Source organism: Cucumis sativus, chromosome 1 (genome assembly GCF_000004075.3).
Source record: "Cucumis sativus cultivar 9930 chromosome 1, Cucumber_9930_V3, whole genome shotgun sequence".
NCBI classification, from domain to species: Eukaryota; Viridiplantae; Streptophyta; class Magnoliopsida; order Cucurbitales; family Cucurbitaceae; genus Cucumis; species Cucumis sativus.
Window position 1 is genome coordinate 26,003,048 of NC_026655.2, and position 118,233 is coordinate 26,121,280.

The 118,233-nt window shown below is 31.3% G+C and overlaps 20 protein-coding genes and 1 non-coding gene across 28 annotated transcripts; 6 read left to right on the plus strand and 15 right to left on the minus strand.

The window, feature by feature from the left end:
* Nucleotides 1-8,356: 8,356 nt before the first annotated feature.
* Nucleotides 8,357-10,615, minus strand: LOC101206454 (protein ELF4-LIKE 4). 4 transcript variants are annotated; one of them, XM_031880333.1, is made up of 2 exons: nucleotides 10,468-10,615; nucleotides 8,357-9,071 (listed from the first exon to the last, which is right to left on the minus strand). In XM_031880333.1, exon 2 carries the CDS (start codon nucleotides 9,030-9,032, stop codon nucleotides 8,688-8,690), a length of 345 nt encoding a protein of 114 aa, XP_031736193.1. In that variant the 5' UTR covers nucleotides 9,033-9,071; nucleotides 10,468-10,615; the 3' UTR covers nucleotides 8,357-8,687. The 4 variants fall into 4 exon arrangements, with proteins under 4 accessions (XP_031736193.1, XP_031736194.1, XP_011660014.1 ...); XM_031880334.1 differs by lacking the exon at nucleotides 10,468-10,615 and adding an exon at nucleotides 10,431-10,452; XM_011661712.2 differs by lacking the exon at nucleotides 10,468-10,615 and adding an exon at nucleotides 10,047-10,379 and having other exon boundaries at nucleotides 8,357-9,066.
* A 6,274-nt stretch (nucleotides 10,616-16,889) lies between these two features.
* On the plus strand, nucleotides 16,890-20,198 carry LOC101206868 (cytochrome P450 CYP72A219). Its single transcript, XM_004143976.3, has 5 exons — nucleotides 16,890-17,192; nucleotides 17,258-17,478; nucleotides 18,165-18,409; nucleotides 19,065-19,440; nucleotides 19,539-20,198. The coding sequence occupies exons 1-5, from the start codon at nucleotides 16,925-16,927 to the stop codon at nucleotides 19,962-19,964; spliced, it is 1,536 nt and encodes a 511-aa protein (XP_004144024.1). The 5' UTR covers nucleotides 16,890-16,924; the 3' UTR covers nucleotides 19,965-20,198.
* A 184-nt stretch (nucleotides 20,199-20,382) lies between these two features.
* LOC101209454 (DNA-directed RNA polymerase III subunit RPC4) lies at nucleotides 20,383-24,429 on the minus strand. Of its 3 annotated transcripts, none has more exons than XM_031880607.1 (12): nucleotides 24,381-24,422; nucleotides 23,589-23,769; nucleotides 23,349-23,423; nucleotides 23,204-23,259; nucleotides 23,061-23,118; nucleotides 22,905-22,944; nucleotides 22,016-22,111; nucleotides 21,870-21,916; nucleotides 21,718-21,778; nucleotides 21,396-21,487; nucleotides 21,085-21,321; nucleotides 20,383-20,817 (listed from the first exon to the last, which is right to left on the minus strand). In XM_031880607.1, the coding sequence occupies exons 3-12, from the start codon at nucleotides 23,391-23,393 to the stop codon at nucleotides 20,668-20,670; spliced, it is 882 nt and encodes a 293-aa protein (XP_031736467.1). In that variant the 5' UTR covers nucleotides 23,394-23,423; nucleotides 23,589-23,769; nucleotides 24,381-24,422; the 3' UTR covers nucleotides 20,383-20,667. The 3 variants fall into 3 exon arrangements, with proteins under 3 accessions (XP_031736467.1, XP_031736470.1, XP_004144123.1); XM_031880610.1 differs by having other exon boundaries at nucleotides 23,589-23,706; nucleotides 24,381-24,397; XM_004144075.3 differs by lacking the exon at nucleotides 23,589-23,769 and having other exon boundaries at nucleotides 24,381-24,429.
* Nucleotides 24,430-25,912: 1,483 nt separating this feature from the next.
* LOC101207104 (protein CTR9 homolog) lies at nucleotides 25,913-39,038 on the plus strand. 2 transcript variants are annotated; one of them, XM_031884383.1, is made up of 24 exons: nucleotides 25,913-26,250; nucleotides 29,931-29,997; nucleotides 30,165-30,359; nucleotides 30,538-30,638; nucleotides 31,121-31,174; nucleotides 31,341-31,457; nucleotides 31,557-31,620; nucleotides 31,728-31,942; nucleotides 32,014-32,098; nucleotides 32,844-32,944; nucleotides 33,062-33,154; nucleotides 33,775-33,843; nucleotides 33,971-34,063; nucleotides 34,175-34,441; nucleotides 34,523-34,603; nucleotides 34,687-34,845; nucleotides 35,086-35,181; nucleotides 36,001-36,102; nucleotides 36,204-36,335; nucleotides 36,427-36,651; nucleotides 36,948-37,214; nucleotides 37,317-37,388; nucleotides 37,867-38,184; nucleotides 38,412-39,038. In XM_031884383.1, exons 1-24 carry the CDS (start codon nucleotides 26,110-26,112, stop codon nucleotides 38,553-38,555), a joined length of 3,258 nt encoding a protein of 1,085 aa, XP_031740243.1. In that variant the 5' UTR covers nucleotides 25,913-26,109; the 3' UTR covers nucleotides 38,556-39,038. The 2 variants fall into 2 exon arrangements, with proteins under 2 accessions (XP_031740243.1, XP_011660015.1); XM_011661713.2 differs by having other exon boundaries at nucleotides 36,204-36,311.
* A 589-nt stretch (nucleotides 39,039-39,627) lies between these two features.
* LOC101207344 (growth-regulating factor 4) lies at nucleotides 39,628-41,524 on the minus strand. The gene is made up of 3 exons (XM_004143978.3): nucleotides 40,898-41,524; nucleotides 40,440-40,827; nucleotides 39,628-40,346 (listed from the first exon to the last, which is right to left on the minus strand). The coding sequence occupies exons 1-3, from the start codon at nucleotides 41,079-41,081 to the stop codon at nucleotides 39,917-39,919; spliced, it is 1,002 nt and encodes a 333-aa protein (XP_004144026.1). The 5' UTR covers nucleotides 41,082-41,524; the 3' UTR covers nucleotides 39,628-39,916.
* A 3,194-nt stretch (nucleotides 41,525-44,718) lies between these two features.
* On the plus strand, nucleotides 44,719-44,802 carry TRNAL-CAA. Its single transcript has one exon. It is a non-coding gene; the product is annotated as a tRNA-Leu (tRNA).
* A 591-nt stretch (nucleotides 44,803-45,393) lies between these two features.
* Nucleotides 45,394-50,358, plus strand: LOC101207593 (12-oxophytodienoate reductase 3). Its single transcript, XM_004143979.3, has 5 exons — nucleotides 45,394-45,725; nucleotides 45,842-45,982; nucleotides 48,291-48,421; nucleotides 48,647-48,829; nucleotides 49,467-50,358. Exons 1-5 carry the CDS (start codon nucleotides 45,646-45,648, stop codon nucleotides 50,126-50,128), a joined length of 1,197 nt encoding a protein of 398 aa, XP_004144027.1. The 5' UTR covers nucleotides 45,394-45,645; the 3' UTR covers nucleotides 50,129-50,358.
* Nucleotides 50,359-50,489: 131 nt separating this feature from the next.
* LOC101209699 (probable glucan endo-1,3-beta-glucosidase BG4) lies at nucleotides 50,490-51,978 on the minus strand. Its single transcript, XM_004144076.3, has 2 exons — nucleotides 51,503-51,978; nucleotides 50,490-51,243 (listed from the first exon to the last, which is right to left on the minus strand). The coding sequence occupies exons 1-2, from the start codon at nucleotides 51,967-51,969 to the stop codon at nucleotides 50,655-50,657; spliced, it is 1,056 nt and encodes a 351-aa protein (XP_004144124.2). The 5' UTR covers nucleotides 51,970-51,978; the 3' UTR covers nucleotides 50,490-50,654.
* Nucleotides 51,979-54,780: 2,802 nt separating this feature from the next.
* On the minus strand, nucleotides 54,781-55,779 carry LOC101207507 (glucan endo-1,3-beta-glucosidase). The gene has a single exon (XM_004144067.3). It carries the CDS (start codon nucleotides 55,777-55,779, stop codon nucleotides 54,781-54,783), a length of 999 nt encoding a protein of 332 aa, XP_004144115.3.
* A 3,216-nt stretch (nucleotides 55,780-58,995) lies between these two features.
* Nucleotides 58,996-59,703, minus strand: LOC116404387 (glucan endo-1,3-beta-glucosidase-like). The gene has a single exon (XM_031886744.1). The coding sequence runs from the start codon at nucleotides 59,701-59,703 to the stop codon at nucleotides 58,996-58,998; it is 708 nt and encodes a 235-aa protein (XP_031742604.1).
* Nucleotides 59,704-61,737: 2,034 nt separating this feature from the next.
* LOC116404388 (glucan endo-1,3-beta-glucosidase-like) lies at nucleotides 61,738-62,775 on the minus strand. Its single transcript, XM_031886751.1, has one exon. It carries the CDS (start codon nucleotides 62,773-62,775, stop codon nucleotides 61,738-61,740), a length of 1,038 nt encoding a protein of 345 aa, XP_031742611.1.
* A 2,367-nt stretch (nucleotides 62,776-65,142) lies between these two features.
* Nucleotides 65,143-65,850, minus strand: LOC116404390 (glucan endo-1,3-beta-glucosidase-like). Its single transcript, XM_031886753.1, has one exon. The coding sequence runs from the start codon at nucleotides 65,848-65,850 to the stop codon at nucleotides 65,143-65,145; it is 708 nt and encodes a 235-aa protein (XP_031742613.1).
* Nucleotides 65,851-67,888: 2,038 nt separating this feature from the next.
* Nucleotides 67,889-68,926, minus strand: LOC116404392 (glucan endo-1,3-beta-glucosidase-like). The gene has a single exon (XM_031886758.1). The coding sequence runs from the start codon at nucleotides 68,924-68,926 to the stop codon at nucleotides 67,889-67,891; it is 1,038 nt and encodes a 345-aa protein (XP_031742618.1).
* A 2,036-nt stretch (nucleotides 68,927-70,962) lies between these two features.
* LOC116404395 (probable glucan endo-1,3-beta-glucosidase BG4) lies at nucleotides 70,963-71,904 on the minus strand. Its single transcript, XM_031886759.1, has one exon. It carries the CDS (start codon nucleotides 71,902-71,904, stop codon nucleotides 70,963-70,965), a length of 942 nt encoding a protein of 313 aa, XP_031742619.1.
* An 8,634-nt stretch (nucleotides 71,905-80,538) lies between these two features.
* Nucleotides 80,539-81,246, minus strand: LOC116404397 (glucan endo-1,3-beta-glucosidase-like). Its single transcript, XM_031886760.1, has one exon. The coding sequence runs from the start codon at nucleotides 81,244-81,246 to the stop codon at nucleotides 80,539-80,541; it is 708 nt and encodes a 235-aa protein (XP_031742620.1).
* Nucleotides 81,247-83,275: 2,029 nt separating this feature from the next.
* Nucleotides 83,276-85,480, minus strand: LOC116404398 (probable glucan endo-1,3-beta-glucosidase BG5). The gene is made up of 2 exons (XM_031886766.1): nucleotides 85,367-85,480; nucleotides 83,276-84,070 (listed from the first exon to the last, which is right to left on the minus strand). Exons 1-2 carry the CDS (start codon nucleotides 85,478-85,480, stop codon nucleotides 83,276-83,278), a joined length of 909 nt encoding a protein of 302 aa, XP_031742626.1.
* A 7,103-nt stretch (nucleotides 85,481-92,583) lies between these two features.
* On the plus strand, nucleotides 92,584-94,416 carry LOC101208079 (auxin-binding protein ABP19a). Its single transcript, XM_004143981.3, has 2 exons — nucleotides 92,584-92,875; nucleotides 93,693-94,416. The coding sequence occupies exons 1-2, from the start codon at nucleotides 92,683-92,685 to the stop codon at nucleotides 94,145-94,147; spliced, it is 648 nt and encodes a 215-aa protein (XP_004144029.1). The 5' UTR covers nucleotides 92,584-92,682; the 3' UTR covers nucleotides 94,148-94,416.
* Nucleotides 94,417-96,832: 2,416 nt separating this feature from the next.
* On the plus strand, nucleotides 96,833-101,329 carry LOC101209944. The gene is made up of 6 exons (XM_011661714.2): nucleotides 96,833-98,625; nucleotides 99,098-99,531; nucleotides 99,636-99,797; nucleotides 100,355-100,430; nucleotides 100,616-100,771; nucleotides 100,916-101,329. The coding sequence occupies exons 1-6, from the start codon at nucleotides 96,967-96,969 to the stop codon at nucleotides 101,054-101,056; spliced, it is 2,628 nt and encodes an 875-aa protein (XP_011660016.1). The 5' UTR covers nucleotides 96,833-96,966; the 3' UTR covers nucleotides 101,057-101,329.
* Nucleotides 101,234-103,526, minus strand: LOC101207838 (hypothetical protein). Its single transcript, XM_004143980.3, has 9 exons — nucleotides 103,124-103,526; nucleotides 102,740-102,953; nucleotides 102,581-102,633; nucleotides 102,266-102,302; nucleotides 102,093-102,158; nucleotides 101,902-102,006; nucleotides 101,652-101,802; nucleotides 101,502-101,578; nucleotides 101,234-101,412 (listed from the first exon to the last, which is right to left on the minus strand). Exons 1-9 carry the CDS (start codon nucleotides 103,231-103,233, stop codon nucleotides 101,326-101,328), a joined length of 900 nt encoding a protein of 299 aa, XP_004144028.1. The 5' UTR covers nucleotides 103,234-103,526; the 3' UTR covers nucleotides 101,234-101,325.
* A 1,660-nt stretch (nucleotides 103,527-105,186) lies between these two features.
* On the minus strand, nucleotides 105,187-107,792 carry LOC101208324 (hypothetical protein). 2 transcript variants are annotated; one of them, XM_004143982.3, is made up of 5 exons: nucleotides 107,673-107,792; nucleotides 107,355-107,502; nucleotides 106,023-106,175; nucleotides 105,675-105,850; nucleotides 105,187-105,584 (listed from the first exon to the last, which is right to left on the minus strand). In XM_004143982.3, the coding sequence occupies exons 2-5, from the start codon at nucleotides 107,484-107,486 to the stop codon at nucleotides 105,482-105,484; spliced, it is 564 nt and encodes a 187-aa protein (XP_004144030.1). In that variant the 5' UTR covers nucleotides 107,487-107,502; nucleotides 107,673-107,792; the 3' UTR covers nucleotides 105,187-105,481. The 2 variants fall into 2 exon arrangements, with proteins under 2 accessions (XP_004144030.1, XP_011660017.1); XM_011661715.2 differs by having other exon boundaries at nucleotides 107,355-107,778.
* A 2,791-nt stretch (nucleotides 107,793-110,583) lies between these two features.
* LOC101210194 lies at nucleotides 110,584-111,944 on the minus strand. Its single transcript, XM_004144078.3, has 2 exons — nucleotides 111,350-111,944; nucleotides 110,584-111,038 (listed from the first exon to the last, which is right to left on the minus strand). The coding sequence occupies exons 1-2, from the start codon at nucleotides 111,908-111,910 to the stop codon at nucleotides 110,688-110,690; spliced, it is 912 nt and encodes a 303-aa protein (XP_004144126.3). The 5' UTR covers nucleotides 111,911-111,944; the 3' UTR covers nucleotides 110,584-110,687.
* Between the last annotated feature and the right edge of the window lie 6,289 nt (nucleotides 111,945-118,233).

The following is a 118,233-nucleotide window of genomic DNA, read 5'->3' on the forward strand; positions in this document are numbered from 1 at the left end:
GGCAATTGTGAGAACTCTGGATTGAGAGAATAAGGACTTATTACAAACATTTTCTTTTTTATCATCAATCAATTATTACAAAGAGGTCATTAAACAACTTATTGCATTTCCAAGTAACCAATCAGAACCATTTCGAGCAAGATCGTTGTAGAGACACAACTACAACTTAGCTAGTTCATCACTGGCCAACTTATTCAACATATGTCATTATTTTCTTTTTCTTTTCTTTTGTGCACACCACAGGCATTATGTTGCACGATCACCCCGAGATCTGATTCACTTTTGTAGACCACCACATAATAGGGAACAATGAGAAATTCATAATCTATAGTGCCTGTACACGTTCGACTTCCATTCAAATTTCAATATTGACCGAGAAGGACCAAGAAAAACTATTCCCACGGACACTCCAAAAGGGGCTAGTTGTGAAAGATGAAAGCTTTATAGTTCACTTCTGACAATTTCCAAATAAAGCAACGAACAAACTTGGTAAGAAAAGAACATCAAGGGTGGAGACATAGCCATATAAAGAAATATGTTTGTGACAACCTCTACTAGAAAGAGGAAAGTGTTTCCCAACCTTCCAAAATGTAGAAAATTCACAGCGGATGTTGTCATCTTCCGACACAAAAATTGGTATACAAAACAACTGATTTGCTTTATGGATGACTGGAACATATCAACAGTCAAAGTATGAATATTCCTTCATTCGAAAGAGGGAAAAAAACTAGTACCCATTATCAAATTTTCAAACAGAGACATTTGAAATATGTTGACAACCTCTACTTGAAAAAATGGAGGGCAGTTCCAGATCTTCAAGATGAATAGAGGATTGCCCAATTCATATTGTCATCTTCCGACACAAATTTGGTATAGAAATATCCTATTTGCTTTATAGATGACAGAAAAATATTGCCTCGTCATTGAAAAAGAGAATAACCTATCTAATCAAATGAGAAATATAACAATGTTTGTTATCAATCACCTGTACACTATTAGTTTTCAAACAAGGATGAAGAAATTTGTATCCTCCTTGTGCTACAAAATGAAAGCAAAACAGCTCCACAAAGACTAATCGTATGGAGGAACTTCATTTCGTCATCCTCAGACACAGATTGATATAAGATAACCAACCTGCTGTAAAGATGACAAATATTGAAGCAAAAATGAATCACCATAAGGGAACAATCCCCCTATAATACTCCATATTAATCTCAAATCCTCTTGCTAACAAGAACAGAACAACCATTGAAGCAAAATATATAACAGAATATTCAATCAATGAAAATAAATCACTACTCCATCAAACAGATAGACAAATAAACCAATCCGGTCGATTTACCCACCCAACTCCAATGAGCATGTGAAAAACTCATGGAATCAAACTTTATAGAAACTGTAATTTGACGACTTAGCTACATCAGAGCAAACCAAAGACGAAGAATTAGCGTCTACTGATCACTGTGATAACTCAAAATCACGAAATTAAAGAAGAAACAAACAACTGAACTGTGAATAAAGATTAAGAACTAGAGAACAGTTGGAGAAATGAGAGTATCGTTCATCATGAAGTTGGTGGAAGGAATGTTCTTGAATTTGTGAAACCCTAATTTGGGTGCCGTAGGGTTTCTTCGGCGAAAATTGGGATCTTATAGGAATTAGAAAACAACGTCTGATGCTATTTTTAGGGTTTTCATTCTTTTTTAATATTATTAGAAAAAAACCCAATTCTGAAGAGTTTTAAAAAATGTAATATTGATTTAGTTAAGTTTTTTAAATTTAATTTGTAATGTAACCGATACTTGTCTTCAACTTCTCTTCATTTTTATTATTATTATTAATATATTTTTTAATATCATATTCGGTTACTATATTAGTTTTTTAAAATAAATTAAAAATGGATGAAATCTACGTATAATTTTAATTAAAAAATAATTAAATTAAATTAAGAAAAATGAATTTAATAAAAAAAATTGAAGAAAAATGAATTTAATAAAAAAAATTGAAGATGGAAGATTGAGATATTTAAATATATATATATAATAAAAAATATTTTTAAGATTTAAATATTTAATATATACGTAAAGTGTATATATAAATAATAAAAAAAGTAGAATCTTCCGATGAAATAAGAATGTGGGAGTCTACTGTAATATATATAAAATAAGTAGAACCTACATGAAAGTTGTGAAAGAGTACACGACCTTACCTATTTTTATTACATTCACTGTATATGTTTCTAAATTTATGTTATTTTTTTTAAAAAAAAACTTATGTATTTTACATTTTTTGAAATAATTGAATAAAATCATAAATAATTGAATAAAATAGTTGTGTTTAATGTGTTAATTATCCTTAATCCAAATTCAATTATTGGGCCTAAAAGACAATCAGAAGTCCATTTGAAGTCCTCCAAAACTTCTATGAGCACAGACTTTACTCCAAGAGATAAGAATCGAAGATTGAAACTCTAAATGGTATCGATCACTTTCTATACTTAATTTGATGAATTAAATTTGTTGAAAAATCTTTGGAAGAAATGTATTTGGTAATATAATTATAAATAATAAAAATAGTAGAATATAAACTATTATTAATTAATATGAATATGATTTTGGGATATAATTCTTAATATTATAGTGTAAATAGCTTTTTGAAAAAAATATTTAAAAAATTTAACAATTTAAAATTTTATTTAATTTATAAGTGTCCAACCATAAAATTTATGGACGAAATAGGAACTTAGATTAAAATTTCATGGTACCATAAACTAAAATTCAAACTTAAAATTATAACATTTTCAAATTTAAAGTTTAAAATTTAAGTAACATTATTATAGATTGTATTATTTAGTTATATTTGTAAGAATTTTAAATTTTTTTTATTTAAAATAATTATTCTCTCCATTTTGTTTACGGTTGTTTTCAAATGAAATAAAAATAAATATTTGTGTAAGAAGTTTGTAATTTAAAAGAATTATGATTTTGTTTATTTTATATGAGATAGATATGATTGTGTTCCCACGTGGGGCTTAAAAGCAAGAATGATATGAAGAGAAGAGAAGAGGTGGTGAGAGAATAGAGTTGAAAAATAGAATTTATTGTGCGGAGGATCAAATTCAGTTTGTACCCTAACTACGATGTGTACATCCACACCCAATTATTCCTTAATAATCATCCTCTTCTCACCCACACCATTCTCAAACCTATCATATCTCTATAATTTTCTAACCTCATTTCAACCAATGTATGAAATTTTAGGGTCTGCTTCCTCCAACCATTTTCAAAGTAGAAGTGGAAAAGTATTGGAATCGTTAACACTCCGTGGATTTCGTCACTAAAAAACATCAATTTTATACACTATCAACTTCTTAAACTGTGGATCTCAATAATTCTTATTCATCGCTATTCCACTCCTTACTCAAATATGCTCTTAGAAACTTTATTTGGTTGGGTCAATTTTTCTTTTATATATTAGAAAGCAACTTAAGAAATTATAGATTATTTATAATTATTATTTTATTTAAAAAGAGTTTATGAAATTTTAATTCTTTTATTTAGAAAGTAGAATTTAGGAAATTGTGTTTTACATTTGATAATTTTTATTTATTTATTTAGAAAGTAACTTATAAGGGATATTTACATAAATTATTTTAAAAAATTGAAACTTTGGTTTTGGTTAAACTTGTTGTTATCTATGTTGGACTTGGATTAAAAAATTTGTATGAATGGTAAATGTATAATTTAACCTTTATTATCTTTTATGTGAATTTTTTTACAAGGTACTTTAAAAGTCAGTATGTTATGATTTATACGTGATATTTAAAAAAAATGATGAAATTATTCAATAAATATAAAAAATAGAGTTAGAGTCTAGATGTCAAGATTGAATTATTTGATAAATACGAGAAGTAAAAAAAATGAAAAACATTTAGTATTTTAATAAATGAACAAATTTCAACAGCAATAAGTTTTTTTAGTACAATTGATCACTAGAGTACCATCATCGCTGTGTTCGCACCATAAAATTTTATTTGCAAATATTGGGGTGAACTTCATATATTAACGTTAGCGGATTTCACCATATCCTTCAAAGCGTGTTAACATTACATGATAATATGGAAAATTTTCATATTACATTAGTATAGCAAATTTTCACCGATCGAAGTTGAGTTGTTTACGAAGTTGATGGGTCAAACAGTCTCTCAGTTTAAATATTCTATGAATTAAAATTGTCAACATTTTTTAATTAAATAAGAGGGATGAAATTAGAAAAAGTATATGACATATTATAAATCACACGTGTGAATATGTGAACTACAAATTAAGTGTTAAAGATTAAACTCTCCAACTTTACGCAAGTGTGGAATTTAGACTCATATGTTTTAACGGTTTAATCGAATCCTCAAACTTATAAGTTGTTAGGACTAAATTTTCAAATTTGCAAAGTCGTAAAAATTGACCATCAAACATTCATTTTTAAAATAAATAATATTAATTAATTAGTTGTACATATGAAGTTTTTTTTTGAACTATTTTTAAATATATGAAAATAAACAAAAGTATTTTTAAAATATAGCAAGATGGAACCATCCATTTACGATGAACCGCGGTAAAATAAGATAAGCTATTATGTCTATGTATGTGTATATCCTAATAGATACGTATAATGGTCTATTACAAATATATTGTAATATATTTTGTTATATTTGTAAATATTTTAAGAAGTTTTATCGTTATTTTACTATTTTTCCTAGCAATTTTAATACACCACCTAACAAAAATTGAAAACGAACATTTATAGGGAAAATAATAGAGAGCTTTTGAAGGTTAGGAATTAATATCTTTGAAAGCATGGTCAAGCTTTTATTTATAAGTTGTTGGAAAAAAATATATATAAGGAATGCAACCAAATAATAATTAAACAAAAGTGGACTTGAAATTACGTAGGTCCTACAAATATGGTTGAATGTCAAATAATATTTGAATATTCGAATCATAGATCTTTTCGTCACTATAACATATTATAAGTCAGTTGAATTGTGAATAATTTAATAATAAAATTTGGTAAATTGAAACCTAAAGTTCAACAAGTGCGGAAAGTAACACTATGTGTTGACCGTTGATTAGTCATTATGACACGTCAAAATAATGTAAAAAAATAAAGCCAAAGTCAACGATAATTGATATAATCTTCTTTTCTTAAAGTTAGAGATTTAATTCTCTATCTTAACAATTACGTTTTTGGATATTTTTTTAGTGAAACTATGACACAACCAAATAACATAGTTAAATAGTTGCAGGGTGGGACTAGTCGATATACTTATAAATTGAACTATTGTGGTAATTCTAGTAAACAAAGGAAGAAAAAAATCTCATGTAAAACGAAATTTATAGAAAATATTGATATGTCGACTTAAACTTGTTTAGTCGTATCAATTTAAATCCTAAATTTATAGGACCGTTACCAATTCTATTTTACCAATACATGAATTAACGAATGAATAACATTTCAAAAATTCATAAATTATAGAGAGAAATTTAGGATTTATTTTTCTACGAGAAAAATCATCGATTCAATATACTTATAATTCATTCAACACTTAAAACCAAACTTTTTTCTAATAGCAAAAAAAATTTACAACATAAGATTAAAATAACAACACGTATATAATTTTTTAGTACCTAAAATTATAAACTTGGGATTCAATTTAATACAACCAACAAATTCAGAACAAAATTTAGAAAATTGGATGCATTTACAACGAAGTTGGATCTAACTTTCAATTTCAACCATATCAAAATTCTTTATCAATACTATTACTATTAAAATAGATAACTTTAAATATTATAAAATGAACTAAAATATAACAAAATTTTATATCCGACAGTAATCGTAACAAAAAGAATACTTTTGATAAGTTTTGATGATTGATATAATATAAAATGAATATGATATTGAAGACATAATAAGTCTTGGTTGTAAAATTAAAAAAGAAATGTTGGTATGAAAGGCACGTGGGTGGATTATTGTTGTTATTATTATTATATTCCAACAACCATAGTATAAGAACTCAAATAATTATGCTTTCTAACACTTCATAATTTCATATTACCCCTTTTTCAAAACCCAACAAATTTTCAATCTCTTTCCCAACTACTTTTCATGGAAACACTTTTTTTTTTTTTAATTCCTTTTATTACCATTTTATCTTAAAAGGAAACTTCAATAATGATGGAGTTCATTTCAAATAATTTCCAAAAGGGGTATTGGCAGTGGAAAATGGGAAAAACAAATTTGGATTCAATTTGGTTAGTTCCATTGGTCTACTTGTTTAAAGTATAAAAACACAATAGTAAATATTATCAATCATGACTCGTTCGATTTTTTATCTCAAGTTCATGATTGGTCTTGTCAAACATCGTCTGAGTGAAGTCAATTCTCGAAATGCTCAATTCATTATCGTATTTTAAATAAATGTGATGCGTAGAGTTGAATAATGAATTACACATTCCAAGAGTTGACGGTTCAATCTCAACTCTTGACATATTTTTAGTCTCAAGTTGTTTTCATTTGTTATTTAATTTTTAAAGTTTACGTTTTTAGTTTGATTTCAAGCTTTAGGATGTTGCAATAATCTATCTCAAGATTGGATTCTAATTCAATCTAGTCTATAGATTTCAATTTTTTGTCTATTAGTAAATTTAAGAATAATTTAAATCAATTAATTAAGTTTCATTGTTTTTTTGTCACTATTTAAGATTTAAATTCATTTTATAATTATTTTAAATTAATCAATAGACATTTAACACTAACAACTAAAAGTGATTAAAAGTGATTAGGTTAATTGAAAAATTAAGATTAGAAGTGCAAAGTCTTGAAACTGAGGAATAAAATTGAAACAAAAAGCATCCAACTTCATGGGGTTTGGTTGAGCATAAACTTAAGTACATCTAATATCATAGTCAAAAAGCATAGTTAGATCTCTCACCTATACTACAAACTATACACTCAATAATTTCATTGAAAAAACCAAAATCAAGTTTGTATGAAATGGGTCCACCAGAAAAGAAAGGAAAAGTTCGATAGAAAAGATAAGAAGGAAAAGAGAAGGTTGAGGAATCAAATCATCATCAAACGAGACTTATAGGACATAACTTGTTTTTCTTTGTTTTTCTTTTTCTTTTTTTTAAAGAATATACCTTTCCGAAGTTGTGAGATAAAAAAAAAAGTGTGGAATTTGAAGTCTTGTTCGTAACCAATGTTTAAAATATTAATGTTAGAAATGTCGATTTTGATGGATATTTTTGACATTTTGATACTTATTTATTCAGAGTGTGGAAATATCGAGCATGTCCTAACCCACAAAACATATCCTTGTTTTGGTACTTTGTCTTCTAGTTAAGAATGGCTGTTTTCAGATCTCTTTCTTATCTCTTTAAATCTTAGTATTTTGTTTGAACTCCCTAAGGAATACTATAATTTGCAAAGCAGAACCCAACCAAGAAACAGTAAATGATAACATAGAATGAAATGCAAAAAAATTCCATATCTAAATCTATAACAAAACAAAACCCAAAAAAAAAAAGAAGAAAAGAAAAGAAAGAAAAAGAGTCAAAAAGCCAATCATCCTTTATCTCAGATTCTGTTTGGTTGGTGTGTGATGGAGAACCAAACAGAAACCAAGCTAAAAGCTGTTGGTTTTATCATCAGTTTCTTTTTCAATTCCCACAGCAATTCTGTAATAAACACAGTTCATCACAGATTCACAATCATGGACAGTAAAAAATCATTTAACAGTAAAACTTTCTGAGCAGAAAGCAACAGCAGAGATTTGAAGTTCATGGCTTTTCATAGAAGAAGACCCAAAACAGTAACCTATAAGCTGAACTAATGGCTATGGCTATGAATGTTGAAGGGAAATTTGGGGAAGAAAGCTAAAAAGCCAGATGAGATTTTGGCCCAAAAAATGTTGAAGAGAGAAGTTTTGTGAAAAGGGCATCTTATAAAAGCTTCGTTAGAAACATAAACATTGAAAATATGCTTTTAATGATTTACAATATGAAAATTTGCATTTAAAGGGGTAAAACAACTTAGGGTGATTAAAGACAGTGTTTGAGAGTGATTAATTATTTAAAAATATAAATGTTTCATCTATAAATGAAATTAGAACCTAAAGGTAATTACAAAAGTGATTCTAACAAATTTAACGTGTACTCAATGTTCTGAAAAGTAGTTTCAAAAGTTAAGCAACTTAAAATTATTATGTTCTCATCAAACACATATGAGAAACTAAAATAGGAAAGAAAGTGTTACAAACCAACTCAAAGAATCTTTAAAGTACAGGGAATAAAAGTTGGAACCAAGACCAGAAATCAGATGAGAATTTGATGCTTAATTTTGTCAAGTAGATCCACAGTTAGGCAGATAAGCAATTAAATACAGAATCAGGACAATTATTTTCTCTAAGCAATGCAGGAGAGGGATGATAATGACGATAATGACGACGACGATGATCAAGAACTAAGTAAAAACTAGATAGTTAAATCATACAAGAAAGTTACAGAGAATCTATTTGATATACTAGCCTTTTTGTTTTTGACAGAGATGAGAAAATATGTTTGTTCTTCCTCCTCCTCCTCCTCTCCCACCATGCCAAAGAATGGAGAAGATGAATTTTTGTGGATTTAAGCAGCCCTATTTCTCTTCTGACCTGCTTTTCCATCTGATTTCAAAGCTCCACTTGAATCACCTTCTGAAGAAACTTCCATGGATCTGGTGAACGAACATGAAAGATCAGCATATAAGTCAACAACCCTCCTGATATTGTTGTTTAATTCTCTGATCAGACCCACATTTCTGTTAAGATTGTCCGGGATTTTTGACTCGTGATTCTGGTTTATCTCACTAATAAGCAGCTTGTTTTGATCCAATATGTTTTGAACTTGAACAAAATTCTTCTGAAATGTTTGTAAAATCTTGCTATCAATCTGTGGACTACTCCCAAGCCCTGAAAATGTATCACCCTCCATTCTTTTACAGATCAGAATTCTATCAAATCACAACCTTCTCTGCATCAGAACATGGAAGAACAAGGAGAGAAAAAAAATAAGAGAAGAAGAAGAATATCATGAGAAAGAGATAATGACAGTTCATTGTAATGCAATTCATGAATTTCTGTTTTAACTAAGAATCCATAAATGTGAATAAACGTGTGGTACTTTTTTATAATATTTGTTTTTTTTTTTCCTGTTAATTTGAAATTTAACCACATGAGACAAGAACTGTAGAAAGAAATCATGATAACCACAGTCCAGTTTTGAAACAGAGGAATCAGATAACAAAGATGGAGGGTTTTAAATTTTAATTATATGGTTTTCTTTTTTAAAATTGATTTATGATGAGATTGAGAAAAAGCAGAAGCATTTCCATAAAAGGGAACCTTTTTTAATGTGCTCAGAGAAAACCCAACTAAGGCTCAGAGTTCTAAACAACAGATATCCCAAAGACCCAAAAAAAATCAGTCAATGATGCAGAAATATGAACCCATGAGGAGAGCACCTCAATAGAGACAGCATTATTGATCCACTCAATTATATATTCAACCTACAAACTCATCAACGTATTAAAATAATCAAAACCCCAATTGACATACAACAAAAATCTTGAGACTAGGAAGGATTTTAGCCTCCAAATTCCCAAACCCATATCATATAAACTCCAATTTCAAAACCCCAACAATCACAAATCCATCTCCAACCCAACAAACCCATTTGAACAAAATCCATAACCCATATACCAAAATCTTCAAATTACAAAACTAATTCCAAAAAAATCTCAACAAATCAGTTCTTATTCCCTACAACAACAACAACAGGCATGTAAAACCAAAATCAATGTCTCAGAGAACGCATAATCAAGTCCGAATAGGGAAACTCACAAGTCATCTACAAACGAGAAAGAAGTGAAATAATAGATTGATTATGATTTGTGATTCCTTTTTTACTGGTAAAAGAGAGATTCATAAAGATTGAAATAGTTAGTACCTTGAAAATCTGGAACATTATATTGGGAGAGAAGAAGACATACAGGGATTGAAATGAGAATAACTCAGAAAAGAAGAGATTTCCCAAAGGAAAAAAAGGATGAAAAACAAAATCAAGAAATACCCAGAAATCTAAAAAGAAAGAAAAAAAAAAGAAAAAAAGAAAAAGAAAAGGGATCGCCGCTTCAATCGAATCTCCCAAACAGGCCCCTACCCTCTGAATCCTTGAGAATTACAACAGAGAGAGGATTTTAGAGAGAGAAACTGAAAGAGGGAAAGTGAGAGAAATAGAAAGAGGGAGGAATATATAGGATTTGACAGTCACGCTCTAACCCCTTCTTCATACATATACAAAATGAAAATGAAAAAGAAAAGAAAAAAAAACCTTTTTCTTTCTATATATTATAATAATGTAGATCCACCTGTTGAGAAATAATTGTAAATTTGTGGCGATAATTTTGCATCGTTGGATGTATACAAGAGAGGTTGAAGAAGAAAAAGCAGAATGTGAATGTGAATATGGCTACTTAAACCAATAATTTTCTCCATCGAATGTACATAGCTCAAATCAAAAAATAAATAATTGTTTAAAAAACATTTTTGTTATATATATATATATATATATATGTGATTTTTGGCATGGTTTTTGTATTTATTGTAATTGAAGACGAAAAGTGAATTTAAAGATATGTATTATGGAAAATAAATTAAAGAAAGAAAAAAAAAGGAGGGAAAGAGTCAAATAATAAATAAAAATTGAAATGATGATGAAATGTATGTTTAAAATGAAAGATAGCAAAATCTAATAATATGTTAAAGAAAATAAAGTGAGATGTTGAAAAGAAAAATGTATCCTACAGTGTTGTATTTTATTTGTTATTATAAAGGAAAAAAAGAAAGGAAAGGAAGAAGAAGAAGAAGGAGAAGAAGGAGAAGAGAAGAGAAAAGAAAAGAAAAATGTTTAATTAATGGGATTTTGATTCGGGGGCTACAATCGGGTGTGTTTGGGTGAGATGCAAATCTGGGATTGTTCTGGGGGTGTCCACGTGGAATTAAATGTGGACAATGGTATCATAATAAAAATAAGAGAATAATTTTATAAACAAAAAACAAAGAGAGAAATTTAAAGGAAAAAAAGGGCTCTGACCAAGCCCTGAATGTGGGGCCCACCGTAAAAAGAGTTTCGAAAGAGAGAAAGCACTTTTAATTTTATTAAACAAAATGGTTTGGCTTCGCATGTAATTTTCTTGGAGTTTGTATTTCTCATTTTTCTTTATTTGTGTTAAATAATAATTTGTTTTTTATGAATTTTAAAATGGATGAGAGAGAGAGAAAGTATATATCTATAATTAATTGTTCGATGGGACCTCTCCAATTATTTTTTCCATTTTCTTTCCTCTCAAAATTTAATAAATTTGTTCTTTCTATTCATTCATTTATATGTTTTTCCAGAAAAAAATAATAATAGAAAAATAGAAAAATTGATAAACACTTAACCTAACAAAATCATTAAAAAAATAAAATTTATAATACACGGTTAATTTTTTTATCTATTTTCATAAATTTTATAATTTTGATGTTTTTTATTATAATAATAAAAAAGAAAGAAAATTTGTATGGAGTTAAAAATATAGCAAAAACAAAATTAAATTAACGGAGGAAAATGGATAGATTTTGTTATATTTTATAGTTTTTAAAAATATTGAAAAGAAAGAAAAAACCATTTACTATTTATGTCAAAAAAAAAAAAATACTAAGGCGAAAAACAACTGTGAAGTAGTGAAAAACACGTTGAGGTAAAATAGCAACTATTATAGCAAAATGTGGGTTTTGAGATATAGTTGAATGTAGTTAATTAAGAATTACAAAATAATATTTACGGTAGCAAATAAATTGTTATTACAATGTTATACATTTTTTTTGTCACAAACAGGTCTTTGTATCTTTTAAATGCTTTTAATATTATTTTGGTTTATAAAATTTCAATTTTAGTTTGTTTTGATCTATATAATATTAAAATGTCTGTTTCATTTATTATACTTTCAACTTTAGTTCATTTTGGTTTTTATATCTTTGAAACTTTCGTTTTAGTCATTATACTTTAAAAAAACGATCATCTTAGTCAATAATTAAAATTGTCACATGTTGAAATTACAAGGACAAATAAACCAAATTTAAAGGTATAAAGACCAAAATACATATTTTGAGAGTACGGGCAAAAAAGAACAAAAATTAATTACAATTTTAGTTGGGGAGTTGTTTAAAGCATGAAATTAATTTACTATTGTAGTCTTAGATTATAATAGTTTGTGTTTTTAGTGTAATTATTTTAACTTGTGTTATAATAATATGTATTTGACGGTATAATTATTTTAGTGCTAATAGGAGTTTTGAAATAGTGGCGAGTGTAACTAATTTGGAAACATAAGGCTCAATATTACAATCTTTAGAGTATAAAATATGTTATAATCTAGACGGATGGACATATCTATTTTATGATATCCAAGTTTTCAGTTCATCTAAAAAAGAGGTCGGGAGCCATTCAAACGGTGGAACTGACAACTTCACTTGAACCTAAAGGTTGAGACTAGTAATCTTAATATAGTTCTTTCTCCAAACACCTCCAAATGTTTACACGAACGCTTCTTATTTATCAATAACTATCTCACTCAATTTGAGAGACATCACTCGTGCTTTAGAAAATAAGCTAAAGTTTTGATAATATATAAAACAAATTAAATTACTCCGGAAAAAAACAAAAAAGAATAACATTGTAGAATACTTTTTTTAAAAAAAAATTAAAAGTAATGAAAGGATCTTTTTGACCCATTAATTAATTAATCAACTACGAGTATAAATCCATAAGAATGATAAACTAATGTTTTGTTTTAATTAATATAATAAAGTGGATTAGACTTAGATTGTAATTAACGACGCTAATCATGCTTATCATCAACCAACCCTGTAAGGTATTTCCTCGAAATTATTTCACTTTTAATTATACATTCCTTGTCAACAACAAAGTCCCATTTTTATTCATAAATAAGAAATATTTTAATTATATATATATATATATATATAAATATACAATGCAATAAACATAAAGTTGACAAAACTCGTCGTTTAAGCCTATACTAAATCCATCTTGTAAACAATTAATTTTGATCATATAAACCTTGGACTTCATAAAATTGAACATTGTATACTTAAATAAATATGGTAAATATTGTACAAAATTAAGTTATAATAATACATAAATTAACCCTAAGCTAACCCTAATCGAAATTGCAATGGTTGGGACCATACATTTAAAATAATTGTAACGATCAACCAATAGATTATCACATGTTTATATATATATATATATATATATATACATATAATATATGTTATAAGTTTTTAATATGAGGAGTAAGGGATGATTTTAAATTTAAACAATATGAGAATGAACACATAATATATATATTAGACTAGTATAAAATGAGATGTAAAATTAATTAATTATCCAACTCCTAATTAATTTGTGACAAATTAAAGTTGTGTATTAAAAGGGGCATTCATGTGTGTGCAAAAATACAAAATATAAAATAATGGTATATGGTATTATATATATATCTTATTATACAAGTGTTGCTAAAGCTGCAGTTTATTACTACAATTTTATTCTTCGTTTTTTGTTTCTTTTATAAATTTTAAAAACTATCTTTGTTTGTTAGTATTTTTATTTACTTGCAAATATAATTTAAAATATTATTCCTCTTTAAATATAATTTCTAATATTCTGCAGATTTACATATGGACAAAAGCTTAAAACATGATTTACCAAAATTAGAGTATGAGAACCAAAATAGATTTTTTAAAACGAAGAATCAAAATTAAAAATTAAAAAGAAATAGATTCTAAATTTTTTAAAATTATATTTTACCAATATTTTGATTTATTTTATTATATTTGAAAACAACTTAATCAATAAATAAGGTGTAAACAAACCATTACATCTTTTGTCTCGTTATAACTATTCAATTTGAGGTATATTATACAATGAATAATATAGATTTTTATGGGTACGATCTAAATTAAACCCTATCATGATTTAGTTGTTATTATAAACTTTTTTGTTTTATTAACCGTTAAGAAAATATACACGAACCAATTCAAACTAAATAGAGTTACAAAAATGGCAAAAAGTGTAACTATTTGTTTATACATTTTTTTTAACGATTGGATATTAATGTTTCATATCTATAATTTGAATAACATTCACACATGAATGAATATACTGTTTTGACATATAACAACCTCAACTCGAACAATTGTATTGGATGAAAGATTGTAACTTTTTGGTGAGACGTATACCTATCGTTGGATTAGATCATGTTGTTATATATATACACACACACACATACACTATTGTAGATTCTGGTTGATGCAAAGGAAAGATAAAAAGAAAAGGACAAGGAGAGAAAATCAGCAAAAGGAATAAGGAATTAGAATATAAATAAGAGTATATAGGAGAAATTTAATTGCATCACGCCAAGCATTTTTTCCCCCATTATATATATATATACACACACAATATATATATATTCCTTCTTTGACCTATCCATCAAGTTTTGCCTCAATTTTCCTAAATGCCCTTCATGTTACATTCATTTTCACATAACTCCTTTTTATTTGTAAATTTTAAATTGGAAGTAAAAAAGAAAAAGTATAGGTTTGAAATAGGTTTTTAAAATGTTTATGAAATAGGTTTTAAAAATGTTTTAAGAAGTTTTGAGTTTGATTTGAATTTAGTCTCTTTAAGTTTTATTGAGATTTTAGTATTGTTTTAGTTTGATTCATAGGTTTTAAATTTTTTTTATTTTTAAATTGGTTTTCTCGACGGTAATAACGTGCATTACTTAATTTAGAAAAGTTGTAATTAATAAAATATTGAAAACAACCAAAATTAGTTTTTAAAATGTTGTTTTTGGAATTTGAAAATTGATTAAAAAATCATGGATTATATTTAAGAAACATATAAAATATTGTACGACACTAGAAAAAATATGCTTAATTAAACAAAAAAAATGAAATGATTGTCTAAGTTAATTTTTTTCTTCAAAAAAGCCATCTTAAAAAAGAAAAAAAAACATAATTTTCAAAAACCAAACTTTAAGCATTGTTTGATAACCATTTCGTTTTTTGTTTTTACTTTTTGAAAATTAAGCTTAATTCCTTTCCAATTCATACAATAAATTTGTATCTTTCAATGTTCATTGATTAAATTCTTAGTCAAGTTCCAAATACAATAACAAAGATTTAAAAGCGATTTCTTTTAGTTTTCAAATTTTGACATAATTTTTTAAACGACAAGTAAACCGTAGATGTTAAAGAAAGAAATTTAGAGACGGATACAGCCATTAAATTTTAAAAACAAAAGTAAAAGAAACACAATAGTTATCAAAAGAGTAGTAGGTTATAAAATTTGAAACTCGAGGAGACTCCCCTATGGCTATGTCCACAGAGCTAAGAAGGTTTTGAATTGAAAAGTAGCCTAAAGTACTTTCTATTATTGACAGGGACAATCTATTTCTAACATTAAATTTCAATTTTCATTATTGCAACTAAGTCTTCCTTTAACACAATTATACTCAATATCATAATCTCATATATTTCCAACATTACCCCTATTTTCGTATTTTGTCAAAATATTTACAAAATATAGCAAATTTTTACATTATATTAATAGTTGTCTTTCTATCGATATCTAATAATGACATTGGTAATATCAATTACAATAGTTATATATTATATAAATGATCATTTTAGGGTTGAGAGGAAAGGTGAGTATTATCAAATACAATCTGTATGGTTATTTTAATTACTAATTATTATTAAATTTTAAAAAGGACAATATGCTAATCAGAATTGATGAGTAGATAATTAATAATTGACCTTTGGTTTCCTAGAGAGGCATTGATGAAATGTTTTGCTCAAATTACAAATATGTTAATGAAAAAGATGTATGTGATTTGAATAATTTTATCGTATTATAAAAAATGAAAAGTTTTGCAATTCATATATATATTAACACATAAATTTCTTTAACAAAAATGGCTAATACAAACTATTTAGTTATTATTTTATCGACTTAGGTAATAACGTAACTATTCAATGAGTCAAATAATGTTTTTGACCAAAAAAATTAGAAATTAATCTCATTACTCTCAATTGTAGTACGGTAAAAAAGACGAGCTTTGATCCTTTGCTTGGTTGATCACATCAATTCGGATCCTAAACTTATAGTGTTACAATTTTAAGGATGAGATTGTACTGAATAACCTACTCATTAAATTCAATAAAAACATTTTTGTGTAGAAAGAAATTATCAAAAATATCAATTTCACATGTATTATAATTCATTAAATGCATGAGAGTAAGCAAAAACTTATTAGGGGATTAAAATAAATTGCAGCACATTTATGTAAGTTTAAGATCAAAATCAATGAAATTTATAGTTTTTAATTATGGTAAAAAAGTTAAACATTTTCCCCAATTTTTATCATTATTATTCTAATTATTTTAGTTTTTATAATTTTTACAAAGGGCTCAAATGTCAATATCTTGCAGGCCAAGCCCAGATGACAAAATTATTGTTCATCAATGGCCCAATATTTCAACTGCAAAAGGTGGCCTTTTAATACCTTGTTCCTCAAGCAAAAAATTCAAAAATTTCAACACCTCTAATAATTTAATATATCTTTTTATTACAAACTTTAGCTCTAAAAGATGACAGGTTTGACCATTTAGGAATATAAAATCCAATTGAAATGATGTAGCAACATCAAAGTCTTGTCTAAGATTCAAGGTCTTTTGTTTGTTTGTTTAGAAACAAAAATGGAATACTTTGTGTTCTATTGTTTGGCACTTTGTTTGGTTGTTTTTGGAGTGGCAAAAGCTTTTCATTCCATTTGGTGGAAACCCATATCAGTGGAAAGACATTTGAAAAGACAAGGAATAAGAGGGAATGCTTACAAGCCTTTGGTTGGTGATGTCAAAGAGTATGTGAGGATGATGACTGAAGCATGGTCCACTCCTATGAATCTAGATCATCAGATTGTTCAACGTGTCGACCCGTTCACAGCGGTGAACGCTGAAAAATATGGTGTGTTTTGTCTTCGCTGTATCTTGTTTTGAAACTAGTTTTAATTATTTGTCATTTGTGTGTAGGAAAGATATCTATGTGTTGGTTTGGCACAAGTCCGAGATTGATAGTGAAGGACCCTGAGATGATGAAAGAAGTACTAACGAACAAGGTGGGTAGCTTTGAGAAGCCACCATTGAGTCCACTTATTTTGACGCTAACGAGAGGATTAACTACTCTTAAAGGAAATGAATGGGCTAAACACAAGAGGATCATCAATCCTGCTTTTCATCTTGAAAGGCTCAAGGTATATCCTCTGAAAATATATACTTGTGTTTTTTTTCTTAGTTATATAATTTATAATTTATTTATTGAACTTCTAATTTTGTCATATAGATACATGATTTATGAGACATTATTTAAACTTTTAATTTTGACTTATAGATCATTTATCTACGAGACATTATTCTATACAAAATTGAAAGTTCATTGACAGTACATGGAAAGCTTAAACACTTCTTTAGGATTTTTTATTGAGTAAATATTCTGAAATGGTATTGAACAACATTTTAAACACTACGTTAGTCCATCTACTTTTGGTATTTTTTGTTCATATTGATCGTTGTAGTTTTTGTTCATTTTGATCGAAATGCTTTTAAAGTGTTCATTTGGATGATTCTTGTAATTCAAAAAAGGATCATTTTGATCATTTCATTCTCATTTTCACTTTGTTTTTAAGAGATAAAATGATAACTGTTTGCATGTTCAAGGACAAAAATGAACATTTTGAAAGTATAAATTAAATGAACTAAAATGGTAAGTATAAGAACTAAAAAGAATATTTTAAAATACGTGGACTAAATTGAACCGAATCAAAATAGTATTCAAACCATCGTAAATAACTTATCAGAAATTTGCGTTTTTCTTTAAAAAAGACCCTAAACTAAAGTGTAGGAAGTTGAGAGAATACTAATAAATGTTTGGTTGACGAAGGGAATGATGGCAGCCTTTAATATAAGTTGTAGCAACATGATAGAGGAGTGGAAGGAAAAGGCTGCTAATCAAGACAGTGTTGAAGTGGATGTGTGGCCTGAACTTCAGAGACTAACTGGAGATGTTATATCAAGGGCTGCCTTTGGCTCCAACTTTGAAGAAGGGAAGAAGATCTTCGAACATCTCAAACAACTCACTCTTCTTACTCTAGAAGCTATGCAGACCTTGTATCTTCCTGGTTTCAGGTCCAATTTCTCTCTTTCATAAATTTTCATGTCTTTTCAATGGCTGGGTTGAGAATGATGGGTGATTCCACTTGAGTGCCGATGTTCAGTTTTCCAAGTGTTCAGTTTTGAAAATAAATCATTTTGGAAAAAGATTGAACTATTTGACAACCACTCGTAATAGCTTTTCAAACACATCCCAAGTTTGTTTTAACAGCTTTTATCAAAGGTTAAATAAAAATGATTTTTCTAAAAAACAATTATCTTTTTCTCTAGTAAATCAAAGAGACTTGACTTAGCTTTCTTTTTTCATTAAACTTGTATGCTTACAAGTTTGTTTTGTAATCCATGAGGTACTATTTCTTTTATGCATCCAAAATTCCAAACATGTTAGAGACAGAAGAAGAGAGGAATTTATCGAACAGGAGCACATGGATGAGAAGGGCTATAGAGCCAAGAGAAATCATAAACTAGAATGGAATAGAAGTTGTCCCACCCATGAGTAAATATTTTGTATAGGCAGAAGACAAAAGAAAAAAAAACAATAGTTTACAAATTAAGATAACTGGAATTGATCGACTATGGAAGCCAAATATTACAATATCAAAAAGATTTGAAGCTAAATTGTTGTGAAATCCAACACTCAAGATGGAATTGTGGTTTTGTGTGTATGCAGATTTATTCCAACGGCTAAGAATAGGAAGAGAGAGAGACTGAACAAGGAGATCAAAACCATGATTAGGAGTTTAATTTTAAGAAAAGAAAGTTCCATGAGCAACCAGGAAGATAATGCTGATGACCTGTTAAGCCTGCTGTTGCAGTCAAAGAAGAAAGAAAACCAACAAGAAGGTGATGGACTGACAATTGATGAAGTGATGGAGGAGTGCAAGCAGTTCTACCTTGCAGGGCAGGAAACAACAGCAAGCTTGTTAATATGGACAGTCATTGTCTTGGCCATGCACTCAGACTGGCAAGAAAAGGCTAGGCAGGAGGTCTTGCAATTTTGTGGAAAGAATGAACCAACTTTTGAATCTTTAAACCACTTCAAGATTGTGAGTTTTCATTTCACAATTAGCAATACAAGCTTTCTATATTTTTTTTCAAAGATCTAAAAGAAAAGGGTTTTGATTTACTAAACAATTCTCTGCAGGTTACCATGATACTCTATGAAGTCCTGAGGTTATACCCACCAGTTATTGGTCAATATCAACATACTTATGCAGAAATAAAGATAGGTGAAGTTTTAATACCAGCTGGGATTGATGTTACTTTACCTACACTGCTTATTCACCACGATCCTGAGTATTGGGGAGAAGATGCAGAACAATTCAAACCAGAGAGATTCGCTTCAGGAGTTTCAAAGGCAAGCAAAGATCAGTTGGCTTTCTTTCCCTTTGGCTGGGGACCTAGGACTTGCATTGGACAAAACTTTGCCATGTTAGAAGCTAAGGTAGCATTGGCTATGATTCTACAGAATTTCTCTTTTCAGCTTTCACCTTCTTATGCACATGCTCCCCATACTGTCATGACTCTTCAACCACAGCATGGAGCCCAGCTGATACTTCACCAACTATAGATTGTATGCTTATGAAGTACCACCTTTGAGGGATGAATGAAATGTTTAACATTTCACAAGCAGAAGAACTTCTGCAAATCACCTAGCCTTGTTTTGTGCTATGTTTCCCTTTAGAAAGAAATGGTAAGAATGATTTCTTTGTAAATATGTTGTTTTTCATTTTAATCAAGAATCGTGCAAAGAGAGTCAATTTTTTTGTGCCCAGTTAATAATTTAATGTTCGAAATCATTTCACCTTGGTGACTATGTCAACCTCGAAAGATAAGAAGGTAACCCATTTTGTAGATCTCACTCACATCAGTTGACATTTGAAACATATTTGACAAAGGCTTTTACTGACGTAACAATGACGAATCACGGAAGCACACTGAGCAAGTGATAATACTAAGAAGCAATAGAAAAGGGAAACTACAAAATATTTCAGCAAAAAGAGATTTATTGCTCCTATCAAAATTGAAATTCATGCCATTGATCTACTTGATCGAATGACAATTGTTTATAATTAAAAATCTAGGCACTTGGAGGTAAACAAGTGATAAAATAGTCACTCTTCTGTTTTTCCTGAACCAGTGCATCCTTTTCTAGTGCTATTTTCTGTAGTTCTATCTATCCTCTCAAGGTTTTGATGAAGAATATTGCTCTCGTCCATTTCTATTTCTCTACACATTGATGTCTATGGAAAAATCTCGCCATCTGAGAATAATTATAAATCCTCAATATTCTTTAACATTGAATCCACATCTGGTGTTAAAATGGCACGCTTGCTAAGCTCCCCAACGATGCAGCAACGCTTCCCTTCCACGTTGATAGCTGCAACTTCTTGAGCAAAGCCACAATCCATTCCAGAAGAAACCTGTCCAGATTTTAGAACAGGTGTGAGAAGGAACACAAAATCCGAATAGATTTCATCTAAGAATAGCCCCTAAGTAAATAAGAGATTCCTATAACATTAGTAGTAAATATTATCATCAAGTAAAGAATGTAAAATGCTGAGGCAGAGAGTCCATGCTTCTAATATAAAATATTTCATCTCAAGAGATCATTCAAGTTGATAAACGAGTAAATAACTTGGCATGCTCATGTTTATGGGAGAAAACAAAAAATAAATAAATAAACTCACATCATATATGATATCGCCAAGTTTTAACTTGACAGCACCACTCCTATACACAAGCAGTTTACCGATGGAGCCAGAAGGTAACTCATTCATAGAGCAGGTTTTCTGTCGAGGTTGTGAGGCCTTGTTTTGTTCTGAGCTGTTGCCTGACCCCATGTCTTCTACTGAAGAAGATTGCTTTATCATAGGCACCATAGGTGGTAATTGTAAAAAAAGGACATCTGCCTCCGGGTTCTCCTCCTGCCAAACAACCATTAAACATAAAATTGGAAACAAGAGGCTCTGGATATACCATCAGCAGGATAATTACTAACCAATAGACCAAGATTCATTGCTGCAGTTGTTGTATTTTCATCGTAGGTTAAGTTTTCTGAAGCCTCACCAAATTCTTCCTCGTTTAGAGAATCTATGAAGCAATGCATAAAACTTAGAGCAAATAATTGATGAAGAATGCAGAAGATGCGGGTACAGTTTTCATGGATACAGGTATAGTTGTCACCATGAAAACTGTACTCCAATGGTAAGAAGTATTCAAACAACACATGTAGAGATTAGAGTGCATTTCAGAACAATCCAGCTGCCCATTGCAATATTTTTCTTATAAATTCTGTACATAAGATGAACTTACAAAGATACCTGGATTTCCTGAATATGGTCTCCGCAGAGGAAGAGTTACAGGATAATAACTGTAATAATCCTGGAGTAAAATGAAAATAGAATTACCAAATTGACATACTAATGAAGAAGGCACATGTAAATAGGAAATGAAGAGGAAAATAATTACTGACCCATGGTTCTACATACTCCTTGCTTGTACTAGCCGGAAGAGTTCCATCTGCATAATCATCTTTCAGTTTAGCGCATTGAAAGCCTCTCACCAGCAGTAAATCAAGCAATTACACCTAGAGTAGATTTTAGTAGTTTAGTAGCCTACCTTCATTTCTTGGTCTATTTCCAGCTTTTGAAACACCATATGATCTTAGGGTGCTCGATGAACCTCCAGAGCCAAATGCAACTTGTGTAGGTGCCGCTGCATATTAATATAACAGGCATGCAAACGAACGGAGGTGTGTTAAAAGAACTAAAAATCTCTAGTCATTGTGCTAGTAAATTTCAGTTAGATGTAGGGTTCATTAACAGATGAAAGTTCAGTGTACTTCCCTGATGTACTGGGTAGTACAGTTAGCACAAGACCACGTAATGCATAATTAATATGCTGAGTCATATTATCAGAACTTCATGGATCATTCTACAAATTCATCATTACACTCATGATGTGGCTAGTAAACTTAATGATGTGGTCAATTTTGGGTAGACACATGATAAAAATTCCTAATATAGAACTGTTTTGCTCCCTCAATTTTTCACGATTGGAAAACTGCCCTCAAAGTCTTCTTAAGAGATTCATGTGATCTTATAGATCTCTGTTTTGAGGAAGGATACTATGTAACAGTAAAATAACCTAAGATATTCATATATTAAGATATAATTTCAATCTTGCATATACAAATAGATAAATAAAGAGTTACACACAACCCTAAATATAAACATATCGATCCAAAAAATAAATTTGTATATCATGACTAATAAATGAAAAAAGGAATAAAAAAAATTGATAGTCAACTATGATCATTCAGTGGGGAAAAGAAGCATGATCAAGAACTAGTACTGCATGAATAATCTTTCACGTCCAATCTCAAACAATCAAAAGATTAATAAGTTAAAATTTAAAATTATCTACTAAATAAATACAATCAGAAAGTTCAAAACCAGAACAAAAATGAATTATGAAGAATGACCAGTTTATGGAAGTTGGAACTTGCCTTTTCTCCCAACTCTTTGCTTTGCCCTCTGGGTGCTTTCCTGCGATAAAGAATCAAGAAATTGAAGTGCCAAACAGAGAACAAGGGTGTATAACAACTGAATATTCTATTTGCTCAATAATAAATGAAACAGAAAATAAATGAAAGCAGACGTACATTGAAGCGTTTAAGTAAATCCCTGGCTTGAGCAGCATCAGCATCCTCTGCTACTTCTCTACATAAAACAAACATACATTTTGACTGTAGCAGAAAGTTGGAACAATTGAAGGTGCTGCAATATTTGAAAGCGATGTGCTTACGCTTTGACTTCAGGTTTTGGTATACGCCGGACAGGTGCTTTTGGAGCAAATTTCAACTGCAGCAGCCCATTCCATCGGTAGTGGATAAAAATAAAAATTTAAAAATCTTCAAACAAAGTAGATAGATGAGATAGCCAGAACAAACCTTCCTTGGAGCAGCTGTCTTGTTTTTTGGTGGATTTTGCTCCATGTCTATTAATTCTCAAATGTTCGCCCAAATCTGAAAAGAAAAAATAATAAACAGTTACTAACAATTGTCAAATGTGCAAGTCTTACCATGTCCGGAAAGGGATGGCACAAAAAAGGTTAACCCAATGAGGCACTTGAGGGATGTTGAAAATCCCACATCATAAAGATGACAATCCCTCACAATCTTTAAACATACATGGACTACTTTTCAATTTTTCTTTGCTTTGAAATGAAATCTCATAAGAAGGTTGATGTTACAATCCCAAATGCCAGTTGAAATTTGATCCATGAACTTCACCATGTCAGTCCTACACCTTTTAAGTCGACAAAGTTTACTTTCAGCGAATTGTTCGCTTCAATCAGAAGATTCGAGCACACTAGGAAAAACATTCCACAACCATATTATTGAGCTAGCATATAAAAATTCAATCCATAAAAGCAACGAGAATATTGACCAAGCAGTGAAGTCCATCCACGAAATCTGTCCAAATATTAGGAGCAGAAACATAACTTCTTTTTCTTCAATTAAGACTTAAGATGTTGAACCCGAAAACCATATTCACATTAACCAATTTGGATAAAACAACGAACAAACATTCTCATAATCCAGCATGCAGGCAGGTTTCGAAGGATCCAACAAAGTTGAACAATGTTCCAATCAAACAACAATATAAGATACTCCAACAGTTGTCTTAGCCTTAGTATCTCGGACGCATCAAATGCAGCAAACAAATACTAATTGACAAAGGCAGTTATCATCAAATCACAAAGGAAGGCCACATTCGTATTATGAATGGAACAAAGGACTTCCCGAAAAGCAGAGCAGTAGTGAGAGAAATCGAATAGGATATTGAACTTTAACGATCAAATGCCACAATCAATACAAAAGAAAAAGCAAAAACGATCGGTCATAGCGTGATTTAATGCCAATACACATGCAGATAAACAGAAGAGGAAGAAGAATAAAAACGACGGCAGAAGCTTTTACCCGTTCAGTTGTGAGAGTGAATGAGTCGCACCGGAACTTCCAATTTTACGTGAACGGAGGGTGGGGGAAAAATAACTTATATAGTATCTTGGAGTGGGAACGAGTCGGTGTTAGACCGGTCCGTTCAGACCCGATTGGGTTTGATTTCTTGTTTTTGTACTTATAAATTATTAAATATTACTTTTCTTTTCCAAATTTCTTTCATATATTTAAGAAAAAATCAAGTGAAAATTTGAAAACTAAATATATATATATATATATATATATATTGCTTTTTAAATTTGAATAATAAAGTATTGTTTTTTAAATTTGAATAATAATTCATATTTAATAAATATGTAAGTTAAACAAATGAAAAGAAACAAACTTAATTTTCAAAAGAAAAAAAGAGAGTAATAGTTGCCAAACTAAACCATAACTTATAAATATTATTATAACAAATGAAACAAAAAATAATAAAAAAACATTGTTTTTAAATATTATAAGATAAACTAATATATTTATAAATATAACAAAATTTCAAAACTTATTCTAATTTATCAAATGGACGGTGGTGTACGGACCCGTAAACACACGAAATTGTGAGCCCAAAAAAGAAAGAAACAAAAACTAAATTTTTCTTTATTTATATGCTTTAATGAGTTTGGATTCTCTTAGTTGATATTTTATTTAATCAATATAACTTTCCATTATCTCTCAACATTTAGAAATTCAACACATTTAGTTGTGATTTTTCACATTATTTTGAACTCTTCAAATTACTTGGAAAAGGTAAAGGAAAATAAAATCTAAAAAATTCCTTTTATGTTTTTAAAATTTATGTTCGATAACGTGTCCAATGTTAACCATCATGTACCGTGCTAAAATATGTGACATAGTCTCAATAATTAACTAAAAGTTAATTTTCTTTGAGTTATCGATATGAGTTGTCTCAAGATGTGTTAGTCCATACACTCACACATATATAGTTTATATTAGAATTTAAAAATTAAAAGGAATATAACTGTAAACGTCAATAAGACTCGAAACTATAAAAAAAAATATAACAAAATTTAAAGTTTGATAAACAATAGACACACGTAGGGACCGATAGACTTTATATCATGTTTATCAAGGTCATTCATACACACTAGTAGAATATGAAAATTATGTTATATTTTTGTGTACATTTTGATTAAAAATAGTATTTTGAAGAATAATTAATATTTTAAAAATGTACAACGAGATTCTTGTGGTTTATTAGTCACTATCGATTTTTAAAAGATAAGACTATATACTTAATTATTTTAAATATAACTAATATGTTTTAACTATAGCTATTTTTAATTTATAGAATATTCAAAATACAAACATTGATTATCGAATGCATTTGAATGGCAAACATTCATATTATTAAAAACAATATGTTGGTTCCAAACGAGCTCTTCCACACTAGAGAAAAATAGCTTCATAATTTAGAGATTTGGTTTATTTTTCAAATAAGAATCACGAATAGAGTTATTTTTCAGAATAACACTAAAAGGAAGAAACACCAAAATGCGAACTTGCCCTATGATCAATTCAACTGATTCCCTTCTCTTCCACTTCTTCTTCAATTTCTTTTGATTTACATTTCTCGTTGCTCCCGGAGAAGAGAGACTGTCAGGAGCTCGACGTTTTCCGGCGAACGATCCTGGGCTTTTCTTCCCCTCCTCCGACTGCCTTGCCTTTTCGTTTCGAAGGAAAAAGCATGGCTTGTGTATACATACCGGTACAGAACTCGGAGGAGGAGGTCAGGGTAGCTCTCGATCAACTTCCCAGAGATGCTTCCGACATTCTCGACATACTTAAAGCCGAGCAAGCTCCGTTAGATCTTTGGCTAATCATCGCGGTTCGTTCTACTCTCTATAACTACAATGCGATGTATCTCGATTTCAGCTTCTCTCATTTGCTCATTTCGTGTGACGCCTAATTATGTACTAAGAATTGGGTTTGTTTTCTGTTATGAATACCTATTTTGGAGCTTTTGAGTGATGTGCGTAATGAGTGAAGTTGATGTAGTATTCTGTTTGTCTCTTACTAATGATTACCAACCTTCGAGGCGGTGACCGAATTCTATATGTGTGCGTGCTCTTTTTCTTTTTGAGATATTTTAATGTAAGCAGATTCTTTTAAGCTGTTGACTGTGTGAGTGGAAGTGAAACCATCTGGTTTTGAACTTCAATTTGGGTATGGATGTAAAGATTGATTGATGGAGTACTTTGGATTTACAATTGAGTAACAGTGCAAACGAGATTTTCATAAGATACGATTTCACTAACTTAGTGTGCAAAGCAGATTGTGATTGTATAATAAAGGACCTAGAGGAAATGACTTTAATCCATGATAGCCACCTATCTTCTTCTTCATTTTTTGTATTTTGTTTTAATTTTTATAATTTAATGGATAGAATGAAATTACAAAAGGATAAGCATGTAGATTACAAAGACCAATTGGAGTGAGAAGTAAGAAAAGTAAGACTGCAATCACTTTGGGTTGAGTTTACACCAAAAAACAGCAATGTAAGTAAGATGTTAAAAAGGGGAAGAAAATTTCATATCTTTGTCTTCAAAGACGCGTTGGTTTCATTCAAGCCAAATGTGCCCAAAGAAAGCTTTAAAGAGAAAAGTCCACAGGACATCTTTTTCCTTTATGAATGGATGACCGATGATGAGTGAGTGTATTAAGGATAAGAGGGTCATTGGATAAGACCATGTGATAGTTGAAGGCCTCCAAAATCTTTGATAAAAAAGCACGATCCCATTCACAAGTGATGAAGAGCACAATATCTGGATTCTTGACCTTGCTTATATTCACGAGGGGCTATTTTTTGTAACAATAAGACACCTTCGAAGGGTGAGTTTTCTCCTTGTGGTATCTCCAAGTCCATTTCGCAGGGAGGCTTTGGTTTTTAAGTTTAAGGTCAGTCGGGTCAAGCCCCCTTCAATTATAGGAAGTTTGATCTTCTGCCACTTCAAAGGGTGTAAGCCCCTCTTGGCTGTATTTCTTTTCCACACAAAAATTCAGCTTTTCAAGATTAGCCTCAACTTTGGATGAAATCTTAAAAAGGGAGAGATAGATCATGTGAAAATTTTATTTGACGTACTTGGTTGTGTCAAAGTTAATTGTCCCCCTTTTGAGTTATGTTTACCTTTAAGTCCTCTCTACTTTTTCAACAAAAGATTCCCAAAATGGCACCAAGAATGGTTTTCCAGTTTCATTGAGAGGCAAGATCAAATATGTGGAGGGTCCTCAACAACCTTGCGTCCAAAGGCAAAACAATCAAACAGGTATCCAATTTTGATTTCACGTGGTTTATACCAAGATTTGAGGCATCTTCAAAGGTCTGAATAGTATTTACTAGAAGAGATACCTTGTATTTTCTTAGAGAGGAGAAAAGAATCGTGTCGTTGGCAGACTGCAAATGATCATGGATAGGCCTTCATTCCCAATTCTAAAATCGTTCACAACTTGACAACACTATTTTCAGCCTCTTGAGATAGCGTCCTTCTAAGACAACTAGTAACCATGATAAATAGAAAGGGGATAGAGGTCACCTTGATGAAGACCTCTCGTATCGCTGATTTTTCCTCTCGGTCTAACATTAACTATAATGGAAACATTTGCTGGGAAGATACAACATTCGATCCACTTCCTCCATTTGTGCCTAAAACCTTTGGCAATCATCAAACTATCAAGGAAATTTCAGTTGACCGTGTTAAAAGGCTTTTCAACGTTGAGCTTTATAACCATAACTTTTCATTTGGTTCTTGCACGTCACAATCAACCTCTCTTTAGTATCTTAGTACCTTTCTTGGCACCAAAATGCAAGAGAGTTAAGTAGGATGTTTTGTGAGATTAGTTGAGTTATGCACAAACAGACTCATATGCTTGTGAATATAAAGAAAACTTGGCGACTTGTGAGCTTGGAGACGAGCTTAGCTCTGGATGATACAATGTGTAGAAACATTTCCTATTCAAATAAAATATTTATTTTTGGCCAAGGGTTATTCTTGATTTGATGTTGTGGGTGACATATCAGAGGGTTTACTACAAATGCAGAAGGGTTAGGTAAGATGTTCTGTGAGATTAGTTGAGGTACGCACATGCTGACTTGTACACTCATAAATATAAAAAAACTTGGTGACTTGCAAGCTTGGAGATGAGCTTAGCTCTTGGTGGTACAATGTGTAGAACATTTCATATTCAAATATGTGTATACATGTATACGTACGTACATGCATACATATATGTATACATCATATATATGCCAAAGGTTATTCCAGATTTAATGTATTCTTCTTGGTCGACATATCCGAGTGTTTACTACAAACTTCATGTACAAGGTTTTCTTTGACCACTTGAATCTGTTATGCATATTTTGTGGATGTCTGTTTGTCTAGTTTTTCTGGCTTTCTTCATTTGCGACCTTGGCCTTATTTTTGTCTTGGAATATAAATGGTTGGTTACACTATTATTGTGAACACCGACAAATATTAACCTCGTATCAATATCATTAATTGGCCTAGTGGTAAATTATTCTTTGAGCCCACTCTAGACCTAGGTTCAAGCCCAATTTTTACTTATTTTTTTAGTAAAAAATCATATTTTTTAGACTATTTTTACTGAACAATAAATCCCCCGTCAGCAAAATTTCTGCATCCCCCACTGATTGAGAAGGTGCTTGTAAATTTTGCTTTCTATGAGAAATTATTTATTTGTTTATTTTGTCCTGCTAGTTTCTTTCCCTTTCTTTCTTTCTTTCTTTTTTAAAATGAAGCTTGGCTTGAGAGAAGCCATAAGATTTTTAGACTGGCGGCGAGGTTGTGTGTCAAGGTCCTCGAGGTAGTGCGGTTTAATGCTCCTTTCTATTTCATAAAAAAAATTGCTTCTTTGTAGGCATCGAGCACTATGCCTTTATGTAACTATCAGTTTAGTTACGACCTTACTTGAACATGATCTGTTCTATAGGTTGTACATTTGTGTCCTTGAGTTCTAAGTAATGATGAGTTTAGTTTGATTTTATTTGGTATGGAGGTCTTTTTTGTAATTTGTTGGAGTCTCCTTTTTTTTGGTGGATTGATTTTTGTATGCCATTGGCTCCTTGTACATTCTTTCTTTTCTTTCAACATAAGCTCAATTCATTACCAAGGGAAAAAAAATCACTTGAATCTGCAACCTTGGCGATGTTATACACTTTACAGTTCTAGATTGTTCATTTGGTTCGGTTCCATATTTATTAAGTGTTGGATTATTTTTCCCATGCATTTAATTTTTAAACCAATGCTCATCATTTTCTTCACCTCTGGTTTGTGCTGTCCCAATGATGATTGGCTACAATGAGACTATTGCTATTTCAAGATCAATTATAACTTGACCATCAAACTTAGATGTTCATGCATTTTGTGACAAACTATTATTTTCAAATATGTAATTTTTGAGTATATATTTGTATTCCTTGTGGTTGCTTTTAGCATGTTACATTACATCCATGTCTGAGTTTCCATGTAATATTTTGTTTACATACTTCAGAGGGAATACTTCAAGCAAGGAAAACTAGAACAATTCCGCCAAATTCTGGAGGAAGGGTCCAGTCCAGGTATTGGCTTCTTTTCAAATGTTGGACTTCTGGTTATTTTTATTTTTTGTTTCTAGTAAGTGCAATGCTTTAATCAGTTGAGTCTACATTGAGCAGAACAAACAAGCTCACAGCCTAAAAAATTTTCTAATCTTAGCTCAACATTTGTAATTTTGTTATTGTTGCAGAAATTGATGAATACTATGCTGATGTTAGATATGAAAGAATTGCAATCTTAAATGCCTTGGGTGCGTACTACAGCTATCTTGGAAAAATTGAAACAAAACAACGAGAAAAAGAAGAACATTTCATTTTGGCTACACAATATTACAACAAAGCATCCAGAATTGATATGCATGAACCTTCAACTTGGGTTGGAAAAGGTGAACTCTTGTAGTTAAAATTTTGTTTTAAGTTTAATCATATGCTATGTCATTGAAATTAAACTCAAATGTTAACCTTTGCTGTCTGTTTTAAGCTGCTTGTGATCTTCCTTTGATTTTGTCGTTTCAATGATTATTGGAAACATGCTTGGAACTATAATGCCTGAAATGTTCACAGGTCAGCTTTTATTGACGAAAGGGGAAGTAGAACAGGCATTTGCTGCATTCAAGATTGTTTTAGATGGAGATCGTGACAATGTTCCTGCCCTTCTAGGACAAGTACGTGCAAAATCTTTCACCTGACTCATCAGTTAACTGGTCTTTGGTAACCTAGAAAATGATAACCTTTTTTGTCCCTTGTTTATAAATTATTTTTTCCAATGCTCCCCAAAAGACTATTTTTACTTTTTATTTCAGCGCTACTTTTTTATACATTCCCTTATATGTGGAATGCCTTTGAATGCCTATTTTATCTGATATTTGGAAATAGTTGAATGTTAATTGCCTTAGAATATGCTGTACTAGATCTTATGAACCTTTTCTGAGTTTGCAACTCTCATTGAATTTATCTATTCTATCTTATGTACCTGATGGGTCTTGTGCTTCACCCTCATCTCAGCAATGTGGTGTAAAATTGTTTTTGCTGCTTCATATTTAAGTTTGCCAGTCACTTAGTTAAGGTGTGATCCAATTCTTAAAACAAGACTGAAGGAATATGTTTTTGTTGATCTCTCCATGTAACAACTTTGGCATATCTGCAGGCATGTGTTGAATTCAACCGTGGACATTATTCTGAATCATTAGAGCTATACAAGGTTAGTTGCCTTACATGGCTACACAATAAGTGAATTTTTAATTCACTTGTAATCTTTTCTGCTCAGTGGGGGCCAACTTGCCCATTTCCTTGATTACTTAGTAAGGTACAATTATCTCAAACTAATTTGATGATGCCTTCGGTCTTATAACATCAATTTTCAACAGAGGGCCTTGCAAGTGTATCCCGATTGCCCTGCTGCTGTAAGACTTGGCATAGGCCTTTGCCGCTACCAATTGAAACAATATGGAAAAGCTCAGCAAGCATTTGAGAGAGTGTTACAGGTTAGTGATATTAACTTTTTTGATCATCATTTAAAGTAATGCGAACTTACCTTCTTGAAGTTGATGTTGGCTTAATATTTCTTAATTTTATACTTGCAGTTGGATCCAGAAAATGTTGAGGCTCTTGTTGGTCTAGCAATCATTGATCTGAACACAAATGAAGGTAGGTTTCATCATGCTTCCTTTCCTTTTCATGGAAATTATTTTTAGCAGGTCATATTTTCTGATACGTTTGAGTAATTCCATTGTGGTGTATATCCACCATGGCAGCTGGTCGAATCAGAAATGGAATGGAAAAGATGCAAAGAGCATTTGAAATATACCCTTTTTGTGCAATGGCTCTGAATTATTTGGCAAATCACTTTTTCTTTACTGGTCAACACTTTTTGGTGGAGCAATTGACTGAAACTGCACTTGCCATTACCAACCATGGACCTACAAAGTCTCATTCTTTTTATAATCTTGCTCGGTCTTACCATAGTAAGGTATGATAGCTTTCTTGATCTCATAGCGTTAAGAAGTAGAAGACTGCTATACTGATGGCAAATGTCTGTAGGGAGACTATGAGAAAGCTGGCTTGTACTACATGGCATCCGCTAAGGAAGCTAATAAACCCCGTGAGTTTGTATTTCCTTATTATGGTAAGTTTGTTTGCCAATTTTTTTTGTTTCTGCCTATGACTTTATGATATATTTCTTTTTGGGAATGTTAGGATTGTTTGAGATTTTAGGAACGTTAGGATTGTTTGAGTTTCCTTTTGGGGAATGTTAGGATTGTTTGAGTTTAGTAGTGCCAAATCTTTTTAATATTTTCTTCAGACCATTTCCTCCTCTTCCTTGTGAACTTTTAGGTACTGTAACAGTCCACTGTTTTTGAAGCTCTAATCTATTAGCTATCTTGACAACTGTTTAAACAGTAGTGTGTAGGCAATGAGTTATCCATTCTTTGAAGTAGTAAAATAATTTGTACTAGAAAACACATATTTCTCTAAACATTTTCTTGCAAAAGCTTTGATTCTTAACATTTCAATGATCTTATTATTCGTAACACTTAATTTTTCCATGTATAATAAATTATTTATATTTTCCAATTTTGGGCGCTTCATGCCCTAGTCCCAAGGTTTTTGCACTGTTGTAATTATGACCCTGAAGTGTGCTCTTTAGATGACTAGGTTAGCTTCTTGTTTGAAGTACTTATTTTCTATTTTCCCCATGTATTTAGTTTACTACATATGTACTTAGAAATTATGGCCTTTTCAATTGCATAAGGTTGGTTGATAGAAGGGAGTTTTATTGAAGTGATAACAGCATCAATAGCTCGCCTAATGTTACCATGTTGATTTGTGGTTAAATTCATTATTTCTGGTATTTTGTTTATTTGGTATAGGTTTGGGTCAGGTTCAACTGAAGATGGGAGATCTTAGAAGTGCATTATCAAATTTTGAGAAGGTTTTGGAGGTTTATCCAGACAACTGTGAGACATTGAAAGTGAGTTGAATCAAAAAGATATTTGGATATGTGTTTAGTTACTTGCATCCCCTAGTTTTTTGTATTTCTAGCCTTCAATATTTTGTCCCATTAGTTGAGTTAATGGTTTTGATGTAGGTACTTGGACATATTTATGTTCAGCTTGGACAGGCTGAGAAGGCCCAGGAGTCTTTAAGGAAAGCTACAAAAATTGATCCACGTGACGCACAGGTAGATCTTTGAGGCTTTATCATGTTTTGATGTTGCAAGTTGACATCTCCGACTCTTAATGTTGGACTTGTTTATTTGATTCCCGATTATTTCTTTCATAAGTTTTGGTGTCATTTCACAGTTGATCATATTATTTGGCTAATGGTCATTAGATTACTTGTGTTACATGAAAGCATTAGCAAGAAGCAAGAATTGCTTTTGTAACTAACAAATTTTCTATAATCTATCAGCTGGAAATGATGGCAATAAAACAATTAGCTCCAATGGACACTAGGCCTGGTGGCCTGTTCAACATTAAAATTTAAACTTCCTGAAGTTTTTATTTTGTTTGCTTAGGAGAGTTTTCTTCTTTTTTCTTTTGGGGGTGGGTGTGTGGGGGGTGGGGGGTGGGGAGTAAAGCTGTATGTCACATCACACCCATTCTCCAGTTATTTTTCTGTTCAGTTTCTTTACAAAAAAATTTGAACTGGAATATTTTGTTCTACATTTTACTGGAGGCTATCCCTAGCACAAGCATCCAAATTTCTGGATTTCTGTCAAAGCAAGTACCATTAAGTTCTTGTGACTACTGTTTAGTTTTCACTAGATGTAATGTAACACTGAATTAAATTGCATGGCAGGCTTTTTTAGATCTCGGAGAATTGCTGATTTCCACTGATGAAAGCGCTGCTTTAGATGCCTTCAAAACTGTAAGGACTTTTATATATTTATTGATTTTGCAATTAGATTGTTCATATATCGACATTTACTTCCTAACCTGTTATTTCTTATTGCCTTTAATCTAATGATTTGTTTTGGGGCTGAGTATTATAACAGGCTAGCATTTTGTTAAAAAAGGGAGGTCAAGAAGTGCCAATTGAAGTGCTCAACAATCTTGGGGTTCTTCACTTTGAAAGAGAAGAGTTTGAGGTGTGCATGGTTTGATGTTGAGTTTATAATTGATTGCATTGAAAATCATTCAACGTCAAGTTATGAAGTGCTTCCTCTTCAATTTACTTTTTTACTTCCTATTCTTGTCAGCTTGCTGAGCGAATTTTCAAGGAGGCTTTAGGCGATGGAATTTGGCTAGATTTTATTGATGGTAAAGTGAGATGCCCTGCTATTGAAGCAAGTGCGTCTGTTCTTCAATACAAGGACGTTGAATTATTTTATCAATTGGAGAGGGAAGGCCGTGCAATTGTACTACCATGGAAGAAAGTCACAAGTCTATTTAACCTGGCTCGATTACTAGAGCAATTGCATAGAATTGAAGTTTCAAGTGTACTCTATCGCTTGATTTTGTTTAAGGTATGTGCTAGTGCTATATTATTAGGTCTTTGGTGGTTCAGTATTGCACTTCACTTTTAACATCTGCTTTGCTTGTTACAGTATCCAGACTATGTAGATGCTTATTTGAGGCTTGCATCCATTGCAAAAGCTAGAAATTATGTTCAATTAAGCATTGAATTGGTCTGTTAACTCTTCTGACACATCTACTTCTATTTCTGTCTTGAAATTAATATTTTATGGTCAATAATGTGCACCTTTTATAGGTTAATGATGCTCTGAAGGTGAATGACAAGTGCTCAAATGCCTTGTCTATGCTAGGTGAGCTTGAGTTAAAAAACGATGACTGGGTTAGGGCAAAAGAAACTTTTCGGGCTGCTGGTGAAGCCACCGATGGAAAGGATTCTTATGCCACTCTTTCTCTGGTGAGTTACTTTTCATTGTGCACATTTATTTTAGTTGTCAAATATTACTATCTTGTTTCTAAGAAAGGACTTCCAGTGTGCCGTGTTTCTGGGAATCGTATTTGCATCCCACATTGTATTGGGTTATATAAAGCTCCTAAAGTCTAATTGGTGTTTTCAAGTTACTTTACCATTGTCCTCTTTATTTCCCATTGAAACATCTTTATAATTTTCCTTGTTTTTTCTTTTAACATTGGCCAGGGGAACTGGAACTACTTTGCTGCTCTTCGAAATGAGAAAAGAAATCCCAAGTTGGAGGCTACTCATTTGGAAAAATCCAAGGAACTGTATACGAGGGTATCTTCTCAATTTTTTCTTCTTTTCCCCTCCATTTGGCTCTTTATTTTGTTAATTAAGTCCCAATGGTTTATTCATTATCCATGTATGGTTGAATATTTCTGACTAAGTTCAAAGTACTTTGATCACCAAAGTTGATGGAATGAAGTTCACTCATCTTACATCATTAACTGGAACCTTTATGATTAAAAGACACATTTATTGTGTTTGTTTTGGACGATGATGGATGTATTACTTTCTATTAAAAGGAGTGTTTGCACCATTTTCCTTTCAGAGAGAAAGGCTGTTTTTTGTGGCTTGCTTGGTGTGTAGGGTGGTTTGTGATATTTGGAGGGGAGAGGAATGGCAGTGTTTAGAGGGAGGAAAAGGGACCCTTGTGAGGTTTAGTCTTTGACAAGATTTCATGTGTTTGTTTGGGCTTCGGTTTTGAAGCTTTTCTGTAATTGTACTCTAGGAAACATTTCCCTTGTTTGGAGCTCCTTTTAGCTGGGGTGTTTTGGTGGGCTGCTTGTTTTTTTTGTATGCTGTTGTATTCTTTCATTTTTATCTCAATGAAAGCCATCGTTTCAATAAAAAATAACAATAAAAGAAAATAAAAGGAGTGTTTGCAACAATGAGTTTTAAAACTTTTTTTTTGCTGCATATGAGGGTTTTTTTTTTCAATGCCTTCTTTTGAAGGGATAAAGAAGTCCAAATATTTGTGGACTCCAATCTTGTAACTCAGTGGTGCCCTTGTTCAATCTTTTCCTCATTGCAATTTGGGATTCCTGTCCTTGATCTTGCAGTTTAATGGTTGATATTCGATCTTTAATTGAGCAGGTTCTGGTACAACATCCAGCTAATTTGTATGCTGCTAATGGCGCTGGGGTAATCTTGGCTGAAAAAGGTCAATTTGATGTTTCAAAAGATATTTTTACACAAGTGAGCACTCGTATTATTACTTCACACTAGAACCTTATAGGACCTGTATATTGTAAAATTATGGCCATTAGCACCTGGTGCTAACTTTTTAGCTGGTGTAGGTTCAAGAAGCTGCAAGTGGCAACATTTTTGTTCAGATGCCAGATGTGTGGATCAATTTGGCACATGTTTATTTTGCTCAAGGAAATTTTTCATTAGCTGTTAAAATGGTATGCATTTCTACCGTGTTCACAGTTGAGTTGTAGGTGTCCTGTCCCCATCTTACTAATGAAAAGTCCTTGTCATTATTGTATCCATGAATTAATACCAACTGTTATCTTGCAGTATCAAAATTGCTTGCGGAAGTTTTATTACAATACGGATTATCAAATTCTTCTATATCTAGCTCGTACGTATTATGAAGCTGAACAGTGGCAAGACTGCAAAAAAACTCTACTAAGAGCTATTCACTTGGCACCTTCAAATTACACTTTAAGATTTGATGCTGGTGTAGCAATGCAGAAGTTTTCAGCTTCAACACTACAAAAGACAAAAAGGACAGCAGATGAGGTGTTTTCTCTATATTTTTGGCTTAAATCTTTATTGCTGTTGCATATCTGTGGAGGATTTTTTTTAAAATTTTTGATAAGGAGGTCTGAATTCATTAATAAGTTATCTTAATAAGGAGCTCCTATTGTAAGATATAATTAAGTTGTAAAGCAATGTAAATTATGAATTTGTTAATGGTAAAGGGTTACAAATTATGTTACTCCATTATGCTGCCTTAATCTTTGACCCCTCACATTCACCCTTTTTGGTTGGCTGTTGCATTATTTCACTTGTTTGGCCCTATTGAAATGTATTAGGTTCGCTCAACGGTAGCAGAGCTGGAAAATGCTGTTCGTGTTTTTAGTCAGTTATCTGCTGCTTCCAACCTCCACTTTCATGGCTTTGATGAGAAGAAGATTGATACTCATGTTGGTTATTGTAAGCACTTACTGGAGGCTGCAGGAGTTCACCTCAAAGCAGCAGAACATGAAGAGCAGCAGATTCGTCAAAGACAAGAACTAGCACGCCAGGTTGCATTGGCAGAGGACGCTCGTCGTAAGGCAGATGAGCAAAGGAAATTTCAAGTGCGAATTGTTCTACTTCATTAGTTATATCCATTCCTTTTCAAAAACATATTTATTTGTTGTGAATGATGAATTTTTGTCTGATATTATTTGCTATAACAGTTGGAGAGGAGAAAACTGGAAGATGAGGAAAAAAGGATGATGCAACAGGAGCAGCATTTTAAACGTGTGAAGGTAGTTGTTTTGTATTATATTGTTTCTTTGATTATTTGATGTATATTATTACAGAACAGAGTTTGAAAAGGAATTTATTTTGAGTAACTGCATTATTAGTAAGCGAAGGTGTTGAAGGAATTTCGTTAAAAAACTCTTCATTTATTTATATATCATGGCAGGCAGGAGTTTATGTTTCAATGTTCAAACACAGTTTAGTAGTTTAGAAGGAAAGATGAAGCATTTCACATTTCGTATGGTGTAATATTTTAGATAAATTCCTTTTATTTATTTTGTTGCATAATTCGCATTAGAGCACTGCTCTATGGTTTACTTTGCATACATGCACTACACTTGGGTAGTTCTGAGTAATGCTGCACCTTTTGTCAAAAGAAGTGGATGTGATATTCTGTTCCAAATGATGTTTTTCCTTCTTGGGTGATAAGATATTCAACTGGAAACTCAAAGCTTAGAAGTATCTCATCTAAACTTTCTCCAGGAGCAATGGAAGAGCATCACACCTGCTAAACGAAGAGAGAGGTCAGAGATTGATGATGATGAAGCTGGTAATAGTGAGAAGAGGAGAAGGAAAGGTGGAAAGAGGAGAAAGAAGGACAGGAAGGGGAAATCACATTATGAGACAGAGGAGGCCGACAATGATATGATGGATGATCAAGAACTATACAATGAAGACAATAACATAAGTTATAGGGAGTCCCGGAGCCAAGTGAATGATCAGGGCGATGATTTTGAAGGGAATGATCAGGATGCTCTTGCTGAAGCTGGGCTCGAAGATTCTGATGCTGAGGATGAAGCGGTAATATTTACTTACTACCCCTTGAGAAAATATTAGCATCTCTGACCCTTGACACCGCCTCTTGCAACTGCACCTATTTTTTCTTTAAATTATTTTGCATCTAGGTTGGGGCAACAATAGTGTCTGATATTATTTGCTATAAAGTTTTATTAAAAATGGTGTTCTAGGTATTTGTTGGATTAGTTTGGTTTGAGTAATTTAGTAAATTTTGGCTTTTGAAATTGCAGGGTGCACCTTCATCCAATGCCGCCAGACGAAGGGCCACATGGTCGGACTCTGAAGAGGATGAGCCTATAGATACACAGCGAGAGTCAAGACTTCAAAGAGAAAACTCCGCAGGACTTGAGGATAGTGATGGAGAAATCAGATGAGATGGCAATAGTTCAAACTGGATGCGATCATTGACTCTCAAACTTGGTTCAGGAGTTTAATAGATATCCCAATCGGGTCCTACCAGCTGCCCTTAAAGTTAAGGTGAACGGCAGCAACTTGACGGATTATTACAGCTACATTGGCTGCTTCTGCTGCCTAGCATCCAAGGCATCAATGTCTTGACTAAGCCATTTGTGATGTACGGTCAAAAGAAAAGTAAATTTTAAAAGATCTCTCTTTCTCGCCTGATGTGCCTCTCAATTTATTGAATTTGTTCTGTATTTATGTAGTTAGTGGTTCTATAAGAACTGGAAATTAGATAGAGGACCGATGACTTGCATTCAGGACTAACACGAGTAGAGTAATGAAATTGTATTTCTTATTGATTATTGTAATATTTACCGTTGGTTAATTAGTAGAAAAAAGAGATGGGTTTTGTTTTTCTGCAACAGGTTATTAAAGATTTTCGAAGGTTGCCTTGACTCCTAACTTAAATCTTTATTTATTTGCTAATAAATGCAACTGAAGCCAATCTTATCTTAGCCTTATTGTTGGAGACTTCAGGGAAGCGTTGTTTTATGTGCCGACAACACCAGCTCTGCTGCCACTCTGAATTTTCATTATATCGATGTCAGGTTAGTGGAAGAATTGATAAGACCATTGTTTATTTTTCCTTGCAATGCTTTACAAAATATATTTTGTTTAAATGTGGAAACGTTCCTATTTGTATGTTAAGAATTGATGATGGGCAGTAAAACTACTGACATTGAAAGTTGCAACTGTTATAATTTTGGTACCTTCATTTTTCCTCTTTCTAACCAGCAGATTGCCTATATCTTTCCCTACTTTATGCAATTTAGTGGCTGCTGGGACAAGGCTGGGACAAGTGTAACAAAAGGGATTTTGGGGAAGTTGAATTTGATATCATCTTCCCTTCAATTGATTAATCAGTTTAGGCAGATTATTCCCATTTTTGTTCCCTTTTAGGGTAAACAAAAGTTGAATTAGCATACTTTAGATGTACATATTAATGGAATTAGATTTGATTCCCATGGCCTAGCAACATTGTCCTGATCAAAAACCTCCTACGTAAGAAGTGATGCAGAAAAGTCAACAAGTACACGAAAAAAAGATGGAACATTCGTTTAATAAACAACCCATGGCCCAATTCAACCACACCCTACATAAGAAAAAAGAAGGGGTGAAAACTCAGCAGGGAAGTACATCCCTGGGAACAAAACAAAATTCAAATAGGAACAGCTGGGGTCACCCTGGAGAGATCAAGCACAGGAGCAAAATAACTTTAGAGAATGAAAAAGATCAAAGAAAAAAAAAATTGGGAGTTTGGGTTTAGGTGTCACTAGGGGTTTTTGGATCTGAAAATGGGGAAGTCGTTGGAAGCTGTGGGAATGGAAATTGAGAGCCGAGTGGTGGAAACTGAGCTAGTATTTGATGATTTATCAGCGAAATCAAGCCATGATCCTCTGTCTTTTGGAGGCCATTCATCGAAGAATCGATGAACAGTCTTCTGCGATTCGTCTCTCTTTTGTTGCTTCAAAGGTTCTGTGAGGTTCTGATGAAGCTGATAAAATGAGGATTGATCACTCTGCAAAGAGGAGCTGTTGTTCTGTTTTGGGTATAGAGAAGAACTCATCGTTAGTGGTGTCAGTTGCAATGAACTAGCTATGGATGAAGCAGAGAAATCAGCTCTCCCAATAGCTTCAGAAGGTTCTTGTGAGAAGAAAACTTTCTCATTCACTTCCTCTTTTAGCCCACAAGTGTACCTACTTCTGTGTAATAACAGAAGATGGACAAAAGTCAGAATCTCAATATAATATTAAAACTTCAACCCCAAAGAGAAGAATATTCAATATTCTACAAACCTGTAATCTGGGTTTTTGTCGGAATAAGAACCAGGTTCAAGAAGCAAGAGGGTATTGGTGTCTTTCATTGATATACCATTCCCATTATTAGGAGTTGAAGATATTTGATGAGCCGGGAAGGGGCGATAGGAGAGTAAGGATGAGTTGCTGTTTAAGGAAGAAAATGTTGGATTTGAGAGGTGGTTTATGTCGTTTGTTGCTGTTGTTTTCAAAACATCCACAGGCTTTCTTGAACGATTTTTTCCTCTATGCATGTGTCTCTCACAGTATTTTGAATCTGGATATGCCTCTTTTGAACATCTCCATTTTTTCCCATCAGTTCTCCTACACCTCCCTGGCTCTGGGTCTATCTTCCTCCCCAAACTCATCTGCAAATAGTTCCATCCAACTGCATGAAACAAAAATACTTCAGAGAGAGAAAGAGAGAGAAAGAGATAGAGAGAGGGTTGCTGATTTACCAGGTTGAGGATGGTGTGGGAAGAGCTTAGAAGTGAAAGGAGAATCCAAAGCACTTCTTTTAATACTGAAGAGAAGTTCAGGAGGTATAGGAATGCCAGAAACCATGTATTTGAAGATGAGAGCTTGATGTTCAAGCTCTTGCCACTGAGCTGATGTGAAGGGAAACATACTTCTGGCGCTCATACTTAAAATAGATTAAGAAAAAAAAAAAACCAAGAACCTCAAAGCGCAAGCAAGATGATGAAACCAAGCAGAGTATGGGAAAGCTCCTCTGTTTAGGTTATTACTAGAGCCCTCTGAGTATTGCTTAGTATATTTATTTCAGAGACCATTTGAGCTTGCAGAATCTTCACCCATGGATAAACTGATGGTTCTGATTATAGTCCTGCATGCCCACCTTTCTCTCTCTCTCTCTCTCTCTTTCTCTCTCTCTCTTTTCTCTCTCTTTCTCTCTTATTGTCTGTTCAAGTGTTCATATTATGACTGCATCTCTCTGTAACTTCTGGTTGTGGAGGGAAACTGGCTTTTTTTTCTTTTCTTTTTTTTTTTCCTCTTATATTTGCAGCTCTTGTCTCTGACATCTCTACAGAAACCCACAAACTAAAGCAGGGGGAAATAAATAACAGTGTAAATACAGATTTAAGAGAATTTATTATAAAATGTGACACAAAAGAGTTGGTGTCAGAAGCCAATGCCTTAGAAGAAGAGAGAAAAAGAAAAAAAGAAAACATATATATAAAAATATTGTTTGTACGGTTTGAGCTTTTACTGTCTGCTTCTATCTCTCTCTCTCTTTTACTTTTTTTCAGAATTTTGCAGACTTCTCCTTCTTAGCAAACCCCCACTTACAATTTGACCTTTTTTGCAATTTTGGAAATTTATAAAAATGAGTGATTCAGCAGGGCAGAGGCTCAGGGTCAGGGAAGGGTCTTTTAAGTTTCTGATTTAAAGAAAAATAAAAAAAAAACAGAAACACACTCTTTCTCTTTTTATCCTTTTCCTTTCTGTGTTTCAGACTTGATACTGAAATCGCTTTGTTTTTTGTTTCTCAATTGCTTTCTTTTTACTGTTCTGTGCTTCCCTTCTACTTTACAGTTTACTACACACAAGTATTGTATTACTTTTTGGCTTTGCTGCTACTGCTCCTGCTGCTCTATCTCATCTCTTTTAACACGTTATCACTTCATAACATGGTCTCTTTATTTTTTCTATTAGGTGATTATTGATTCTTCTCCTTCCTTATTTTGGCTCTTTTTACATTGCCAAACACTTTGGGAGATATTTGGTTTACCATTTTCATAACTTTGCAGTTTTTGGGTAAAGCAATAGAGCATAAAGACTTGTTTGTATGTTCCATCGTATTCTTTATTCCAAACATAGACTATTATAATCTATAAGTTATTATGACTTACAAATTATATAATAACCATGGACATAACCAATTCAGTCTCCTTAGTTCGCCAACCAAACACATTAAATATAGGTCCGGTTCCACAAATCTAGACTAGACCAACTCAACTCTTGAAGTGGATGCTTTTCAAGATCTATAACTCCTGAAGTGGTTGGTCAAAAGTAAATGTAACCATTTAATACATCTAAACACTTTTATGTGTGACTCAATTATTCAGTATGAAATATATAAAAACAACAAAACAAACAAAATATTATAGTTGTAGGAGCTTGAACAACTTACCTTTAAAACTTAAAATCGAAAATTTTTAGATTAAGAAGATAGAAGTATCATCATATGAAGTGAATGGTTGAGATCATATGAGAAGAAGCAGATTCAACAGCAATGATAGAGAAGGAACAGTGAAAAAGAGAAAGGAAAGTAGATTTAGATTAGATTTTGATGGAATGCATGTGGAATCGAGATCGAAAAGGGAGAGACGGTGAAACATTAAAGCATTGGAAAAAAATATTAAGTTGAAAACTACAATAACCGAACGAGGGTGTTTGGAGAGAATTGTAAACCCTTTGAGATCCACTGTGTAAGAAATTAATAAGGTATAAAGATGACGTCTTTCAGTAGTGGAACCTCCAAACTCTTCGAATTAAACAAGGAGTAAAATTTACAACTCTCTACTTCCAAACTTCTTAAGCCAAAACACACCCCATCTCAACGCTTAATCCAAACATGAAATAAATTTTGATTAGACTAGATTACAAATTGATTCTATTGAACACCCAATGCTTGTGTTACAAGTTTGGCACTTATAGAGAGAAGAGTGTATATGTGCAGAGTTGGTATCTGAATCTGAATGAATGGCAGGTTATTCAACTTCAACCCACATGCATAGCTTTTCAGGGTACAAATATAAAAGGACCCCACTCTCTGCTTTCAACAGAATTACTTTTCTTGTTAAAAACAACCTCCCTTTCTCTATATTTTATTTTCTTCCCATTTCCTTTCCAACTCACCATCTCTCTTTCTCACATTCTTTTCTTTTTCTTTTTTTTGTAATTATCCTTCACAACTTATCTTTCCAAGTATATATCATTTCTTCAACTTTATCAAGGTGAAGAATCGGGTTGGGTGGAATGTAATTTTTTTCATTCAACTCATAGTTTTGGAGTTTTAATTCACAGTGATCCTAGCTAAGTTTGTTTGGGTTATTTGAGTCATTATTTAATGTGTTTTTAGAAATAAGTAAAATATTTATCATGCAATTCTTTTTATTAATATTGTTTTCATATATTGACTTAAAGATTAGCAACAAAATTAATTTAAAAAAAAAAAACTACCTTTTTAATTATTAGTTTTTGATGAATATGTGTATTTGGTGTTTGAGTTTTTAAAATAATTTTTTTTAGTCGCAATGTTTATAAGAATAGACCCATTTGATATCTAAGTTTTCAAAATGTACTATTATTTTAGGGTGTGTTTAGTTTAAATTATAAAGTGATTAATTTTGTCAAAAAAAACTATTTTGAAAAAAATGGTAGTGTTTGATAAATTAAAATAATGCATTTTTTAAAAATTCATTTATAAAATAATCTATTTTGGAGAAATCTTTAAAAACGAAATTCACATATAAAAAACACTAACTAAACATTAAATGTTTAAATGTTTAAATTTATTTTAAAAGAAGTGTTTAAAAGAAAAGATTAAAAAAATATCTTTTTCTTAATTCAATCCAAACAGACCTTAGAAAAGATTAAAAAAATATCTTTTTCTTAATTCAATCCAAACAGACCTTTAGTGTTTGACTTTTTAGAAATAGTTTCAAAAGTTATTTTAAATAACTATACAACATTTTAAATAAGAAGAATAACTTTCAAAAATCATATTCTCTAGCTATTTTTTTCTTTTAATTTTAAATATTATATAATTATTTTTAAAACTTAAACATAAAATACTTTTTATGACCTTTTAAACTTGTTTTTCAAACCTCATATACATTTGTGTTTAATAAGTCTTTGGCATTCTTAACATTTCAAAAGATTTCCAAAAATACTTTATATAAGATTGAATATTTGAGTCTAACAAAATTCGAACCTTTAAATTATGCATCGAATGAAATATTAAAATTTTAAAATTTTAAAATGATTACATATATGTCAATAGAGAGACTTAAAATGATTAAAATTTTGATACAATTAGGACATTTCGGACACTAGTGAAGTGCACAGTCTTATTTACTTATTTTTGGTACAACAAAATGAATGATTTAGCCTAATTAATTTATATTAAAATTGTTGACTCAAGTTTTGGTAATTTGACAATTATTTAAGAAAATGCATATAATATCTCTGGTAAAAGGAAATGTATTAAAAACTATTTTATAGGATTAATTACAAAAGATCAATGTCAAGTAATGTCAGGATGGCCGAGTGGTCTAAGGCGCCAGACTCAAGTTCTGGTCTTCGAGAGAGGGCGTGGGTTCAAATCCCACTTCTGACAATATTTTTTTTTTTTTTATTAAACAGTTTACATGCCTGAATTGATCTTTACTACGGAACGAACTCCGACTAGTAGCTCATTACACAACACATTAATCAGATGAAGAGGAAAAAGAAAAGCTTCCTTTTATAAAAGCCACACAGAATTTGTTATTCTTACCATGTGATCTGATGTCACCTGCTTCTACAAGACTACGCTAAAAGGAAATTAACCCAAAGCTCCCATCCTCCTTTTGGCTGCTTCCATTCCACCACAGGACAATGCAAAGGCAGGGGGAGGGGGGAAAAGGAGGAATCCAACGAGAAGCCTCTCAAACCCCTTTAAAGATTATCAAACTAAATAGACATATAAGACTTGAATTACCTTTGAGTTAGAAACTCTAGGAACTAAAAAGAAAAGAACAATTATTGATGAACTTTTTTTTTTTCTCTCTCTCTTTCGAAAATGGAAAAATAAATGAAATACACATGGGATTAAAAATACGGTGTGGGAAAGGCAAAGCCATCAAGCCGTCCATTTAAGAAATGCAATAAACACGTGAGACCATATTCCTTCGTAATTCAAAACCCTTAACTTTTGACTGGGTGACCCACCAACCCTCCCAATCGAGATGCATCCAACGCTGAATGGCTCTTTCACAAAGCTGCCTAACTCTACTCTCGGATGAACCCGATCATTATCCCCTCCCCCCCTTCGCCGACCAATCACACCAAGCGTTTCATTCCCCCACTTACAAATTCCTTCATCATATTTTCTTTCCCCATTCTATAAATGAGAAATCTCCAATTATAAACCTCTTGAATCTCGTTGTTCTCGCCAATAACTCATCGGAACTCATCGAAAATGCCTGAATCTCCCGCTGCAAATGGAAGCGCTACACTTTTCTCTCCCTTCAGGATGGGGAATTTCGATCTCTCTCACAGGTTTGTTCTGTTTTAGGCCTGATCTTGGTCTAATTTCGAAGGATAAAGAGTAGAGTTCGCAACGGAGTTTGATTTCTTTTGTTAGGGTTAATTTTAATGATTTGTTTTTGTTGCAGGGTGGTTCTGGCGCCGATGACGAGATGTAGAGCTTTGGATGGAATTCCGGGGGCAGCGCTGGGCGAGTATTACTCTCAGAGATCCACCGACGGAGGATTTCTGATCAGCGAAGGAACTTCCATCTCCGCCACTGCTGCTGGGTAATTTTCGAAATTTTGTTTCCTCATAGGGCTATTTGGGTACATTTTTTATTGGAGTAATTATTATTATAACAAAGTGGTGGGGTTCATTGCTTGAGTTAGGGTGTGGAATTCCTGAGGTGGAACGGAAATGTGATCGTGAAGTGTGAAATCGGAGGTTTAGTTGAGATCGGTGGAAATGTGATTTGTGTTAAAGATTGTAGTAATGAAATAAATTTGGTATTACAAATCAAGTCCAAATCGTTAAAATCTAAACATGCGTTATAGATTATAATGCATTATAGGGCTCCAAACAACGGTAAAGTAGCGTTGGGTTGTGTAGTAGGTTTGATATAGAAAAAGATATCATTTTACATGTCATTTAGTGATGTATTATTAAATTATGGAGTTCACATTGTCGAATAGTTTTTTTTTAACAACTAATAAATAAATGTAAGAATGAAAATTATTGGGAAAGTTATTTATTTTTTAGTACGAAAATTATTGTAAAAGATTTTTTTTTGATAGTTACCTAAATATATTTTATTTTTTACTAATTATTGGTTTAGAATATTTTAAGGACAGATTTTTACTTTGAAATTTTGTTAGATTTTTTTATAGAATTTCATGCTTCAACTTAAAATCTTGATTTTCATTTTGGGATCATAGAAATTAGATTAATGAGATTATTTTGAACATTTTTTTATAAGTTTAAAGGTATTTATAAAGCTTTTTATTAGTTCAGGTATTTTTGAAACATAACCATTTGTATTCAAAACTTATTTTTGAACCATTTTTTAAGGTTTAAGGTCATTTTTAAAAGATTAATGGTACTTTTCACATATAATTTAGTCAATTCTTTAAACTAATAATTTTTTCTTTGTATTTGTTTAATGAATCATTATATGAATATTTTTGTCGATATATCTATATTAAAAATAAACTAAAAAACAGTAAAATTTTAAATTATACAAATGATAGATGTTGATAGAAGTTTGTCTATGCATATCATCGATAAAATATGAAATTTTGTTATATTCACAAATATTTCATTAGTTTTATTATTTACAATGATTTTTCATATTTTTTTAATGTGATATAAATAGCATGGAAATTTCATTCAAAATTGTTTGTAAAATAAACTTAGAATATTATTAATTTGTATCTACAAGCTATTTCTTTCCATTTTTAAAAACCATTTTTGGAGCTGTACTTTATATTACAATGTAATCTTATTAGCTAAATTTTGATAATTCATTTTTGATAATTTTTTAGTGTATCATTTTCTTTCCTAAACATTAAAAAGAGAAATTGTTATGAATAATAATTAATTATTATTATTATTATTTTGCTGCAGAATGTAGTTGTGAATTGTCATTTGTGTATAGTTAATATCAGAGCCTTACAGCATTTATTAATGTATACAGTAATAACATAGTCTCTTGAATTTATTGATCTGTATTTACACTTTCATTTCTATATATATATAAACAAAACAAATGATCTGGAAAGGGTACTTGGCAATAAAAACGATTTTTAAAATTCTTTTTTCAGTCTAATAAAATAGATATTTATACAATATACAAAATATAACAATCTATATAGCAAAAATATATTTGTTAGATTTGAAAATACATTTTTAAGTTTGAAAAAAATTAATTATTTTTATTTGAATGAGTTAAGTAAATAATTAATTTAACTATTTATTTGATAGTATTTAGATTTATTTCATGATTACATCCATTTCTCTTACATTTAAATAATTACTTGTAAATTGTATCATTCATTTCTATTTTAATGTTTTTTATTCAATATTTTCTTTTGGTATATATTTATAAGGAGGTATATTAAAAAATAGCAAAATATTAAAATCATTTATAAAATAAAACAAAACTAATCAAATTCTCTATAGTTAATTTACGTTTTCTTTTACTGTATGGTTTGTAAATAGTTTAATTCTTTTTTAGTTTTCTTGTAGATATAAACATATATATTGTTTATCTAGATTTCTAAATTTCAAATATTGAATATCCATGCCTATAAAACAATATGCAACTCAGGAGTTAATTTTTGTGTTATGATGATTCTAAAATCAAACTCACTTCCATGAGATGGCTAACCAAGCATTGGAACAATTTATTTTAAACATCTTTTACAATCCCTTTTGCAAAAATTAACAACTAGAGATTGATCTAGTCGTCAACAAAGACTTCGGAAATGAGTTCAATGTAGCTAAGTGAAATTAGTTGAGATGTACTCACATCCATGGATAATAGTAATATAAAAATCATTTACTACGAAATTATTTTCTTACAAACTGAACTTGCAGATTTCCACATGTTCCTGGAATTTACACTAACGAACAAGTGCAAGCATGGAAACCAGTGGTGGATGCTGTTCATGCCAAAGGCAGCATTATTTTCTGTCAACTCTGGCATGTCGGCCGAGCTTCACACCAAGGTATGAAGTATGATTTGACAGGACACGTTTATATTCAATTGCATATCATTTTTGTACAAGAAAGCTGAAATTTTGAAGTCAATATAAGTTCCATCATTTATTTGTATAACTTGAGTTGGACACGGATACACTAACTAAACTAAAGTCTTTTGTTACTTCTCAGCAATCTTATCAAATCTCCTTTCTGATCTTTTCTAATTTTGATGATTCTGAATGAACGTGTAGTTTATCAACCTGGTGGGATGCCACCAATTTCATCCACAAGCAAGCCCATATCGAAGAGGTGGAGAATCTTGCTTCCAGATGGCTCTTATGGCACATATCCAAGCCCACGGGCACTTGGTACCTACGAGATTGAGGCTGTGGTTGAGCAGTATCGACAGGCTGCATTGAATGCCATTCGAGCAGGTAATTAGATTAATAAACACTACTTTCTCCTCTAACGTATATGCGGATTAATTGCATACCACAACATTCTTTTTTGAATCTCATGATAGGAAATAATAGTGTTTTGGAAATATATGTTATCTACAAGTTCTTGTGTGATAATTATAAGATGTTTTCAAACTTGAAGCCAAAGTTTAAGAAATTAAAAACAAGTTTTTAAAGCCTTGTTTTATTGAAAATTAAACATATTTCTCTTAATTTCTTACAATCATTTTTATCCCTTAGTCAAAATTTTCAAAACAAAAATAACTTTTGAAAAACTACTTTTTCTTTTAGTTTACAATGAATACCAAATTAACCTTAAATTCTATTTTTGTTTTTAGAATTTGGTCATGAATTCAAACCACTTGTGAAGAAATTGTAAGAACAAAACAAATAGCATTTTCATAGACAAAAAATAATAGAAACAAGTAAAACTTTCATAGACAGAAAATAAGAAATCAAATAGTAATCAAATAAAAACTGAGTAATGAATCTTTGGAAGAAAAAAACTGCAAGTTGGAAACCTGCAAATTACCAAGAAAGAAAAAGTCGTGCAATTTAACAATCTTGAGATAAAGTTTGATTATTAATTTGATGTTTATGTTATGAACAATAGGCTTTGATGGGATTGAGATTCATTCAGCCCATGGCTACCTCCTTGACCAATTCTTAAAAGATGGTATAAATGATAGAACCGACGGATTCGGCGGATCTCTCACGAACAGGTCTCGGTTCTTATTGAAGGTAGTTCAAGCAGTGGTTTCTGCCATCGGATCATATCGAGTTGGTGTTAGAATTTCTCCTGCCATCGACCACCTTGACGCAATGGATTCCAATCCTCTCAAGCTTGGACTGCACGTCGTGGATCAACTCAACGAACTCCAACAACAAGTTGGTGGGAAGCTGAGTTATCTCCATGTAACTCAGCCAAGGTACACAGCCTATGGCCAAACCGAGTCGGGCAGGCCAGGAAGTGAAGACGAGGAAGCTGAGTTTATGAGGACATTGAGAAGAGCTTATGAAGGAACATTCATTTGCAGCGGCGGGTTCACTCGGAAACTAGGAGTGGAAGCGATCGAGAATGGAGATGCTGACTTAGTGTCGTATGGTCGGCTTTTCATTGCCAACCCTGACTTGGCTTTGAGATTTAAGCTCAATGCACCATTGAACAAGTATGTTAGGAAGACTTTCTATACACAAGATCCTGTTGTTGGCTACACAGATTACCCATTTCTTGAAAGTGCAAGTGGTAAAAATAGGGCTCTTTCTCGCCTTTGATTGGAATCTTTTGAGTACTACATTATTATTACTTATTGTAACTTTTAAATTTTGTTGGGTAATGCCTAATTGCATATATAGTCATAATAATTTGTATTAGTTTTGCTAATTATGTAAAATAGTACTCTATTTTAATGTCACAAGTGAATGGACATATCATGTACGGAAGTGTGGCTAGCTACATTAATGGATAAAAGATTAATATAAGACGTCGTGTTTGGTCACTTGAAGTTGAAGTTCTTTACATTTGGTGTAAAATAAATTTCAGTGCAAACTTTCAATTCTTCTTAATTATTAAAAAGAATATTTTATGAGTATTTAATGAATCAAAAGAACATATGTATTTTTTTAATGGATGAAACTTAAATGAAAAAAAGAAAAAAAACATTGAAAATTCATTTAGCAGAGAAACTTAAACTTAACTAAGTTCTCACATTGCTAATTTTGGGATTAAAGAATGATTAATATGACTTTCAATCAAAGAATGATGAATTTTATAAACAATGTATAATTGTTTGATTTTGAACTAATTTTTCTTTCCTGACATGAACATATTCTCTGCTGTTGCAGTACTAAACAATGGATAAATAGGTTTCATGTTGACATCAAACATCCCATAGCATTGTGAATCTCCTTCAGGTTTTTTATCTTCGTTGAATATACTTTGTATGAAACCTTCAAGATAAACATTTGGCTTTCTTGGTGTTCCGTTGCCAGAGGAAATATGACTCTTAAATTTGTTGTTGTACTCCTTGGCAATGGCCTGTGTTCCAGATATGTCTCCGCAAGTTGGCCACCCAGTTTCTCCAACTACAATATTCACTTCTCCAACCATTTCTTTTTCGATAGCTGCATAAAATGCATCCACCATTGCATCGAACAAGTTGTAATATTCCAACCCTTCGTCTTGAACTACTGGATTTGTCTCGTTAAATATCGCGTAGTTCAAACTTATACCGCCATTGAACTCATACTTTTGATGGGGGAATACGCTAACCATCAAAGCTGAGCCTTCTTCTGCTAAGAATTTGAGGATGCCTCTCATGCTCTCACGTACGGTTGGATCGAATGTGCCGCTGGATGGCGGGTCTTTAGAGACCAATGCTGCATTGTACCTGTCAACCATACCAGTAAAATTAGCCTCAATGATACAATATGAAATTTGCTTTAATTTCACTAGGAAAGCTTTTGGTATAATTTTGATTCTGGATCTTGAAGAGTTCTCTCATTTAAGGGATGAACTTCTCTTGTTTGGCCATGAATTTGATTTAATTAATACCTCAACCCCCACTTCATAATTTTTGGGTTAGTTGGTGATTTAAGATCCATATTGACTTAACCCTTTTAAATTTATAATGTTAGTTTAAACCATACCCAACCAATGTAGTGAGCTTCACTTGTCCAAGATAGTTTGCATTGAGGAGATCTTGAAGGGACATCATGATTGGCAATATGAAATTGGCATGGCTAGGGATGGCCTTGTCCCCAACAATGATGTAATTGATTCTGAAATCATCAACAAAGGTTTTAACGTAGGTATTAAACCACTCTTCTACAAGACCTTTATTATTGGCCAGATCTGTTAGCATGTTATTTGGTATACCAAAAGAGACATCAATAGCCCCACCACGAAATGCAGTCAAAACATCCACGTCTGGTACATCTAGTCGGACCCGACGAATGTTGTATTGTTCACAGAGTTGCACCACCTTCCATGGTGGAGGCAAGTTGTCGCCAACAAGACCGTAGTAGGCGCCGAGAAGAATATCGTATGCTCCGACGACGGTAGCGGCCATTAATATCGAAGCCATTAAGAACACAATTTGGACAACTTTGGCCATTTTTTTTTCAAAGAATCTCTTGAAGAAAATTTTCAAAGAAACAACACAAGAAGAGGTTTTTAAAATTAATGTTGCACAAAAGGGAAACAAAAATGTCAATCTCTCCATGTTTCTCTCGTTTTAAAAATAGGAATGAACTTTGTTTGTTTAAAAATAGGACCTTTGAAGACCACTCATTTCAATGGTTAAATTCTAACTTGATTTCAAAGTCAAATTCAAAACTACTTTTTAAAAATTATATTTCTTAGCTATCAAAACTTAGTTTGATTTCTAAAGCATGAGTAGAAAGCAAGTAAAAAAAGAACAATAGAAAGTAATGTTTATATGATATATTAGTTTTTGAAAAAAAATGATCAACTTATAATTAACATTGATTTTTTCTTTTGATGGTTTAATTTTAGAAGTGTTTTCAAAATGAAAGCCAAAATTTGAAAACTAGGAGAAGTAGTTTTAAAGCCTTGTCTTCTTTTTTTTTTTTTTTTTTTTGTTGAAAATTGATTAAGAATTCAAATATTTATATAGAAAATATAAAAACCATGAGAAAGAAATTACAAAAAACTAAGAATAATTTTCAAAAACAAAATACAAAACACCGGTCGTAGGGTCAAAGCTACCAAGACTTTCAGTGGCAGAAGGATGAAATTCAGAATGAGATGGCGAACAAAACATGCTTATTTTTAGTGCCATTGAATTATCTTTGAATGATTCATTAAAAAGTAAATCATTGACATTCCTAATATTTCAATCGATATTTTCACGTTTCACTTAGTTCAACATTGATATAATAAGTGAATCAACATTTTCATTATATCAAACAGAAATACACCTAACATAACAAAATAAACCACAAAATGACGTACATAATGCGATTATATAAATAATAAACATATTAATTAGCTTGTTTAATATAAAATACGTTCATTTACTAATTCAAATATTTTTTTTAACTTTTTATCTAGAAATATCTATCGAGATGATACTTTTTTAATACAAAATTAAGACTTCATCATTTATGTCGACAACAACGATATTTTAAACCTCATCGGCCATAAAGTAATAATAACGTTTAACCTAGTAATTTATTGTTCTTATGGAAATTTGGAAGATCTAGTGATTAACAAAGAAACTTCTTTTGTATTTGAATATGTATTGACTATCAATTTTAAATTAAATTCATGTAGATGAAGTCTCGTTGGGTAATAATTGAGTTTTTAAAACAATTATTTCAAAGTTAAGTTAACCATGTTCAAATTTCTTGCTTTGTTTTTCTTCTCACTGATGTTTTTAAAAAGTTTTATATATATATTGTTTTAACTTTTGGTACTTAAGTAAGATATGAACTAAGAAAGTGAGGAAATAAACCTTCCTTTTAAAAAAAACTAAAAACAAAATAGTTACGAGACGAGGCCTCATTTAGTAATTATTTTGTTTTATTCAATTTTTAAACAAAATATAATATATTTGGTTGTTTTTTTTTTCAAAAATGGGTAAAAATATTTTTTACTTTCTTAAAAACACAACTACATCTTAAGTCAATATTTAAAAAGAAAATCATGTATTTTTTTGGGTTAATTTACATAAATAGAATAAACACAAAAAATATTTAGAGTTCATGTCACAAATTAAAATGCATGGAATTTACTATTTTTTAATTTTAGCTTTGTCCTTCCTCATCATCGTCCTTCTTCTCTTCTCTTCTGTCATCTTATGTGATCTTTTTTCTTTTCTTCTTATGTAATATTTTTTTTTTCTTTTTCTCTTCTTCGGTAACTTTTTTTTAAAAATATTTCCATTTTCCATTCGTCCTTTTCATATTCTTTCTTCTGCAATTTTTCTTTTCCTACCCATCGCCTTTTTCTCTTTTTCTGTAATTTTTTTTGTTCTTTTCCTTTCCATCGTTTTTCCTTTCTTCGGTAATTTTAATTTTTCATATTTTTTAAAACTGTTATTTAGTTTAAGATCGTGTGCTAAATATAAAAGATCATGAAAAAAATCGTTGGTATATTGGATTGTCAAATGTGTAAACGATTAGGTACAAAAATAGTCAAATCTAAACGATCGCATACCAAAAAAATCTTGAAAAAAATCGTTGAGATTTGTCTAGCATAATTTAAACGATCAAATATTTTGTGCCAAATGTAAATGATAGTGTGTCAAATCTAAATGATCACATACAAAAAAATCTTTTTTAAAAAAATCGTTTAAATTTGGCTACCAAAATTTAAACAATTAAATTAAATGCGTGTCAATCTAAACGATCACGTTCAAAAAAAAAACCGTCTAGATTTATCTACCAAAATATAAATTATCAAATCTAAATGATCGTATAAAGAAAAATAGTCAAACGATCGTTTCTCAAATATATTACGCACTAAATACCAATTAATCCCGAGGCTTTCTTGAAAATTTTCTTTTTGGATCGGTGGGTTTTTTCCATATGTAAGTATTTTGTCACTTTGTTTTGTCTTTAAAAAGACTCTTATGTTTTTTTTTCTTCAGAATATGAATGACAAAACAAGAAAATTATAAGTAATATTAGTGGTTATGTGGCCTTAATTGTAAAAGAAAAAAAAGTTATAATTGTAAAAGAAATAAATAGATATAATAGTATGTTTTTTTTTTTTTTTTAAATTTTTATAAATGAATAGCTCCATATAATTTTTATAAACACAACTATAATAGTTTTAAAAAATAAAAACATAATGAAGAGTTTGAATCAATTTAGATTATATTGGATTTTTCAATTAAAAAAAGATTGAGTCAATACTTTTTGGATTATTCCAAATATAAATCAATATGTTCAATTTTATATCAATTAAACACACATGGATAAATAGGTGTGAAATCAATATGGAACATGCCATAAAATTGTGATTCCCCTTCTGGCTTTTCATTCTCGTTGAATAAACTTCTGATGAATCCTTCAATATAAATATTTGGCATCATTGGTGTCCCCTTTCCAGAGGTAATATGATTCTTAAAATTCAAATTGTACGTAAGTGCAAGCGATGGGCCTGCACCATAATTCCCCTCGGTCGGCCATCCGGTTTCCCCAATTGCAATGGCAACATCTCCAACATTTGCCTTATCGATTGCAGCATAAAAGGCATCCACCATCTCATCAAAGATGTTGTTATAACTTAAGTCCCCGTCAGTTCGTATCGGGGGGTTTTGTTCTGTTTGGGAAGTGAATGTGGCATAACCCAAACTTATATTATTAGTGTATCCCGTGTAAGCATATGCATCATAGGGATATAAGCTAAGCATCAAAGGCGAGCCTTGTCCCCATAAGAACTTAAGGATTCCTTTCATGTTCTCAAGAACGTTTGGGTCAAAAGCGCCACTAGATGGAGGGCTTTGAACCCCCAAAGCGGTTAAGCCAACCATCGTGGTGATTTTTACTTGTCCGAGGTAACGACTATTGAGGAGATCTTGAAGGGATCTCATGACAGGCAATATGTTGTCGTCCAGTCCCGGTATGACCTTGTCACCAACAACGATGTAGTTGATGGTGAACTCGCCGATGAATGGTACGACGTACTTGACAAACCACTCCTCCACCGCCGTGTGATTGGTCGCCTGGTTTGATATCAACTCGCCCGGTACGCTAAAAGAGACTTCGATACCTGTGCCACGAAACTGTTCGAGAATATCAAAATTTGGTTCATTGAATCGAATGCGACGAATGTTGTATTTTTGGCAGAGTTGCACCACCTTCCATGGTGGTGGGAGGTCGTTACTCTCAGATCCATAAAATGCACCGATAAGAATGTCGTTTCCTCTAACGACAATGGATGATATGGCTGCCATGAATAATAGGGAAATCACATGGGAATTATGCCTTGCCATTTTTTTTCCAAATGTGATGATTTGATTGTTTTGAACTTCCACTATCTATATATAATAGATTACAAAATCTTGTATTGTTTGTAACCTTGTAGGCTAAAAAATTTAGATAAATGTAGTTTAATTTGTTGCACGTATATGACAAAATGCGGCGTGAATTTACATCGAAAAATATTTTGTTTTTTTAAAGCAAATATCAATTTCAACTCAAAGTTTGGATTTATAACAATTTACAAATTGTACTAACGATTTTATCAATTCAAACTCTAAATTTTAGATTTTGTGTTTGGTTCTTGTTATTCTCCATTACAATTAGAGGGTTTAAATTGATACAATTATAAAAGTTAAAGATTTGGATCAAATATGAAAGTTTATGAATTAGTTTGATATAAGTATTAATTTGAGTTTCAAATTGATACAATTATATTTTAAAATTTAAATAGATAAAACTCTAAAGTTCGGGTTTAAATTGATTTTTTATTTATCATTTAACAACATCTTTAACTAATTCCAGCCCTCCCTTTTTCTCTACTATAATAACAACAATAACTATAATTAAACATATGTTTTCAATAAAATAATTGTGGTATTTTTGTGTGAAAATGGGATTGATTTTGACTATATTAGGATTTCTAAAAAAAGAAATTTGTTTGTATTCCAATGGATAATAATAATTTTTATTTATTTAAAACGTTCTATTTTGTTTCTTAGTCACTTATGTCCTTTTATGTATTTAAAAACAATTAATCAATAATACTTCCTTTTTTGGTTGAATATTTTTAAAACTTACCATCAATTATATTCTTTAGCCAGCAATAATTCATGTGTTTGTTAATTTGAATTGAAGTAATTTTTCATAGAGTTGATTGAGTCATAATATAATATATTTTTAAAAATCTAAAAATATATATATTTAAAATGTATTGTTGCCACGTACTTGAGACAACACGAAGCGGGTTGACGTCTTTAAAAAATGGTTAATTTTAAAAATGAAAAACGTAGCTGTAACCAATCTTTTTTTCATTGTGATTAGACACCAAAATAAAGTAAATAATTTAAAATAAAATTAAAAATGATATGTGAGAAAAAAAATATAATTTAGTTCAGGAGTCATTTGTGTACAGGAAAAATGTTTAATATCCTGTAAGGCCACATTTAATGTCTTGAATAAAATTCATTCAGAAAAAAAAGGTTTTTTTTTATATGTTTTATTTTGTTGCTCGTCACTCCAATATTTGAAGTAACGATAAGTGGAATGCATTATATTAATTAGAATGTATTGAGAAAAAATTCTTCACCTTAAGAGAATGATAAATTATTACCATTTCTCAAAATTTATCATATGCTAGTCTTTGAATAAAGATTTTATTTTTAAAACATTAATTAGATTTATTTCTTCTTACTATCAAATCTCGGACTCCAAAGATATTGACTTCTCACCTCAAAAATGTAGAAATAAGTGAGAAATTTATAGATTCCATTGTAGATTTTATTCTTTTAAAAAAAAAGTATTGGAGATCGACCTCACACTCTCAAAAACTGGTCTTTTCACTCCAAGAATTTAAAAATAACAGACTCTCGTATATTTCTAAATATGTTGTTAGAGTTTTTTAAAGGATAAAGCGTGAAGGGAATAGGTTAAAAAGAAGAAACCAAAAAGAAACAAAATAAGAGTAATCAAAACAAGGAAAGAAGGAAGAAAAGGAAAGAAAAAATAAAAGTAACAAAAAAAGAAAAGAATAGAAAAAGAAGTATTTTTTAAAAATAGCAAAATAAATTAAAATATTACAAGCTATAGCAAAATTTTGGATTCTATCACTAATATCTTCTTTCGTTATAGTATATCAATGTCTATCAATAATAAAATTTTGTAAATATTTTGTAAAATTTGCTATTTTTGAATTTTTTTTAAAAAAAATCAGATAATAAGAAAATTTTATCATTTTCATTATTAGTTATTATTATTATAAATAATAATAATAATAGTAATAAATAGTAATTAATAATGATGATAAAAATTTTCTAATCACTTGTTCTTTCTCTTGGGATTAAAAAAAAGTAATGATACTATACACCATTATTGTATTGTTGTGTATACCATAAGGACTTTATTTGCATGAGAATATACAACTTCAATATATCAATAATAATAAAAATAATGTACACGACATTAATAATCAAATGCCATTCTTTTCAAAAAAAAAAAAAAAAAACTTAATTTCTCTTTCAAACAAAACATTAAAATTTATGCAACATAGTCTATCCTATCGATAAACAAATTCCAATCTAGCCTAAACAAATTCCAATCTAGCCTAAGTGTTCTAGTATTAAAATCATTTACATCGAAATTAAAGTTCAATTAAGAAGCAGTTTACTCTTCATCAAATTAACATGCACCAACAATCGAATAAAGAATTTAGTAGCAAGATGACTAAATGAACTCATGGTATTCATCAAGCTACAAAAAAAATATAACTTCAGCTCGAAAAATGCATACAAAACAACACTTTAAGTTAACAAAAATGCTAGAACACGTTAAGATCAATTCGTTTGAAGATTTTAGGTTTGAATTGTATGTAAGTGAACACACTTTTCAATACACACCATTATTGTATTAATGTGAACATACACTTTTCGAAATAAAAATCATACACGATCCATATAATAGTAGGTCTTTTTTTTTTATATATAATTTTTCTAAGGGAATATGTGTGTACTATAATAGTTAAAAAAAATACATATTCAACGGTTATTAGAATCGATTTAGATTGTATTGAATTTTTAATAAAAAAAATAGAATCAATACTTTTTGGATTATTTCAAATACAAATCAATATGTTCAATTTTATATCAATCAAACACCGACGGATAAATAGGTGTGGAATCAACATGGAACATGCCATAAAATTGTGACTCCCCTTCTGGCTTTTCATTCTCATTGAATAAACTTCTGATAAATCCTTCAATATAAATATTTGGCTTCATTGGTGTCCCCTTCCCAGAGGTAATATGATTCTTAAAATTCAAATTGTACGTAAGTGCAAGCGATGGGGCCTGCACCATAATTCCCGTTGGTCGGCCACCCGGTTTCCCCAATTGCAATGGCGACATCTCCAACACATGCCTTATCGATTGCGGCATGAAAGGCATCCACCATTTCATCAAAGATGTTGTTATAACTTAAGTCCCCGTCAGTTCGTATCGGGGGTTTTGTTCTGTTTGGGAAGTGAATGTTGCATAACCCAAACTTATATTATTTGTGTATCCCGTGTAAGCATATGCATCATAGGGATATAAGCTAAGCATCAAAGGCGAGCCTTGTCCCCATAAGAACTTAAGGATTCCTTTCATGTTCTCAAGAACGTTTGGGTCAAAAGCGCCACTAGATGGAGGGCTTTGAACCCCCAAAGCGGTTAAGCCAACCATCGTGGTGATTTTCACTTGTCCGAGGTAACGACTGTTGAGGAGATCTTGAAGGGATCTCATGACAGGCAATATGTTGTCGTCCAGTCCCGGTATGACCTTGTCACCAACAACGATGTAGTTGATGGTGAACTCGCCGATGAATGGTACGACGTACTTGACAAACCACTCCTCCACCGCCGTGTGATTGGTCGCCTGGTTTGATATCAACTCGCCCGGTACGCTAAAAGAGACTTCGATATTTGTGCCACGAAACTGTTCGAGAATATCGAGATTTGGTTCATTGAATCGAATGCGACGAATGTTGTATTTTTCACAGAGTTGCACCACCTTCCATGGTGGTGGGAGGTTGTTACCCTCAGATCCATAATATGCACCGACAAGAATGTTGTTTCCTCTCACAACAATAGATGACATTGCTACCATGAACAATAGGGCAATCGCATGGAAATTATGCTTTGCCATTTTTTTTTCCAAATAAAATGATTGATTGATTTGAACGTCCAGTTTCTATATATAATAGATTACGAAGGCTTGTTTGTTTGTAACCTTGTAGGCCAAAAAATTTAGATAAATACAGTTTAATTTGTTGCACGTATATGACACAATGTGTTGTGAATTTACGACGAAAAATAATTCGTTTTTTATTTTTAGAAAATATCATTTTGAACTCAAAGTTTGGATTTATATCAATTTTCAAACTGTATCAATTTAAACTCTAAATTCTAGAGTTTTTCTTTTCTTTTCTTTTTTTTTTTTTTCGATTTTTCTGGTTATTCTTATTCTTCTCTATTATAATTGGAGGGTTTAAATTGATACAATTGTAAAAGCTAAAGATTTGGATTGATACAAATATGAAAGTTTATGGACTAATTTGATATAAATATTAATTTGAACCTCAAATTAATACAATTATTATTTTACGGTTTAAATATAGATAAAACTCCAAAAGTTCGGGTTTAAATTGATTTTTTATTTATCATTTAAGAACATCTTTTGGTTCTTAAGTAAGATAGGAACTAAGAAACTGAGAGGAAATAAACTTTCATTTTCAAAAACAAAAAACAAAATAGTTACGAGATGACATCTCATTTGAAGACCATATTTCGTTTTATTCGATTTTTAAACAAAATATAATATATTTGGTTGTTTTTTTTTCACAAATGGGTAAAAGCATTTTTTACCTTCTTAAAAACACAACTACATCTTAAGTCAAAATTTAAAAAAAAAATCAAGTACTTTTTATCTTGTTAATTTTGATAAATAGAATAAACTGAAAAATAGTTACACTCCGTGTCACAAATTAAAACGCATGGAGTTTACTATTTTTTAAATAAGTTTCAGCTTTGTCCTTCCTTATCATCGTCTTTCTTCTCTTCTCTTCTTTGATCTTTTTTCTTTTCCTCTTATGCAATATTTTTTGTATGTCTTTTTCTCTTCTTCTGTAACTTTTTTAAAAAAATTATTTCCATTTTCCCTTCGTCCTTTTCATCTTCTTTCTTCTGCAACTTTTCTTTTCCTACCCATCGTCTTTTTCTCTCTTTCTGTATTTTTTTTGTTCTTTTCCTTTCCATCGTTTTTCCTTTCTTCGGTAATTTTAATCTTTAATAGTTTTTTCAAACTGTTATTTAGTTCAAGATCGTGTGCTAAATATAAAAGATCGTGAAAAAAATCGTTGGTATATTCGATTGCCAAATGTGTAAAATGATTGTGTACCAAAATAGTCAAATCTAAACGATCGCGTACCAAAAAAATCTTGAAAAAAATCGTTGAGATTTGTCTACCCTAATTTAACGATCAAATACTTTGTGCCAAATGTATACGATAGTGTGTCAAATCAAAATGATTGCATACAAAAAATTCTTGAAAAAAAAAATCGTTTAGATTTGGCTACCAAGATTTAAACGAACAAATTTAAACGATTTAAATTAAACGTGTGTCAATTTAAACGATCGCGTACCAAAAAAATCGTTTAGATTTCTCTACCAAAATATAAATGATCAAATCTAAACGATCGTATAAAGAAGAGAAGCCAAACGATCGTTTCTCAAATGTATTACGCACTAAATACCAACTAATCCCGGGACTTTTTTGGAATTTTTCTTCGTGGGCCTGTGGGTTTTTTCCGTTTTTGAAATTGTTCTATATCATGTAAATATTTTGTCACTTTGTTTTATTTTTGTAAAGACTCTTATTTTTTTTCTTTTTCAAAATATGAATGACAAAATAAGAAAATTATAAGTAAAATTAGTGCTTATGTGGCCTTAATTGTAAAAGAAAAAAAAGTTATAATTGTAAAAGAAATAAATAGCTCTAGGTCTTTTTTAAAAAAAAATTATAAATGAATATGTGTGTACTATAATATTTTTTTTAAAAAAAAACATAACGAAGAGTTATTAGAATCGATTTAGATTATATTGAATTTTCAATAAAAAAAAAAAATAGAATCAACACTTTTTGAATTATTTTCAAATACAAATCAATATGTTCAATTTTATATCAATCAAACACCGACGGATAAATAGGTGTGGAATCAACATGGAACATGCCATAAAATTGTGACTCCCCTTCTGGCTTTTCATTCTCATTGAATAAACTTCTGATAAATCCTTCAATATAAATATTTGGCTTCATTGGTGTCCCCTTCCCAGAGGTAATATGATTCTTAAAATTCAAATTGTACGTAAGTGCAAGCGATGGGCCTGCACCATAATTCCCGTTGGTCGGCCACCCGGTTTCCCCAATTGCAATGGCGACATCTCCAACACATGCCTTATCGATTGCGGCATGAAAGGCATCCACCATTTCATCAAAGATGTTGTTATAACTTAAGTCCCCGTCAGTTCGTATCGGGGGGTTTTGTTCTGTTTGGGAAGTGAATGTTGCATAACCCAAACTTATATTATTTGTGTATCCCGTGTAAGCATATGCATCATAGGGATATAAGCTAAGCATCAAAGGCGAGCCTTGTCCCCATAAGAACTTAAGGATTCCTTTCATGTTCTCAAGAACGTTTGGGTCAAAAGCGCCACTAGATGGAGGGCTTTGAACCCCCAAAGCGGTTAAGCCAACCATCGTGGTGATTTTCACTTGTCCGAGGTAACGACTGTTGAGGAGATCTTGAAGGGATCTCATGACAGGCAATATGTTGTCGTCCAGTCCCGGTATGACCTTGTCACCAACAACGATGTAGTTGATGGTGAACTCGCCGATGAATGGTACGACGTACTTGACAAACCACTCCTCCACCGCCGTGTGATTGGTCGCCTGGTTTGATATCAACTCGCCCGGTACGCTAAAAGAGACTTCGATATTTGTGCCACGAAACTGTTCGAGAATATCGAGATTTGGTTCATTGAATCGAATGCGACGAATGTTGTATTTTTCACAGAGTTGCACCACCTTCCATGGTGGTGGGAGGTTGTTACCCTCAGATCCATAATATGCACCGACAAGAATGTTGTTTCCTCTCACAACAATAGATGACATTGCTACCATGAACAATAGGGCAATCGCATGGAAATTATGCTTTGCCATTTTTTTTTCCAAATAAAATGATTGATTGATTTGAACGTCCAGTTTCTATATATAATAGATTACGAAGGCTTGTTTGTTTGTAACCTTGTAGGCCAAAAAATTTAGATAAATACAGTTTAATTTGTTGCACGTATATGACACAATGTGTTGTGAATTTACGACGAAAAATAATTCGTTTTTTATTTTTAGAAAATATCATTTTGAACTCAAAGTTTGGATTTATATCAATTTTCAAACTGTATCAATTTAAACTCTAAATTCTAGAGTTTTTCTTTTCTTTTCTTTTTTTTTTTTTTTTCGATTTTTCTGGTTATTCTTATTCTTCTCTATTATAATTGGAGGGTTTAAATTGATACAATTGTAAAAGCTAAAGATTTGGATTGATACAAATATGAAAGTTTATGGACTAATTTGATATAAATATTAATTTGAACCTCAAATTAATACAATTATTATTTTACGGTTTAAATATAGATAAAACTCCAAAAGTTCGGGTTTAAATTGATTTTTTATTTATCATTTAAGAACATCTTTTGGTTCTTAAGTAAGATAGGAACTAAGAAACTGAGAGGAAATAAACTTTCATTTTCAAAAACAAAAAACAAAATAGTTACGAGATGACATCTCATTTGAAGACCATATTTCGTTTTATTCGATTTTTAAACAAAATATAATATATTTGGTTGTTTTTTTTTCACAAATGGGTAAAAGCATTTTTTACCTTCTTAAAAACACAACTACATCTTAAGTCAAAATTTAAAAAAAAAATCAAGTACTTTTTATCTTGTTAATTTTGATAAATAGAATAAACTGAAAAATAGTTACACTCCGTGTCACAAATTAAAACGCATGGAGTTTACTATTTTTTAAATAAGTTTCAGCTTTGTCCTTCCTTATCATCGTCTTTCTTCTCTTCTCTTCTTTGATCTTTTTTCTTTTCCTCTTATGCAATATTTTTTGTATGTCTTTTTCTCTTCTTCTGTAACTTTTTTAAAAAAATTATTTCCATTTTCCCTTCGTCCTTTTCATCTTCTTTCTTCTGCAACTTTTCTTTTCCTACCCATCGTCTTTTTCTCTCTTTCTGTATTTTTTTTTGTTCTTTTCCTTTCCATCGTTTTTCCTTTCTTCGGTAATTTTAATCTTTAATAGTTTTTTCAAACTGTTATTTAGTTCAAGATCGTGTGCTAAATATAAAAGATCGTGAAAAAAATCGTTGGTATATTCGATTGCCAAATGTGTAAAATGATTGTGTACCAAAATAGTCAAATCTAAACGATCGCGTACCAAAAAAATCTTGAAAAAAATCGTTGAGATTTGTCTACCCTAATTTAACGATCAAATACTTTGTGCCAAATGTATACGATAGTGTGTCAAATCAAAATGATTGCATACAAAAAATTCTTGAAAAAAAAAATCGTTTAGATTTGGCTACCAAGATTTAAACGAACAAATTTAAACGATTAAATTAAACGTGTGTCAATTTAAACGATCGCGTACCAAAAAAATCGTTTAGATTTCTCTACCAAAATATAAATGATCAAATCTAAACGATCGTATAAAGAAGAATAGCCAAACGATCGTTTCTCAAATGTATTACGCACTAAATACCAACTAATCCCGGGACTTTTTTGGAATTTTTCTTCGTGGGCCTGTGGGTTTTTTCCGTTTTTGAAATTGTTCTATATCATGTAAATATTTTGTCACTTTGTTTTATTTTTGTAAAGACTCTTATTTTTTTTCTTTTTCAAAATATGAATGACAAAATAAGAAAATTATAAGTAAAATTAGTGCTTATGTGGCCTTAATTGTAAAAGAAAAAAAAGTTATAATTGTAAAAGAAATAAATAGCTCTAGGTCTTTTTTAAAAAAAAAATTATAAATGAATATGTGTGTACTATAATATTTTTTTTAAAAAAAAACATAACGAAGAGTTATTAGAATCGATTTAGATTATATTGAATTTTCAATAAAAAAAAAAAATAGAATCAACACTTTTTGAATTATTTCAAAAATACAAATCAATATGTTCAATTTTATATCAATCAAACACCGACGGATAAATAGGTGTGGAATCAACATGGAACATGCCATAAAATTGTGACTCCCCTTCTGGCTTTTCATTCTCATTGAATAAACTTCTGATAAATCCTTCAATATAAATATTTGGCTTCATTGGTGTCCCCTTCCCAGAGGTAATATGATTCTTAAAATTCAAATTGTACGTAAGTGCAAGCGATGGGCCTGCACCATAATTCCCGTTGGTCGGCCACCCGGTTTCCCCAATTGCAATGGCGACATCTCCAACACATGCCTTATCGATTGCGGCATGAAAGGCATCCACCATTTCATCAAAGATGTTGTTATAACTTAAGTCCCCGTCAGTTCGTATCGGGGGTTTTGTTCTGTTTGGGAAGTGAATGTTGCATAACCCAAACTTATATTATTTGTGTATCCCGTGTAAGCATATGCATCATAGGGATATAAGCTAAGCATCAAAGGCGAGCCTTGTCCCCATAAGAACTTAAGGATTCCTTTCATGTTCTCAAGAACGTTTGGGTCAAAAGCGCCACTAGATGGAGGGCTTTGAACCCCCAAAGCGGTTAAGCCAACCATCGTGGTGATTTTCACTTGTCCGAGGTAACGACTGTTGAGGAGATCTTGAAGGGATCTCATGACAGGCAATATGTTGTCGTCCAGTCCCGGTATGACCTTGTCACCAACAACGATGTAGTTGATGGTGAACTCGCCGATGAATGGTACGACGTACTTGACAAACCACTCCTCCACCGCCGTGTGATTGGTCGCCTGGTTTGATATCAACTCGCCCGGTACGCTAAAAGAGACTTCGATATTTGTGCCACGAAACTGTTCGAGAATATCGAGATTTGGTTCATTGAATCGAATGCGACGAATGTTGTATTTTTCACAGAGTTGCACCACCTTCCATGGTGGTGGGAGGTTGTTACCCTCAGATCCATAATATGCACCGACAAGAATGTTGTTTCCTCTCACAACAATAGATGACATTGCTACCATGAACAATAGGGCAATCGCATGGAAATTATGCTTTGCCATTTTTTTTTCCAAATAAAATGATTGATTGATTTGAACGTCCAGTTTCTATATATAATAGATTACGAAGGCTTGTTTGTTTGTAACCTTGTAGGCCAAAAAATTTAGATAAATACAGTTTAATTTGTTGCACGTATATGACACAATGTGTTGTGAATTTACGACGAAAAATAATTCGTTTTTTATTTTTAGAAAATATCATTTTGAACTCAAAGTTTGGATTTATATCAATTTTCAAACTGTATCAATTTAAACTCTAAATTCTAGAGTTTTTCTTTTCTTTTCTTTTTTTTTTTTTTTTCGATTTTTCTGGTTATTCTTATTCTTCTCTATTATAATTGGAGGGTTTAAATTGATACAATTGTAAAAGCTAAAGATTTGGATTGATACAAATATGAAAGTTTATGGACTAATTTGATATAAATATTAATTTGAACCTCAAATTAATACAATTATTATTTTACGGTTTAAATATAGATAAAACTCCAAAAGTTCGGGTTTAAATTGATTTTTTATTTATCATTTAAGAACATCTTTTGGTTCTTAAGTAAGATAGGAACTAAGAAACTGAGAGGAAATAAACTTTCATTTTCAAAAACAAAAAACAAAATAGTTACGAGATGACATCTCATTTGAAGACCATATTTCGTTTTATTCGATTTTTAAACAAAATATAATATATTTGGTTGTTTTTTTTTCACAAATGGGTAAAAGCATTTTTTACCTTCTTAAAAACACAACTACATCTTAAGTCAAAATTTAAAAAAAAAATCAAGTACTTTTTATCTTGTTAATTTTGATAAATAGAATAAACTGAAAAATAGTTACACTCCGTGTCACAAATTAAAACGCATGGAGTTTACTATTTTTTAAATAAGTTTCAGCTTTGTCCTTCCTTATCATCGTCTTTCTTCTCTTCTCTTCTTTGATCTTTTTTCTTTTCCTCTTATGCAATATTTTTTGTATGTCTTTTTCTCTTCTTCTGTAACTTTTTTAAAAAAATTATTTCCATTTTCCCTTCGTCCTTTTCATCTTCTTTCTTCTGCAACTTTTCTTTTCCTACCCATCGTCTTTTTCTCTCTTTCTGTATTTTTTTTTGTTCTTTTCCTTTCCATCGTTTTTCCTTTCTTCGGTAATTTTAATCTTTAATAGTTTTTTCAAACTGTTATTTAGTTCAAGATCGTGTGCTAAATATAAAAGATCGTGAAAAAAATCGTTGGTATATTCGATTGCCAAATGTGTAAAATGATTGTGTACCAAAATAGTCAAATCTAAACGATCGCGTACCAAAAAAATCTTGAAAAAAATCGTTGAGATTTGTCTACCCTAATTTAACGATCAAATACTTTGTGCCAAATGTATACGATAGTGTGTCAAATCAAAATGATTGCATACAAAAAATTCTTGAAAAAAAAAATCGTTTAGATTTGGCTACCAAGATTTAAACGAACAAATTTAAACGATTAAATTAAACGTGTGTCAATTTAAACGATCGCGTACCAAAAAAATCGTTTAGATTTCTCTACCAAAATATAAATGATCAAATCTAAACGATCGTATAAAGAAGAATAGCCAAACGATCGTTTCTCAAATGTATTACGCACTAAATACCAACTAATCCCGGGACTTTTTTGGAATTTTTCTTCGTGGGCCTGTGGGTTTTTTCCGTTTTTGAAATTGTTCTATATCATGTAAATATTTTGTCACTTTGTTTTATTTTTGTAAAGACTCTTATTTTTTTTCTTTTTCAAAATATGAATGACAAAATAAGAAAATTATAAGTAAAATTAGTGCTTATGTGGCCTTAATTGTAAAAGAAAAAAAAGTTATAATTGTAAAAGAAATAAATAGCTCTAGGTCTTTTTTTAAAAAAAAAATTATAAATGAATATGTGTGTACTATAATATTTTTTTTAAAAAAAAACATAACGAAGAGTTATTAGAATCGATTTAGATTATATTGAATTTTCAATAAAAAAAAAAAAATAGAATCAACACTTTTTGAATTATTTCAAATACAAATCAATATGTTCAATTTTATATCAATCAAACACCGACGGATAAATAGGTGTGGAATCAACATGGAACATGCCATAAAATTGTGACTCCCCTTCTGGCTTTTCATTCTCATTGAATAAACTTCTGATAAATCCTTCAATATAAATATTTGGCTTCATTGGTGTCCCCTTCCCAGAGGTAATATGATTCTTAAAATTCAAATTGTACGTAAGTGCAAGCGATGGGCCTGCACCATAATTCCCGTTGGTCGGCCACCCGGTTTCCCCAATTGCAATGGCGACATCTCCAACACATGCCTTATCGATTGCGGCATGAAAGGCATCCACCATTTCATCAAAGATGTTGTTATAACTTAAGTCCCCGTCAGTTCGTATCGGGGGGTTTTGTTCTGTTTGGGAAGTGAATGTTGCATAACCCAAACTTATATTATTTGTGTATCCCGTGTAAGCATATGCATCATAGGGATATAAGCTAAGCATCAAAGGCGAGCCTTGTCCCCATAAGAACTTAAGGATTCCTTTCATGTTCTCAAGAACGTTTGGGTCAAAAGCGCCACTAGATGGAGGGCTTTGAACCCCCAAAGCGGTTAAGCCAACCATCGTGGTGATTTTCACTTGTCCGAGGTAACGACTGTTGAGGAGATCTTGAAGGGATCTCATGACAGGCAATATGTTGTCGTCCAGTCCCGGTATGACCTTGTCACCAACAACGATGTAGTTGATGGTGAACTCGCCGATGAATGGTACGACGTACTTGACAAACCACTCCTCCACCGCCGTGTGATTGGTCGCCTGGTTTGATATCAACTCGCCCGGTACGCTAAAAGAGACTTCGATATTTGTGCCACGAAACTGTTCGAGAATATCGAGATTTGGTTCATTGAATCGAATGCGACGAATGTTGTATTTTTCACAGAGTTGCACCACCTTCCATGGTGGTGGGAGGTTGTTACCCTCAGATCCATAATATGCACCGACAAGAATGTTGTTTCCTCTCACAACAATAGATGACATTGCTACCATGAACAATAGGGCAATCGCATGGAAATTATGCTTTGCCATTTTTTTTTCCAAATAAAATGATTGATTGATTTGAACGTCCAGTTTCTATATATAATAGATTACGAAGGCTTGTTTGTTTGTAACCTTGTAGGCCAAAAAATTTAGATAAATACAGTTTAATTTGTTGCACGTATATGACACAATGTGTTGTGAATTTACGACGAAAAATAATTCGTTTTTTATTTTTAGAAAATATCATTTTGAACTCAAAGTTTGGATTTATATCAATTTTCAAACTGTATCAATTTAAACTCTAAATTCTAGAGTTTTTCTTTTCTTTTCTTTTCTTTTTTTTTTCGATTTTTCTGGTTATTCTTATTCTTCTCTATTATAATTGGAGGGTTTAAATTGATACAATTGTAAAAGCTAAAGATTTGGATTGATACAAATATGAAAGTTTATGGACTAATTTGATATAAATATTAATTTGAACCTCAAATTAATACAATTATTATTTTACGGTTTAAATATAGATAAAACTCCAAAAGTTCGGGTTTAAATTGATTTTTTATTTATCATTTAAGAACATCTTTTGGTTCTTAAGTAAGATAGGAACTAAGAAACTGAGAGGAAATAAACTTTCATTTTCAAAAACAAAAAACAAAATAGTTACGAGATGACATCTCATTTGAAGACCATATTTCGTTTTATTCGATTTTTAAACAAAATATAATATATTTGGTTGTTTTTTTTTCACAAATGGGTAAAAGCATTTTTTACCTTCTTAAAAACACAACTACATCTTAAGTCAAAATTTAAAAAAAAAATCAAGTACTTTTTATCTTGTTAATTTTGATAAATAGAATAAACTGAAAAATAGTTACACTCCGTGTCACAAATTAAAACGCATGGAGTTTACTATTTTTTAAATAAGTTTCAGCTTTGTCCTTCCTTATCATCGTCTTTCTTCTCTTCTCTTCTTTGATCTTTTTTCTTTTCCTCTTATGCAATATTTTTTGTATGTCTTTTTCTCTTCTTCTGTAACTTTTTTAAAAAAATTATTTCCATTTTCCCTTCGTCCTTTTCATCTTCTTTCTTCTGCAACTTTTCTTTTCCTACCCATCGTCTTTTTCTCTCTTTCTGTATTTTTTTTTGTTCTTTTCCTTTCCATCGTTTTTCCTTTCTTCGGTAATTTTAATCTTTAATAGTTTTTTCAAACTGTTATTTAGTTCAAGATCGTGTGCTAAATATAAAAGATCGTGAAAAAAATCGTTGGTATATTCGATTGCCAAATGTGTAAAATGATTGTGTACCAAAATAGTCAAATCTAAACGATCGCGTACCAAAAAAATCTTGAAAAAAATCGTTGAGATTTGTCTACCCTAATTTAACGATCAAATACTTTGTGCCAAATGTATACGATAGTGTGTCAAATCAAAATGATTGCATACAAAAAATTCTTGAAAAAAAAAATCGTTTAGATTTGGCTACCAAGATTTAAACGAACAAATTTAAACGATTAAATTAAACGTGTGTCAATTTAAACGATCACGTACCAAAAAAATCGTTTAGATTTCTCTACCAAAATATAAATGATCAAATCTAAACGATCGTATAAAGAAGAATAGCCAAACGATCGTTTCTCAAATGTATTACGCACTAAATACCAACTAATCCCGGGACTTTTTTGGAATTTTTCTTCGTGGGCCTGTGGGTTTTTTCCGTTTTTGAAATTGTTCTATATCATGTAAATATTTTGTCACTTTGTTTTATTTTTGTAAAGACTCTTATTTTTTTTCTTTTTCAAAATATGAATGACAAAATAAGAAAATTATAAGTAAAATTAGTGCTTATGTGGCCTTAATTGTAAAAGAAAAAAAAGTTATAATTGTAAAAGAAATAAATAGCTCTAGGTCTTTTTTTAAAAAAAAAATTATAAATGAATATGTGTGTACTATAATATTTTTTTTAAAAAAAAACATAACGAAGAGTTATTAGAATCGATTTAGATTATATTGAATTTTCAATAAAAAAAAAAAATAGAATCAACACTTTTTGAATTATTTCAAATACAAATCAATATGTTCAATTTTATATCAATCAAACACCGACGGATAAATAGGTGTGGAATCAACATGGAACATGCCATAAAATTGTGACTCCCCTTCTGGCTTTTCATTCTCATTGAATAAACTTCTGATAAATCCTTCAATATAAATATTTGGCTTCATTGGTGTCCCCTTCCCAGAGGTAATATGATTCTTAAAATTCAAATTGTACGTAAGTGCAAGCGATGGGCCTGCACCATAATTCCCGTTGGTCGGCCACCCGGTTTCCCCAATTGCAATGGCGACATCTCCAACACATGCCTTATCGATTGCGGCATGAAAGGCATCCACCATTTCATCAAAGATGTTGTTATAACTTAAGTCCCCGTCAGTTCGTATCGGGGGGTTTTGTTCTGTTTGGGAAGTGAATGTTGCATAACCCAAACTTATATTATTTGTGTATCCCGTGTAAGCATATGCATCATAGGGATATAAGCTAAGCATCAAAGGCGAGCCTTGTCCCCATAAGAACTTAAGGATTCCTTTCATGTTCTCAAGAACGTTTGGGTCAAAAGCGCCACTAGATGGAGGGCTTTGAACCCCCAAAGCGGTTAAGCCAACCATCGTGGTGATTTTCACTTGTCCGAGGTAACGACTGTTGAGGAGATCTTGAAGGGATCTCATGACAGGCAATATGTTGTCGTCCAGTCCCGGTATGACCTTGTCACCAACAACGATGTAGTTGATGGTGAACTCGCCGATGAATGGTACGACGTACTTGACAAACCACTCCTCCACCGCCGTGTGATTGGTCGCCTGGTTTGATATCAACTCGCCCGGTACGCTAAAAGAGACTTCGATATTTGTGCCACGAAACTGTTCGAGAATATCGAGATTTGGTTCATTGAATCGAATGCGACGGAATGTTGTATTTTTCACAGAGTTGCACCACCTTCCATGGTGGTGGGAGGTTGTTACCCTCAGATCCATAATATGCACCGACAAGAATGTTGTTTCCTCTCACAACAATAGATGACATTGCTACCATGAACAATAGGGCAATCGCATGGAAATTATGCTTTGCCATTTTTTTTTCCAAATAAAATGATTGATTGATTTGAACGTCCAGTTTCTATATATAATAGATTACGAAGGCTTGTTTGTTTGTAACCTTGTAGGCCAAAAAATTTAGATAAATACAGTTTAATTTGTTGCACGTATATGACACAATGTGTTGTGAATTTACGACGAAAAATAATTCGTTTTTTATTTTTAGAAAATATCATTTTGAACTCAAAGTTTGGATTTATATCAATTTTCAAACTGTATCAATTTAAACTCTAAATTCTAGAGTTTTTCTTTTCTTTTCTTTTTTTTTTTTTTTCGATTTTTCTGGTTATTCTTATTCTTCTCTATTATAATTGGAGGGTTTAAATTGATACAATTGTAAAAGCTAAAGATTTGGATTGATACAAATATGAAAGTTTATGGACTAATTTGATATAAATATTAATTTGAACCTCAAATTAATACAATTATTATTTTACGGTTTAAATATAGATAAAACTCCAAAAGTTCGGGTTTAAATTGATTTTTTATTTATCATTTAAGAACATCTTTTGGTTCTTAAGTAAGATAGGAACTAAGAAACTGAGAGGAAATAAACTTTCATTTTCAAAAACAAAAAACAAAATAGTTACGAGATGACATCTCATTTGAAGACCATATTTCGTTTTATTCGATTTTTAAACAAAATATAATATATTTGGTTGTTTTTTTTTCACAAATGGGTAAAAGCATTTTTTACCTTCTTAAAAACACAACTACATCTTAAGTCAAAATTTAAAAAAAAAATCAAGTACTTTTTATCTTGTTAATTTTGATAAATAGAATAAACTGAAAAATAGTTACACTCCGTGTCACAAATTAAAACGCATGGAGTTTACTATTTTTTAAATAAGTTTCAGCTTTGTCCTTCCTTATCATCGTCTTTCTTCTCTTCTCTTCTTTGATCTTTTTTCTTTTCCTCTTATGCAATATTTTTTGTATGTCTTTTTCTCTTCTTCTGTAACTTTTTTAAAAAAATTATTTCCATTTTCCCTTCGTCCTTTTCATCTTCTTTCTTCTGCAACTTTTCTTTTCCTACCCATCGTCTTTTTCTCTCTTTCTGTATTTTTTTTTGTTCTTTTCCTTTCCATCGTTTTTCCTTTCTTCGGTAATTTTAATCTTTAATAGTTTTTTCAAACTGTTATTTAGTTCAAGATCGTGTGCTAAATATAAAAGATCGTGAAAAAAATCGTTGGTATATTCGATTGCCAAATGTGTAAAATGATTGTGTACCAAAATAGTCAAATCTAAACGATCGCGTACCAAAAAAATCTTGAAAAAAATCGTTGAGATTTGTCTACCCTAATTTAACGATCAAATACTTTGTGCCAAATGTATACGATAGTGTGTCAAATCAAAATGATTGCATACAAAAAATTCTTGAAAAAAAAAATCGTTTAGATTTGGCTACCAAGATTTAAACGAACAAATTTAAACGATTAAATTAAACGTGTGTCAATTTAAACGATCACGTACCAAAAAAATCGTTTAGATTTCTCTACCAAAATATAAATGATCAAATCGAAACGATCGTATAAAGAAGAATAGCCAAACGATCGTTTCTCAAATGTATTACGCACTAAATACCAACTAATCCCGGGACTTTTTTGGAATTTTTCTTCGTGGGCCTGTGGGTTTTTTCCGTTTTTGAAATTGTTCTATATCATGTAAATATTTTGTCACTTTGTTTTATTTTTGTAAAGACTCTTATTTTTTTTCTTTTTCAAAATATGAATGACAAAATAAGAAAATTATAAGTAAAATTAGTGCTTATGTGGCCTTAATTGTAAAAGAAAAAAAAGTTATAATTGTAAAAGAAATAAATAGCTCTAGGTCTTTTTTTTTAAAAAAAAATTATAAATGAATATGTGTGTACTATAATATTTTTTTTAAAAAAAAACATAACGAAGAGTTATTAGAATCGATTTAGATTATATTGAATTTTCAATAAAAAAAAAAAATAGAATCAACACTTTTTGAATTATTTCAAATACAAATCAATATGTTCAATTTTATATCAATCAAACACCGACGGATAAATAGGTGTGGAATCAACATGGAACATGCCATAAAATTGTGACTCCCCTTCTGGCTTTTCATTCTCATTGAATAAACTTCTGATAAATCCTTCAATATAAATATTTGGCTTCATTGGTGTCCCCTTCCCAGAGGTAATATGATTCTTAAAATTCAAATTGTACGTAAGTGCAAGCGATGGGCCTGCACCATAATTCCCGTTGGTCGGCCACCCGGTTTCCCCAATTGCAATGGCGACATCTCCAACACATGCCTTATCGATTGCGGCATGAAAGGCATCCACCATTTCATCAAAGATGTTGTTATAACTTAAGTCCCCGTCAGTTCGTATCGGGGGTTTTGTTCTGTTTGGGAAGTGAATGTTGCATAACCCAAACTTATATTATTTGTGTATCCCGTGTAAGCATATGCATCATAGGGATATAAAGCTAAGCATCAAAGGCGAGCCTTGTCCCCATAAGAACTTAAGGATTCCTTTCATGTTCTCAAGAACGTTTGGGTCAAAAGCGCCACTAGATGGAGGGCTTTGAACCCCCAAAGCGGTTAAGCCAACCATCGTGGTGATTTTCACTTGTCCGAGGTAACGACTGTTGAGGAGATCTTGAAGGGATCTCATGACAGGCAATATGTTGTCGTCCAGTCCCGGTATGACCTTGTCACCAACAACGATGTAGTTGATGGTGAACTCGCCGATGAATGGTACGACGTACTTGACAAACCACTCCTCCACCGCCGTGTGATTGGTCGCCTGGTTTGATATCAACTCGCCCGGTACGCTAAAAGAGACTTCGATATTTGTGCCACGAAACTGTTCGAGAATATCGAGATTTGGTTCATTGAATCGAATGCGACGAATGTTGTATTTTTCACAGAGTTGCACCACCTTCCATGGTGGTGGGAGGTTGTTACCCTCAGATCCATAATATGCACCGACAAGAATGTTGTTTCCTCTCACAACAAATAGATGACATTGCTACCATGAACAATAGGGCAATCGCATGGAAATTATGCTTTGCCATTTTTTTTTCCAAATAAAATGATTGATTGATTTGAACGTCCAGTTTCTATATATAATAGATTACGAAGGCTTGTTTGTTTGTAACCTTGTAGGCCAAAAAATTTAGATAAATACAGTTTAATTTGTTGCACGTATATGACACAATGTGTTGTGAATTTACGACGAAAAATAATTCGTTTTTTATTTTTAGAAAATATCATTTTGAACTCAAAGTTTGGATTTATATCAATTTTCAAACTGTATCAATTTAAACTCTAAATTCTAGAGTTTTTCTTTTCTTTTCTTTTTTTTTTTTTTTCGATTTTTCTGGTTATTCTTATTCTTCTCTATTATAATTGGAGGGTTTAAATTGATACAATTGTAAAAGCTAAAGATTTGGATTGATACAAATATGAAAGTTTATGGACTAATTTGATATAAATATTAATTTGAACCTCAAATTAATACAATTATTATTTTACGGTTTAAATATAGATAAAACTCCAAAAGTTCGGGTTTAAATTGATTTTTTATTTATCATTTAAGAACATCTTTTGGTTCTTAAGTAAGATAGGAACTAAGAAACTGAGAGGAAATAAACTTTCATTTTCAAAAACAAAAAACAAAATAGTTACGAGATGACATCTCATTTGAAGACCATATTTCGTTTTATTCGATTTTTAAACAAAATATAATATATTTGGTTGTTTTTTTTTCACAAATGGGTAAAAGCATTTTTTACCTTCTTAAAAACACAACTATCTCTTAAGTCAAAATTTAAAAAAAAAATCAAGTACTTTTTTATCTTGTTAATTTTGATAAATAGAATAAACTGAAAAATAGTTACACTCCGTGTCACAAATTAAAACGCATGGAGTTTACTATTTTTTAAATAAGTTTCAGCTTTGTCCTTCCTTATCATCGTCTTTCTTCTCTTCTCTTCTTTGATCTTTTTTCTTTTCCTCTTATGCAATATTTTTTGTAATGTCTTTTTCTCTTCTTCTGTAACTTTTTTAAAAAAATTATTTCCATTTTCCCTTCGTCCTTTTCATCTTCTTTCTTCTGCAACTTTTCTTTTCCTACCCATCGTCTTTTTCTCTCTTTCTGTATTTTTTTTTGTTTCTTTTCCTTTCCATCGTTTTTCCTTTCTTCGGTATAATTTTAATCTTTAATAGTTTTTTTCAAACTGTTATTTAGTTCAAGATCGTGTGCTAAATATAAAAGATCGTGAAAAAAATCGTTGGTATATTCGATTGCCAAATGTGTAAAATGATTGTGTACCAAAATAGTCAAATCTAAACGATCGCGTACCAAAAAAATCTTGAAAAAAATCGTTGAGATTTGTCTACCCTAATTTAACGATCAAATACTTTGTGCCAAATGTATACGATAGTGTGTCAAATCAAAATGATTGCATACAAAAAATTCTTGAAAAAAAAAATCGTTTAGATTTGGCTACCAAGATTTAAACGAACAAATTTAAACGATTAAATTAAACGTGTGTCAATTTAAACGATCGCGTACCAAAAAAATCGTTTAGATTTCTCTACCAAAATATAAATGATCAAATCTAAACGATCGTATAAAGAAGAATAGCCAAACGATCGTTTCTCAAATGTATTACGCACTAAATACCAACTAATCCCGGGACTTTTTTGGAATTTTTCTTCGTGGGCCTGTGGGTTTTTTCCGTTTTTGAAATTGTTCTATATCATGTAAATATTTTGTCACTTTGTTTTATTTTTGTAAAGACTCTTATTTTTTTTTCTTTTTCAAAATATGAATGACAAAATAAGAAAATTATAAGTAAAATTAGTGCTTATTGTGGCCTTAATTGTAAAAGAAAAAAAAGTTATAATTGTAAAAGAAATAAATAGCTCTAGGTCTTTTTTAAAAAAAAAAATTATAAATGAATATGTGTGTACTATAATATTTTTTTTAAAAAAAAACATAACGAAGAGTTATTAGAATCGATTTAGATTATATTGAATTTTCAATAAAAAAAAAAAATAGAATCAACACTTTTTGAATTATTTCAAATACAAATCAATATGTTCAATTTTATATCAATCAAACACCGACGGATAAATAGGTGTGGAATCAACATGGAACATGCCATAAAATTGTGACTCCCCTTCTGGCTTTTCATTCTCATTGAATAAACTTCTGATAAATCCTTCAATATAAATATTTGGCTTCATTGGTGTCCCCTTCCCAGAGGTAATATGATTCTTAAAATTCAAAATTGTACGTAAGTGCAAGCGATGGGCCTGCACCATAATTCCCGTTGGTCGGCCACCCGGTTTCCCCAATTGCAATGGCGACATCTCCAACACATGCCTTATCGATTGCGGCATGAAAGGCATCCACCATTTCATCAAAGATGTTGTTATAACTTAAGTCCCCGTCAGTTTCGTATCGGGGGGTTTTGTTCTGTTTGGGAAGTGAATGTTGCATAACCCAAACTTATATTATTTGTGTATCCCGTGTAAGCATATGCATCATAGGGATATAAGCTAAGCATCAAAGGCGAGCCTTGTCCCCATAAGAACTTAAGGATTCCTTTCATGTTCTCAAGAACGTTTGGGTCAAAAGCGCCACTAGATGGAGGGCTTTTGAACCCCCAAAGCGGTTAAGCCAACCATCGTGGTGATTTTCACTTGTCCGAGGTAACGACTGTTGAGGAGATCTTGAAGGGATCTCATGACAGGCAATATGTTGTCGTCCAGTCCCGGTATGACCTTGTCACCAACAACGATGTAGTTGATGGTGAACTCGCCGATGAATGGTACGACGTACTTGACAAACCACTCCTCCACCGCCGTGTGATTGGTCGCCTGGTTTGATATCAACTCGCCCGGTACGCTAAAAGAGACTTCGATATTTGTGCCACGAAACTGTTCGAGAATATCGAGATTTGGTTCATTGAATCGAATGCGACGAATGTTGTATTTTTCACAGAGTTGCACCACCTTCCATGGTGGTGGGAGGTTGTTACCCTCAGATCCATAATATGCACCGACAAGAATGTTGTTTCCTCTCACAACAATAGATGACATTGCTACCATGAACAATAGGGCAATCGCATGGAAATTATGCTTTGCCATTTTTTTTTTCCAAATAAAAATGATTGATTGATTTGAACGTCCAGTTTCTATATATAATAGATTACGAAGGCTTGTTTGTTTTGTAACCTTGTAGGCCAAAAAATTTAGATAAATACAGTTTAATTTGTTGCACGTATATGACACAATGTGTTGTGAATTTACGACGAAAAATAATTCGTTTTTTATTTTTAGAAAATATCATTTTGAACTCAAAGTTTGGATTTATATCAATTTTCAAACTGTATCAATTTAAACTCTAAATTCTTAGAGTTTTTCTTTTTTTTCTTTTTTTTTTTTTTCGATTTTTCTGGTTATTCTTATTCTTCTCTATTATAATTGGAGGGTTTAAATTGATACAATTGTAAAAGCTAAAAGATTTGGATTGATACAAATATGAAAGTTTATGGACTAATTTGATATAAATATTAATTTGAACCTCAAATTAATACAATTATTATTTTACGGTTTAAATATAGATAAAACTCCAAAAGTTCGGGTTTAAATTGATTTTTTATTTATCATTTAAGAACATCTTTTGGTTCTTAAGTAAGATAGGAACTAAGAAACTGAGAGGAAATAAACTTTCATTTTCAAAAACAAAAAACAAAAATAGTTACGAGATGACATCTCATTTGAAGACCATATTTCGTTTTATTCGATTTTTTAAACAAAATATAATATATTTGGTTGTTTTTTTTTTTCACAAATGGGTAAAAGCATTTTTTACCTTCTTAAAAACACAACTACATCTTAAGTCAAAATTTAAAAAAAAAATCAAGTACTTTTTATCTTGTTAATTTTGATAAATAGAATAAACTGAAAAATAGTTACACTCCGTGTCACAAATTAAAACGCATGGAGTTTACTATTTTTTAAATAAGTTTCAGCTTTGTCCTTCCTTATCATCGTCTTTCTTCTCTTCTCTTCTTTGATCTTTTTTCTTTTCCTCTTATGCAATATTTTTTGTATGTCTTTTTCTCTTCTTCTGTAACTTTTTTAAAAAAATTATTTCCATTTTCCCTTCGTCCTTTTCATCTTCTTTCTTCTGCAACTTTTTTCTTTTCCTACCCCATCGTCTTTTTCTCTCTTTCTGTATTTTTTTTTGTTCTTTTCCTTTCCATCGTTTTTCCTTTCTTCGGTAATTTTAATCTTTAATAGTTTTTTCAAACTGTTATTTAGTTCAAGATCGTGTGCTAAATATAAAAGATCGTGAAAAAAATCGTTTGGTATATATTCGATTGCCAAATGTGTAAAATGATTGTGTACCAAAATAGTCAAATCTAAACGATCGCGTACCAAAAAAATCTTGAAAAAAATCGTTGAGATTTGTCTACCCTAATTTAACGATCAAATACTTTGTGCCAAATGTATACGATAGTGTGTCAAATCAAAATGATTGCATACAAAAAATTCTTGAAAAAAAAAATCGTTTAGATTTGGCTACCAAGATTTAAACGAACAAATTTAAACGATTAAATTAAACGTGTGTCAATTTAAACGATCGCGTACCAAAAAAATCGTTTAGATTTCTCTACCAAAATATAAATGATCAAATCTAAACGATCGTATAAAGAAGAATAGCCAAACGATCGTTTCTCAAATGTATTACGCACTAAATACCAACTAATCCCGGGACTTTTTTGGAATTTTTCTTCGTGGGCCTGTGGGTTTTTTCCGTTTTTGAAATTGTTCTATATCATGTAAATATTTTGTCACTTTGTTTTATTTTTGTAAAGACTCTTATTTTTTTTCTTTTTCAAAATATGAATGACAAAATAAGAAAATTATAAGTAAAATTAGTGCTTATGTGGCCTTAATTGTAAAAGAAAAAAAAGTTATAATTGTAAAAGAAATAAATAGCTCTAGGTCTTTTTTAAAAAAAAAAATTAAATGAATATGTGTGTACTATAATATTTTTTTTAAAAAAAAACATAACGAAGAGTTATTAGAATCGATTTAGATTATATTGAATTTTCAAAAAAAAAAAAAATAGAATCAACACTTTTTGAATTATTTCAAATACAAATCAATATGTTCAATTTTATATCAATCAAACACCGACGGATAAATAGGTGTGGGAATCAACATAACACATGCCATAAAATTGTGACTCCCCTTCTGGCTTTTCATTCTCATTGAATAAACTTCTGATAAATCCTTCAATATAAATATTTGGCTTCATTGGTGTCCCCTTCCCAGAGGTAATATGATTCTTAAAATTCAAATTGTACGTAAGTGCAAGCGATGGGCCTGCACCATAATTCCCGTTGGTCGGCCACCCGGTTTCCCCAATTGCAATGGCGACATCTCCAACACATGCCTTATCGATTGCGGCATGAAAGGCATCCACCATTTCATCAAAGATGTTGTTATAACTTAAGTCCCCGTCAGTTCGTATCGGGGGTTTTGTTCTGTTTGGGAAGTGAATGTTGCATAACCCAAACTTATATTATTTGTGTATCCCGTGTAAGCATATGCATCATAGGGATATAAGCTAAGCATCAAAGGCGAGCCTTGTCCCCATAAGAACTTAAGGATTCCTTTCATGTTCTCAAGAACGTTTGGGTCAAAAGCGCCACTAGATGGAGGGCTTTGAACCCCCAAAGCGGTTAAGCCAACCATCGTGGTGATTTTCACTTGTCCGAGGTAACGACTGTTGAGGAGATCTTGAAGGGATCTCATGACAGGCAATATGTTGTCGTCCAGTCCCGGTATGACCTTGTCACCAACAACGATGTAGTTGATGGTGAACTCGCCGATGAATGGTACGACGTACTTGACAAACCACTCCTCCACCGCCGTGTGATTGGTCGCCTGGTTTGATATCAACTCGCCCGGTACGCTAAAAGAGACTTCGATATTTGTGCCACGAAACTGTTCGAGAATATCGAGATTTGGTTCATTGAATCGAATGCGACGAATGTTGTATTTTTCACAGAGTTGCACCACCTTCCATGGTGGTGGGAGGTTGTTACCCTCAGATCCATAATATGCACCGACAAGAATGTTGTTTCCTCTCACAACAATAGATGACATTGCTACCATGAACAATAGGGCAATCGCATGGAAATTATGCTTTGCCATTTTTTTTTCCAAATAAAATGATTGATTGATTTGAACGTCCAGTTTCTATATATAATAGATTACGAAGGCTTGTTTGTTTGTAACCTTGTAGGCCAAAAAATTTAGATAAATACAGTTTAATTTGTTGCACGTATATGACACAATGTGTTGTGAATTTACGACGAAAAATAATTCGTTTTTTATTTTTAGAAAATATCATTTTGAACTCAAAGTTTGGATTTATATCAATTTTCAAACTGTATCAATTTAAACTCTAAATTCTAGAGTTTTTCTTTTCTTTTCTTTTTTTTTTTTCGATTTTTCTGGTTATTCTTATTCTTCTCTATTATAATTGGAGGGTTTAAATTGATACAATTGTAAAAGCTAAAGATTTGGATTGATACAAATATGAAAGTTTATGGACTAATTTGATATAAATATTAATTTGAACCTCAAATTAATACAATTATTATTTTACGGTTTAAATATAGATAAAACTCCAAAAGTTCGGGTTTAAATTGATTTTTTATTTATCATTTAAGAACATCTTTTGGTTCTTAAGTAAGATAGGAACTAAGAAACTGAGAGGAAATAAACTTTCATTTTCAAAAACAAAAAACAAAATAGTTACGAGATGACATCTCATTTGAAGACCATATTTCGTTTTATTCGATTTTTAAACAAAATATAATATATTTGGTTGTTTTTTTTTCACAAATGGGTAAAAGCATTTTTTACCTTCTTAAAAACACAACTACATCTTAAGTCAAAATTTAAAAAAAAAATCAAGTACTTTTTATCTTGTTAATTTTGATAAATAGAATAAACTGAAAAATAGTTACACTCCGTGTCACAAATTAAAACGCATGGAGTTTACTATTTTTTAAATAAGTTTCAGCTTTGTCCTTCCTTATCATCGTCTTTCTTCTCTTCTCTTCTTTGATCTTTTTTCTTTTCCTCTTATGCAATATTTTTTGTATGTCTTTTTCTCTTCTTCTGTAACTTTTTTAAAAAAATTATTTCCATTTTCCCTTCGTCCTTTTCATCTTCTTTCTTCTGCAACTTTTCTTTTCCTACCCATCGTCTTTTTCTCTCTTTCTGTATTTTTTTTGTTCTTTTCCTTTCCATCGTTTTTCCTTTCTTCGGTAATTTTAATCTTTAATAGTTTTTTCAAACTGTTATTTAGTTCAAGATCGTGTGCTAAATATAAAAGATCGTGAAAAAAATCGTTGGTATATTCGATTGCCAAATGTGTAAAATGATTGTGTACCAAAATAGTCAAATCTAAACGATCGCGTACCAAAAAAATCTTGAAAAAAATCGTTGAGATTTGTCTACCCTAATTTAACGATCAAATACTTTGTGCCAAATGTATACGATAGTGTGTCAAATCAAAATGATTGCATACAAAAAATTCTTGAAAAAAAAAATCGTTTAGATTTGGCTACCAAGATTTAAACGAACAAATTTAAACGATTAAATTAAACGTGTGTCAATTTAAACGATCGCGTACCAAAAAAATCGTTTAGATTTCTCTACCAAAATATAAATGATCAAATCGAAACGATCGTATAAAGAAGAATAGCCAAACGATCGTTTCTCAAATGTATTACGCACTAAATACCAACTAATCCCGGGACTTTTTTGGAATTTTTCTTCGTGGGCCTGTGGGTTTTTTCCGTTTTTGAAATTGTTCTATATCATGTAAATATTTTGTCACTTTGTTTTATTTTTGTAAAGACTCTTATTTTTTTTCTTTTTCAAAATATGAATGACAAAATAAGAAAATTATAAGTAAAATTAGTGCTTATGTGGCCTTAATTGTAAAAGAAAAAAAAGTTATAATTGTAAAAGAAATAAATAGCTCTAGGTCTTTTTTTAAAAAAAAATTATAAATGAATATGTGTGTACTATAATATTTTTTTAAAAAAAAACATAACGAAGAGTTATTAGAATCGATTTAGATTATATTGAATTTTCAATAAAAAAAAAAATAGAATCAACACTTTTTGAATTATTTCAAATACAAATCAATATGTTCAATTTTATATCAATCAAACACCGACGGATAAATAGGTGTGGAATCAACATGGAACATGCCATAAAATTGTGACTCCCCTTCTGGCTTTTCATTCTCATTGAATAAACTTCTGATAAATCCTTCAATATAAATATTTGGCTTCATTGGTGTCCCCTTCCCAGAGGTAATATGATTCTTAAAATTCAAATTGTACGTAAGTGCAAGCGATGGGCCTGCACCATAATTCCCGTTGGTCGGCCACCCGGTTTCCCCAATTGCAATGGCGACATCTCCAACACATGCCTTATCGATTGCGGCATGAAAGGCATCCACCATTTCATCAAAGATGTTGTTATAACTTAAGTCCCCGTCAGTTCGTATCGGGGGGTTTTGTTCTGTTTGGGAAGTGAATGTTGCATAACCCAAACTTATATTATTTGTGTATCCCGTGTAAGCATATGCATCATAGGGATATAAGCTAAGCATCAAAGGCGAGCCTTGTCCCCATAAGAACTTAAGGATTCCTTTCATGTTCTCAAGAACGTTTGGGTCAAAAGCGCCACTAGATGGAGGGCTTTGAACCCCCAAAGCGGTTAAGCCAACCATCGTGGTGATTTTCACTTGTCCGAGGTAACGACTGTTGAGGAGATCTTGAAGGGATCTCATGACAGGCAATATGTTGTCGTCCAGTCCCGGTATGACCTTGTCACCAACAACGATGTAGTTGATGGTGAACTCGCCGATGAATGGTACGACGTACTTGACAAACCACTCCTCCACCGCCGTGTGATTGGTCGCCTGGTTTGATATCAACTCGCCCGTACGCTAAAAGAGACTTCGATATTTGTGCCACGAAACTGTTCGAGAATATCGAGATTTGGTTCATTGAATCGAATGCGACGAATGTTGTATTTTTCACAGAGTTGCACCACCTTTCCATGGTGGTGGGAGGTTGTTACCCTCAGATCCATAATATGCACCGACAAGAATGTTGTTTCCTCTCACAACAATAGATGACATTGCTACCATGAACAATAGGGCAATCGCATGGAAATTATGCTTTGCCATTTTTTTTTCCAAATAAAATGATTGATTGATTTGAACGTCCAGTTTCTATATATAATAGATTAAGAAGGCTTGTTTGTTTGTAACCTTGTAGGCCAAAAAATTTAGATAAATACAGTTTAATTTGTTGCACGTATATGACACAATGTGTTGTGAATTTACGACGAAAAATAATTCGTTTTTTCTTTTTTAACAAATATCAATTTGTACTCAAACTTTGGATTTATATAAATTTACAACTTCTACTAACAATAATTTGTATCAATTTAAACTCTAAATTTTAGAGTTTGTTTTTTTCGATTTTTTCGGTTATTCTTATTCTTCTCTGTTAAAATTGGAGGGTTTAAATTGATACAATTGTAAAAGTTAAAGATTTGGATTGATACAAATATGAAAGTTTAGGGACTAATTTGATATAAATATTAATTTGAACCTCAATTTAATACAATTATTATTTTAATGTTTAACTATAGATAAAACTCCAAAAGTTTGGGTCTAAATTGATATATTTATTTAATCATTTAAGAACATCTTTAACTAATTCCAACCCTCCCTTTTTCTCTACTATAATAACAACAATAACTATAAACACGTATTGATTAGCATATGTATTTGGTTTTTTTTTTAAGTTAGATCCTCCATTCACGTATTTGTCACATTATGAACATATATATTAGTATCAAATACGTGCCTAGCTGATAACGATTCTCTGCACTGTGAAGTATTTGTACTTCAATAGGTAGACAACCTAAGTGATGTTAAGATGCACCTTAGCAAAGCTAGCAAGAAAGGTGGACTAAAATTTATTGTGTAGATTGCATTGATGAGTGGAGGTCGACGCTAAGAGCATCACTAAAAACTAAGTGATGGGAACATAATTAGAAGATAATTAATATGTTCAATTTTATATTAAAACACAGGTGAATAGGTGTGGAATCAACATTCAACATGCCATCAAATTGTGACTCCCCTCGAGGCTTTTCAAATAGTTTGCTTTGTTGGTGTCCCCTTTCCTTAAGTAATATGATTCTTAAAATTTATATTGTATGCAGCAACAAGCGATGGGTCTACAACATAATTCTCATTGGTTGGCCACGTGGTTTCTCTAATTGCAATGGCGGCATTTTTGACATTTGCCTTATCAATTGCAACATAAAAGGCACCCACCATTTCGTTAAAGATGTTATAACTTTTTAAGTTTCCATCAGTTTGATTTTTCTTTTTTTTTCTGTTTGGGAAGTGGGAAGTGAATGTTGCATGACGCAAACTTATATTTCCCATGTAATTAGCATATGCTTCACAGGGATATAAGCTAGAAGCATCAAACTTATATTCCCTAAAGAAGATAAGCCAAACAATGTGGTGATTTTCACTTGTCCAAGGAACCAACTATTGAGAAGATCTAGAAGGAATTTCATGGCAGGCAATATGTTGTTGTCCAATTTAGGTATGACATTTTCACCAACAACCATGTAGTTGATGGTGAAATCATTGATGAATAGTGTGATGCAGTTGACAAACCACTCTTCCATCGTCGTGTGATCGGTCGCCCTATTTTTTATCAACTGATTTGGTACACTAAAGGAGAGTTCGATGTATGTGCCACAAAAACTCTTTGATAATATTGAGATCTAGTTCATCAAACCGAATGCAACGATTGTTGTATTTTTCACAGAGTTGCACCACCTTCCATGGTGGTGGGAGGTTGTTTGCCTTCAAAGCAATAGTATGCATCGAGAAGAATGTTGTATATGCATCGACGACAATATTAGATGACAGGGCTACCATGAATAATAGGGCAATCATGTGGAAATTATATGCTTTGCCATTTGTTTCCCTGATGTGATGATTGATTGAAAGTCCAGTTTCTATATATATAAGAGATTATGGAGGCATGTTCGTCTCTAACCTTGTTGCGCAAAAAAAATTAAAACAGGATAACTACCGTTTTGTTGCATGTGTATGACAAATAAGAGGTGAATTTACAACCAAATTTAAAAAATTACTTTTTAGAAAATATCAATTTGGAGTTTAAATTGATACATACATATACATACATACTATATATACATATACATACATATTATATATACATGTGATAGTTGCAAATTTAGCAATTAGATTTCAAAAATAATTAAGTATATTGCAACATTTAAAAAAATTGCAAATATAGCAAAATTTTGTCAAATTCTATCGATGATAGAAGTCTATCACCAATAGACCATATTGTAAATACTGGTCTATCACTAATAGACCATACGAGTCTATCAGTGATACAAGTCTATCAGCGATAGTTTTGCTATATTTGCAATTTTTTTAAATGTTGCTATATCTTTAATTATTATTCCTCAAATAGTCATCCATTATAATTACCTTGTATACATGTATTCTACCTTTAACGATATCTTAACTAGTTCCAACCCTTTGTTTTTCTCCGCTAATAACAACAATAACTTTAAATATATGTTTTCAACAAAATTTTGGTATTTTTATCAAAAAAAAAAAAAAAAAAAGTGATTGATTTTGACCATTAGGATTTCTAAAAGAAGAAAAATTTGGTATGCCATTGGATGGATAATAATTTTGATTTATATAAAACATTGTATTTTGTTTTTTAGTCACTTATGTCCTTTTATGTATATAAAATCAATTAATCAATAATTACTTCTTCTTTGGTTGAATATTTTTAAAACTCAACATTAATTCTTTTATTCTTTAGCCAACACAATTCATATGTTTGTTAGTTTGAATTTAAGTAAATCTTCCTAGAGTTGATTGAGTCATAATATAGTATAATTTTAAAAATCTAAAAGAATATTTTTTCAAAATGTATAATTTGAATAAGATAACAAATTGTAAGGACCAAACATAATATTTTTATCTCAAAATGAGAAGCTCTATTCTCTACCACACATTGATATGATAGGTTTGAAGAAAAAAAGTAATTTAACCGAAAGTTTTAGTTATTTTTGTACTTCTGGTAGGCCAGATGTATATCCGTTAGGAGTTTTACGTTAATACTTCTTTAGTACAAATAATATTTCATTTAGTTTGATGGTGTCGTAACACTACACGAATCATAATCTATTGTAATAATTATTTTTGCGGTTTGACAAATGTAACAAACGATTATAACATCGCAACAATTTCTAGCATCATATGACAAAATCATTGCTCTTGATACAAATAGCAGCAGCTACGTCACAACGTTTATTAAATTGACATGATTGAGATTCAATTGGAACAATTGCACTAACTATGTATTTACAATATTTTTACCACAACACTTATGTTGCAACATTTGTTTTTAATTTGTAACAATTACTCAATTAGAACCTATATATGAATTTTAAATACTTTGGATGCGACTCACTTGATAACCGTTTGATTTAATTTTTTATTTTAAAAAATTAATTATTATAATTTTTTTGTATCTAATTATTATACCTGCAGCTATCTCTTAGAAAATAACATATAAGATAATATTTTGCATTTCTAAACTTACACAACTCTTACCAACAATCAAAAGTAGTACACAATTCCTACAAACCAACAAGTACATAACTCCAAAAACCAACAAACCACAAACTCTCTGCACACAATCCAAATTTGGCAGGATATTTTCGAAACATTGTTAGAAAATGGACAAAATTAAATTAACCGTTTCAAAGTGAAGAGTTCTTTGGTAAGCTTAATTTTTACAAATTAGAAACAAAAAATAAATTGGTAACCAACATAGTTCATAAACACTTTATTTGGTGTCTAGCTTAGAATTCTAGAATAAGAATTAGAAATATTCTGCTTCAACTAATGTAAATACAATTTTGTTTAAACAATAGGTAAGGTAGAAAGAGAGATTTGAACTTCTCAATTCTCATTTCAAAGTCTCTAGTATAAATTTATGTTTGTTGAGCTATTACTTATTTTTGTTTTAGCATATAAATTAACTTTAAAAATATGTACGTATTTGTTCATGAACTAATTTGAAAATATTATAACTATATATCATTTGATGGCGTCCTTGTTATGAATCTAACGTTTAAGATATATGTTTAGTCAATGAATATTTTAGCTTTACATACCTAACTCAAAGTTCACGTCCTTAGCAAATTCAACCTAATTTGTGTTTGTACCAAAAATAAAAATAATGGATGAAGTCCACAAGATATGAATGCATATGATTCAAAAACCTATATTTAATCTATCTGTAAAACATATTATATTGGGATAGAAAAGACTACAATGATTATCTTATGGAAAGTTTGGCATTAAAAGACAAGATTTAAAACTAAAATATAAAAAATAACCATCAAAACTTCAGTTCAATTAATTAATAACAATAAATATGAAAAATATTCATCTTAGGTTGTATTCATCTTCATTCACTTCACGTAGCTCACGCAAATGTTTAATTACAAAGTGTCGCTCATGCAAATGTTTAATTACAAATTGTCACACACACATGATAAACTTTTATTTTATAAATATATATACATATATATTTCCTTAATTTTAGAACGTAGAGAAATCAAGTTACACCTAAATATTACTCTTAGTTAGAGGTATGAACAATCATCAACAAAACCAATGACAATCATCCCCCTACTAAGCAAAAGACAAGTAAATTTTGTGTAGATTAGGTCAAGTCTATCACACAAGCACATACGATGATTCATCTTATACCTAATTGACTCGTGTATCTTATAAAGATTGTGATGATATCTCATTTCTAATATATATATTCCTTCAAGATACATGATATCTATTCAGGTTCATGATTATTTTTTAGTCAAATCCTGCCAATTCTGTACTCATATCTATTTGGAAGATAATTTTTTTAATACTACAAAAGTATCATACTCTCTCTTATTCGTGTTATTAATTTGTCTTCATAAATTTTTGTGAACCTCACATTTGTTGGAATTTATATCCTAAAACTCGTAGTTTGTAAATTAATCATATTGAATAAAGTGGTTATTGATTAATATAGTTATTAGTGAAATAGAATTACTATAATCTTGAATCCAATAAACTAAGGTTCTGAGGCTATTTCATAGACTTGAACTTTATGTAGAGACATAAATGTAGATCAAGTTCGAGTTCATGCATGGCCTAAACGGTCTATAGTATCTGAATAAGGTCGGGCGTCTTATATTCTGGTAACACTATGATTGTGGTTTGCTTTGTAGTTAGTATAAACGATGTGATCTTCAATCGTTCATGTAGAGACATGAAGGTGAGAGCACCCTATTCAAAAAGTTTCTATAAGACCGCAACCATTAAATAGTCACTTTTACGTTATAACATCATTAGTGTTTTAAAACTGACTATTTCTTTTAATTTGATGACCTAGGTAACTTAACCTTAGTCCTAAGCAAACTATGAACTTTTATTCACGTGGAATTATCCTTAAATCTGCATAATTGAGAACATATCATCAGCGATGGTCAAATAAGCCTCCCAATTCAAGGGTAAGACCAGATGGATAGTTGGGAACATAGAGTGCAAGATGGAATTCTCACTCTTGACCGCTTTAGAGCCAATAGATAGGTTGTTCCCTTATGCACTGAATCCATGTCTTGAATAAAGGACCCCACCCTCTCATTGACCCGAGAAGAATTTCAGTTTATAAGTTGAACCTTAAGTCAATTGTTCATTAGAGGATCAGTGGGACTTAAGGTCGAACAAGAAGTAATTTCAAGTGTAAGTAAATTGATCCAACTGAGATTACGAACAACTTGTGAGGAGGGTTAACTTATTAATCATGGTTATATCAAGTTGACATAAATATATATCTATAGTGAGGGGAGTGCAACAACGAAACTTTAGTAGAATGACTCTTTAGTTAACGAATGTTGATTAGTTTGATCTAAAAAAGTTTAGCCAGTCAATCTTAGATCGTTAGAGCCCATGATTTATATATAAGTCTGTTAGGTCTCTCTACTAGCTCATTATGGTAATAAAATTTAAAACAGGGTGATCAAAAATTCAAATGTATAGTTCGAATTAATTTCGTTAATGATATTTGATATAATAATTAACGAGTTTTGAGAAATATGTAAAAATCGAAAATTTGAATAGAGATTTGAGTTGGATCAATTGAATTCATTGGTATTTGATTGATATAATATGATTATTTTATTATTAAAATTAATTAAGTTAATCAATATAAAATAATAAATAATTATAAATTTTTAAAATCAAATAATTTGAATTTGAATTTTAGTTTGGAAATTCAACGTGCAAATGAAAAATACGAGTCACACATGTAACCAAAATGAACCACCAATTTCACTTTAATTGTTTCTCTCTAATTAAATATCATTTAAATGCAAATTGAATTTGCATAAGAAATAAATATATATTGCTCAATATTGATTTGATCTTTAGTGAATTCACATTCTCACTATCTCTCCAAACACAAAATTTGGTCACCAAGAATAATAGAGAAGACTTTTGTAATGATCTACCGCTTGGAATAATCAACGAAAACGATTGAGAATCGAGGGACAATTGCCACTGCAAAGGTATAATTAGTGTTCTAAATTTTCATATTTATTTCCATTTGAATTTCATGTTAAATTTGATGAATTTAGAGTGTTGTTGCCATGCTCGTTTATCCTTCAACATTAATGTTAAATATAGGTTTCATCCTATGTATTAACATGACACACAATGACACAATAAGTAAAGATAGTATGAAAATTGTCTATATTGTAACAACAAAATAAAAAAATTAATTTAAAATCTTAAGGTGGTTTTGAAATATAGTACGTAGATAATTACGAATTTAAAATCTTAAGGTGGTTTTGAAATATAGTACGTAGATAACTAAGGATCGTAAGAATCATCTAGACCCGACAAAAATAAAGAAAGTAAATATTAATGATGTGAGGACAAAAGATAAATCATCCAAATTTAAGCAGATCCAATGGTAGGCAGTAAAACAAAGTAACCAATAAGATAGGGAACCTTTCTCCTCCACTCAAAGCTTTGCAATGACTTTCAAATTCAAATGAGATGATTGTTGGGTCTTGCAAATACAGAGAGCTAGCTGTTATTATGTCTTCTTTTGCCCCTTCCATAATTCTATCTTCTTTTCATTACCTTCCTCATGTGACTATGAAATGGCCCCCACTTTGGATTTTCTCTTTTTCAAAAATCTTTTGGGGGTCTTTTTTTCCCATTTCTCTGCTGGATTAATTCACTATTTTTAACCATTTAAATAGATATCTCCCTAATAATGTTTTCTCGAAATTATCCAAAGAGACGGATTTGCGTTCTTAGATGTATGCATAAAATGTAAAGAAAACCCACGAATTCATATCTATTGAGTATTCATATCATGAGAATAGCACTAAAATCTATTAGTAAGTTTAGGTTTTAATCGAATCTCGATACTATACAATTACGACAAACACATGCATCTATATAAGTATATATTGAAATGAAACTCATGTTTTGTATACTAAATATACTAAGGCTTTGCTTTGGAGTTGATAATAGCTTCTAGAATAATTGGCATTGAACTAATCCAACCCTAAATGCAAACCCTAGTTAATGGGGAAATTTTTAAATATAACAATTACGAAGATGAAAGAATCAAACTTTCCACTTTTAGGATGGAAAGTGAAGGTCATGTCAACTACAATTAAGCTAAACTCAAGTTGACTTGTGAAGTAAGTTGGTTATATTTACGAGAATCCACTTTTAGAAAAGTGAGTAGGAGAATATGCTAAAGGAAAGTGATTTTAACACATTTATTTAACATCAATAAATTACCTTATAAAACTACAATGGGTGAGATTGTTACGTAATCACTTTTAGTTCTCTCAAAAACAACTTTTCCAAACACACATTTTAATTAGTTTTACCAATAAACCACATTTTATACAACTTTAAATAAAATGTTCTTTCCCTTTTTTAGTTAATTATTAAATTTGTAATCTTATTATAATCATGAAAGCTGAACATTCTCTGAAAATTTGAGTACTTTATCTGAAATATTTCTTGAATGCAAGAAAGCTAATTTGAGTTCTTGTTGGTAAAAGAGAAAAATAAAATAAAAAGAGAGATATTTTTGGGTGTAAGATATTTTTCCCTCCTTTAAATGGTTTTGACAGCATACAAAAAGAAACTTTTTGTTGTCTTTTCAATGGAAAAACAGAAGCATTCACATGCTTCACAGCTCAATTTTTTGTCCAAATCTTAACCACACCCTTTCAACTTCACACAAAATGTTGCATGAGAATGGGATACCCTATTGCTATTGTCATCCTTTTCTTTTACATACCCTCTCTTTACTTAATTCTATATAAATCCCCTGGTTGCTTCAACTATGCACATACTGAGATTACTATTATAAATTATCTATGGCTAAAAAGATGATGGTTCTTCCTCTTTTCTTCGCCTTCTCCTTCCTTGCAGCCTCCCTTTCCGATGCTCTTGTCCAAGACTTTTGCGTCGCCGACCTCATGTCTGCTGATACCCCTTCTGGCTTCCCTTGCAAGAAGGCGTCCCTTGTCACAGAAAAAGACTTTGTCTTTTCGGGTCTTGGTGTTGCTGGTAAATTAATTAATTAATGCTAAACTGTATGTTTATATATTAGACCTAAAAACTTAAATAATTTGGAATAATAGGTTATATTATATGTAATTTATACTTTATCATTTATTCATATTCCAATGTTCTTTTTTTATTTAATCATGAGATTGAGAATTGACAAATGGTGAACAATTAGTCAACGACATCAAAAAACAGACTGTTTGAGAGTGATTATTAAATAAATTGTTTTTAAGTCAAAATTCAGAAGTGTTTTTGGTAACAAAACCAAAAAGTTCCTAAAAAGTACTTTTCAACTAATTTTTAGAAAAAGCAATTGGCTAGCTATTGCCTTCTGTCAAAAGGGTATTTTAAAGATCTCTTTCCAAAGTATAAATTATGATTGTTGTGTAAGGGAGAAAGCTATTGGCATGAGAAAAAGCGGAGTATCATACACACAACAAAAAAAAAGAAATTGACCTAATCGAAGGTGGTTGGTCGGAGATAAGGAGAGGTTCGATTGATATCCATTTTTCTAAAATTTCAAAAATTTAAACTAATTGATCAACCAACCAACAACGGTTGCTTTGTACTTCTTTATGGTTGAAGTCGATTTAAACCTTTACTCAATTGATTATAGTCGATTTGACGTCGGTTTAGTCGAAAAATAAACTCCAACCTCAAAAGCATATTCCAAATTGAGAATTAGAGAGAAATAATACTAAAGTAGTTCGAACTTGACCACATTGATATCACGTTAAACTCCTATTTAGTTTAAATATCTTAACTAATAAGTATACAAAATACTTGTTTTAATCATCTATTCATATTTCTTTAACAGGCAACACTTCAAACCTCATTAAGGCTGCAGTGACACCCGCCTTCACTGCCCAATTCCCGGGTGTGAATGGCCTTGGAGTCTCTCTAGCTCGCCTCGACATAGCAGTAGGCGGAGTGATACCAATGCACACTCACCCTGCCGGATCCGAAATTCTGCTTGTGGTCGAAGGTGTGATCTGTGCTGGGTTTGTTTCTTCGGCGAATACTGTATACTTCAAAACACTGAACAAAGGTGACATTATGATATTCCCTCAAGGACTGCTGCATTTTCAAATAAACTCTGGCAAAACCGCTGCTCTTGGGTTTGTCAGCTTCAGTAGCCCTAACCCTGGGCTACAAATTTTGGATTTCGCCTTGTTTGGCAATGAGTTGCCAACTGATATCGTCGCGAAAACAACATTCTTGGACCCTGTTACTATCAAGAAGTTGAAGGGTGTTTTGGGTGGAAGTGGCTAAGAGATTTTGAGAATGAGATTGGTTTTTATTAGAGCTTGGTTTTCATTGTTAAGGTTTCTTCATGTGTGTTTGTTCGTGTAATTTGAGGGTATGTGTTTGTACTGCTTTAGGTTTTGGATGGTTAACTGTCCACTCAATCATCATATCATGTGTTTGGTGATTGTATGATTGTTGTATGGTGTAGTTTGTAAGGTTATATTATCCATTGATGTTTTCTTACCCTAATTTTTTAGAATAAGAGAAGTAACAAGTACTTTTTCGTTTTTTAACTTTAACTTTGTTTAATTTTAATTTATGTCTCTTTATTTATTTTAATCTTTTAAATTTTAAGAAAGTACACATTCCTTCTATGATTTTGTGACTTAAATTTTAGTTTTTTATATATTTGTTTAAATTAATAATATCCTTGTGGAGTTTTCCCATCTTGGATGAGAAATTTGTTCTTGTCTAAGATATTTGATCTTAGACAAAGTGTGTTTAACCCAAATCTTACGGTTGAAATCATATTGTTTTGAAACTTTCCGTGGTTGGAAATTAGGGTCCTCATTCTATTTCTAATTTTACAAATATTTAATATAAGAAAACAGGAGCGTTGTCAAACAGATCCTAAATATAGAAAATTTTCTTTTCATTTCTTTTTTCCTAAAAAAACGTGAAACATCTTTCTTCCACATTTTCTCTCATCTTTCTCTAACTTCTCTCCAAACTCTTGCAATTTGTTAGAATTTTACTAGCCACTCTTGAACAAGCTTTTGTTGATGTAGAAGTGTATTTTTTTTATTATTATTATAGATAGTCCTCTTAGTTTTGTATATGTTTGCTCTCATTTGTTCTTCTCTTGGTAAAATATAAACCATAAATGTGTAGCCAAAAATCAATTTTACAATTGTTGAAAGTGATTTAAGATTGTTTGACGCATACTAATTAAAAGGAATTTTTTTGTTACTTTTTTTATTCTCTCAAGCACACATCATACAACGTCCAAACGTCAAATAGTGTGTCAAAAATTAATTATATATTTGTTTTATGTGATTTAGGGTGACTTTATACGCATGTTTAAGAAAGTTTGTAGCTATTATGATTTTTATCTCACGAACATATCTCACAAATTTTAAACTTTAAATATCCAATAACTAATCGAATATACATATTTTATGTGATTTAGGGTGATTCTACACGTGTTTAATAAAGTTTTTAGCAACAGTTTCATATCTCGCAAACATCTCGCATAAGTTTTAAATTGTAAATGTCCATAATGACAAGTCAATTATATACTCGTTTTATATGTTTTAGGGTGATTTACACTTATTCGAACTAGTTTTTAGCTATTGTATTTGTATCTCGCAAACATCTCTCAAAGTATGTCTTACAATTTCCAAACTTTTAAATGTCCAATTTCAAATCAATTATATACTTGTTTTTATGTAATTTAGGGTGATTATGCACATGTTTTAGAAATTCTTTTGATATTGTTTATGTATATCGCAAATATCTCGTAAACATCTCGCAACTACCAAATTTTAAATATTGAATTACAAATCATTTATACTTGTTTTATGTGATTTATGGTGATTATGCACGTGATTTAGAAAGTTTTTAGCTACTATTTTTGTATCTAACAAATATCTCACACAAGTAACAAATATCTCTCAACCACATTATCTATTTTCAAATTTTGAATGTCCAATCCCAACTCAATTATATAGTTGATTTTGCATCCAAGTGTTTTAAGAAGTTATTAGCTAGCAAATTTATGGCAACTTTTAAACTTGAAGTGGTGAACCCTAAATTGATTGAACTATACTTTCTTTAGGTCATTTTTAGAGTATTTTGAAACATGTTTTATGGAGTTTTTTTAACTAATATTTTTTTTTTCATATCTCCCAACTTTAAAACATCATTTCTCATTTTATTTCATAACAAGTAAAGGGAATGTTTCTTCCGACGAGTGGCACAAATAAGAGCAATAATTGTTTCTAAAAATGTTCTTTTTGGAATAAATTTTGGGTACAATAAGCTACATCGATAAAATAAGCCAAGTAGTGGCAGTCCCTAAAAGATGAATCCCATATCTGATCTCCAGAAATTTCTCACAGATTGAATTTTGTATTGGTGTTACTTTGAGTCTTCATTTACCACATTTTGACCAATCTCCACATTCAACACTTTCGAACATGTCTGACACAAGCTTTCTCATCGTCGTTCGCAACCAAGGCAGTGTAAAGCCACGTCTCCGGCATTTTCATCCCCCAATAGTAAGTTAAAAGCTCTAGCAAGGAACCCAACATTAATATAATCATCCCATACGTAATCCGCTTCTGGCACCGTCGATTTCACGGCGTCCACCGAGTACGACGGAGCTTTGAAAAGGGTCTTAAAAATTAAGGAAAAATTACAATCGTTACCATGTCGCTGGCGAGAATTCCGAACCCTTGCATTGCGAAGACGGCGACGATGAATGCGCCTCAAGCTTCATAAAGTCATTTGATGGTTTTTTTTTAAAAAAAAAACGGAGTGAATTGGCAATTTCGGGCCAAATTTTGGGTTATTAGTAAAAAATTTCCACTTATATAAAAGTTTATTTAAAAAGAAAAAAGAAAGGTGAAAATATGACGTGGATGACGAGAGCGAGGCGTTTGGCGGGAAAGCGCAACTGTCCGAAAAGAAGCGTGAAGGAGAAGCTTCTAGTCTTCTTCCTAATGTAAATAAAACCTAACCAAGAAAACCACTTCTCCGTCGCTCTGATTTTCTCCGGCGCCGTTGCCACCTCCGATATTCCAATCATTATTTCTTCCTCCTCCGCCACACTATTCTTCTTTATGACGGTTCTCAGGTCTCGAGAGGTTATCTCTCCGCCGCCCACTCCCAAATCCCTAAAATCCCCTTCCGAAACTCCCCATCATTCCTCTACGCCCTCTAAACATCAGGAAATTCAACCCCTTCACTCGCCTCCCCATACTTCTCCTGTTTCCACCGCGTTGTCCTCCGATGGCTTGTCCAGTCCCGGAGTTTCTCGGAGGCGGAGTTTCCGACTTGCTGCCAAAGGGCTTGGTCCTGAGCATTGCGATGTTGATCGCGTCCGTGATAATTTCTCTGGAACGTTGATGAAATCGGAGACGATTGATAATCGAGACTTGGGTCTGGCCTCGGATGGTAAGTTGGTGGTAAGTTCAATTTGTAATGAAATTGAGGGTTTTGGGGTTAATGAAGGAGCCGAGGGCTTGAATGAATTTACAGGGTCGAAGAGCGACGAGGTTAATGTAAATGGTAAGAGAAAGTTGAACCCCACTATGGATTCGCCTCCTGGGGAATGGGAGGATGAAAGTTCTTGGAGGAAAGAGTGTCTCAGTTTACGTTGGGGGAAGAGAAAAACGGTGAAACAAGGGCCTCGTTTAAAGGACAGTGACAATGTTGCAACTGATCTGAATGGAATTGGAGGAGTTTTGATGAAAGAGCTAAATGAAGAGTGCTCAAGAATTGAAGAGAATGATTGTACCGATAGTAGGAATAGATTCAGCCGAAAAGAAAAGGGCAAATGGATTGTTGATGACAGAAATTCAAATAGAAATGATACGGCTGTGTTACATTCTGAGCCAAACGATGAGTTAAGTGATAATCTAGTTGAGCATCAAAATTATCAGTTTGTTCGTGACAGACTGAAGGGAGTAGTAATTGAAGAAAATACAACAAATTTGTCTGGTGCAAGTTACTCTGATGGAGGGAATATGGATGCTAATGGCTACACAGCAATTGAAGGAAATGCTTCGGAACATAATGTTGAAGGGAGATTGATTGCAGAAGCTCTATTGTCTTTATCTACAGACTTTACAATGGATTCAAACTCGAGATATAAATATAATTCCATAGAAGGTGAGGCTTCCGGCCCCGCACATCTGGTAGATGATGGCCCTCAGAGCAATGATAGTCAAGAGATGGAGTCTAGTTCGGAAGAGGTAGGTCGTTTGGATTTGTACTTAAGAAGAAGAACGGCTATTGGGTTTGCTCGTTATAATGAGGGCAATGACAGATTGCAGAATGTTGAGGCTGAAAGTGAAGACAATATAGAAGATTGGCCCGGGCCATTCTCTACTGCAATGAAGATTGCTAGTGACCGAGCGAATGGTGTACGTGTACGAGTTAGAAAATCTTTAGAGGAGAATGACCCTGAACCAGTTGAATGGATCCCTAAAAGGAGAGCGTATTGTAGACGGTCCCAGTCTTTGCCTCCCTCGTTGGGAGATTTGTGCTTAAGGGTTCTTGCTGAAAATGCTGATGCAATTTCTTCATTGGATTTTGTTCCAGATACCTTCAGGCATAAGCTTAGTCGGCTACTCTGTGATTCTCGAAAAATGAACAGTCAGTTTTTTAATCTTCTTCTTTGTGGTTCCCCAACTGAAGTCTGTATAAGGGACTGCTCTTGGCTGAGTGAAGAGGAGTTCGTGCAATCTTTTCAAGGGTGTGACACTAGCAAATTAATGGTACATATAGTTTTCCGCATTAGATTAATTAATGACCCAACCTTAAAAATTCTAATGAAAGGACTATAAATTTTGCTGCCTTTTCCATTATTCTTCATGTGGGAATTAATCACGAGACATAGAAAACTTGTTGTTTATACTGCTGCATTGGGGAAATTTCTGCTTCGTTGTATCTTAAATCTTGGAAGAGAAAGCCTCTCTTCACCACTCTTTAATTTTTTTTCAAAAAAAAAAAAACTTGAATATTTAATTGTATATATGGTGTTCTTCTTCCTGCCAGTCCGTTTGACTTGGAAACTTGTGTTATGGAGGAATGGAATATGTTTTTTAATACTATCTCCGAATATGTTTTTTAATACTATCTCCGTTTCTTTGGCTGAATCATGCACGGCTTAAACTTGGAGCTTATTGCGTAGTTCTTGTTCTTGCATTCTATTCTATGTAAATGACATGTCCTGTTTCTTTGAACCAGATACTCCAGCTTTACCAGTGTGGACGTAGTATCTATGATATTGTCCTATTATCTACATTAGCTCGGTCATCAAATAGCTTACCTGCCCTCAGGTCATTGTCCCTAACAGGTGCATGTTGTCTTTCTGATGATGGTGTCGCTGCACTTGTATGTTCGGCTCCTGCATTGCACTCTTTAAATCTGAGCCAGTGCTCCTTTCTCACCTTCTCAAGTATAGAGTCTATAGCCAATTCTTTGGGATCAACTCTGAGGGAATTGTATCTGGATGATTGCCTAAAAATCGATCCAATGCTAATGGTTCCTGCAATGAATAAGCTTCAACATTTGGAAGTGCTATCATTAGCTGGAATGGAAGATGTTTGTGACAAGTTCATTCAAGAATTCCTGACAGCTGGGGGCCATAATCTGAAGCAACTCATTTTAACCAATTGTGTGTATGTTCCTTGGACATATATCTCTATGAATTATTGTTATAAATACCGTTATGCTACGTCATTTTGTTTTTCTCTTTGAACTCGGTTTTCTTCCTTGGGTGCAGGAAATTGACCAATAAATCCATAAAAGCCATATCAGAAACTTGCTCTGCTCTATGTGCTATAGACCTTGTGAATCTGTCGAAGATAACGGATTATGCTTTATGCTGTCTTGCAAGTGGTTGCCAGGCTCTTCAAAAGTTAAAGCTTTCCCGAAATCTATTCAGGTTCTAACTAGAGTTCTCTTAAGATACTTAGTTCTTCAATGCTTTCATTTCTTGTGAGTTCAGAAGAAGTCAACCTCACCATATTGATATATATTATTTTGGTGCTACAGTAATTGGTTAGATTAGAACAATCCTTCCACTGTTGCCCTTCTAGCAATTTATAATAGTTGTTATGTCAATTTATCTGTTTTTTCTGACACTTCCTATTTCTCATGAGACTAATACATTTAATATGCTTATGATCCTTGTTCTATAAGATGGCTATTGACGGGAAGTATTGTATATTTTAAAGGTTTTTTTCACTGTCGCATTTTCAAAGTGTTACAGAGAAGATTACAAATAAATTGTATGTTACTTCCAATTAGTGAGTGATCATTTACGTAGTAACTTTCTAATGTTTGGTTCAGTTTGAGTTTATATGTATATAAAAAGCAAATTGTTTCAGTTTGAGTTTAGTTAAGACGAGTATCAGAAAGTAAACAATATCTAGAATAATTCCCATTCAAAAGTATTTCACTGGGCATGAGGTGTTAGAACTTATGGTTTGTTCTTGACAGTGATGAGGCTGTTGCTGCGTTTGTGGAGATATCAAGGGGGAATTTAAAAGAACTTTCACTGAACAGTGTCAAGAAGGTGCATATTTACCTCCTTTTCTCTAATTTGCATTGTTATTTTTTCTAGAACGAACAGATAGACGAACAACTTGAGCGTGGAATGCCCCTCCCTTTGCTAGGTCATTCTTGATCAATTTAGACTAGAACCAATGGTTTTAAGTTGAGTTAATGGAAGATGTTGGCTTTCCTTGTTGGTTTGTGCAGGTTAGCCGCTGCACAGCAATTTCGCTCGCCCGTTTCTCTAAGAATTTGGTTAGTCTCGACCTATCTTGGTGTCGAAAACTGAGTGACGAGGCACTAGGCTTGATTGTTGATAATTGCCCATCTCTAAGAGAGCTCAAACTCTTTGGATGTTCTCAGGTATGTTTCTTAGTTTGAACCCTCCACTTGTGCTAGATTTTACAACATTAAGAAAAAAGTGATTGGTTGTCCTTTTTTTCCCTCTTAGCACCGGGAACTTTCAAAGCTGCTATATAACATTTAAGACTTGACTTGGTTTAATAGGTAACCAATGTATTTCTCGATGGGCACTCAAATCCAAATGTAGAGATCATTGGACTGAAGCTGTCTCCCATTTGGCAAGTTGAGCCTCACATCTCTTGGGAAGGTCCAAGTTATCATTCCTCTGTGCCATCCTCATTTTGATGGATTGGTTTCAGCTCGAATCATTTTGGTGCTCTTCATATTAGAATCCAGTAGTGATCAGTGCAAGCTTTTTTTTCTGTTACTGAACGCTTGGCTATGAATTGTAAATGCTAGTTGCCCTTTTTTTTGTAGAAATATTTTGTATATAGGCATTACACAAGAATGTTAGAATTGACGTACTTTTTTACACAACAAATTTCATTGCGCTCATACTTTTTGTGAGTTTCAATTGTCAGTACAAAGATTTTTTTATAAAATGAATATCAACATCAATGTTCATTGTTTAGCTTCTCTGTGTTAAGACATAGAAGGTAAGTTTGCTCTTCTACCAACTGTGAACTTGCTGTTTCAACCACCTGAAAATTGAAACATATGTGTGTGAGCTCCACGAAGTGAAGCAGAACAAAACGTAGATGGAGCTTTAAATCTGGGAACTAAGTGTTACCTCGAATCCTATCTTTTGGTACAATGCTTGGGCGGGTGTGTTGTTTCTACGTACATGGACGTATACCTGTTCAATACCTGCCATAAAAATATTATTAGAAACCATATTTGCAATCATTTGCTATAAGTTTCATATTTTTTTGAATTATACCTCTGGATTTTGCTGTTAAAACTGCAAACTTCAACATATTGCCAGCAATACCCTGACGACGTGCTGCTTTCAATACACATAGGTTTGAAATGTATGCATATTTGTTTGGTATCTCTTTGTTGATGCTGCATACATGACTCTTCTCTCTTTCCTGCGTATCAAAATTGGTTCCTTCCCGCAGTTAGCCAAAGGGAAGAAGGGGGAAAGGTGAGAACTAAGTAGATAATAGTAACATAAATTCGGGTTCGACCCCTGGAAAAGTCTCGCCATGCATCAAATGCCTCAAGCACAGATCAAGAGTTGCTACTACACTTTTAATCACTGTACGTTTTATATGCTTCTGCTCCTTCCTTACCTGAGAAAGTTGAGAACAGGACTTTAAAGCCAATTCCACCAGCATAATCATAAAAAGTTCACGGTTTCAAAAGGATATTTTCACACCGTAACGATGCATGTACATGTCTGTCCATATTGCCCACCACATCTCTTTTTTATAGCATTGAACTCCTGCAAACATTCAATGGATACATATATAGAACGTAAGGGTATGAATCAATTCATCTTCAACTCGCATTCTACCACCAAAGTAAAACAAATCTACCCATTCTTCCTACCTGTTCTGCAAATTTCCTTTTGAAGCTATCAACATATCTGTGTTAAAGCAAAGCTACAATCAGTTGTATCCATTATCCAATCCATCATCAACTCTCTCACTTCTTTCCCTAGAATTCCCATTGTTCTATACATAACTATCTTATAAGCTGAAGCTGTGAACTTTCAAACAATACCTACTTTCTTTTCTTTTCTCTTTAACGTTTCTTGAAATATTGAGTATTACAACCTTATCCTTTACAGCTATTGGTTTCTTCTGCTAACAGAGAAAAAAAAAAAGGAGTGGCTATGTTCTTGAGAAGATAAGGTTTCTTTACCGGTCATTTTGTCTATTTTCCCAATGACTTTCAGCTCGAAGCCATGCCGCTGTCTACAACAAACAAACATCGCCACTCATTCTTATGGTCCAAAGATAATTCTTTTGAGATACTGAGATTAAAGATTTCTTCCAATGTATAAAAGATCAAATCACTTACCCACAATTCTTCGTCAATCACAGCCTCCCTTGCTACGAATTGACCAAACTCTAATTTTCTCAGGTGAATTAAATCTTCATCGTCCGGTGGCGGCCGGTCGAACTGTAACCCGCTCCACGCCAATGGTTTCAACTTTGGCAGCAATAGTGGCGTTGAAATCTGAATAGAAACTTCTTCCTTCTTCATCGTTTGATGTGATTTATAATCCATTGTCCTGCATCAAATTCAACAAATAATAAACAAATTTGTTAAAAACATTAAAAAATAGCGAATAAATAGAAACCTTATCCGATCAAATCAACGACTATAGAAAGGTAAACAAGAAATCGATGCCGGAATCAAACCGAAGGAGGAGAAGAAAGAACAGAGTCAAAATGAACTTACATATTCCACGAAGCAAAGGCGGAGGTTCTATGAAATTTGAGGTGATTCCGGCACCTATCTTGAACAGATCCCAAGAATTCCGGACGATAAATTGAGATTGCCGCCGACATTGAAACTAATAACAAATTCTTTACCCTCCGAACAGAACAAAAGAAGAAACCGGAAAGGGCAATAACAATCCCCCTTGTTCTTCACTAAAGAAAATCGTCAGAAAAACAAATTGAAGGTAAAAAGAAGCAAAACACATCGAAAATCAAGAAAGAAGGCGATCGGAGATTCCGAATCCGCCCTAACGCCGGCACTGGGCTGCGTTCGCGGTGGAAGACGAAGAAGAATCGGCTTCTTTGGCTTTTCCCTCAATTTTCTCTCTTTTTTCTATTTCGCGGAATTTCGTTTTCGAAAGTTACTATAAGAAAGGTTAAGCGATCCTCTCAGATTTCGCCACGTTTCATTTTGGCTGACGTGGCACAATTTGTTTTATTTGTATTTTATCCATAAAATAAAAAACAGAAAACTAAATCATTTTACTCTACAAATATTTCCCTCTCTATTTTAATTTTAAATTATTTATTTTAATTTAATCACCGTGATTATATATATATTTACGTCAATTGAGCTAAATTTTTATCGAAATTTTAAGAGTTTTAATTTTTTAATTTGTAGTATTAATTTTTTACAAACATTTTTTTCAATATTAGTACGGAATTGACCTCATAAAACTTAAAAGAAATAAATAGTGAAGTGTTAATATTACATAAATAATAATAGTAGTGTTAACTGGTTTAAAATAACAAAGTGTTTATTTTAATTTAAGAAAATTTCGAAATAACAAAATAATAATTTTGTGATTTTTGAATTTAGAAATATTTCTCGTTTGAAATAATTTATTTCAATTTAAATACTTTTTATAGTTCTTATATTTTTTTTCATAAATACCATTTTTATCAATATTTCAACATACTTTAAATTTTGCTCCATAACACCACAACTAAATGTAAGTTTGAAGGAAAGAATTTTTCAACCTTAGGTTCAAAATTTGTTTACATGTTAATACTTTTTGAGTTTATAAATTTAGGAGATAAATATGGAAGAAAACTTTAAAGTAAAATCCTTATAGATACCAATGTCACTTCGTTTCTTTTTATAGTTAAAAAAAAAAAGTGATTAGTTATTATATAATAAATATTAAAAAGACTAGATTGACCATCAAATTTATACTTTTAACGTATCCTTTTTAAGTTGAAGTAACCAAAAAATCACTTTATTAAAAGCATCTATGAAGTGGAGAGTGAACTATCAAATTTCAATTATTTATGGAATAATTAAGATTTAAAAAAAAAAAAAACCCTTCTACTTTTAATATTTATTTATGGAATAATTAAGGTTGAAATGAAATATATATATTTGATAGTAGTACAAAACTCTATTATTGTAGGATGAAATATAAAAGTACAAAAATCCAATTAATTTGCTTTGTGGATAAAACCAGCAGCGATTCTAGCTGTTTTTAGGCAGCAGCCATGTGGGTCGACCTTAATACTAATTTGAATTTATATATATATATAAGTATATAATGTATATTGTAATAAAAAAAATCTAAAAATGTCCACTCATGACCTAAAGTTTTGGTGACTCTCTCATAAACTTCAATTCAACTCTTAAACTTTCCTAAATTTATAAATTTAAATTTTCAGTAAAAGATTCTTCATGTATTTATTGTCTTATAATAATCGGGGTAAATTGATATTTATCTTTATAATAATTAACTACAAATTTAAAAAAAAAAAAAAACAAGTTTCACATTTTATAGTTCAATCTCTAGAATTTTCCAATTATGTTTATTTGGATCTAAGTTTATAATTTTGTGTTTAGTATATAAGATATGTCTATTTGGATCTAAGTTTATAATTTTGTGTTTAGTACATCTCTTATAGATCTTTGAGCTTTTTTTTATATATATATATATATATTAAATGATTGAAAATGTTTATAAGAAGTTTATAGCCATATTTTATTATATTGGTTTATTTAGTTGTATATATGACGTCCAAGCCAACCAACAATAATCATGTTATGTATGATGAATTCATTTACTTGTTTGGAACAAATGTGTAACAGAAGTATCCATCTTCCTCAAGATTCCTAACCTTGATTGATTTTCAAATTTACAACTAAAATGAAATAAAAGAAAACGTGAGTAATTGGAAGAGAAAAATTTGAGAGAGTGCTCCAAAATCAACTTGTGAAATTTGTCATCCTGAGAAAGTAAACTAGCAATTTTTTCATCTTTTAGAAGCTTTGAATTATACTAAAGCTGCTATACTTTTCACCTTCTCAACTTCACAATGGGGGTGTTGTTCAAGATTCATCACCGTGAGTGACAATAGCCTCTATTCTATCAAGTGAGGCTTCCAATCTTCCCGAGTTCATATTAAACAACGGTTCACCAGTGCCTAGAGCCCTGTCGAAAACAACATTAATATTACAGTAACCAGCTGAGAATTTCTATGACAATCTGAGCTCTAAGGTGATGATGATTTATAGCAATTACCCTGTAATTTCAGGAAGAACATAATCTGCCCTCCATCCGAAGCGGAAATCCAATCCTGGAAATGGGCTAATAGATGACTTGTTTCGTATGCGAGATACACCGTCTCCACCTAAACATGTGGTTAGCTTCCATTTCCAACCAGTGGCGTGCATCTGAAAATTATGTCCGATACCGACCTGCACTTGTATTTTGAGAAACAGAAAACAGAATTGGATGTCATCAACAGTACAGATTGAAAACCACACACTTTCTTCTTTTTTAGGTAACACAATGTAGTGTACGCAATCATATTAATCTCTGGCTCTGTTGCCTTATAACAAGTGGGTTAGAAACTTAGAAGTTTTGTACCTGAAGATTTAGAAACTTGGTAACAGGAATCTTTTTGGAAAGAAGACGAATGTCTTGACGGATTGGCTCGTAGATAAACTTCCAACGCTGGTTCGGATATAATGGCTTCAGAACAAGCTTGGCTTCGTATTCGTTACATGGAGCATTGTAGAACTGAACCAAATAATCAATGCCAATCCATTAAATCTAAGAGTACATAAATCAACACAAACCGTGCTAACAAGAGTTTCAGAGAATGTAAAAAGCAGGAATGTATTACCCTCTTATAGTTATAACACAAACTAGGATTTCATAAACCTTTGATAATCATCAAGTTCCAATGTTGCAAAATGGTCCATGAGACAATCACACAAATACTCACAATAACATTGAGAGCTTAACCACAGAAAAATAACAAAGACAAAACTACTGAACTCAACTCATATTTATCATCAATACAAGCATAGTCTAGTGGATAAGCTATCGTTGGAATGTCTTGAAACCTAACTTGTATCCATATTTATGTTATTTACGATTTTGGCCAGGTTTAGAGGAGTAGGCTAACTCTACTAGCACATCTAAATCTTTATTATCTAATATTTCTATTTAATAAGAATCAGATCTCTCTCTCCGCTTACGGAAGTAGCTAACACATTTTTAGTAAACAAAAACAATTAGGCCACTATGTCAATTTCTCTACTATGTAGATTTTGTTTTTCTTTAATTGCCAATGTCACAGCAGATACCAACTGCCATCTTAAAATTCGATAGTTCAATACTCCACCCCACAATTATTGAACTCTAAGAGAAGAAAGAAACTAATGTTCATGACTCAAAATCGTCACTCAGCTCCAAAAGCCAACCAAACTGCAAAAATGACCTTCTTTAAAAAGCAACGAGATGTAGAAGCACGCAAGGAATACATGAGACCCTACAGATTCAACTTGGTATCAATTAGCACCAGTGAACTAACTATTCACTTTTCACTTTCATTTTTCTTTTTGCTTTACAAAGGAAACTGCAACTTCCTAAGTACATTCTAATTGTCTAAAATTAAACTATCTTGAACCCAGATGTTCAACAAAATTTCTCCAAACAACAAATTAACATGACTGATATGAATAATTGGCATTTCTATACAACTTATACAGCTACTTCCATAAAACAAACTACAGCAAAGCCTTGAAAATGCAGCCCAAAGAAGCAAGAACTACCCACCAAACCCATAATTAGAAGTACAGATATAAATAATCTTCAAATCATCAGAATTCTGAAAGGTAGACCATAATTTGAAGGGGAATTTCAATTCAATTTTAATAAAATTCCTAGAACTATCCATAGCTGTAAACGTACCTCCAAATTGACACCAACTCGAAAGCCCTGCAACTCTTTACGAAACTTCAAGAACAATTCCGAGGGCATCAAATTGATACTACAGAGGTCTTCCCAAGAAGTGGGTTCGTCGCCACTTGACCCGGAATCCATAGTTAAGTAATTATAGCTGAAAATCAAACAGAAATCAAGGAAACCGGAACCGTTTTCAGTGAAATTCAGCCACCAAAAACCCCTTTAAACCCGGCAAGAAAAAAAGAAGATATGATTTTGAGAAGAAAAGGGAATAGAGAGCCTTGAAAAGAAACAAAAAATGGGCAATTCTTGGTTTATGCATACATGTATAGAACTAGAAGAAGAGCAGCGAGTTGGGAAATGCGAGTTTAAAGGGAGGGGCTGAATTTTGAGTTCTTGTTTAGATAGGAAGGATGACAAAGTTTTTGTTGAACTTTTTTTTTAGAGAAATTAGCATAATAGATAAGAAAGGAATTTAATAGATTTTTCATTTTGTTGTTAACATTTTTTTTATATTTTTTAGTAGAAACTTTTTAAAAAATAGAAAAATTACTTATTAATCAAGTGCAAATATTTTGTTAATATTTTATTTTTTACAATTTCCCTTTTTATTAAACATATGGTTTTTGTAATTTTGAGAATTATAAATTTGGTTAGGACATTTTTTTAGTTCCTAATTCTATAGTTAGTTGTTTGTTGAATTTTAGTTGATTTAGTTACTTAAAGCTTTTTTTTATCATAATAGATTAAATAATCATGATAACTTTAAAGTTAAAATATGATTTTGGTGGTTGAATTTTAATTTATGTAGTTCTAAATTTTCAATTTTAGTAGTGAACTTTCCAACAAAAATTAAATTTAGTTAAAATTTTATTTTTTAATCATTTTTACTATAATTTTTTAAATATATTTATAAATTGTGTGTAACTAAAAATTATTGTGATTATTTATTTAATTTCAATAAAAATCATTTAGATTAACTTTAACACTTACTAAAAGTATGATAACTAAAATTGACATTGAAAAATACCATAACTAACACTCAACATTTGACAAGTACACAAACTAAAATTGAATAAATTTTAAAATACAATTGACTAAAACGATATTTTAATTTATAAATTTTTATACACGAGTACTACACGAATTTTAGAGTGTGTTTGGGGTTGATTATAGAAGAGTTGAAATTGATTTTAAAAGAATCTTTATGTTTGGTAAAATAAATTTTGTATTAAATCTCTACTAATTAAAATTACTTTTACGACACCATTAGTTTTAAAAAATAATTGGATAGATTTAGTTATATTTCGTAAATATAGATTTAGTTATATTTTGTAAATATTTTTGTTTGTTATATTTTAAAATGTGTTTTAGATTTTTTTTCAAGGAATTCAATATTCATTTTTATCTTTCAAAATCATCCTTTTGCATATAACATAAACAACTATTGTTTTTAATTGATATCATATTGATTTTTTAAAAAGAAAATTATTTTTTTATGCTTAACAATTAATTAGGGAAAAGTATACGTTATTTTTATATCGAAAAATTTAATATTAAATTCTATTAATGTTTATTTACATCTATCCTTCGTAAAATATAAAATCTTATCATGTTTTGTAAATATAACTGTTTACATTAATTTTTTAAAAATAATTATTTAAACAATTATATTATTAAAAAGTTATAAACATTGATAGTAGGTTTATTTAGTTATTGTAAATTATTTAAGAAGGTAATATTAATGGTAGGTTTATTTAATTACTATTTGTACAAAAAATATATATATATATATATAATATTTACATACCAACATCGTAGTCCATTTTTATTCTGAAATTTACCAAACATTAATTTTCTTTCTATAAGTATAGTTTGATTTTTTCTAAAAAGGCAATTGTCAGCAATTATTTTAAAGCTAATGTTTTTAGTTAGGAAGAACAAAAATCTAATTTGAATGTGCAAAATTAATCTTTAAACATACCATTAAAATAAACTAGCTAATTGGCACAAGAATTGCCAAGTTTATTTTATGATTGTTTCCCTTCCTCATTTTTTTTTTTAATTCTTGTTTTTCTTGTACATTAACCTTTGCTTCCAGAAAACAAAAACAATTTCCGATCTTAAAATTTTATTAAGGTAAGTAACAAAAAATACACTCACACACATTAACAAAAACACTACATTCATTTTTGTGATATTCATTTTAAAAAATCATCTCTCTAACTAAATCACTTTTTCTTTTCTTCAAAAAAAAAAAAAGTAGACCAAAGATCTAGAGGACTTGAACCACACAAGAAAAGAATAAATAGAATTAGAAAGAAAAAAAATAGAAGAACTTGCTTTTTCTTTGAGCCTAAATTATTCATAAGCTATCTCATGACTTTGTGTCACTCAAGTTAAAAATCGAAACTAAAAGTTTTACATTTAGCTTCAGCGATGAAAAACAAGATTTCAAAGAAATCCACCTATACGGTATTCAACAAAATACGATTTATATATCTTAAAATTTTTATTTTAAGTGTCCAAACATAGAGATGTCCAATTTATGCAAAAATATTTTTTTATTAAGGATCGAAGAAGCAAGAGAAAATAGTGTTCGTGAGCTAAATGAAAATAACATTCAACCTCCCTACCACCATCCCAACTAGCCTATATTTATTTATTTAGTCTAATTGTTTAATGTTATGTTATTACTATTATTACATAAATACTATAGATTTTAATTATTTATTGCTAAAGATAATAATTGATATGTTTAAATTTATTATTTTAATTTAGACTATATCTGTGAGTAATTTGATTTATATTTATTAGTTTATTAGTTTAGTTTTATGCTAAAATTGGAGTAATTTATCTTTAAGTTCAAAATTTCATATGTTAAAACTAACTAAAATAAACCATTTAATTAAAAGATAGAAAATAAAAATAAAAAATCAAATCAAGTAATATACTTTCATCCTAATATATATTATAATTGCGTAGTCTCTCCATATATTGTTATTAAATAAAGTAATTATATATACCTCCCAAAGAAAATATTACTAATATATACTACAATATATATAAGGTAAAATAACACAATTTAATTCCAAGAGAAAAATAAAATAAAATCAAGTAATATTTTTTTTTTATTAAATATATACGTATGTGTGGTTAATTATTAAATCAAATAAACAAATATATATATAAAAAAAGCTAATGATCAAAATACGTCAATATAAGGCAAGGGGTTATCATTGAAACAAACTCAACATGAGAATCTCATTCTTTTTGTAACTTTTTTCTTCAAATATCAATTACTTTCCATATTTGAAAATCACAAATAATATTCAAACATTATCTTCTTAAATTGTTGGTAATCAAAGGCGTCGGTGGAGCCACCGCGGACGATGGTGGCGGCGAAGGCGGGGACAGACGCTGCTTCGGAATGAATTTTCGAGCCCAAATATGCTTACCATTGATAGTAAATTTCATTCTTGGTTGTCCTCTAAGAATGAGATCAATAGTAGAAGGGAATTTGAAAACAATTCTAGCAAATAAAGCTTGTTCATTAGCCTCTACTTCTTGCATTTGAAAATTTTCAATGCAATCTCCATAGTTTGTGTTGAAAAAATCTTTAACTTCCCATTCATGAACCGGATAACCCTTTGAAAATGTTACAAACATTGCTCTTTCTTCCGGTGGCACCTTAATTTTAAAATTATATAAAGATCATTAATACATTAATCATAACAATGCAATTAATAATAAAAAATCAAAATCAAAGAGAATTATGTTTATACTATCTAAATATGAACGCATAATCAAAATTGAAACAAACCTCAAATTTTGAATAGAATTAGAGGAAGATGTTAAAAGGATAAAAAATATATATATATTTTTTCAAATTTAAATTTATAATTCATCTACTAGGGTTAGAGTCTAAAATCTGTTTGGATTGATTTTATAGAGTTTTATTCAAAGTGTTTTTAGACATTATTTAGAAACACTATGTGTACCTGCGTTTGCAAATCTCCTCCTGACGGAGGAGGTGGGAGAGGAGCGGTGACGACGGCTGCAGCAGCGGAGATTTGTCGGTGACTAAGAGCTCGGAGCATAATATCTTTCATGGCTCTAAAACAAACCTCATTCCGGATTTTAGCCACTCCTTCAAAGGCAGTATGACGGTTAGCATAAAGAAACTGAAGAGAAATTTCTTTCTTCATGAAATTTTGAGTAAGAGGAATGTTGGTATTATTGTACTCGTCGGAGGAGGGCGGAGGCGGATGGTCTGAGACAATGCAAGCTAAAGCAGCGAGGGCTTCTTCTGCGAGTTCGTTGATGAGAAGAACAGGCAAACGAAGCAATCGGAAAACGACGTGGCGGAAACCGACCCGTTCGAGCCAAAGCCAAAAGGCCATTATTTGAAGAGATTCGATGGGGTCACGGCCAATGTTAATGGCAAGTATTGTGTAAAGCTGTCTATCAATTTTGTGGAATAAATTGAATTCTTCTTGAGAAACAAACGTGGAAGATGAAGAAGAACAAGAAGAAGAAGAAGTTGAAGAGGAAGAAGCCATTGAATTTTTTCACCATTTAATCTTAATTTTGAATTTTTCGTATTGTTTGGTTTTGGATTATTGGATTCTTATAAAAACAAAAAACAAAATAAGGATAAAAGGTATGGTAATCTTACCATTTATATAATTTTCGACTAATTAATTAATCAAATTCTTCACGCAAAATCATAAAATAAAAGTAAAATATATAAAATCACATTATCTTTTAATTTATGTATATACATTTACGTTATAATGTGGACTAAGTAATTCCAAGTTCCAATTTGTTTCTGATATATATGCTATTACACGAAAAATAAGGAAATAATAAAATGAGTTTTAGTGCAAACCACAAATATAAAAAATATATTAAAAGAAATCATTTTTAAAAAGTTTGAGAGATTGAAAAATAATCTTTTTCAAACAAAAAACACTTTGGATCAAATTTGAAGAAAATAATTTTGTTTTATAAACTATTTTAAAGGAACTGTTTGTAATCTTAATCTAAATTTTAGATATGAAATTTACTAATATAATTGAAACTTTAAATTTATTTGAAATTTATCTATATTTCGTACTTAGAATGTCGAGATTTTGATTTTTCTAAAAATATTTATGAATATATAATTAAAAGTTTTAAGTTTTATTAGATGTAGAATTCAATTAATAATTATATAGTAAATCGATTTAATTTTTATATTTAATTAGGTGAAAATGTGATCAAAGTCTCACATCACGTTAAACAATGAGCTAATTAATTATGGATACGAGAATTTCGATAAACAATGAGCTAATTAATCCCGGATGAAAATTTGATGGTATGAAAGTTTTTGAGTGAAAAAAAAAAAGAAACATAAATCTCAAGCAATAAACTTAAATGAATAATACAATACATTTGCCCAAAAATTAAAAGAAAAAAAATCAAAAGATTAATTAAGAAAAACCCTCATAGTTTGAAATAACTAAGAATACTAATTAAACCCTAATTTATCCTTTTATATAACTAACAAAACCCACATTTTAATATAACTTCTTCTTCTTCTAAGGATAATGAAATCATTACAATATATTAATAATATGATTAATGAATTGGTTACATTAATTAAGAACATGTAGGAACATATACTTAACAAAAGAAAAGGGTAAAATTAAACATAATCATATGCATTATTTAGTGTGAACACATAACCAAATATGAACATATAAATTTAAACAAATACATATATGAAAAGAAGTTACTGTGGGTAAGAATTTTGTTTTGTTTATGAATTTGGAATGCAGGAAGGTATGATTTTAATGGAAATAATGACAGGCATTTAATGTCATTTTAAGTAATTTTGGCTTTTATAGGGAATGTTTGATAAATGTTCAAAATGATTATATGGTAAGTATAGTTGAGATATCATTATTATTGGAACAAGATTTTTGAGGACTTTTTCAAAGTTACCTAAAAAAATATGTGAAACTTCTTAAAAAAAACTTAGGACTGACCCCTAGAAATTGTTATAAGAAGAATCAATTTGATGCAACCAACTATTAATTTGATTGTTACCAACCCTAGTTGACTACATATTTTGGTCAATTTTTTATAGCTTGATTGATTGTGTGGAATTCATTATCAAAACTTTGAAAGGAGAGTCCAATTGAGTTCAATAAAGTTGGAAAATTAGGGTTTGAACGAATCAACAAATTTGGTTTTACTCAAGTGTCCATTCGATTTTGTTTAAAATTATAAAGAAACTAATTTTAATATTTGCATTTTGGTGGACAATGAACATGAACACACATACTAGAACGACTTTTTTTTAAGAAATTACTTGGGGGCTTTCTTGTGTTTGTGATTTGAATTTAATTTCTACCCTTTCTTGATTGGGTTTTCAAAACTACCATCAATCTAATGATTGATATTTGAAATTAGTTAGTTGATAGGTAGTTTAAAGATTTTTCATTAATTGAATAAAAGCTAAATTTGAATATGAAGTACTAAAATGCATATTAGTTTTGAAAACTTGACGACAAAGTACAAAATAACTTAAATGGAAATTTAGGACAAAAATGTATTTCAACACAATCTCTCTTTTTTTAATTTATTATTAGTTATTTTGTAAAATAAAAGAAAAACACACAAAAAGTTGATGATAAGTGTTGTTATTGCAAAAGTTTTTTTTAAAAAATCTCTATGACTCAATTTATTGTTAGTCATCTTGAGGTTCAATGTGGATTCGATTAAGGATGATGTTGAATTTATTTGTATTGTATTAAAAATTTTACCTCTAAAAAGTAATGTTTCTTTAAAAACTTTTTTTTTTGAAACTTCAACCCAAAAATTTGAAAATAATACGAAGAAAAAAAACAAACTTGATCTATCATGTGTTTAGTTGAGTGATGATTATATAGTTTAAGATTTCGATAAGAATCATGAATATTATAAAATGTTTAGAAGATATGAGTTTAATATGCATGATAGTCACACACATATAGATACATGTCTAGATGGATATATTATAAAGTTTTATTGGCACTAATACATCGTATCTAAATGTTTAGAATTATGGAAACACTACAAGAAAATATGTCTTTCACGATGCATAACACGAACGTTGGGATAAGTGACATCGAAAAAAGTCACTTCTTTCGATCATAGAAGCTACGTCGGGAAAGGAAGGCAATCCTGACGTGGCATATAAGGGACGTCGGCATAAAGTAATTTAATAAAAAATAATTAACTTTTTCCGACGCCATGCATAACGACGTCGGGGTTGGTGTCAGGAACCGCAGACGTAGCGTCAACATGCATACGTAAAATATTTTAATATATTAAACTTCTTCCAACACCATGCATAATGACGTTAGGGTTGGTGCGGGAACTCCTTTAAAACCCATTTTTTCATATTTGTAAACACACCCCAATCGAAAACAAGAGACACCCAAGCCAAAAAAATGAGAGAAAGAGAGAGATTTCAGAAACCCGTCACCATCTACCACCCGATCTTTGCCTTCGGGTCTTTACCGTCACTCTTCGTCGTCTGGTCTTCACTTTCGTCCGCCGCCCCTCGTAGTGGTAAGGTAAGCCATTGTTTTTTTTTTTATTTCTTTATTTTGGTTTAGGGATTAGAAGTATTATTAAATTTGTGATTGTTTTTGTGTTATTTTTATTGGGGCCTCTCGGCGTGTTATTCTAACTGTCGCCACTGCCAATCCTTTTTTTCACCTCTTGTCGTCGCCAACCCACCGGTATACAATTCTTTTGTATCAATAATGTGTAAATTATGTTCATTTTATTTTGGATCTTATCGTGGATTTAAAATGTTGATTTTTTTAGTTTGTTGTTTATTTTAATTTGTTGTTGTTTGTGTAAATATTGTTGATTTTGTTGATTTTGTTGTCATTGATTTATTGTTATTGTTTTTCATGTTCTCGGTTCTCCCTTTCGGTGCCTCCGTCCTCCCTATCTCTTCTGGTTAGTTATTTATTGAAGTGCTATAAAATCATAAATCCTACTTCTAATTTTGCATTTGTTTGCTTAAATTTCGTTATGGGTTTTGCAAAATATATATCTTCCATTTAATAATGAAAGGTTTTTTTATAAAAAAAATAAAAGATCTTTCGACACACAAAATAAAGTGTCGGGAGATGTTAAGAAATCTCCTGACGCCACATTTTGTGCGTCGGGAGATCCTCTCCGGACTCATTTTTGCCGACTCCAATCCCGACGCAGATTTATGTGTCAGAAAATCCTTTTCCGACTCTTTTTCATATATCTTTCGACACTTTTATGTGTTGGAAGACCCTAAATTTTTTTTAGTAAAATTGTTTCTTAAGATCTATTGAGTTGCGTAACAAGTTGACTTAAATATATATAAATTTTAGTAATCTTACAAAATGGTGACATAGTTTAGTAGGTGAGACATGAAAGGAAAAAAAGCTGACATTATCAAAGACTTTAGACTTTAAAATACAACTTTTAAAAATATGCCCTTGACATTGGATTGATGATTTTTTTTAATAGTGTAATACAAAGAATAACAAAGAATTAGATATATATACTACTACAAATTTGGTCATTCTTGACACACGCAAATTTTGATTTTTTGATGGTCATGACAAGGGACTATCAATAAAAATATTTTTCTTGATACAATGTTTATCTTGACGGTCATGTACATCAATAAAAGTCTCCTTATTTTGTTGAAGAATACGAAAAAAAGTAAAAAAAAAAAAAGAGTGGATTCTTGATTTTCTTGATGGACAAAGTTTCTCTAGTTTTGTTGATGATCCACAAACGTTAAGAAAACTATTTCTCGATGGACAATTAACATCAAAGACAATATATTAGTTTCCTTGATAGACAAAAAATATCAAAGTCTCGTTTCCTTGATGGTCATTACCATTAAGAAAGAGTTTTTGATGACATGTTTTCTTTAAACTAGTTTTCTTGATGGTCGGAATTTCTTGATGTTTGTCTGCTTGATAGGCAAAGACCATAAAAGTAGACATTTTTTAACGTGCTTTGCACATCAAAAAGGCCAAATTTGTAGTAGTGATATTAAATACCTAAACATAGCAACATTGATTAAAGGGGTGATTTTCAAGTCAGATCGACGTTCATCATGCATAACTCACCACAGTGTGAGCAATGAAATTACGAATTCGTAGACAAAAATAGGAGCCTAAAACAATTCACATTTGATGAAAAGCTCGAATGTGATCAACAAAGGTTAGACTTCGTTGTTGAAACAATCCCAACCTTCATATACGCTCCAAATAATCGTCGAATTTGATTCAACCCTTGAAAGGATAAATCTTTGCTTATTCAATTGTAATAGTTTCGTTTAAGAGAGCTTTAACCTTGACGAGCTCATGAACTTTAGTTGCTTTTTGCACCAAAATCTTAGGTTTGCCATTACAATAACAAACAATGGCTCCAAAGCCAACCACTTTAGTTGGATTTTGCACCAAAATCCTAAGCTAATATGATGAGTTGGTATCATTAAAAAGTTAAAAGGAAAATCATCAATTTATACCCCTAAATCGGGAATGTAGCAAAATAAGGCAGACGAGTATACCATTTCAGATTTTCATGCTTTTCTCGCTTGAGTCGATTAAACACTAGACTTTATAAATATGTTAATTTACATCAATTATATTTTGTTTGATCAATATCATGTGAGACTTTTGATTCGAGTCAATTATATTCTTAAATCTTTTATAAATATAAATCAATTTAAAACGTTCGTTACAATTATATTTGAAACTTATTTCTGTACTTTAATCTTCAAATGTATGTAGACTTACTCAAATGTCAATTTTACAAAATTATAGATAATTTAAGTAAATCCATGGACAACAATTGTCCAATTTTTTTTTCTTTTTTTTTTTGAAAAAATATCCAATTCAATTCATAAAATTTAATGGGTGTATAAGGCAAAAAAAATTGAGTTACAAAAGGTTTGAGTTAATATATTATTGTTAGGAAGTCTGTGTTTTTGGAATATAAAATTATAATATGAAATTATTTGATAACTCTTTAAATAGGGAAAGAGAAGATCAACAAATGTGCAAATTTTTTTATTATTGAATCTACCTTGTTTAACTCCAACTTATAAAGTTGATGGACCAAACACTACATAACACTTTAATTGATAAAATATAATAAAAGACGTAAATTGATACAGTTATAAAAGCTAAAGATTTAAATTGATATAATTATTAGTTTCATATTTAAAATAAATTATTGTTTTTTCAAGTTTTAAATAATTTGGGAGGGATCGTTGCAAATATACAACAATCTCAGTGACTGGACAGAGTACGAAAGGGACTCCTTTATGGTCATCGTTGATTGAGTATATTCTCACACATGCCCCATGCTACTCAAATCAGAGCGTAAGCTAGTGATGCTTTCGACTACTGGAGTCTCGCCATCTAGGGTGTAACACTCCATCGCTTTGCCTAGCAGCACAAGACTTGTATTGCTCTCCCACAACCTTGTTTTCACGGTTTAAGCTACTCCTATTTCGCTCTTAGCTACTAGGAGAATTGCTTTTGTCGGATCGAAAAGCCACAGAAGGATGAAAGAAACTGCTCAACCTTGTCTACGAGAAAGAGTCGATATCTAAATTCAAAATATTATGAAATCTAATGAAGGTTCAAAATCTATTAGCCATTTTCTAAAGAAATCGTTATTAAACATAAGATTTATGAATTAAATAAATAAATGCTACTTAATTTGGTTTAAATACTAAAAATCCAAAAATATGTCATGAATTATAGACATATATATATCCATTTAGAGGATACGAAGAAATCTTGTCAATAAAAAATATCATAAATTAATCATTTTTCAA

Bases quoted from the DNA above. Each gene is read 5' to 3' on its own strand.
- LOC101206454 (XM_031880333.1), bottom strand. From the start codon at position 9,032: ATGGAGGGTGATACATTTTCAGGGCTTGGGAGTAGTCCACAGATTGAT.
- LOC101206868 (XM_004143976.3), top strand. From the start codon at position 16,925: ATGGAATACTTTGTGTTCTATTGTTTGGCACTTTGTTTGGTTGTTTTT. The intron at 17,193-17,257 runs GTGTGTTTTGTC...ATTTGTGTGTAG, and splicing joins GGTGAACGCTGAAAAATATG to GAAAGATATCTATGTGTTGG. The intron at 19,441-19,538 runs GTGAGTTTTCAT...AATTCTCTGCAG, and splicing joins CTTTAAACCACTTCAAGATT to GTTACCATGATACTCTATGA.
- LOC101209454 (XM_004144075.3), bottom strand. From the start codon at position 23,393: ATGGAGCAAAATCCACCAAAAAACAAGACAGCTGCTCCAAGGAAG. The intron at 21,779-21,869 runs GTCAGTAATTAT...ATTTTACTCCAG, and splicing joins AGGAGTATGTAGAACCATGG to GATTATTACAGTTATTATCC. The intron at 20,818-21,084 runs GTGAGTTTATTT...AAATCTGGACAG, and splicing joins TTGGCGATATCATATATGAT to GTTTCTTCTGGAATGGATTG.
- LOC101207104 (XM_031884383.1), top strand. From the start codon at position 26,110: ATGGCTTGTGTATACATACCGGTACAGAACTCGGAGGAGGAGGTCAGG. The intron at 30,639-31,120 runs GTACGTGCAAAA...GCATATCTGCAG, and splicing joins TTCCTGCCCTTCTAGGACAA to GCATGTGTTGAATTCAACCG. The intron at 37,215-37,316 runs GTGCGAATTGTT...TTGCTATAACAG, and splicing joins ATGAGCAAAGGAAATTTCAA to TTGGAGAGGAGAAAACTGGA.
- LOC101207344 (XM_004143978.3), bottom strand. From the start codon at position 41,081: ATGAGCGCCAGAAGTATGTTTCCCTTCACATCAGCTCAGTGGCAAGAG. The intron at 40,828-40,897 runs GTAAATCAGCAA...TGTTTCATGCAG, and splicing joins CCCACACCATCCTCAACCTG to TTGGATGGAACTATTTGCAG. The intron at 40,347-40,439 runs GTTTGTAGAATA...GTTATTACACAG, and splicing joins GACAAAAACCCAGATTACAG to AAGTAGGTACACTTGTGGGC.
- LOC101207593 (XM_004143979.3), top strand. From the start codon at position 45,646: ATGCCTGAATCTCCCGCTGCAAATGGAAGCGCTACACTTTTCTCTCCC. The intron at 48,422-48,646 runs GTATGAAGTATG...ATGAACGTGTAG, and splicing joins CGGCCGAGCTTCACACCAAG to TTTATCAACCTGGTGGGATG. The intron at 48,830-49,466 runs GTAATTAGATTA...TATGAACAATAG, and splicing joins ATTGAATGCCATTCGAGCAG to GCTTTGATGGGATTGAGATT.
- LOC101209699 (XM_004144076.3), bottom strand. From the start codon at position 51,969: ATGGCCAAAGTTGTCCAAATTGTGTTCTTAATGGCTTCGATATTAATG. The intron at 51,244-51,502 runs GTATGGTTTAAA...TATGGTTGACAG, and splicing joins AAGCTCACTACATTGGTTGG to GTACAATGCAGCATTGGTCT.
- LOC101207507 (XM_004144067.3), bottom strand. From the start codon at position 55,779: ATGGCAGCCATATCATCCATTGTCGTTAGAGGAAACGACATTCTTATC.
- LOC116404387 (XM_031886744.1), bottom strand. From the start codon at position 59,703: ATGGCAAAGCATAATTTCCATGCGATTGCCCTATTGTTCATGGTAGCA.
- LOC116404388 (XM_031886751.1), bottom strand. From the start codon at position 62,775: ATGGCAAAGCATAATTTCCATGCGATTGCCCTATTGTTCATGGTAGCA.
- LOC116404390 (XM_031886753.1), bottom strand. From the start codon at position 65,850: ATGGCAAAGCATAATTTCCATGCGATTGCCCTATTGTTCATGGTAGCA.
- LOC116404392 (XM_031886758.1), bottom strand. From the start codon at position 68,926: ATGGCAAAGCATAATTTCCATGCGATTGCCCTATTGTTCATGGTAGCA.
- LOC116404395 (XM_031886759.1), bottom strand. From the start codon at position 71,904: ATGGATCTGAGGGTAACAACCTCCCACCACCATGGAAGGTGGTGCAAC.
- LOC116404397 (XM_031886760.1), bottom strand. From the start codon at position 81,246: ATGGCAAAGCATAATTTCCATGCGATTGCCCTATTGTTCATGGTAGCA.
- LOC116404398 (XM_031886766.1), bottom strand. From the start codon at position 85,480: ATGGTGGGTGCCTTTTATGTTGCAATTGATAAGGCAAATGTCAAAAAT. The intron at 84,071-85,366 runs GTTGCTGCATAC...AGTCTCTTTTAG, and splicing joins ATGTTGTAGACCCATCGCTT to CGTACGGGCGAGTTGATATC.
- LOC101208079 (XM_004143981.3), top strand. From the start codon at position 92,683: ATGGCTAAAAAGATGATGGTTCTTCCTCTTTTCTTCGCCTTCTCCTTC. The intron at 92,876-93,692 runs GTAAATTAATTA...TTTCTTTAACAG, and splicing joins TTCGGGTCTTGGTGTTGCTG to GCAACACTTCAAACCTCATT.
- LOC101209944 (XM_011661714.2), top strand. From the start codon at position 96,967: ATGACGGTTCTCAGGTCTCGAGAGGTTATCTCTCCGCCGCCCACTCCC. The intron at 99,798-100,354 runs GTTCTAACTAGA...TGTTCTTGACAG, and splicing joins CTTTCCCGAAATCTATTCAG to TGATGAGGCTGTTGCTGCGT. The intron at 100,431-100,615 runs GTGCATATTTAC...TGGTTTGTGCAG, and splicing joins CACTGAACAGTGTCAAGAAG to GTTAGCCGCTGCACAGCAAT.
- LOC101207838 (XM_004143980.3), bottom strand. From the start codon at position 103,233: ATGTCGGCGGCAATCTCAATTTATCGTCCGGAATTCTTGGGATCTGTT. The intron at 102,007-102,092 runs GTGTGAAAATAT...CAACTTTCTCAG, and splicing joins CATGTACATGCATCGTTACG to GTAAGGAAGGAGCAGAAGCA. The intron at 101,579-101,651 runs GTATAATTCAAA...TTTTTATGGCAG, and splicing joins TTTAACAGCAAAATCCAGAG to GTATTGAACAGGTATACGTC.
- LOC101208324 (XM_004143982.3), bottom strand. From the start codon at position 107,486: ATGGATTCCGGGTCAAGTGGCGACGAACCCACTTCTTGGGAAGACCTC. The intron at 106,176-107,354 runs GTACGTTTACAG...TATTTGGTTCAG, and splicing joins GAGTTGGTGTCAATTTGGAG to TTCTACAATGCTCCATGTAA. The intron at 105,585-105,674 runs GTAATTGCTATA...TGTTTTCGACAG, and splicing joins GTTCTTCCTGAAATTACAGG to GGCTCTAGGCACTGGTGAAC.
- LOC101210194 (XM_004144078.3), bottom strand. From the start codon at position 111,910: ATGGCTTCTTCCTCTTCAACTTCTTCTTCTTCTTGTTCTTCTTCATCT. The intron at 111,039-111,349 runs GTACACATAGTG...TTTAAAATTAAG, and splicing joins GAGGAGATTTGCAAACGCAG to GTGCCACCGGAAGAAAGAGC.